We start from the raw sequence: 110,290 nt of genomic DNA on the forward strand, positions 1-110,290 counted from the left end.
GATACATCTTCAACGACTTTAAAAACAGGAACTGGGTGGACAGGTTGGAATTCATTTTGAATTTCCTCTAATCCACATAATCAAATTTATACGTGAAAGCTCGAATATTCACACCACTTACCATTTGAACAATACTAATATTTGCAAATTTTATTGTAACTTGTACAGCCTCCAACAGAGAAATTGGGAAAGTACAACAATAGAAGAGAATGGTACTTTTAGGGATACTTTAACACCCCCACTGAGGGTCTAAACTCGACAATGCTAAAGACAGAAACTGAGGAATCTGAGAAGAAGAAGGAAGAAACATATTTGTAGTAACATCTATAAAAATTCAGTCCTTTTCTTTTATTTGCAGATGTGGAATGTGTACAAAATCACTATTCATGTGTAACAAAAAGCTATTTTTTCAGAGACACCCACATGGCAGGTAGAGGCTTTTATAGACAAATCATGTTTTTCGTGGTTTTAGTTCAGTTACAATGAACAACATCCACTTTGGGTCATTTTTCATCATCCCCACCTGCATTCCTACTCATTATCATTTATCCACCAACTGCAAAGTTTAAAATTTAAACTTGTTTAAACTTTCACTCAAACCAAAATATTCTAACAACATATTCTGTTCTAACTGACCGCATTCCTGTTTTCATGCTTTTTTCATTTGGCACCCTTAAAAGGATTAGTCCAAACAAATACATATATTTCTTTATAAAATAAAAGCAAATGGTTAAAGTGGGACTTTACTTGAGTTTTATTGTCAAATAAAGGAGAATTATTCTAGAACTATTGCCTGTCAACTCATTTTAATACAGTCATAAAAAAATAAAGTTTAAGTTATTCAGTACCATCAGTAATGTTTCTAAACAATATTAACATTGAATACGACTCTGAAGCACAGTGAATTATTGGATCATTTGCCCCTGTTGGAGGAAGATGGGTGGAGTCTTGTCAAGGCTGAACTGAAGCAGCAGCAGATTCTTTCTTCCAGAAAAACCTGAAGTGCTTTTTCTTCTTTTTCAGGCACAGTTCTTGGAGATCTTTGTTCTGCACTACGATACTTCACATCTCTTGGAAAAGCTCTTCATGCTGCACCTAAAGTTTTTTTTTTACACCTTTTCTTCAGTTTTTCTTATTTTTCTTGATACTTTCTCAAAGTTCTTTGTTTTTCTCTTGCAATTGTTTATATTTTTATTCTTGAACTTTCTTTTCATTGTGCGTGTCGTTGTGTTTTTTGTTGTACATTGTCATGGATGGCCAGTAACTCTTGATGTCTCCTCTGCAGTTCTTGAAGCGCAGACGGGATGTCTTGATGGTTTTCTCCTGTTGTCACTTCTCCTTTTGCATTTCAGTATTTGTATACTGCGCTAAGTTTCCTGCAAATGGGTATCTTTGCTCACCATTGCCTGGATTATACTCTGCATTTCAGTGCATATTTCCTCCAGTTCTTTTTTCTTGTACTCAATTTCAATGTTTTTGTCATTTATTTCCTTGTAAAATACTCATAATTCAATATTTTTCCCCTGGAAGTCTTAGAGAAGATGTTGCATCTCTCTCTGTCTCTTCCAGTCTTTCCTTGTCTTGTTTCTGTCGTGCATTTCTTTGGAGCATTTCATTAAACATCACTTGAAGCCCTTTGTTTTTTTTCCTCCATGTTCTAGAGCAGGGGTGTCGAGCTCCAGGCCTCAAGGGCCAGTGTCCTGCAGGTTTTAGACATCACCCTGGGTCAACACACCTAAATCAAATGATTAGTTCATTGCGAAGCCTCTGGAGAACTTGAAGGCATGCTGAGGAGGTAATTTAGCAATTTAAATCAGCTGTGTTGGATTAAGGACACATCTAAAACCTAAGGCCTTTGAGGCCTGGAGTTCGACACCTGTGTTCTAGAGCTTGCACTGCATCTCTTGGTGTTTTTCGTAAAGTTTGCCCTGCAGGTCTTTGTATTTAGCTTCCTTTTCTTCTTTCTCATTTTCCAGTTGTGCATTCTTTTGGAGCGCTTCATTCATTATCACTTGAAGCCCTTCGTTTTTCTTCTCCATGTTCTGGAGCCTGGACTGTATCTCTTGGTCTTGTTCTTGAAGCTTGCACTGCAGGTCTTCGTATTCAGCTTCATGCTCTTCATTTCTCTCTGCTTCTCCACTTGAGTTTTCTCCTCTTTCAGCTGGGTACACATTCAAATGTTACTGTCAACAGCTATGTAATTATTAGGATGACCTATTGTAGTTTCTACGAACAATTCAAAACAAATTTTCACAAATTACAATATAGTTGTAGTTGAAAACTGAGCCAAAGCCTTAATCATGTTGAGCAGAACTATTTACAGCAAAACAGACAAGCAGAGAAACATACACAGAATTGTTTAAGCCCTTCAGAATGAAAAATCAGACTGCCACTCCTTACATCTGGACAAAATGCAAACTGTTGACAGACTGTTGACAGACTCGCTTTTATACCCTCCCATTATTGTGCAGAATCAACTCACTCACTCAGGTACCCAAAGGACAGATTTGAAGTCTGTCACTGCCATGTAATGACAGCCATCCTGTTCAAGCCATATGTGGAATATTATGAATGCTGTTAAATGTTAGCAATTATTAATATGTTCTATGTCAAATCATCAAACAATGAATTTGGGCAAAACAGAATCTATCTTGGCTTCATAAATTTGTTGCATTTCTTTAACCATGTTCTCCAGGTGTTGTTTTTCCTTTATACAATGCTGAAATGCTCTTCTGAAGGCTTCATCCCACTGAGGAGTGCTGGAGTCATCTCTTTGTCTTAGGTTCTGTTTCTTCTCAGAAATTTTGGTACCTTGAAACAATGCTTGAAACAAAACTCCTTCAAATGTCTTCAAAAATATACAGACACTTATTCCAGTGTTAATAAAAACTTGACGTATACCTTGTGGCATCATGTCTTAGAACTGTCAAATCTCTTCCTATTGAATTTCTTGACTCGTTCAAATGGCACATAAATTTGTGCGTTTAGTTCCTCAGTAAGGCATGAAAATTTGGGATGTTAATCGTGACTCGTTACTTTGACGTGGAAGTTACTTTTTCTATCACCTGAATATTTACCACTTCTATATTTAACAACATTTTACAACTGCTAATATAATTGTGAAATTTTTGAACCTTCACAACTGAACTGTGTCATGAAATTACCTCTTCATCTTCTTTTTGTGAAGATTTTTCTTGCAACCATATTTCTCTTGAAATATGCCTTTAAATTACAATACAATCAATCTTTTTTTAAATTTATTAGTTTTCAAAAGAAAAAAAGAAAAATGTTCATTCTACCTTACTTGTATGCTTTAGTAAACAAGAAGCAAATTCAGGTCAGCGCCTTCGAACAATGAGGCCGCTGTGTTGTATCATGGAAACGTCGATGCAGTTTGTGGTCTGTTTATTGATTCCACTGATAGCTCCACTGATATCTTTGGAGAAAGTGGGTCAGCCATAGATGCTGAAAGAACAGGGAACTGTGCAAAAGGCACTGAAACAAAGTGAGTTGGTGAGACAGGCTGAATGTCAAATAAATGTGTTACAATGCAGTAGTCAATGAGTAGCCATGTAAAATACAAAAACAGCTCAGTGTTCTTATGAGATCATTTCTCATCCCTGAGCAAGGGTATTTATTTGGCTCACAGTGATCAGGTGCATGCAGACAGGTGATAAATGTGAGTAATTTACATAGATAAATGCACAGAACACAGAGGATTTTCAGCAGCTCTCTCCAGCTCATTTCCATATGTGTGGGTTCAACCTCTGAGACCTGGTCTCACTTAAAAGAAAGTGCTTTCCTGACCACCTGGACAACATACCAGACAGTCCTTAGTGGGTCACTTAAAAATGCAATGCACAGATGCAAAACACCTGGTACAGTCTGGGCCATTGGGTATCCGGTCTTTAAGTGACGACGTGATAAACCGGGGTCCAAACTACTCTGCGTTTTTATTACCACTATTCATTTTAAAGCTCAGTATATTATTTGAAAGTCCCAATGCAGCTTTCTTTAACAAAACAGACTGTACCGTCATGTCAAACACAGCAGGCAATGAGCAAGAACAGCTAATAAAGTTAGCACAGAATCTTGTTCATTTATTAGCTCCAGTCATTTAAAAGAACATGTCACAATCTTGTACAGATTCACAAATACCCTACCTAATCTCTGTTCTAGGACGCCCTCTGGACCCAGTTCAAATGCTCTCTACAGAAAAGGGCAGAGTTTTGGGTCCATAATTATTTTCTTTTTACATGTTTCCTTTAGCTGGCATTATGCAATCTTTTAGTGACATTTCTTAGCATTTCTATGCTGATGACATTCAACTGCATATGTCCTTTAACCTCCTATGACCCGAACTCTTCCATTACATGCATTTTTAATTTCTCTTTGATATTTGGGCCGATTGGGACCTGATGAATGTAAAAACAAAGAATTACCAGATCTTTTTTTTTTTTTACCTAATTTTTGTTTCTAAGAAAAATGAGAGCCACATATGAGGATATTCGTTTAAAATTTCGATAGAACAGTGGCAGTATAATGTCCTCGTAAGTGGATATCAGGCCCCCGTAGAGCAAAGTTTAGTATTTTGGTCTAAATAATCCAAAATGTGATGTCCACATATGTGGACGCCAGGTCCTAGGAGGTTAAGCCTCATCAGATGGATAGGCTGTCCACCCTAGTCCAGTGCTTAACTCAGGTTTCTGATTGGCTTTCTAGCAACTAACTTGTTTTAAACACGAACAAGACAGAGACCATGATCATAACTCCTCCTGAGCTACACTCTAAAATCAGTCAGGTTCTTGCTTCTTACTGTCCTTCTGCTAAGTCAAATATTCGAAATCTTGGAGTAACATTTGATTCTTCTCTGGGCCTTGACTTACATGTAAAATCTTTGTCTCGTTCCTGTTTCTTTCGTTTAAGGAACATTTCTAAACTGCTACATACGGTCTCCTTAGGTGAACTGGAAACAATTGTTCATGCATTTGTGTCATCCCGTTTAGATTATTGTAGTGCTCTGTTACCAGCTTTGACAAATCATCTCTTTCTTGCCTCCAAGCTTTACAAAATGCAGGAACCAGACTAGTAACTCGTTCTAGCAAGCAAGCTCACATTACTCCAATTTTATATTCTTTACATTGACTCCCAATTGATTTTAGAATTTATTTTAAAATTCTTGTTTTTTGACATACAGAGCACTAAATGGCCAGGCCCCAGGTTATTTATCCAAGCTTATACAATGCCAAATACAAATACACCACTGCTCGTTGTCTCCACTCACAGATAGTTTGTTGGTTGTACCCCGTATACGACTGAAGACAAAAGTGGACAGAACCTTTCAGTCTGTGGCCCCAAGGCTGTGGAACAGTCTACCAATACAACTACGTTTGGTTAACTCTGTGGAATCCTTTAAAAAGCAGTTAAAAACTTTTCTGTTTAAACAAGTCTTCTGTTGATCAGCACTTTTTAATTTTTTTAAATTTACATTTAACCTTTTATATTGCGTATATTGTCTGTTTTGTTACTTAACATTCTGTTTATTTGAATCTTTGTGTACAGCACTTTGTGACTTTCTATGAAAAGCGCTTAATAAATAAAATTTACTTACTTACTTAAGCACTCGCATACACATTCCAGAGAAATCAAAACAGAGACACAGAGAGCAAGATTAAAGAAAAAAGAAAAGCAAAAAAAATCTGCGCTAGAGGCATGTAGACCATGACAGACGTACTTTTAGCTGAAGCTCATGATAAGGAAATGACCATAATCCAAGCATGATGTAATGAATCCATGGATGACTTTTTTAAGGTCTGCTTGAGATCAAAATAATAATAATAATAATAATAAAAATAATTTTTGTAACATTTCTTAGCTGGGACAAACAGTTTTTAAATCAAACCAAAATTTAGAGTTCAAGGGTCAATATTTAAAAATAAACCTATACAATAAGCTTTAAACAAAGAATCATGTTTGACTTGACCCAGAAATATTTTTAAGGAGAAAAGATTTCTTCATCTTTTCAGAAAGTGCTGAACGTTGAAGTGACATAAAACGCTGAATGACACTGACTGATATAGAAACACATCATATTATTTTGATATGATGTTGTATTTATTAATGATTACTGCTGCTCCTCCTTCTTTTCGTGTCCCTCCTGCAGCTCTGTCTTCTCATGTGTCCTGCTTGTTCTTGTGTTCCTGCTGCTCCTATCGGTACTACTGCATCTCCAGCCGCTCCTGACACATTTCCTGCTGCTCCTGCTCCTCCTTCTGTTTCTGTCGCTCCTGCAGCTCCTGCTACTTCTGCCGCTTTTCCTACTCTTCTCGTCATTTCTCCTGCTCCTCTTTGTGTTCCTGCTGCTCCTATTGTTTCGACCGTGCGTCCTGATGCTCATGCTCCTCCTGGTCCTCCTTCTTTTTCTGTCACTTTTATGGCTCCAGCTTCTCCTACCACTTCTCCTGCTCCTGTTGATGCTGTTCCAAACGCACCTGCTACTCTTACCATTATTGTTACTCTTACAGCTCCGGTAACTGAATCTGAAATCTGGTAACTGAATTAAATGCCTATATCATAACAATTCAAGAATAATTTCATTCATACACACACAGACACACAAAGACAGACGCACACACAAATATATATTTTAAATCTTTTGTAAATTTGCACCAAAGCCAATTCTATCTATTGTCTTGCAAATGTCTTCCATAAATTGTAATCAAGAATTCTTTGCCTTTAATATCTTTCATATCTCAGCCTCTAACCATGGCCTAATTTATTAGTGATAAATAACGTTTGAATAACAGCTAATTATTTACTTTTCTGTTGAAAGCATTTCACACTAAGTAGCAAGCAGGTACCTTAGAACAGCAACACATCTACAGGTCCACACTGTGTTTAGAAAAGTTTAACATTAACGTGGACACTGACTGTCAGCTTTACATGTCCACTTTATCATCTGTCACTTTCTGAGCAGTCCTTACCTTAGAAAATAATCTCTTCTTCCTTTTCTGTCCTCTGTTTTTCTCCACTGCAATCCAGAGCAATTGTGTATGCATCTTCCCAGCATCCTACAAAAATGTTTCATTCTGTTAATACTATGACAACATTCATTTGAATTAAAAGTATTCAAGGGCCTTTGGCACATTAGCAACAATCAACCTGGTTTCTATATTTCAAAATTTCATGTTTTTGTAAAATAACAAATTTTCCCCAGTCTCCAGGAGCCTCTGAAATGGCACAAGTCTCAATTTTTTTCAGGAAAGAGAAGCATTAAAGTGCCAGTGTGTGTTTTTTTTACTGATGGATGACACAAATTCAAGTGTGCTTTCAAGCATAAAATACAATTAAAACAAACACACACTCACACACACATGTACACATAGATGCATAGTTTCTGTAGCTAAATAACAAACAACACCAGATCCTAAGATACAAACATTTTCATGTCTCTGTTATAGGGTGTTGACTTTGTCTAGAGGCAGGCTGCAAAATGTTTAAACATGGTTGGTGTAAGAATGGGCTGTAAGAAAGTACTTGCTTTGTTATACCACACCAAAAGAATTACAAATACCCATGTACAATGCCATTGTCTCCTAAACCCAGTTAGACAAAATAAATAAGGAGGGATGCCAATCTGGAACAGTCTTTTATCTCCATGATCAGTGACAGGAGCATTTCTTTACTTCAGTAAAATTATTACAAATCCAGTAAGATAATATGCTACTACAGAGCAAAAACTTACTGAAGTAATATATATATAATTCAATTTTCTTTTGTAACAGCAACAGAAGTACAAGTCCACACTGCTTTTAGAAAAGTTTAACATTAACGTCACTGCCTTGTCACCTTTACGTTTCCACTTTATCATCTCTCACTTGCTGAGCAGTCCTTACCTTAGAAAATAATCTCTTTTTCCTTTTCTGTCCTCTGTTTTTATCCACTGCAAGCCACGGCAATTGTGTGTGCATCTCGCCAGCATCTTACAAAATGTTTTATGCCATTAATGCTATGACAACATTCTAAAGGCACCTGACACATTTACTAAGCTCCACCCCTGGTTACGATTGAGTAGCAATCCGGTTGTTCAGTCTGACGTCACTAGCCGTGTCTGGGTCTAAACTCCGCTGCAGGTCCATATATCAAACGATCACTATGGCATTACTGAGAGTTGGAAAAACAGTCTAAAGTCTTTCATCTTTAATAAAATGATCAGCGTTCTGCTCTACCAGGTGTAACAATTGAGTTTAACATCCAGGCATCCATGAAAATGGAATTTATGACATTTAACGGAGTTAGAAGTTAGCAGGAAGTTAGCTCGCTAGCTTCTATCTAAATACAATATAGCATGTCCTGACTGCGGGGTTTTGGAAACAAATTAAAACGTACATCTCTGTTATCACTTCCAACATAAATGAAGACAGAAAACGAAACAGCAGTGACGTTTGTAGGGTTACTGAAGTTTGGCTAGCTTGTATATAATGATGTGCTACGTGACCGCTAGCGACACAGCTATGCTAGCATAATATGAACAAGCTAACTTTTTTTCCACTCGATAAAAGTTAACGTGAGTGTTTTCGGTGGTCAGGAACAAATGTAATCGCATGGCAGGGTGCTGTAAAAGGACAAAACTTCAGCCAGGAGAACAACTAAGATAATCCATCCACAATACGAGGTTAGTCATTCATATACTGCTGCATGGGCTGGGCTGTAGTTACATCCTAACGTTTTAAAAACTGAGCTTAAATAAATGATTAGCGGTAATAAAAGCCGAGGGAGGTCAGCAGTGATCACTGACTGTTTTAGGAGCTTTTTGAGATCAAATATAAGAAAATACAAAACATTAAACATGTTAACAACACAAAATCCATATTGAACGCAGACTACTTTAGGCCCGGAAGTAGGATTCGTCGCGTCATCACTGAACAACCGGATTCGGTCTTTAAGTGATGACGTGATAAACTTGCGTCCAAACTAAGGCTGTTGTTAGTTAAATGATTTTAAACTTGTTCTATTTAATCTGAACAAGCCTCTGAGAGATGCAGTAGTCACTGTCGGTTTTTCTGGGTTTTTATTACCACTATTCATTTTATAGCTCCGTTTTTAAAACCTTACGATGTAGCCCTTGCAGCAATAAATGAATGACTAACCTCGTATTCTGGATGTATTATCCAAGTTGTTCTCCTGACTGAAGTTTGGTCCGTTTACAGCACCCTGCCCTGCAATGGCATTTGTTCCTAACCATCGGGAACCCTCACGTTAACTTTTATCGAGTGTAAGAAAGTTAGCCATACTCCAGCTTTACTGTGCTAATGTGTTTATATTATGCTAACCGTAGCTGTGTAGCTAGCCACCACCTAACACACACAGCCAGCTGTATCCAGCTGTATCCAGTAACCATACAAACCTCATTACTGTTTAATTTTCTGATTTCATTTATGTCAGAAACATAGAAATCCCTCAGTCAGAACATGGTGTGTGTGTTTGCAAACAGCTGAGCCAACGGCTTAATCTGCTCTGTTACAATTACACCTAGCATCTTTTTTTTTAAGCAGATGCAACACACCTTTCACCAAAAAGTAACACCTCATAAAAATTCGAGAAGCCATAAATCTGCGATGAAAGCAGAGCAAGGAAGGATATGATAAACTTGCTTTTCCTTTGAGGATTACACTTCCACATGTCCAATAAAAAAACATGCCAGCTTAGTAACTGATCTGATCACAGCTAGTATCTTAATTTTTGCTAACAAGCAGAATAAAAAACTAAAATCTGCAACCATATTTTACATGTTTAAAAAAACATAGTTTATATAGTAATCAATCTGTTATGAAAAAAGATTATTTGGAGCCATTTTTGGCTTCTTGGTGTGTTTATGTATGCACACTAGTCTCTGCTTTTGAGCTCACTGTTTGTGTGTACCATCTCCTGGGGCAAATATCTGTCTCTTTCGCTGCTAAAAGCCCCATTACGTTCACTAACTATGCGATAATTCTGTCTGCCAGCTGTTTGGTGATAAGTAGGTAGTGCACAGGTACAATGGAGTGGTGAGAGTGGGCCCATCAAAAACACTGACCTGGCAGAGCTTATGGCAGTTGATTCCTTCCTCTGAATATCCCCATAATTGCTGAAAGCAGCCACATACAATATGACGCATATGGCATTTTCATGCTTTTTACATTTCGTGTCACTGCAATAAGCTGTAAGCTCTGTGGCTTTGAGGCTCAGATGGGCATGCAATATAATGCCAGGTATCAGTGGTATCACTGGGCACACTGTAGAGGTAAATTCACACTTTACTTTAACTTTAATTATACAGTGGTTTCTACAGGATGCTGCAGTGGCACACATTAAACTTTAAAAGCCTCGGTGCTGTGCTACCCTATCATACACTGTATCAAAATTACTGTCTAAAACATTTAATAATTACAGCAGGATTTCTTCCTGTTCCTTATGTGGTACTTTCTCGGATGACATCACTTTGAAAGCAGTTGACACATGCAGCTTCTTCTGTGACTCAGCCCTCGTGACGTACATTTCAGCTCAGTATGCGTGTAATTAAAGTTTGTGATGTTTGTATTGTTTCCCTGGAAAGAAATCACAGCAAGCGCTGACTTGAGGGATTTCAAAAACACCGCTCTCATAGTGGCCTCATTCTTTCTCTCCAAGCGATTACGCTGCTTGATTCACTGCTTTGTATAGGGGCACCTCTGTTTTACAGGTCATGTGGCAGAGGTCAGAGTCTGCACTTGGATCAACTTAGTACTGCAGGGTGATCTGTTCGGTTCTGAGGCTCATGCTCAGTGGCAGAAACCAACCCAGAAGGGCAATTTCCACTTGGATTTCCTAAAAGAAGTCTATAAAATAGCGTAAAAATATGTGGTGTACTGGGTTATGTTTTGTGTTGTGAGCAGTGCTGTGAGAAACTGCAAGATGCTCTAGGCCCCATGGAGATGAAAGAGCTCCTGCCCTCTTCCTGTGCATGTGGCCAGGACATTCTGCTTTGAAACATCCCGATAAAACAAAATCTCACCATGGTGTCTTTGAGAGATTTTGTTGTGCTAGACAGAGGGACACCAGGGGGGCTATGGACACAGTATGTTGACTTAATCATGATAAACAGGCGGACATGACATATACCAACAGTAACAGTTTCGCTTCTGTAGCTCTCAGGGATGTGCTTTGATTGGATTGGAATCATCCTGTTACACATCTGTAAACGTTCCCTTGGTATGTTTTGCTGAAAACACGCAATGATAGATGAGCTGGAACTTATATAGAGTATTCAAAGTGCCTTTAACTACAAACCACACACACACAGTGCTTTTATTCTGCACCTTATAAGTACTTTCTAACTAGATGCATCAAGGGCAATTGGCAGAATACAGGAGCCAAGGACTGAACCACTAAATTTCTGATTGGTAGATAACTGGCTCTACTTCACTGCCTTTAGATCTGTGGCTAATACTGAAGCACTTTGTTTTAATTGTGTGCCTAACTCCTTCAGCACCTGGCAAAGCAAATCATATTCAAAAGGCATTTGATTACTTTAATCTTTACACATTCTTACTACATTACACATGGACGAATGTTTGTTTTTGATCCATATTTAATACTCTTGGGTGAGCTTATTTTATCAAGCAGAAGATTTGATGACCAGCCCATCTAAACCATCATTTTTGCTCTGATCAAGGGAGTGTGATTATGGTTTGATTTGTATTACTCTTTGATCAAGACTGAAATATTTCAAACTAATGAATGAGCATAAATTGCCTGGTTTTTCCTTTTGTGCCATTATAAGGTAGACTTTACTAGTTTTGTGAGCTTTCAATCGTTCATCAAACTAATGCTTTGTGTTTACACTAATTATTAAACTTAACATGCTACTAACCTAAAACTAATTTGAAACTGGAGATCCTGCTAAACATTAGCGCTGGACTAATCCAGACAGTGAGAGATGTAAATCAGCCTGTTGTCAAATTGCTTCACACTGAATCTGACCGGAATCTGAGGTGGAGCTGAACGTCACTCTTGTTCTCACTTGAATGTCCCAAGGGAAGGGCAAAGATGAGATAAAGCCAGAGAGGATAAGGAGAGTGTGAAAGGCAGAGTGACAGAGTATTATTCCTGTGAAAATGCTCAGTCCTTAACGGACTTGCACTTTTCATCAAGCGTTTTGGCTGCATATGAACTGAAGGAATGCCCCGCAGGGCAGCCTGCAACTCAACCTGACAGTGTACTGCTCCACCTCCCCCTCGCTGCACCAGGTCTACGTCTTAACATGTCCAGCTCAGTCCAATTTAAGTCCTGAGCATCATCTCCGAGGGATATTTCTACAGAGCAAAAATAAAACACACCTCTCATTCCTTACAGATGTGGCCAAAATTAAGCTTTTCCACAAATCTTATGTTCGGTCTGGGAGTCATCTGGACGCGAGACTGAAAACTGTCCGTTTTAGTGATGTGTGGACAAACTGATGTCAAGTTCAATACAGCTGCACCAGTTCTGTGAAGTCAGGGTGAAGGGGGTTGGCTCCTGAGATTAATGGCTTTGCAGGACATGTGCAGGCATTAGTGATGGGTCGTTCGCGAACGAAATGGCTCTTAGAGCCGGCTCTTTGACGTGAACGACGCGAGCCGGCTCCTTATCGCGAGCCGTCACGTGGGTTTTTTTTTTTTTTTCCTTTCTCTCAGCCTCTCTCTCGCACTTTTTTTCCGCTTCACTCTGCACGCGAGCCTTGTGCTTTACGCTGGGCAGAGGGGGGAGGGGCGGTAGTTACACTCAGTAGCACAGGAACAGAGCCAGAGAGAGAGAAAGAGAGGCAGGGACAACAACATTAGAAAGGTATAGTAATCATCCACAACTATTTTCGGTTGCAGATGATAAAGGATTGAGAAAGTTTATTCATGCAGGTCCATATGACAGAGAATATGCATGTTCTTTTAGTTTTCATATTATAATTTATATTTAATTGTGTTGTGGTTTGCAGTGTTTTGTGTTCTTTTCACTTTAAATTTGTGAAGGGAAAAAGCTGAAAATTTAAATAGTTAAAACTTGAAATGTGAATAGTTGATTTTTGTATTATATGATTTATTTATTACATTTTATGTGGAGTGAATAAATAAAAGTATATTTACGGTGGCCCCTAGAGACAAAGCACATACAAACTTCAAATCACGTACGAACTCTGAAGCATGTACAAACTCCAAAACACGTAAAAACACGTACAAACTCCAAAACACGTAAAAACACATACAAACTCCGAAGCACGTAAAAACTCAGAAGCATATAAAAACTCAGAAGCATATAAAAACTCAAAACACGTACAAAAGACAACAGAAGTGCTCCAGGATGCTGGGCGCAGTGTTGAGCCTTTGTTATCTTGTGGCTACACAAGCCAGCAAGTACCAACAACCGGATTTGGTGTGTGGTAATAACAGGTAAATGAACTTTTTTTTAAATTATTTGAATATATATATGAGTGCCTGTGTATAAATACACAAACAATACACACATGCTTTCAATTGTGTAATTTAAGTGATCTAGTAGCTCTGCTTTGGAAGTTCAGTTCATGCTAGAAATGTGTTTTGGAGTTTGTACGTGTTTTGTCTCTAGGGGCCACCGCATATATTTATATATAAACATATATAAATAAAACCACTTGTTTTTACGTTAGTAATTCCTTTTGTGCATAATTTTATATTATTGTTAATAATAAATTAATTAAAGCAACAAAACAACCTGAAGAGCCGGTTCGGAGCCGAAAGAGCCGGCTCTTTTTAGTGAGCCGAACCGAAAGAGCCGGGTCTCTAAAAAGAGCCGGAAATCCCATCACTAGCAGGCATGACAGACAGTTTGTTCTTGTCCATCCACCTTGGCTTTCTTTTAGCTTTGTGGCTGCAGGAGGTCACTTCGGGCCATACAGACATGTATAATTTGTCTTTAAGAGGACTTTTTATTTCTTGCGAAAAAAGAAACAAACAAACTTGGTTTTAAAAAAGATTGTTTTTCCTATACACCTTGGCCTTTGAAAATTAGGTTGTGAGACCAACATGACCATGTCTTTTAACTTGCTACTTGAATCCTGTTACCTCTACAATCCAAATGCATCCACTTAACCCTAATTCTAAAGAGGCTTGGTTTATTGTGTAAAGTCAGTGTGAGCTGATATGGGCCACAGCACCCCAACAACCCTAAAGGTAAAGCTACCGTGGTTATGTTAATAGATGGATGTGCTGTAAAACTACCCATTACCGCCTCACCACATCTTTATCGGCCTCCTGGAGTGAACATTTAAGAGGCCTTCACTCGTGTCTGCACTGTAAACTCTTTCTGAAAATACAAATCAGACAGAAAAAAAAAACCCCAACACTCTACGGGCTCTTATAGAAGCAAAAGCTTCTATAAGCTCTTATTTTGGGGTTTTCCACAATGCATGCTGAAACTGTGTGGAATGTCTGCCATCCTTTCACAGTCTGTATTTTTCCACTTACTTCCCAGTGCTTACATGTATTGCATGCATATCGGCCCATTGTTTAGACAAGAAACATGCAACATGAGCTCGGTTTTTACTAAATTAGCATTACTACTTATGGCAATTGTTTTCCTTTGTTTCACGTTCAAATAAAGCTAAAATAAACTAAGCTTCTTGTCCCGCTTTCTGAATACTGTCTTTAGTAATGACTTCATATGATCTAAATGACCCAGTTTTCCTCAGGCAGGAATAGGTCAGTTTTTCCATTTGTATATCGATTCATAACCATACACGAACAGCTCATTTGTTCTTAGCAAACACACCCACTGACACGCACGCACACGCACGCATGCATATATATATATATATATATATATATATATATATATATATATATATATATATATATATATATATATATATATATCTCAATATCATTGTGCAAAAAAAATAAATGGGCTGATAAAGGACAGATGTTGCCTTTGGATAGATAATTAGTCTTGGTTTTGAGCTTCCCATGAGAGAGAAAGAGAAACACCCCTAAGATAAATGAAGTTATGAAGAGGGTGTAGCAGTTGGTTATACAGAAAAAGCCAGTGCTAGAAAGTGGATACAGCTCAGGTCTTGAAGGCTCTCCAGTGTTTAAGCCCTAAACCATATCTTTACTCCAAGGGCAACATCACCGAACTTCCCTCCAGCTCAAATGATTTACAATCAGACTGAATGTGGTGCTGTACACAGTTAGTTTGAACTTTCTTTGGAGTTTTAGCAGCTAATAGGGCAACTGATAAATTATATCACGGTAATAATTAACACAAGCTCAAAAAACAATCCTTTACAACCCAAACTGCCTTAAAGTGAGGCACGTGTAGTTGCTCCTTGCATAACTCTCCCATCCACATGCTGTTAAAATGGGCAACTCAAAGAAACAATCACCAGTCATTGTTTGCTCAGTCAGAGAGAGATCCTCACTATGCTAACTGTTTTACTCTCTACAGGGTGGGCTGTTAGCTGGCGGTATCAAATGATCACCAATTCTGTTTTCCCTTGAGTGGATGTCGTGGTCAAAGCATCAATGAACCACTGTGGAAGTGGAGGCCTGCTGACACGCAATCGAGAAGGGAAGCTGTCAATCATTTTATAGGTTTAGACCACCTCAGTAAAGCTCTGTCTTATGCCTGCTACAAGTAATGCGCAATGTGAACATATAATTGCTTTGTACTGTAATTGCAAGCTATTAAAAATACTTGTAGGAACGTTGCAATTACATGCTGCAGGTTTTTAGTTTCTACTCTTCTAAGTTCCAAGGTGAGAGAACAACATAAAATAGTCCTGCAACAAGTCTGCAATAAAATCTATTTGTTCACTGTCCAGGATAATCTCAGGGGAAGAGTAAACAGCAAGGGGAAAAAAGGTGATGACTAAACCCTAATGCTCTTCATCCCTGTCTGGCATCATGAAAGAAGCTCTTCAGTCATGACATGCAAAATGAAAAAAAAAACAACAACCCCAAAATCCTTACTCCATCCAACAAATCTCCCCTGAGGGAAAGAGCGCAGTCTTAGGTGTGGTTCTATGAGTGAATGTTTTGCATTTTAGCCTCCCCCCCCATTTTTAAAAAAGTCTTGAAGCAGTGTGGAAATAACTCATAAGAGTTTGAGAAAACTTCCTTAACTGCAGAAAATGTTTGCATACGTAGAGTCTGCAAACAGAACTGCAGGAACCAGATGATGCAGCTGCTCGGCCACATAAACCAAAAGCAACACTGCCAGCTGACCATAGGAAGGGCCGTAGGGAGAGAGCTGGAATTTAAGCACACTTTGACAGTGAAAGAGATTGGAGGGCACTTAAAAAAAGATCTAGTCAACCACAAGCATTTATGTTAGCTTGAATCAGCAAAGCTCCCACAGGTGGAACCTCCTGAATAAGCGGAGTTACGACGGGATAAGAGGTCTTGACCACAGAGCTGCATAATATAACTTCACTTACGATCTTGACTGCATATATGTTAGCACTGTTGCGCACACCCATGAAAATTGCATACTTCACTGATCTGTCAACCTGACAGTCAGCTCAGCAGAACATGATTTTTATTCTTATTAACAGCAATTTACTGCATACCACATAACTTTGGTTGCAGGCAAAAGGAAAAAAATCTGTCAGCTCTAAAAACATGCAGAATGAAGATGCAGAAAGTAGTGTGGAGCATGCAAAAACCAGATCTGCAGCACCATCTATCTACAAGGGTGAAGTACGTCAAAAGGCTTCATTCTTCTTTAGTTCACCTCACAGGTCTGTCAAAGATGTTTATTAGAAGTGAGAACTTCCCTACAATCCTCACGCCTGTAAGCATTAATATTTTAGATCTATTATAACTAGATGATAAAATATATTGTATGTAACAATTAGAATGACAGATACAAGCTGCTATTAAGTTCATGGGTATGTCTGGAGTGCTGCTGATATTAATCTTTTAAGCTCCCTTACTTCCCCAGGGATCACCATAGCAGAAGATGCTCGTGTTTGATTTGGCACAGATTTTCTGACACAAAGCTCTCATTTATCAGAGCTTGGGCTCAGCACAGGACTACACCAGCTTGCAATTCCTTAAGGCAAAGGAAATCATTCACATGTAAGGCAAACATGTTAATCACTGCACCACAGGGCTGCTATTGTGACTCAGATACACGTGACATGAGTTTTGCTTGTTTATGAAAGTTATCAGATTTCTGTTATTAAAGGCAAAAACACAGATGTAATGTAATGAATGCATTTATTGAAGAAGGAAAGTGGGAAACCACCACTGCAGTTTGGCTCAGTGAAATCATTTTCAGCTTATTGTAACAACACAGTTTACTGAGTCTCCAGCTGTCAAATACAAGTATTAATATCTATAGACGACTGGTGCAGATGGAAAACCTTCATAAACAAACTTATAATACAAAAAAGCCCACATAGGCAACTCTTCTCCCAATTATTGCTCGTGTTATGCATCTAGGCACGGAGAGTGTTAAAGTCAGTACCATCAATGTGTCAGAGTATCAGGTGACTAAATGATGTCATCTAAAAAAGGCGAGGTCACGCTCAAGATTGACTTGCTTCTTTTTGCGAGGCAAGTGGAAAGCTGTCATCTACAGGATGTTTTCAAAAATAAATATTACAATTTCAAGCAGCAATTCAATATTTTAGGAGTGTAAAATTACAGTTTCAAGAAAGCCCATAAGAATCGTATTAGCAAATTCCTTCTGTCAAACAAAAAAGGATCTGATAATGCATCCAAATGTCCCAACATTCATACATTATTGCTTTAACATTATTGCTTTAGGGTTTATTCCATCTTTAATTCAATTCAATTACCTGTAGAGGAAATGAAGGTAAACAAATTTGATTTAAATTCAGATTCTTTTCCAGTTGAGATGGTGAGTGAGTTTAAATTGCTGATGTATCACCAAAATCTTTGTTCCATTTGGTGTACATATTAAGAGTTGCTGGACTAACAGTTGGTTTGATTCGCTTCAGAGAATCCTCAAAGTCTTTCTTCTTAATGTTGCGCACCTGTGGATATACACGACAGTTTAACTGTAAAAACAGTACAAATGAGACATATGTAGGATTGGAAGTAAAAGCTATTCTCTCACCTCAGCAGCAGCCATATTACGGACTTGGTCTGGTCCCAACTCTGTACAAAGCAAAGTTCATATAAGCATTAAAGATGTGGAAGTATGTGCGACTCTGTGACCAGCATGATAAAAGACTCATACCTCGTATTGGGCCAAGTGCAGCATCTCTGGCTAATGCTGTCAAATCGCTCCCTGAATATCCTGCAGTCACTCTGTGAAGAAAGTTTTGAGGGATTAATGCAAAGTGACATAAAATTATCCCTCTGAAGTCTTCAGAAGTGGAACTCACTTTGCAAGACAGGACAGTTCGTTTTGGCTCAGTGGACTCCCGTGCTTTCCCAAAAGATTTTTCAGCAGCGTAAATCTTGTCTGGAAGAACAAGAGTTACATCATATACAGTTATTAGATTTAACGGGCAACTGCTTTTTCCTCACAGGGACAGGTAGGTGTAGATAATCTTTTTCCCTTAATAAATGAAATAATAATTTTAAAACTGCATTTTGCATTTACTCAGGTTATCTTTATAAACAATTATTTCAGTATATTTGTGTATGTATATTTTTCTATGTATATACCTTCTCATCGGGTAAGGTCACATATACTCTTTTTGCAAAGCGCCTGAAGAACAAAAAACAACAAATGGTTGTAAGTAACGCATGAAAATAATCCTCCAACAAACAAAAAATATATTTACAGTATTTACAAATTGCTTTGTAAAATGTAAATACAGCCAGAATGCAATGATATGCAAATCTCATAAAACCTTATTGTATTCATGATTGAATATGGAAAACATAATATACTTAAACTGAGAAAATTTACCATTTTAAGAAAAATGCAAGGTCATTTTTAATTGGATGGCAGCAACATATTTCAAAACAGCTGCGACTTCTTTTCCCTATTTTTCATTTTATGATGTGACAAAAGTTTTCAACTGGTGAAAAGTCCGGACTGCAGGCAGGCCACTTCAGCACCTGGACTGTTCTATGAAGCCATGCTGTTCTAATAGATGTAGTATGCAGATTAATATTATCTTGCTGAAGTATGCAAGGGCTTCCCTGAAAATTATGCCATGGGAGCATATGTTGCCCTAAAACCTGTATATGCTTTCAGCATTGATGGTGCCTTTCCAGATGTGCAAACTGCTAACGCCATAGGTGCTGATGCACCTCCATACCATTAGACATTTGAGCTGATTGCTGATAACAAGCCAGATGCTCCATTCTCCTCTTTAGATTCCTCTGACCACAGAACAGTTTTGCACCCGATCCATTTTAAATGAACTTTGGCCCTGACAACCCAAACTGTGTTCACAGATCATTTCTGGAAGCAGTGATTTCCATGATAGAATCACGTCTGTTTTTAATGCAGTGCTGCCTGAGGGCTCACACATTGAGCAGATTTTCAGCCTGGTCCCTTGCACACATTTCTCCAGATTCTCTGAGACTTTTAATAAGATTATGTACTATAGAGCAGCGGTCCTCAACCACCGTGCCACGGACCGGTAGCGATCCATAAGTCGTTTGGTACCAGGCCGTGAGAGTTGAGACTCGGGTGTGAAATTTCAGAGTTTTTATCGTTAACTCGGTATCCCTGGGTCTTTTCCCGTGTTGTAGTTGAACGAAATGTTTACACGTTACCATAGCGACCAGAGAGCATTAAGGGGCAGAGAGGAGGACGTTACTTTCAGTGTTGTTGGCGCATTTCAGGAAGACACTGCTAATAAAGTTACACAATTACACAGTGAATTTGCATTTATTATTACATTTACAAAATACCACAGCTTTTGTCTTGATCGTATCATTTTATTTTGTTGTATTTATCCGCAACACCTAAAGGCTTGTATGTGAAAATATTGGCTGACATTAAACCGGTCCGTGGCGCAAATAAGGTTGGGGGCCGCTGCTGTAGATGATGAGATGTGAGTTTACACTACTATCATTTGTTCTGAAACTGTAGACTATTTGTAGACAGTATTTTGCAGATTAGTGAAACTATTTACTTCTGAGATGCTCTCTAAGAGGATCTTTTTACACCCCATCGTTCTTACTTACGCATGTAGTTGCAAAAATTTCAAATGTTAAAATTTGGCTTTATGAGATCAGAAAATTGAGGCATTCTGCTTTTCTTTTGCATTTTACACAGGATTTAAACATTTTTGGAAATGTTAATGTAAAACAGCATAACATACCTTAATATTGCTTCATCGAGCTCCTGGGGCCTGTTAGTTGCTCCCATTACAAGTACCCTGTCATCCTTTCCTGACTGCACCTGAAACCCAGAAGAAGAACTTCAGAGAAAACACCACGGCTCTCCAAGTTAACTAGGATTTGAGCTCCTCTGACAATGTTTGATGAGTTAATTGCTGAGCTCTGCTGTGTTTAACAAATTTCTGAACTTACCCCGTCAAACTCAATGAGGAACTCAGTTTTTAAACGGCGAGAGGCGTCGTGCTCCCCCTCCCTCCTTTCACAGAGCAAGCTGTCCACTTCATCTGAGTGTCAAACAGTAAACAGTGAGGTTTATTCATGAGCTGAACATTTTTGAGATACACTGGTGTTTAAGGCACATCTATTCTTTAGTGTAACACACACCGATGAAGATTACTGAGGGCTGTAACTCTCTTGCAACCGCAAAGAGTGCTCGTACAAGCTTCTCGCCTTCTCCCACCTGTGATGGTGACGACATGAAACATTTAGAAGGACAAAAATGAGCTAGTAGGCAGAGAGAGCTCATTAAAAACTGTTAAAAGTGTTTCTTACATATTTGGAGGTCAAACTAGCAGCACTGATGTTGAAGAATGTTGCATTAGACTCTGCAGCAACTGCTTTGGCCTTGCAAGAGGAAATAAATGGCTGTGATTCAACTGAGGATAATAAGGGCTATCAACAGCTCTATGCAAAATACAAAACAGTTTAAAACATGACGCATATGATTTGTTGTGCTGTAAAAGGAACTTACGAGCATGGTCTTCCCATTTCCTGGTGGGCCAAATAAAAGCAAGCCACGTGCAGGAGCTCTCAGACCAGTAAAGAGCTAAACAGGAAAATGTAACAAAAAAAAAACTTTGCATCTTAACAAAGAAAAACTTTGAAAGTGTATTCATGGTAAGCAGACAGATAAAGGTTAAGAAGTAATAACCTCAGGTCTTAAGGCAGGAAGGATGACAATTTCTTGAAGTGCTTGCTTTGCCAGATCCTGCCCTGCGATGTCATCAAATGACACAGTCGCTCCACTGCAGTGAACAGAGGAAATATTTTAAATGTGCAATACTTTTTTTTTTTTTTTTTTTAATTTCACCCAGGGAAAAATGTCTTGTTGATTGTGATGCTTCTGATACCTTTCTACAATTTCATTCATAATTAAGTTGGCCAGTTTACTATCCACATTCTTGAAGTTTTTCATATCCCTCTTCGGGGGTTGTTTCACAGCTGCCGGTCTTCCATTCTGAGTTTTTCCCACCCGAGCGGTTGTCTTAGCAGGAATAAGATTGTCCCAGAAAGCATTACACATTAGAAAGGTAGCTTCAAATGGCATGTGCCTGCACTATTAAATAACCAAAAAAACCCACAAACCTTTGCATCAGTTAGTCTTAATGAAGGTCTTACAGGAGTGGAGGGTCTGATGGTGGTGGAAACACCTGCGGGTTGACTTTTAGGAACTGACTTTGGCTGTGGAAGAGCATGACGTGATGTCCCTTGGGGGTCATTTTTCCTTTTAGAGGCTAGTGTCGTCTCTGTGAAGGAAGACGTTTGATGATCTCCAGCATGCCTTCTCAGCATACATTACTTTGATAAAAATAATCAAGGCCAACTCACCTAAAAGGGTAAGCCTGTCTTTTGCCATGGTGAGGTTGGTGACCATTTTATCCTGGAGTCTCTTTGCTCGGTCATACTGCTCTCCTGCTTAAAAATACACTGAGTATGAAGTTACAGCTGATTGACAGCTCACAGCATACCTGAATGTATTTGTAATACCTTGCCCAGTGAGCTCTATTGCAATACCCCTTTCAAGCTCAGAAATCCCTTTCTTGTACCACTGCACAGCCTCCTTCTTCTCACCTGTTATGACAGAAAGGATGAGGTGTTTATTACTCTCTTGCACACGTACAACAGCATTTAATAACTCAATAAAAATTAATAACACAATAAACAAACCTGTGTCGTCCTCGTCGATCTTCAGTGCCTTGGATATATACTCAAACGCCTGCTTGTGGATGTTTTTTATAACTTCAGCGCTGTCTTTGGGCTTACTTGCGTTTGTTTTGGTCGACATTACTCTCGCGCTACTTCCCCCTGTTCTCAGTCATAACAAGCTAAGCTAGTCATAAACGAAAACGTTTAGGCTTTAAATCGCATTTAAAGGTGATGCAGTCCTCTTTCTTTGGGACAAAACACGACGCTTTAACTTCATAGAATAAAAATTCGGGCGCTTCGTGACAACACAAACATTTCCAACACAAGCTTCCGGTTTACCGAGCGACCCAGACAGACTCCGCCCCTCTCCGTTCGACGCAACAGCGCTAGAAGGCGCCCGCAGAGCTCGTCCTCGTGAATGTACCGTTACAGTCATTAATGGACATTTTACTAGGTAAACAGAAAATACACTATTTAAAGGTAAAAACAAAAACATATTTTGTTTTATCCCTTATATAGTATAAGTAACGCAAAAGAAGCAAAGACAATTTTTAAAAAACTTACGTAATTTCCTTTTTATTAAAGAAAAATTATATATCAGAACATGCAGGTTAAATGGGGAAGCAGTATTTCTGCCCCCTTTGGTGTCAGCAATGGTGTCAGACAGGGTGGGATTTTGTCTCCAATTTTATTTAATTTATATGTCGATGATTTGTCCATACAGCTGAGAGCCTGTAACACTGGGTGTATATTAGGTGAAGCACTGATAAATCATCTTATGTATGCAGATGACCTGGTTGTTTTTAGTCCAAGCAGTGCTGGGTTACAGGATCTTCTTAATGTCTGTACTGAATATGGTGTGCAATATGACATTGAGTGCAATGCTGCTAAAAGTGCTGTTTTGATATGTAGAACCAAGCAGGATAAACAGCTACATTTCCCTTTGTTTAAACTGGCACAAAAAACTCTTGAAGTTCATAAAAAGGTGAAATACCTCGGTCACTTTATTACTGAGCAAATGAATGATGATGATGACATATACAGACAACGATGTAAGCTCTATGTGCAGGCAAATACTATTGCACGCAAATTCAGCTTTTGTTCACTTCCAGTTAAAGTGGCTTTGTTTAAAGCGTATTGCACACCGCTATATACTGCCCCCTTGTGGTCATCCTACAAACAATGTAGCATGCAGAAGCTGCATGTTGCATATAATGATGCGATGAGAATCCTTTGCAGGATACCTAGAAGTGGTAGTGCCAGTCAGATGTTTGTAGCTGTGGGTGTCTGGACTTTTAAAGCACTTTTAAGAAAGTTAATGTTCAGTTTTAGAGAACGACTGGATGGTTCGAGTAACAGTATAATTTTAGCACTTACAGATCCGACAGTGAGTGGTTCCCGTTACTCATCCAGTCTCAGAAAGCACTGGTTAAAGTGTTTGTGTATTTATTGATTTATTTTAAGTAATTGTGTTTTATGTATATTATGGTTTTATATTTTTACAAATGCTTTATATACTTATTTATATACATATATATATTTAATGGTATACCTTGTGTTGTGTGTGTGTGTTTCTTGTCTTGTTTTTATGGACATGTAGTCTGCCAATAAAGATTGAATTGAATTGAAATATAGAACAAGAAGTAACTTCCGGTTGAATTCCAGACTAAAAGTATGCGATGTCTGCATATTTCCGGGACACAAACTGAAAATCTTTTTTTCTAAAACCTTAATAATGTGCACATACTGGTTCTCTTTAAAACAAACAAACCAACAAAAAACAAAGCATGACATTTGATTCAAGATTACATTTTTAACAGAGGAAGGGTTAGCCATTCAGTCTTTTTTAATTCCACCCATTTCTTATCACTATACCTGTGTTGTGTGCTGCACCCATATGGTTGAATGAAAACTGAATTCAGGTATAACAACATGACTACAGCTTTATTTGATAAGTACGTTTTACATGAGTGGCACGAGACTAACCACTGAAGATCAGTGAGACAACTCTGAAGATCAGCTAAAAGTATGTGAAGATAAATAACTGTCACTAGACATTCGTATTAGTGTAATAATGTGCTCATACTGATTTGTGATGCTGATTTTTGTTTGAGAACGCAGTCTCACTTTAACAAGACTCAACCACAAATCTAAATGTTTGCAGAAAAGTTATGTCACCACCTACAGTGAAACATCTATTTTGACAAACATTTGTGTTCATTGTTATCCAAAACCCAAATGCTAAACAGAAAATAAATCTGAAGAGCATAATTATGGTAAACAGAATTAAAAACATTTAGAAGGAATAAGCTCAGGTCTTAAAGCAGGAAAGTTGACAATTTCTTGAAGCACTTTTCCAAATACTGTCCTGTACTTGTTACAGCATAGGAGGGCCAGATATCCTTGGAAACATCTGCAAGGTGGATTTTGGAAACTGGCTTTGGTTTTGGAAGGACGAGATTAAGTGTCATTTGTCTCCTCTCCTTTTAAAGGGTGTTTTCTTACCTAAATAAGCTGATAAATAAGCTCTTTTCACATAGAGAAAATCTAAGCAAACAAAAATGCGCCACTACGAAGCACATTAGAATGTTCAGTCCGCCCCAAGCACATCTGGCCAATAAAGCAGATGTGTCTGACCAATAAGCCAATCAGCTGACTGAACTCAAGTTTAACAGGGTTTCACACCTTTGTTGTGAGAATGTTCAGCCCACTTACTGGACAGATGTGTCTGGGGCAGGAGTAACAAAAGTAAACAATTGTTGACAATTTTATCTTATTGTCTGTTTGCTCTGTCATATTGATCTCCTGCTAAAATATGAAAGAGGGCATAGGACTTTTAGCTGTATTTTTATCAGTTTTACAGCTTTTTCAATAGACAAAGACCTTCCTCATGGCCGCTCATTCTACACACAGGACCTGAGTAACAGATTAACAATTAAGTTACAGAAGATAATGCTTTTCCCACAATGTACTACAGAGTTTTTTTGTTTTTTTGTTTGTTTTTTTACTGTGGGTCCACAGTAAAAAGCCCAAAGTGCTGCACTGACCATATTTTTTTTATTCACTATGGCAGCATTTCTTTATCATGGAGAAAAACTGAGACATACTGTTGAAATTTTTACTTCTTCCTATATTAAGATAGCTCAGGGATTAAATATGTAGTTAAAACATCTTTCCATTAACAAAAAAGGCAGTTTCTCGGGTACAGACTAAAGTGGACTGTAGGCCCACGATGTAATATGAGTTTGACATCTCTGGTTTAGACAGGTCTTTTTGAAAATAGAGAACACAAGTTTTGTATTTTGTCATCCAGTTTTCTTACAGTATTTAAAAGTAGAAAGGGAGAGAGAGCCTTCAGTTTTCAGGCCCCTCTTCTATGGAACCAGCTTCCAGTTTGGATTCGGGAGACAGACACTATCTCTACTTTTAAGATTGGGCTTAAAACTTTCCTTTTTTCTCTAAAGCATATAGTTAGGGCTCAATCAGGTGACCCTGAATCCTCCCTTAGTTATGCTGCAATGGGTGTAGGCTGGTGGGTGATTCCCATGATGCATTTAGTATTTCTTCTTCAGTTACCTTTCTCACTCACTATGCGTTAATAGACCTCATTGCATTGAATCATACTTGTTATTAATCTCTAGCTGTCTTCCACAGCGTGTCTTTTGTCTTGTCTTCCTTCTCTCACCCCAACTCTCACTCCAACCCAGATGGCTGGCCCTCCCTGAGCCTGGTTCTGCTGTAGGTTTCTTTCTGTTAAAATTGAGCTTTTCCTTCCATCCTCATAAAAGTGCTTGCTCATAGGGGGTCATATGATTATTGGGTTTTTCTCTGTATGTATTATTGCAGAGTCTACCTTACAATATAAAGTGCCTTGAGGCGGCTGTTGCTGTGATTTGGCACTGTATAAATAGTTGAATTGAATTGAATCTAAATCCATGAGAAAAGCAATTAGTTTTTAAACAGTCAAAAATCTCTCATGGTAGCAAACAATGACTGTAGAAATGACTGTTTTCTACAGTCACTGGTAGCAAAAGTACTCCTTTCAATCCTAAGAAGAGGAATAGGTACATTTTGGTGGATGCCCTATTGACGTCCCTGCTTTTTTGCCACGCTGTACCCGCTCACCTGACGGACAGCACAATTTCACAATCAAACAACATCTTAGTAATAGCTACGCCTCCTGGATTTTTTAACCAATCATGTAAAGATGAGCAATCAAACAGCCAATCGGACAGCTCTGACGTCTCTTCGATAACATTTTTTCAGACCCGCCCCTTGCCTGGCTTGACAGACAAGTCTGTAATCCTCAGATCCCAACTGTGACATCGCTGCTTTTATTATTACTGTTCTGAGTGTTTCATATCGGCACATTACAAACATTCTGTAATTTGTGCCTTTCCGCATTGCATGCTGATATTAACAGACTTTATGCCAAACGGACCCTAGCTAACTTATTAACCGGTAACAACACAAGGGCCATCTGACGGTACACTGAGCTTGTTAGCCAGCTAGCTGCTGATTCTCCAGTCGAACTGCCCTTTGTCTTTTCAGGCAAGTCAGCTAGCAGGCGTTGGTTTCTTCTCTCGGGTAGTTAACCCAGGATTTTGGAGTTTTGTTTTTAATTTTTCGCCTGACAGGAGTGAAGCAAACCAAGATAGGCGGCTTGGGAACCAAGATGTCGAACCGAGTGGTGTGCAGAGAAGCAAGTCACGCCGGGAGCTGGTACTCTGCTTCGGGTAACTGTCAATGAAGCACCATCCGCGTTAGCACACCTTGTGCTAGCTGGCAGTCTTATTTGTTTGTTTTATGCTTTGTATTCTATTAGTTTTTGAGGCTTCTCATTATGCGTAACTTACTGTCTTTGTAACTGGGCTCCTGGTGGCTTGCCACCGCAGAAATGAATAGCCAGTGTCAGGGCTGTAACGTTAGTCCATCCGTTTTTTTGTTTTTTTTTAAGTCGGCTATCTAACTGTTATCGACTGCCGTCTCTGTATTATCCCATTTGGTGTACGATTGGTTTGAACTTGTTCAGCACCTCCTCCTCGGATAGTGCGTGGAAATGTCAAAACAAAGCATTTTTGACTATCAACTCAACCAACGCTAACTTGGCTAATATTGCAGAACTTCCTGGCCTACGTGCTAGCTAGCCAGCTACACTTAAGATTTCCCGAAGCTGATTATTGAGCATTATTGTGTTCTTGTTGGTGTCTGCCCCTGATCCGCTTAAGTTATGTGTACAAATGCTCCCTGTCACAGAACAAAGGATTGGGTAGGGCAGGGCAGAAAGCTGAAGGTTCATGTTGCACCCCTTCCCCCATTTCACAAGCTGTACGCTAGTTTATTTTTTTTATTAAATCCCAAAAGGCTGCCCGATTATCCATTAGAAACTGCCATTTACAATCCTTTTTGAGACAACATATAAAGCAGATAAATACTGAAAACAACAAATGCTGAGCTAACATTGATTACCGTGATTCTGGTTGTTTTTCTAACAAATCATTCAGTTCTGTGTGCTGTTAATGTTGTCAACTATTGACACTGGTAAACATGAACTTTAGTAGTTTATACTGTAATATAGGCATTGTATTCCACTTTAGTTAATCACGTTTAGTAAGGTTAAAATTGGATTATGACACAGTATAATGAGCTCCAGCTTTACAATGACAGTTGCCCAGCATATAAAAGATTGACAATACTATGTTAGGCTTTGTCAAGATGGGCTCTTATCCATTTCTTTCCCGTTCCAAAATAACTGACAAGGAATAATGAACTGCTGTCACAGCTGGATTTCAGCCCAGTGCATTGCTATTACAGTGCGACATTGGTAGGGATCTAAAATGATTGTAGCCTTATCAAAGTGTATTTGGACTATTTCTACAATTATCATTTGATTTTGTGACCCCTCTTTATTCTAGTGTTAGTCTACTCTAGTGAAATATACAGGTATATATCTTTTTTTGTTTGTTTACTTTTTCAGGATCCCAGCTGAATGCACAACTAGAAGGCTGGCTGTCTCAAGCACAGTCCACCATCAGACCCGCTAGAGCCATCATAGCACCGTAAGCACACATTAACAAACAGAAGGAAAATGTCTTCTGAATGTGTTCAATGCCTTCTTAATTGTAATATGGCTTGTTTTTGTTTGTAGCCATGCAGGGTATACTTACTGTGGTGCTTGTGCAGCACATGCCTACAAGCAGGTTGATCCCTCTATTACGTAAGTGATCCTGTTTTCTAGCTCTCTTCCTCATTTAAGAAGATGCTTTGCATGATTGTTTATCTTAATTCCACTTTTTCCACAGACTGAGCAGATGTGAGTGTAGATAGCAGAGTAAAGAAATGTTGGTGCTGTGCTTTTTGCAAAAACAGCTAATGAAATAAAGTTCTGTTGCCCTTCAGTCGTAGGGTGTTCATCCTGGGACCTTCACACCATGTGCCCCTCTCTCGCTGTGCCCTGTCACCTGCAGACATCTATAGAACACCCCTCTATGACCTGAGAATCGACCAGAAGGGTATTCACTGTTTTCAAATATGTCTTACATCTTAACTTGTGCTATAATTTATTTATAGGTATTTTGCACATCCTCATAAAAGGTGTTTTGAGGATGTGCAGTGATGTGAGGTAGTAACATGACAGTTTGGATAACATTTAAAGTGTAAATTTCATGTTTTGTGCCAAAAGCAAAGTGAAGAACTTTTTTTTTTTTTTTGGAGTCATTGCTCTTAAAAATGTGAAATGAAGCAAGCACAGAGCTTCAACATACAGACCTTATGCCAGTTTGGCAGGTGATACACTTTTAATGATCCTCCAACGACCAGACATTGCCTTGACTCTGTGGTCAGGGCTTTCTTTTTATTTTTTAGATTTTCCTCAGCTAGGCACTTGTCAGAATTCTAATCTCACTGACTTTATCAGTAGTCGTGACTATGAAAAAATTCTCAAAATAAAGTTAAATCTCTCTCTTTCAGTTTATGCTGACCTCTGGAAAACTGGGTTGTTTGAGAGAATGAGTCTGCAGACAGATGAAGATGAGCACAGTATTGAAATGCACTTGCCTTACACTGCTAAAGCCATGGAGAGGTAATGCACATGAGTGACATTCATTCAAGTGGAGAATCAATCTATGCATTTAAAGGGAACTGTCTGAGAGATTGAAGCTTTTTCTTGACTGTTTCTGACAAAAGTAAATACAAGGTACAAAAGCTCTGTTACTTCTGTTCTCTTATTTTCCTTCACGTCCTATACTATGCACCAGGCACTATTGTAAACCAGAATCACACTGGTGCAGGGACACATGGATGTGCATAATTTATACAACCTTCTGTTAGGTTGGCTGGAGACAGAGCCATTTTCATGGTTCTGAAAAACAGGGATCATGTAGTAGAACTTGAACTGAGCTAGGTGACTCCATAATGGGAAATAACAAGTTGAAATCACACCATTGATGTTGACCAGTGAGACTAAAGTCACAAAGTTGTTGTTTTTAGCATGTAAAAGTTAAGTTATTATTATTGATGTTGCAGCCACAAAGACGAGTTTAGCATCGTGCCTGTGCTGGTGGGTGCGCTGAGTGAGTCAAAGGAACAGGAGTATGGGAAGCTGCTTAGCAAATACCTGGCAGACCCTTCTAACCTTTTCATCATCTCATCTGACTTCTGCCATTGGGGTATGTACTGACATGACACACTGAAAACAGCAGTTTGTGATGCAAGGATAATTTGGTCTAAATGACATAATTACTTGACTGTACCCAGCTGTGTACTGCGGTGTGTTTCTCTCTTGAAGGTCAACGGTTTCGCTATACATACTATGATGAATCTCAAGGGGAGATCTACAGGTCTATTGAGCATCTTGATAAAATGGTAACTACTGAGATATGTAAGATATAACATGTAATATAAAATGTTGGGGAAAAAAGTGATTGTAATTTTTTTTCAATGAAAAGAATAAATCTGATCTATTTCACCGAGAAAAAACACTTTCATCGGCCACATGCACGGCTGCTGTGGGTAATTAAGCACATATAAAACGCGCACAACCAATAAAAGGTATCGCACATGGCATTTTGAAAATCTCATGGCCTTAATGAGACAGTTTATTTGCTTGTACAAGTCAAAGATTAACTAAATTTAATGATAAAAAAAACTACTGAATAGCAAAGAAGATTTATAGATTTTTCTTAGGGTCATGATTTTTTGTGATAAACTCCAAAATAATTTGTATATCAATTAAGTACAGTATATAATGGACTCTGATGAGACTGATATATTGTTATATTGGTAGGGGCTTAGATATTGGCCATTTAACTACTTATGGATATCAGTATCTGCATTTATAACTGCCAATTAATGAAAATGTGAAAAGTGAAGAAGAAAAGGGAGACGTCATTCAACCACGCACAATTTGTCCACTAGAGGGCACTTACCAATTTACTGTGAAAGCAAAAAAACTACACTGCCATATTATCATAGTAAGGACTCAAATTTACATATAACCATGTGTAACTATGAGTGTGTGTCTCAAAGAAAAACAATTATTGGCCAATATATAGAATTTTTAAATTACACAGTATCAGTGTGAAAAATCTTATATCGGTCAGCCTCTAGTATATTACATGAATATAAAAAAGGAACGTGAATATCCAAGCTGATTTTCACTGCAGGGTTTCTGATTAATGACAGTTGCATTCCGCTTATCAAAGATCGTTTTATTGCACATGCTGATTCATTGTCATGACCTACTTGGCCAGTCGCAACACCTAATGGAACTGAGCCATTATGAGTGTTATTCATTTCACTTATTATTCCTGCTGCGGCGAGTCATAATGTGTTCTTATCCAAAAAAGATACAAATGTTTGCAGGTATGAGGGTACATTTAAGGTTTAATTTCTTTCTGTCTGTCAAGGGGATGGGCATTATAGAGCAGCTGGATCCCATGTCTTTCACCAACTACTTGAAGAAGTATCGCAACACCATATGTGGGCGTCACCCGATTGGAGTGCTGCTAAATGTAGGTAACCCAGGAAAAAGTCTTACCAAGTGTATTTCACTCACACTCGTGTTATTAGGTACACCCCCTTAATTCTTCATTACATAGATTCAGGATATTGACATGATGGGGGTGTGGATGCCATTTGAATACAGTGAACTCAGTGTCATGTTTAAGAAACCAGTTTGAGATGATTGGAGCTTTGTGACATTGCACGTTATCCTTCAGCCATCAGAAGATGGGTACACTGTGGTTAAAAACAGATGACCATATGTTTGCACATACTCAGAAAAAATACTCACACTGTGGCGTTTAAACAATTCTCTGTTGACACTAAGGGACCCAAGGTGTGCCAAGCAAATACCCCCACACACCATTAAGCAAGGATTATACTTTCTGCATCCGTGAGTTCACTTGGGTCCCAGTGACATGAATTTTGTCATCAAACAGTTTACTGAAATTGAGGAATTTCGATGAGCATCCCTAAATAAGAGCCTCAGTTTTCTGTTCTTGGCTGACAGGAGTGGCGTCCTGTGTGCTCTTCTGCTGCTGTAGCCCATCTGCTTCGAGGTTCGACTTGTTGTGTGCACAGAGATGCTCTTCTGCATACCTTGGTTGTAACTAGTTGTTATTTGAGTAGATGTTGCCTTGCTATCAGTTTGAAGCAGTCTAGTCATTCTCCTCTGACATCAATACATTTTATTTCTTTTTCGAGCCATTCTCTCTGAACTTCATGTCTGTGTGCCCAAATGAGTTGTTGCCATCTGATTGCCTGATTACATATTTGTGTTTATTCATTTTTTGTGTGTATATAACAGTCGTTGATGAAATTCATGTTGTGGGCTGACTTTATTTGTATTTTTCAGTTTGACTGATAACCCCAAGTACAGAATCTTCAATGAAATGAGGTTTAAACTACATGTTTTAATCAAGAAGTCAGCATCCTCATCAGCTTTTCTATACAAGAAACACAGAAAATACAGAATCTAGATTCATCTTGAGGTGATCATCCAGAAAATCCTAAGGAAATATTACGCTGTTATTTGATTTTAATATAACCTTTCAACGTAACCTCTAGTCCCACATGTATGACATCCTTCTGGGCTCTGGAAGCAGTGCTTTCCAGCTAGTCCATTCGTCGTGACACCCCTATATTTCTTGTTTGTTTTTTATTTTATTTGGAAAAGCTAAATTAAGATGTGACATGAGGAGGATAGGTCTTAGTGCTACTCAGGTCCTCTGGCCAATGGTCAGTTGACATTCAGGATCCAAATTCATGTCCTTGTCGAGAATAATTCCCTAAAACGAGCCAATCTGTCATCGTTATCGTCTTTGTTTGTCTAAAGACTCTTGCTGTGTCCCATGATGTGAATTAGTGCCTAAGTGGATTTTGCTGTTTTGCAGGCTGTGGCTGAGCTGAGGAAGTCTGGTCTAGAAATGAACTTCACTTTCCTGAACTACGCCCAATCAAGTCAGTGCAGGAACTGGCAGGATAGCTCTGTGAGTTATGCTGCTGGGGCACTCATCGTTCATTGAGGTCAACTTTTTGCAGGGGCCACTGCAACGCCGCCACCCTGCCCTTACTATCTATCGCCATAACCCGACCTAGACACCCTCCCTCTCACCCCCCTCCCCCAGTTATGCCCACTATTTGCAGGAAGGACCTAGACACTCAAAGCCAATACAGTCTTCTTTCTGTCTCTCCCTCAGCTCTCCTCTGCCTTTTCTCCGCCAGTTTGAAGTGTGTCTCAGAGCTTTTGGTTGAAACATTTTGCTTGAAGTGCAGTTTTGAGATTTTGTAGGAGCAAATGGTTAGTGGAGATGGGAAGAGTATGCAGTGTTTTGGCTTGGAGTAAGCAATGAGAGGGGAAAAATAATCTTATTTAGGTTTTTGCAAGGACTGTAGTCCTCTTAGTTCCCTTTTATTTTCCTGACTAAACAGATTTGAGTTGTAAAAATGCAATCTTTATATTTGGACTCAATCTGTTCTCTTGTAATTTGCCTCAGAATAAGAATTAAAATAAAACTGCAGATATTAATGGAGACTATTTAAACGTTGCCAGATGAAAATGGAGTGTTTTGGCTGACTGCTTCAAGCTACATGCGATTTAAACTTTGAAAACAGTGTCATAGGTAATTACTACCATTGCTCAGCACGTGTTGTAGTTGCTAACAAAGGGCTGCACCCAACAAAGTTCACTAACCCCCCTTACTGTACAAAACCAAAAACAATATTATTATCCTTTTAGTTTATTAAACACAATATTTTAATCATATTTTATTCCTTTTTGTTTTCCTTATTTAGTAGTTTTAGATGTGATGATATTTACTCAATTAGTGTGTAGGTTTGAACAAAAGCCGAGTCGTCACTTGAGCTCTAAAGCCATCAGCCAGTTTGCCCAGTAAACTAGTGTATACAAACACCGCTTCCTGACTACAATCCCATGCTTTCTAGCATGCTAGAGCCAAACTGCAGTTATGTAGAAATACAATCAACGGTGGATATTGTGTGCGTGACTCCATCTATGAGACGTCCAGTCTCCGTTTACAACTCCACCCCGACTTTCTGTAGTTACTGAACTGTCAGAATAGGAGAAAGACAGTTTTGTTACACATTCAGCAACATTTCTTTTTGTCTAAACAACAGGCAAAGCACTGAAGACCACAATGACTTGCTTAAATAAGATCTGTACCTCTCCCCAGTGCAATGCGTGGTAAACCTTATCTGGATTTTTTTTGATTGAGGAATGCCAAAATTTATTGGAAAAATGTAAGTTTTCATCCTTATATTTGGTTTACAGTTTGGAGAATTCATTTCAGAATTACTAATGAGACAGTGCAAGTGTCTCTTAGGCAAGTACTGTGCACAAGGCAATTAAAGATGGCTCGAGTATTAATATCAGCACAAATGCTTTCCTGGTAGTTTTAACAATCTACCCGGTGTTGCTCCCTGCTACGTTTTGGATTTATCGGAAGTGTCAAGCACAAATATTTTATTTACTAACAAGCGAAATAGTTGCTGCCTGAAATAATTCAGTTTCCAAAAGAATGCTACATGCAGACCCCCCCCCCCCCCCCCCCCAGTGATTTTTAGTAGCAGTTTAGGCTTTTAGTACCAGTAACGATAATAGGCACACAAATGTCTGCTGTCCTGTTGTTTAAGATTGGAACGTCACTTTTCTCTGACTTTTGCTGCTAAAGTTGAATATTCCTATTTAAGCAAAGCAGTCCTCTAACATTAGCCCCTCCCCTCTTGGCACCAAAAGAGGCACCACACTCAGCATTAAACTACAGCATCTGTTCGAATGAAGTGGGCACAGACTGAAAGATGAAATCCCAGAATGGCTTGACCTCTATTGCTAATTTAAGGGAAACTAGTAAAGCATGACACACTGTGCTATTGTGCCTTTTATCACTGTTGCACATATACATATAAAGCATATTCTCACTTTTAGTCTTATTTTAGAATGTGTACTTGAGTTTTGTTTTTTCTCACGTGTACCCTCCCCTTTGCCTATTGCCCGACGGTGTCTCCAGCTCGCCCGACACACCAGGAATATTCTACCTGTCCCCCCGTCATCCGTTGGTCTAAAATGGCACCAACTGTTATCTCCTTTCTCCAGCAGGGAGTGGTATTCCTCTTTCTGCTAATCACCTCATTCCTGTAGAGAGAGACAAAGGCTAAACCTCAACACTGTTCATTTTCTGTTATATGAATATTTGTTTGTCTTTTAGAAATGTTTTTTGTATTTCTTGTTTTGTTTTTTGTTTTCTTTTCTTGGTTTGAGAATTGGAACTTACACGTCACAGACCTAAAAATATACTACTTAACTACTCCCTTAATGGAGTTTTTTTGATCTCAGGTTCCACTGGTAAAGCATCCCAAAAGGCTCTTCAGATGAGGCCGAGGATTCATGTAACAAAATGAGTAAAATGTACTGAAAAGCTTGTCTGCTCTGGTGTCTCGTTCTTCCGGTTTTTACAATCACAGAAAACGCACTGATCTCATACATCCATGTAACTTCTCAGTCACTGACTACATTGAAACCAATTATGTTTTTCAATACCAAACACTAATTTTCACCCCAGTTTACCAACTAACAGACATAAGCGAACAATAGGTTTACAGTGCAGCTTCTATAATAGACATCCTGTGCAAACTACATCAGTCATGAAGCAATTTTAAGGCCAATGTCACCAACAGGGGGAGGCAGGTTGCATGACAACACTAGTGTGTTTATTTTGGGAGGTAAAATATGTGAGGACTTCAATAGTCAAGTTTTTGTTTCAGATAGGAACCGATTCCACTTTGTGGTCATTTTCAAGGCTATAGTTTGAGTTGGTGTTAAATTGTACTGTTATACTGAGAATTATTTGTTATTTAGCCCATTCTTACTAATGGAGAGATGGTGGACAGAATATTACAAACACTAATCTGAAACTCTTTCAGCACCAATTGATCATTAAGTTCTTTTTCAAATAGGAAGGACACATTCTGGAGCAGTTTTACTACACTATAAGGTTTCCAAAATGTACCTATTAAAAAGGCAGCCGATTGTGCTTGTGTGTATTTGCACAAAACTACTACAGATTGTGTTGCTTTTTAAGTCTACCTTGCTTTATAGTACATATTTCTACTAGTTTTTTTTACATATTTGACCACTGAACTCAAATTTCCTTTTTTTTTTTTTAAAGAAAATGTGTCTATATAAGTGCTGTAGCTGTGACTTGACTAATGAACTCGGATGCTAGATAGCTGCTGCTGGTTCCTTACTCATGCCATTTTCCCACCAGAAGCATTTGATCAGTTGTAGAAGGAGTCATAGTACAAGTTGAAGTTAACAAGAATTCTAACCACCAATGCTAAGTCTTTAGTTACCCTTCACTTTTTAATTAACTTGGTTGGTTGATTATTTCTTTGTTGTAACCTTGCTTCTGGGCAATAAATCTTGTACCGTTCAAAAGCCTGTTTATTTCCCCTTAAATGGTCCCACATTCGTGGAGATGCATTTGCGGGTTGTGCACATGAAAAACTTGCCAAATCATCTCTGCCAATGTCAAACAGCTTATTCTGCTATTGACTCTTGTTTGATGTCGTTTATTGGACTGGATCACTGAAGTCTGAAGAAATAACACCAAAAAAAGAGTGAATAGCAGAATAAGCTGTTTGGCATCAACAAAAAAATTTAGCAAGAATTTTATGGGCTCAACCCACATACTCAACTTTGCTTCTCAGCCCAATTGTATCCCCTTAATGCCCTTTCCTTACTTTTTTATGTGAAGTTTATTTTGCTTTCAAGGAGGCAGACTTTGTTATTTTTAGTGCAAAAGTTCCTCAAGCTCTCCGAAGGTCTTTTGGAGTTTTTCTTTGGCTGACATTGGCTGCTTTTTCATTCATTTTAAGTGCAGTCCTTGTACCTGATCTTTTTCAGAGGAACTTTGTTTTGTTAAGCCACTTAATACTGACTTATTATTAAATAGACATAAAACAGGCAACATAGGCACTTTGTTGCCAGCGGCCTGTCACAAATACACATAATTCTTTCACATTTCTTTGGTTGAATATATGAAAGAAGCTTGGAGAACTCTTCTTGAAGACTACTTAAAGAAATGACAAGAAAATTTGACAGAGATATAAACGGCATTTCCATGTATGCTTGCACCTTTCAGTTCATTGCTGCACCTATTTCCCATTTTCCTAGCAAAGGTTAAAGAAATGAGGGGTGGTTTGATACTTTTACACAGTATGTTTACTGGGGAATGAACATCAAAGATAATACAAGTTAAATGGTGTTGCACAGAGTGCTGAATTTTTATGTTTCCCTCATTTTCACATGTATTTAGAATCCATGTGAAAATGAGGGAAATGTATCAAATTTCTACATTTGCTACATTTCTACATTTCCTGATCTGAAAGAACAGGTTCTGATGTTCTGTAACAGTGACCTAGCTGTGTGCTTGTCATGGTTTTATTGAGGCTGAATACTTCAAATGATTAATTTCAGTACTATATTCATACCGAGTTGAACATACCAAAAAAATGAACTTTTTGTGCAAATGCATATCATATATCAACTGCTGGAAATTGGACTTCCTTCTACCACCTGCCGCTGGATCAGAGACTTCCTCTCAGACCGTGTACAGAGAGTTAGAGTGGGGCCTCATCTTTCCTCAGCCCTCAGCCTCAACACCGGCTCTCCACAAGGCTGTGTACTGAGTCCCCTACTGTACACTCTGTACACACATGACTGTGTTAGTTCCCACCCAGACAACACAGTCATCAAGTTTGCAGATGATACCACTGTGGTGGGGCTCATCTCAGGGGGAGATGAGACTGCATACAGAGCTGAAGTTCAGAGGCTGTCAGATTGGTGTGCAGACAACAACCTGGACCTCAATACCACCAAAACAAAAGAACTGGTAGTTGACTTCAGAAGGAGGAAGTCCGAGCTGCAGCCTGTCAGCATCAACGGGGAGTGCGTGGAAAGGGTCTCCAGTTTCAAGTTTCTGGGTGTGCACATAGACACAGACCTCCAATGGAGCTCTAACACCTCTGCGGTCTTAAAGAAGGCCCAACAGCGTCTCCACTTTCTGAGAATCCTCAGAAAAATGGACCTGAAGAAGGAGCTGCTGACCATCTTCTACCGCTGCTCCATTGAAAGTGTGCTGACATATTGCATCGGTGTGTGGTTCTCCAGCTGCACCACAGCACACAGAAAGGCACTCCAGAGGGTCATCAACATGGCCCAAAAAATCATTGGACATCCTCTTCCCTCCCTGAAGGACCTGTACAGCACTCGCTGTCTCAAGAGGGCACGCAGCATCCTACGGGACTGCACACACCCAGGACACCGGGTGTTTAAGCTGCTGCCGTCTGGCAGGAGGTTCAGGCTGCTGAGGTCCCGAACAAATAGACTCAAGGACAGCTTTTACAACAGGGCAATAGCCCTGATCAATGTAAATAGCTGACCTGACTGGATACCTCCCTGGACTTTTTAGGGGGAGGTAACAATGTTTAAAACGATAACAATAATATTTATATTTATAACAAGGTGCAATAATAATTAATGTGCAATAATAACAGTGTGCAATACACATACACTTATTCTTCTTTTTTATACTAAGTTAATATACTGTGTTGTGTTGTTTGTTACGTTGTGATGTGTCATATCGTGTCGTGTTGTGTTATATGTAGTGCCGACGTAGGACAGTTTTTCCAATTTCATTGTACTACTGTACTATGTATGACTGTGCAATGACAATAAAGAGTTATCTTATCTTATCTTATCTTATCTGATCACTGAACTCTGAAGCTAGGTACATTTATATAATCTATAATCAGGATTATAATCTGGACTTTGACTTTGCTATAAATTTTTGATGACTTCAGTCAGTCCTCCTGTGCCAGCTGTACCCTCTTGGTGGTATTTAGTAGGAGAGAAACTCTTACTCTAAAGCTACAGGACTCTGAACATTTACCCTCATGCCTTTTACATATCACTTGGAAATACAAAAAGAGCAACATAACTGAAGTGCACTTCAGGGATTGCCATGTACATCTGTAAGCAGTTGTGGTTTTGAGCACTTTGGTTACCTCTCATACTCAAACTTGTGGTGACTATTTTCATGTGTGTTACAGCTTTTGGAAATGTGACAGTTTAACATCAAAATGTCTTCCAAGACAGAGAAGGCTAATCGAGACATTGCCTCTAGCAATGTTTGTACCTACGCTCTGAAAGCTCAACCTGTCAACAGCCTGATGAACACACACACCTCTTTCTTTATTTTGGGAGGAGTCTGCAAGGCGGTTTACATCCATTGAGCTTCATACATATGCTTAGTTCGCGAGTGGAAACGGTCACAGCAGTTTTTACCGGCTGAGGCGAACACTTGCTAGGATGCACTGCCATCAGGACTTGGTGAGCTTTCTCAGCTGTGGACTTATTCTGGCAGGAGTTTGGCACCTGGTTTATCACAGGAAGACACAGAGCTCCTATGGACGCTACATGGCATGCCCTCCTGCTAGAATGGTTCCTGCTAGACTAGCCTGGTTCCTTCAGGAGATGCCGGCTTTCATCATCCCTCTACTTTTAATGCTCACCACGCACAAATCCACAATTATGGGGAAGTACCTGCTGCTAGCGACCTTTTGCGTGCACTACTTTCAAAGGTAAAAGCAGAAAAACAAGTCAGCTTTGTGCCATTTGCTATGCATGTGAAGGGAACAGGGAACATGTATTCACGACAGTAAACAGTCGTGAATACATGTATTCCTATTTACAATATTCCTATTTAATCTTTCCAACATAAGTGATCAACTTTGATGTTATTTAAAAAAAGGAAAGTTAAAATCCCTCCTCTCTAACAGTTTGTCTTTTCTATTTTACATAAAACAACAAAGACGTGGCGTAATCATCTTTTAGCTGCTGGATGTACATTACGTATTGAGACATTTAGTGAAAGCAAGAGACAAAATTTCAGATGGGGACCTAAAAAGCAAAAGAAAAAAACAAAAGGAGGTTTGAAAAGGATTTTTCCTGCTGCTATAATTCAAAACAACACTCTGAGGAATGCTTTCCTAACCTCCCATGAAGAGTGGAGCTTAGTGGCACCATTTTAGTTTTCACCTTAATGCCAAATCATTTATACAGTGTGCTTCCAGTGGATTGTAAAAACACAGCTTTTTCTGCATCTACCAGCATGGAAAAAATGTACCATTATCCCCGTCTTTTGCCACCCCTGCTGCATCTACCATTTTGTTCCCCAATCATAGAACATTTGTGTACTCGCTATTGATGAAAGGAAAGCCTTTCCCGCTGAGTGTGATGGTGACAGCGGGTTTGTTCTGCTCTCTAAATGGTTTCCTGCAAGGACACTACCTGCTGCATTGTGCCCAGTTTGATGATGAGTGGTTTACGGGCTATTGCTTTAAAATTGGTAAGTGGAATATTTACTCTTTGGATGTGAAAGTCAGAATCTAATTGTGCTTTTTTTTATGTCTCATATACTGAGAATTCTTTTTTTGTTGTTTTCAGGTTTACTGCTGTTTTACATCGGCATGGCCATTAATATTCACAGCGACTTTATTCTATGCAACTTGAGGAAACCAAAGGAAGTAATATACAAGATTCCTACTGGTAAGAGACAGATTAGTGACCAAACTCCCACTGTGCTTGTATTAACCTGCAGTCTACTTAATCTCCTGCAGGAGGTCTGTTTGAATATGTGTCTGGTGCCAACTACTTAGGGGAGATTGTGGAGTGGTTTGGATACGCTGTAGCCACCTGGTCTTTTCCAGCACTCTCATTCGCTCTGTTTACCCTCTGCTTCATTGGACCAAGAGCCTACTACCATCACAGGTGCCTAAGATATTGATGTGAAGGAGTCCTGACACAAATACTAACCCCTCAACTAAGGATTTTACCCACATGCTGTTTCTAAACCGTTGTTGTTTCTTCTGTTGCAGGTTTTATCTTGAGAAATTCAAAGACTATCCCAAGTTTCGAAAGGCTTTAGTTCCTTTTATCTTCTGAGGGAAAACATTCATGTATTGCAAAAAACTGTTTACCGTGGTCTATAACATGTTATACAACATTGTTATTAGTGAGGCCTTAACGTGGAATAGTCTAGTTAGCTTGGTTTAGTTAGTGTTTGTATTTAAGAAGGTAACAAGGTGAAGTGTATCAATAGTATTTGCAGCTTGTGAAATTTATGCATGATGTATTAATAAATGTATTTGTCTTGTTTATTACTGATACTCATACAACCGAGTTTCCAAAAGTCAGGAATGCTGTTTGAAATTAAATCAAATGTAAGAATCCACTGATTACCAATTTTACCAATCTTGCTTCAAAACTGCTGGTGCCATAATTTTTGGGACAATTTCACAGCTTTTGTAATTTTGTGTCCGTAGACCATCACAGTGGGATTAAAACTAAACAAAAAGATGTTCGTTTCAACTCAAATGGTGTAACAGCAATAGGACCATAGCCCACCATTTTCAGTTGTTGTGAAAGTAACTGGAAACTTAACAGACAGCCGGTTTCAATTGGCCAGGTGAGACCAGTTCTGTCATTATTCTGTGACAAATGAGATAGAGATTTGGAGTCGATCCAGTTGTTGAATTTTACATTGGAACTTAACATGAGGTCTAAAGACATGTTGATGCAAGTGAGGCCCTCATGAGGCTGAAAAAAGGAAAGTATAAATTAAAAACAAACCTCTCTGTTTAAGAATGTACCAGCAAAATGAAAAGCCCACAGAAGGCAATTACAGTATGTGATGGCAAATTCCTTCTTTGATTAAGAAAAACAACTTCTCCACCAGTGGAAATGTGCCACTAGTATTTAATGAAGTAGCAGGATGAACTGTGAAGCGTACAGGCCAATACTCTCTGCTCCAACTCAGCCAGATGTTGCAAAACTGATAGGAGACCCTTTCGCAGTGCAAATGGAAAATAACCCAGAGGCTACTGCCAAAGAAAGACAAGAGTTTCTCAAGGCAAAGACATGGGATATTCTTCAATGGGCAAGTCAGTGACTTGATCTCAACCCAACAAAGCGTGCTTTTCAGTTACTGAAGACAAGACTGAAGGCAGAAAGTCCCACAAACATGCAGGAACTGGCTGCACTGAAGGCCTGGCAGACTATTGATGTTGCCTAAGACTGTTTGTGAGCCACGGTTCAAATTCAAAGACTATCCCAACTTTCGAAAGGCTTTGTCCATAGGCTCTAGACTTCAAGCAGCCATTGACTACACTGGCTACAAAGAATTTTTATCCAAGTTTTAAAAACAATCTTTATAATTAAAAATTTATATAAGTATATATATAACCTCTTGAATTAAAGCTGAATATATGCACATCTGTCACATTTGATTAAAAATCTACTTCGTTGGTTTACAGAGGAAGCATTACAAAAACTAATGGACCTAACTACAAGGCTCCAAAAAAACCCCCCAAACTTTAAAGTTACACTTTTTAAAATCAGAATACAGCATCAAGTCAGTGAATCGTCTGGGATATTGAGCTGGTCAGTTCAGTAGCAGAGGGGGTTGTTAATCAGTTTCTTCATCAGTTTCCTCTTTGATGTTAATGATATTAACGACAGGTGCACTAGATGGGCAACAATGAGACGAGCCCCAAAACAGGAATGGTTTTACACGTGGAGGACACTGACATTTTCGCCTTTTCTGTTTTGCATTTGGCTTAGAGTCAGAGTCACTACTGGTAGCACGAGGCAATACCTGATACCAGAAGGTTTGCTGGGTTTCCCATCACGGTCTCAAGAGCACGGAGGAGATTCCAGGGGACAGGCTCTGGGAGAGCTGGACAGCTGTGCATGTAAAAGGTCCTTAACACATCAGCAGGACCGGTATCTGCTCCTTTGTGCAAGGAGGAACAGGATGATCACTGTCAGAGCTACAAAATGACCTCCAGCAGGACACTCATGAGGGTGGTCTAAGGGCCTGATGTCCTCTAGTGGGCCCTGTGCTCACTGCCTGGCACCGTGGAGCAGATTAGCATTTGCCATAGAAAACCAGAATTGACAGGTCCACCACTAGTGACCTGTGCTTTTCACAGATGAGAACAGGTTCACCCTGAGCACATATGACAGATGTGAAAGGGTCTGGAGAAGCCGTGGAGAATGTAATGCTGCCTTTAACATGTGGGTGGGTGGGTGAGTGATGGTCTGGAGAGGCATATCCACTGAGGGGTACACAGACCTTTACAGGCTAGCCAACGACACCATGACTGCCATTGGTACCAGAATGAACCCCATGGACCCACTGTCAGAACCTATGCTGGTGCAGTGAGTCCTGGGTTCCTCCTGATGGATAACAATGCCCAGCCTCATGTGGTGAGAGTAAGGAGAGTGTCAGGGTACTCGGTCTCCTGACCCAGCATGTTAATTCTTTGTGATTTTTTGTATTATTGTACTTGTGTGAGTTATTCTATGGTTTCTAGTTTTGATCCCTTGTCCTTCATGTTTCTCTGTGTCCCCTCTGTTCTGTGTAAGTCTGTGTCTGCATGTTTGAGTTTCCCTCTGTGGCTTTCGGTTCTTAGAGCCCTCTGCCTTAGGTTTACGTCTCTGTGTTTCTTAGTTGCTGTCTCCACCGTGTCAAGTTCGCGTCTCTGTGTCTTACTTCCTGTTTTACTTTGAAGGTCCGTGTCTTATGTGAATGTGTTCAGGTTACGCTTCCTTGTCTCGTCAGTTCTGATTTCCCCCAGCTGTGCTCTCCTTCTGTGTCTCATTCCCCTCGTTACTTCCCAATGTATTTAAACCCTGTGTTTCTCTTAGTCAGTGTCGCCCCTCATGCCGTGTGGATCTCCCTGTGAGTTTAGTGTGTTATTCCCCAGTTTAGTTTACTTTATGCTCGTTTTTCTGTGACCAGCAGATAAAGCTGTGGTTTTGAGTTCATCCCTCGAGTCTGTGAGTCCTGCATTTTGAGTCCCCATCTCTTGCCTGCCACACAGCGTTTTATGACAGAACGACGCGACCAGACATGGACTCAGCAGGCTCCGCCCGGGAAATTGATTTGGCCCGCATCCAAGGTCTGGTAGAGCGGATTTCCCACACTGATGATGTTCGGGCTGTGACTGTAGGAATCAAAGCCACTGAAGCCATCCTCGAGAGGAACCCCCACTTTGGTCAACTCGGAGGATTTATGGACTCAATAAACATGGTGCGCGAGGCCCGGGAGGTACTGCAAGCCCGAGAGTTAGCTATTCTCGCCCGCTCCCGGTATTCAGCACCGAAGCCACCAGCGCTGCAGCAGCAGATGGAGCTCTCTGCAATGCAGCAGCGGCCATTAAAGCGCAAGGGGGTTGTTAAATCAGATTATTAATCCCGAGACTGTTTTTCCAAAAGCTGCATTTTTCAGGTCCCCGGGGGGTTTGTGTGTTTCCGTTGAGCCTGAAGACAAAATAACGAGCACTGCGAAAGAGCTCTAGGTTTGCGCCCACAAGGACAGATTCTATGGCAATTCCTGAGACTGCTACGCTCTCCAAGGCTTCCCCAGAAGCTGAGTTTGTAATTTCATCTGAATCTGGACCCCTGGAGACAACAGAATCCACTCAGCCTGTGACTATTGACGGTTTCTTGGCTTACTCAGAGCAGGAAATAAATACCTCCAAGACTGTTTTTCCCGAGACTGCTCTAGCCCAAAGTGAAGCTCACTTAGCTGCCTGGCCTACTGAAGCTCCATTCTCACCTCAGCTATCACTCCAGCCTCCTACATTGCCTTTAGGCCAGTCTGCTATTCATTGTTCAATTCAACCTTTAGTTCGGCCACTTGTGCAATCCATAGCTCAATTACCCATTCAGTCCATTGCTCATGTGCCTAGTCAGTTCCGAGCTCAGTCTCTTGCGTCGCCACCAGTTCAGTTCCCCGTAGCACTTCACTACACTCAGCCAGTCAGGCTGCTACTCAGTCAGTCATTCAACCTATAGCCCTGCCATTAATGCACTCTGTAGCTGAGCCGTTAGCCGCCCGGCCCGCAGCCAATTCAGCCACTCCTCCACTCGTTACACCTCCACCACAACCGTCACTGCAGTTCCCGGTTCAGTTTCCTGCAGCTCAGCTGTCCCCAGTGCAGTCTCCCTTAGCACAGTCATCCACTCAACCACCAGCTCCACTTTCTCCCCAACCGTCACTACCACCTCTAGCTCAGTTTCCTGTGCAGTCACCCCTAGTTCATTCTCCTGTGAAGTCATCAACTCCACCACCCACTCCACTCTCACCACCACCGTTACTACAGACATTAGTTCAGTCCCCTGTGCCAGTGCAGACGCCCTCAGTTCTGTCTCCCGTGCAGTCATCTACTTCACCACCATTAGTAGCTCAGCTCCCCATGTCTCCAGTAGCTCAGCTTGCACCTGAACCACTAGCCCAGTCCCCTGTAGCAGTTCAGTCTTCTGGTCAGCTTAACATTCAGCCAGGGGTCCCAATGCCCTCTGGTTCTACACCGGCTCCTGCTGGAAGCTCGGATGAGTCCATCCAGCACTCCGTGGCTCCCACGCCGCCACCCGCCTCGTCCGCTGGGGGTTCTGGTGAGCCCGGCTCTGTCACCTGTGCCACCCGCCTGGTCGCCCCCGACCGTTTGACTTATGAACTTTTGTGCCGGCGACCTCCGGGTCGGCCCCCTGACTTACTATTGAACTGTTCTTTGTGCGCCGGTGTTTTCTGTGCACGTGTTGTTTTTGGACTCCTGGTGCTCCTGTTTTGTTTTGCCACACAGCGTTTTATGACAGAGTTCCTAGAGAACAAAGTAACTGATGTTGCTGACTGGCACCCACACTTGCCTGACTTAAATCCAATAGAACACCTCTGGGAACACCTCTAATGACAGGAGCTCAATGATGCCCTGCTCCAGATCTGCGAGGAGATCCACCCCAGGACACCATCCGTCATCTCATTAAGGGCATATGCAGACGTTGTCAGGCATGCATGTGGGGGCCACACAAACTACTTACTAGTATTTTGAGTTGCTTTAATGATATTTCTGCAAAATGGACTAGCCTGAAGTATCAATGTTTCATTTTTATTTATGGGGTGTCTTTGAATTCAGCCCTCTGCAAGTTGATAATTTTCATTTCCATCCAACAACATGGTATCTCTTTATTGCTAACACATTACCCAGTCCAAATTACTATAAATGCCCAGCATGATTCCTTTCCCCATACACATCAGATGTGTTTTCAGCATAGTTAAACATTAATGCTACCTTCACAGATATAAGTTACCCATGTACTAATGTACCCCAGTGCCAGCATGGGTTTTTAAATGATATGCAAAAGGACTCCCTACTGTCTAAGCTCTTTTTTTTAAATTTGAAACCAAAAAGGCAGGATTCAGTCCCCATTTTAAACCCACAAACCAGAATTCCACACTACACAAAAAAATCTGTTCCGCTAATTCATATCTTGAATTATATATTTAACATCCAGAGCAAGATTAGCAGTTTCCACAGCAACTTGCAATGCGCTGAGTTTAGCTGTGAAGGAGTCTAGTACACGTGGCTGCACACGAGTGTCTTTAAACACCGGTGATGGACAGAAATCTGAATATTTAGTGTTTAGATAAGTCCACTTCTTACTTGGGCTACTTTGTACCAAACCGCAGCCACAGAAGCCCAAACTTTCCTCCATGGTTTCTTTGATGGCATCTGCAGGGAGCATCCAGCGATGAGCATGAGTCAGATCAATTAAAGAACTCCCACCATCGTGCTCCAGCGCTCGAGCTGCAGACTCCAGAGCACAGCAGAATAGCTCCACACCAAGAAGGTACTCTGTCTGTGAGCACATTAATACCGATGCAGTCTCTGGTACCTCACTCTTGCTCTAAGAAAAAAATATGGCATCATGAAGGCATGTCATTGTGAAAGACACGTGAAATCAATAAAACTGGGGTAAGTGAAGACCAAATACTGGATCTCACCTTGTGTCTAACATAAGCAGCCAAGTTTGTCTCAGTACAGCCACCCCCAACCAAGGCAAATGGTTCCCTTAGAGTGAGCCTCAGTACATGTTCTGCCGTCTGGCACACCACCTTTAGCACAAACACATCAGGAAGTGACCCCTTTGTCACATTTACATGACAATAATGGGTATTCCATGACTGTGTTAAAAACGTATATTTTCTGAAGAAATTTGATCTCTCAATGGACGAACACTAAAACATTTACTTTGTGGGAAAATCCATTACTGACTTCTCATTTATTGAACTAACATACAGCAGGAATTGTAAATCTTAGCGATAGGGAGTCTTATGAGTGGAATCTACGTTGTTTCAGGCAATATGTCTCTCCATCCATCATTAACTCCAGAAGCCAACAGTACAGCTTTAACACCCACTTTATCTTACCTTCAGCTCATTTAACATGGTCTGGTTCCTGTGGCAGAGGATCATTGTGCAGATCGCAGACTCCCCAAGAGGGAATAAATGCAGCATTGTCTTGGATCCAAAGTGCTTTATACAGAGATCCCTCGCCTTCCCGTAGGTCTTGGGTGGGATTGTGGTATGTAATGTGGCCACAGGTTGAGCCCCTATTTGTAAAAGGTATGCAAAAAAAAACAAACAAACAAAAAAAAACCCCACCATAAATACAACACAAGTATATTCCACTCGGACAGTAGATAGATTATTACAGTAGTGCAGTGAGCTGAATTGAAAAACAAATAAAGCTATTGGTGTTTAACTGGTGCTTGTATGTATGGCATGATTTTGCAGCCCACCTGTCAGCTGAGTAAGTGGCTCCATAAGAGCAATTCCCAGTCTCTCTACCACTATGACACCATGACTCCTGAGATATTGCTGCAAAACTGGGTGGATGACCTTCTGGCACATGAAGAGCTTCACTTCATCATTAATCACCTGTCTGCCAAGCTCCAGAAGTTGACCCAGGATCTGTGAGTCTGTGTCTACATCCGGGTGGGCCTCAATTACTCCATCTCCTAGTTCAGAAATGTCCCCAGCAAGAGACGCACTGAAAAGCACAACACTGAGGGGATTTAAAGGTTTGTCTTCCTCACTCAGGCCATCAGGCATCTCCACCAATAAACCTGGAAGCACTTCAGAGCTTAGCACAGAATGACCTTCTACAGGAACAGTCACTATTCTGCCAAAACTGACTATACCTGGACTGCTGCAGGGAACGGTGAGCAAAAAAGCTTGCACAGCCAGTTTGCTAATGTGAAGCGTCTCGGGCTCTGTTAGTACACATGCGGGTTTGCTGGAGATAACACTGCGAGCTAACGTGATCAAGTTCTGAGTGCTGCAGAAGTCGAGCTTCACTCTACAACCACAGTCTTCTCGTTGAAGGTAGCTGGTACACAGAGCGAGCAGGTAGTTGTTCACTCTGATAGCCACGCTTTCCCTGAGAGCAGACTTTTTGATTTGTTCAATAAGAGAAAGGCATAAGACAGCTGCAAACAAACCGCAGTCGCTGAAGCGAGAGACGTGGTTGAGGATGGAGGTTTTTATGAGATTGATAAAAGGCTGCGAGGAGGAAACGGATGAAAGAAGAACCGAGGAGGCAGAGGTGGTCACGACGTGTCCTCCAATGTTGTTGTGAACTTGTTTCAGTCTACCTGTGGGACCGAAACAAGACGTTAGTATCTGTTTCAGCAGGTGAAGCTTGCTGCAAATATCAGTGTTGTCCAGTGGCATATCAGTGCAAACAGATGGAGATTTCTTGCTGAGTCGAGACATGACCGAAGCACATTTAACATTGTTAAGGTAGACAGTACCAACATACGGCAAATCGGCAGTGATAAGTGTTAGCAATGATAGAATAGTGATGCTCGTAGCATTGCCTGACCAAATTGTGTTTTAAAAGAACGGGGAACAGTTGCAGATTAATTTATTAAATCCAACCAAAACCACCACTACCTTATTGTAGGGTCTAACATTTGATGCCATACATATTTAGATGTAATTTGACAGTGTGTAGTTTGAGAGATTGACAAAGGCGTTGTACAGACACAACTCGTTTCCATGGTAGCAACACAGCGCTTGGCCAAGCTGCGGTCCTACTCGAGAAACCGTCGCTTGCCTCTAGTACCGGCTTTTCATAAGGAATAAACCAACTAAAAGCGAATTTACGAGTCTTTATGTAGAAGAGTAGTTGTCTATCTCTATTATTATTTTTTTATGCAAAAGGCATACAGTGAAACGTCCCACGCACAATGCGCTCAGTTATTGGACTACAAATTGAAGGTGACGTCATCTCCGGTCGCCCGGCTGTTGAAGAATCATTCAAAACTGTTGGCGGTATGAAGTTCTGGTTAACTTTAATATACTTATATGTTTTATGTCTAACGAACTTATATGTTATTATTTTACTTTATTATAACACTTGTTATGTTTTTGTAATTGTTGACGGTGGCCGTTTGTCGTACGAGCGTAACAAATAAAGAAATCTGTCTCTGTTGTCTTCAAAAAATACAGGTAATAGCTGCCCACCGTGCACTTACTCTAGTGAAGCTAACTGAATTCATGAGAATGGCTCCTATCAAACTTGTCATTAAGGTAAGTGAAACGATATACCCAGTACACGAATTCGTGCGGTGCTGCGCTGAATTAACATACTGTATATTATATTTGTTGATGATGAATGAATAAAACGAGGTAAAGAAGGGTGTGTGGATGGAGGACAGTACAGATCAGGAAGTACAGATGATTAGTAAAGAGGAAGTGAGGGCGGCTGTGAAGAAGTTAAAATTATCGTAAGACTCATTTGCGGAATATTTGTAGCAGTATGAGCAGTACTGTTTTAATTACTGGGATACTGCAGACACAGGAAGAAATCTACAAAACAATGTAGGCTTGAAGAGAATGCAGGGTAGGATCCCAAAGGAATAAATGTTGATTATTTTGTTGACAATAGGACATATAGGCTAAACCATACACTAGAACAGGCAAACACCGAACAGGTCTCTGCATTTATGTAATCCACCAAAACCTGTTGAACACGTGCCAATCCTTTGCATTAAGTTTGAGTGAAAAAGAAGAGAATCAGTGGCTTTGTTGAAGGACAGAAATTACAGTTTTACACTGAGGAATTTGTTACTGAAATTAAACAATTTTCTATTTAAATATCTTGAATTAGATGATTGATGCTAGTCTCCTGTCCACATTCCAGTCCACTAGGTGGCAGTAATGCACCTGTAAATTGGTTTGCCAACTTACAGGTGCATTACTGCATTGAAGAAAAAGCTACAAGAGGATGAAGAGTGGAAAAGCAGTTGGTTCAAATGACTTGCCTTTGGCGGCATAGAGATATCTATATGAGATGGAAGCATGTGATAGGATGCCAAGGAAGGAACTGTGTTATTGCACGAGGAAGTTAGAAGTGGCAGAGAAGTATTTGAGGGTAGTATAGAACATATATGAGGACACCAAGATGATAGTGAGGTGTGCAGTATGAGTGACAGATAGGCTCTGCGTGAGCCCATCCTTTTTGCTGTTGTGATGGACAGCTGAAATGAGATCTGGCAGGAGTCTCAGTGAACTGTCATTTTCACAGATGACTGTGATCTTTAGTAAGAGTAGGGAGCAGGTGGAGCCTGGGGAGATGGAGGTGTGTTCAGGAGAGTAGAGGAATGAAACTCATTAGAACCAAGAAAGAATACATGTGTGTGAATAAGAGGGAGATGGGTGAAGATGCAAGGAGTAGAGGTACTGAAGGCACATGAGTTTAAATATCTGGGAACAACCATCCAAAGCAATGCACAATGCAGAAGAGAGGTGAAGAAGAGAGTGCAGGTAGAGTGGAGCAGGTCAGAGGTGATTTGTGGGAAAGGGATAGCAGCAAGACTGAAATGGAAAGTTTACAAGATGGTAGTAAGACCTGCTATGATGTATGGTTTGGAGATGGCATTGACAAAAAGACAGGAGGAGGAGCTGGAGGTAGCAGAATTGAGGAAGTTCACATTGGTACTAATCAGGATGGACAGAATTCGAGATGAGTAGTTTGGAGACACAGAGGGCCAAGTCTGTGCATGTGTGCAGATGATGGATAGTGGATATGTTGAGGAAATGATGTTTGCTATGGAGCCCCCAGGCAGGATGAAAATAGATATACAGAGAAGATGAATGAATGTGAAGGAAGACATGAAGATGGTTGGTGTGAAAGAGAAAGATGCTAAGGATATGGTGAGATGTAGGCAGATGGTTAGTTGTGGGAGCGCGTAAAGAGATCAGCTGAAATAAGAAGGAGATAATATATATTTGTTAAATTAAAGAACATTGCGCTCCCATGTTCAGCTGCGCAACAGCAGTTGTACCTCAAGGTGCTTTACATACGGTAGTATGGTAAAGACAGAGTTTGAAATTCTTATCAACACTCATTTTAAAAGCCTGCATCTCTGATGGTGCATTAATGTCTGTGGGCTTGCCAGCTAACACATCTGGAATACACTCTCATCCAGATGATGATTTTTTCAGGGAAGGCCTTGCATATTTCAGCAATACAATGCTAAAGCATGTACTGGATCTATTACAACAGCATGGCTTCACAGTAGAAGAGTCTCAATGCTGAACTGGTCTGGCTGTATTCCAAACCTTTCACCAGTTAAAAAGATTTGACAGAATGAAAAATAGAAAAAGGAAGACGCAAGACTTTTGAGCAACTAGAATCCTGTATCAGATAAGAATGGGATAATGTTCCTCTCCTAAAAGCTCAGCATCTGACCTCCTCAGTTTACAGATATTTACGTTATTGAAAGAAGAGGACATGCTACGCAGTAGTAAACATGTTGCTGCCATCAAATTCAAAATGACTTTGTTTTTTTCTTGAAATAGTACTACAATTTTCTCAAGTTTAAACATTTGGTATGTTTTCCATGTTCTCTTGTAAATAAAATGGGGAATTATAAGATTGCAGATCATTGAATTCTGCTTTTATTAACATTTTATACAGTGTCCCAGATATTTTGGAATTGGGTCTGTAACTCTAATTGAAGTACATTTGCTGAGAGCTTTCCCAGTAAACTTTGCTCAGGGCTATAAAGCTGTTTATAGCTTATTTCAGCATCTTGTCAACAAGTACTTGCCATATGTATTTGGGAAATATTTTGCTTCTAAGAAGCTGTTTTGTGTTTTTCACTCACCACAAAATGCATTTTTCTGACGTAAGATGCACACAAGGTACCAAGCGACGAGATGAATATGCTTTCTTTTCAAACGTTTTTAGCCGTCATGATAAACAGCTCTCTGTGTTTGTGCTACGTCCAAATAGTAGAACAGCTACACAAACTACTTCCAGCAAGTGACATGAGTTTTTATGGTCTGTGCTAAACCTTTGAAAAGCTCTCGTGCAGCCCTGGAAAATATGCAACCCAGCAATACAGCATGTGGTTGTTTTTCTAGCATTTGCTGTATTCCAATTCTGATGTAAGATTTTCTTTCTTTTTTCCCGTCTAAGTAGCACTGTATTTGTCCACAAGAGGGCACTACAGATGCATGTTTCAGCTGCTGTTACACCATGTTACCATGTTGTGGTTCATTCTTTAGAAAAAGTTGGAGTTTCTGGTCACCTTTTGGGAATCTCATGCCTTCCCAAGAGCCTTTTGTTAATGGGCACAACCATACGGCGAAGAGGAAACTCATTCTATGAAAAATCCGAGCTGTTCATCCTCAGTCTGTTGCTCTGACAGAAATAATGCACATCAGATGTTTTTGTTAAGTGCAGGGAAAGCCGTTGGTCTCTCTTTTGTTGATGTTTCATTTATTGAGAGTTTTGGATGAGGGGCTGCAGACATTTTCGCTGATCTCTCACATCCTCCGTAATGCCATGTGTGCCTAGCTGACCAGATATTGCGTTCATTCCCTTTTATTTGTTTCATATGCATGCCTGCATACAGGCTACCCCACCACCCCCCTCGGTTGGATGTGGGAGAGTAAAAACCCTGGAGGTTCACGGAAGGTTCCTTCCCACTGGGCACATAATGATACTGTTGTGTTAGTCTGCCTGAGAAAATCCACACAGCCTCTACCATGCTTAACCAGCTAACCGCAACAAGTATGTTAGAAGGGATCAGACCAAACAATAGCATTCAAGGCTCTGCCTATGGCTTCTCTTTTACAAGACATACAGCACTGCCACCATGTTTTCTTAATGACTGAATTAACTTCTTAGAATAATAAAGAGAAAAAAATCTCCTGGTTTCTGTTTTCACAGATGTTGCTGATTGTGTTTGCCATCTTGCACAGAGAATAAGGTTTATCTGAGAAATTATGATTTTTATGTTCTTGGATTCATTGGGCCATGTTCAGTAGGTTGTTCGGGGTGTTTTATGGTCCTTTCTACTGGGATGTTTTCAAAGCAGCTCCCTCCGTGGTCTGTGGAACTGCAGGAGGTGTTGGTATGCTCCTTCTTAAATAGGCTTAGACCATATAGTGACCTGCCACTTCTCAGACCTCCCGAAAAGGCCCTGTGGGCTAAAAGGCTGATCCACTCAAGTGCATGCTGTGTCTGCCAGGACATTATTGCTACAGAGCCCTGCAATCTGCCTTCTATTAAGAGCATACACCACCAACTTTTTACCCATCTAATGTAGTAAGTTGAGACAGACCAAAGTGTTTTTTTAAGGAATAAAAGATCTGAGTTATCACAGAGCAGTTTAATGTCAGAGGTTTATGTGCTGTTTAGTGTTATTGTTGGTCTGGAGATGAGCTCATAACAGACCACACATCGCGGCTCTGAACAAAAATTATTGCATTTTCTTCTTGGAAACATTTTTGACACTTTCCATTTTCAAAAAGAGAAAGTGACAAGGATAAAAAAAAAAGAGGAAAAAAACGCTTTCATCTCAAAACTGGCCTACATTGCAGTACAGAAATCACATCTCCTAATGAGGCAAAATGCTTCTCAGCTTGCTATTTCTGTCTATCTACCAATTTCTCAGGGATGTGTCTGCCTACACTTTGTTTGCCGAGTGTTACCTGGAGATATTCTTGTCTGTTCTTGCTGCTGGAATTCCTCTCCTGGGTTGTGTCTCTTTTTATCATCAAATAAAGGAAACTCAGGTGTGCTAACATTCATCCAGAGTGAAGGGAGGCTTGCATACAAAACACTTTGGTGCACTGTTTGTAAATAACATTTGCATTTGGGAATAATCAAGTTTCAAATGTTAATGTTAAGTAGCCAGTGGTTTGAAAAACTGGAAAACAGTTTTTTTGTGTGTTTTTTGCTTTTTTTTACAAGGGGAAACCCAGGTGACTCACAGCACAAAGAAAGAGAGCTGGGAATGAGAAAAATAAAGCCAAAGTTGTCACACCCACATATCTAAAGAGTTCCCCAGGGTGCTTTGCAGACTTGCAGAAAGAGTCAGAAAAAGAGAGAGAGAGAGACAAAGGGAGAGTTGGGATAGATGCAAGTTTTATTGAGTGAGACCGCATCTGCTGCCCCTTCTCTCCCAATGTAAACATCTGCGGCTGGTTAGTGTTAGCCTCTGAGCTAAGTGCAGTCTGAGAAGGTCTGGTTCTTACACTGCGATAGCAATGGCAAAGGGCAGCGAGGTGGGGAGGCGGGTGAAGCTGGGATCCGTGCCCAAGTTTGAGCAGCGCAGGCAGGAGGTTTGGAGAGCTGGGTCTGGGAGAGAGATAAGGGAAGGTAAAGAGTGTTTTGGGAACTGAGTGTGACATAGACCAGAGCTCTGCAAACGAGAGAAAGTAAAAGAGTCATCGGGATGTGTTTATTTACAGGCAGAAAATAGAGAGGACCTTTCTTGTGTTGTGCTGTGGGCTGTGGGCAGGTTTAGTGTCTGCTTTTTTGGATTTTATTTCTCTTGGTTAACCTTTTTTTTTCCCCCACGCAAGTTATCGGTTCAGAAGCAGGGAGACTTGGGATAGAGAAGCTGAGCCTTAGCCTGCAGGAAGACTCGGTCCTATCTATTCAATATGTGACAGCAGACCACAAAAGATGGCACAATAAAGGATTTGGGATTAAGTAGCGCTTCTTGCCGCCTCTCGTTCAGCCTTCAGCCTCTGTTCATAACTCTAAAGCCCGAGCAAAGCAGAGAACAAAGCGGTGCTGGCCCACTTTAGTATGTATGAAAAGAGTAACTTCCTCTTGAACTTGGCCCTTTATCAAACTGTTCCTTTCCAACAACAGTGGCAGAAGCTCTGAGTATTTCCTTAAATGTGTCACAACGTAAAATAGCTCTTCAGTTTCTCAGTGAATATGTCACATTTAATGAAACCCTTAGGGTCCTGAGTATGACATGGTAGAAACTGTCACAGAAAGAATAAAATATGGAGTTTTTACTGATGGGGTGATGCAAAAATTTCTGTTGCCTTTTTACTGTGTTTTCTAAAAAACAAAAGAGAGAGAGAGAGAGAGAGAAAACTTGTGGTTTCATCGCTGCATCTAAAAAGTATACTACTCCTTGCGAAGATCTCACTTTAAAAAGACCAATAAATAAACATACACGAAGGTTATGGTTCGTGGCATAGTTCAGCCAAGAGATGCACTGGTCACTCTTTGTGCTGGGAGTTGACAAATTTAGGCCACATGATGTGATTGTACTCAGAGCCTTTGTGCAAAATTAAATTAAATGCCAAATTCTGCTGCTATTTTGTCTTGTCTGCGATATTCAACATAAATGTCCCTTGTAAAAAGCTCTAGTAGCTGTAGTGCCCAAGCAGCACAGCGTTGGCCAAGATATCAATACTTTTGCAGGTAATTTGTCTCTCTACCAAACTGGCACTTTTGCTGGGCAAATTAATTGGTTTCTCATTAGGGTGATTGCATTAGTTTGCATTCCTGACAAAATCCCCCGTTTCCGAGAATCTGGCAGAATCACATGCTGTTTTTGTATAAGGGCAGACCAGTGTTTATCATTAACTTCCAATTCCCAGTCGAGCCTTGTCTGCTGTTCTAATGTGATAAAAAGAAGTTAGTCTAAAGCTTGATACTTGTCTGGCTTGCAGCCCAAAGGACACTCACTCAGAAGCACAGAAACCACGTCAGGGGATTTACAATGCTGTGCTTTTCTATAACGATCTCCCTCTGAACCCTATACTGATTGCATATTTTTAGCAAATTAATGTGACATCACACTTTTTTGTGATTGCAAAAAAGTTTGCATGATATTTTGTCCTTTCTGATGTCAACACAGCTGAGCAGGCAGATAACCGCTGGTCAGGTTCAGTCTCTGCCAGCACACATGAGATTGTGTGATTTTGAGGCATCTAATTCAATGATTGTAAGATTTTGAGAAAACAGAAAAAGTGCACAAGTCCAGTAGCCACAAAAATGTTGATAAGTGTCAACTGAACATTTGTCTTGCACATTGTCAGTAAAAACTAAAGATCATAAGGATCAAAGGGTGGTTAGACTGGATAATCTGGTAACTTGTACGCAGTGAAAAGAGTTAAGTCTTAGAAGTCGGGAACCAGTATACCAAAAAATCCAGTCTGCATGTGTCATCTCCACTAGCTGGTCTCTGTGTTTTGATTGACAGGGTCTGACCCTCTGTTGCTAGGTTTTCCCACACATGGGTATTTGTAGGAGGCCACCAGTCATTGGTGCGCAACTGTGAGACAAAGGTCAAAAGATGAAGAGAATGCTGATCTTTAGGGACGAGCTGATACTGACAGGCAACATGCACACAATTTAAACATGAGGAGCGGGCATTAAATGGGGCTCCGTTCTGGTCCATGGGGTTCATTTCTTTGTGCATGCATGCTATTGTATAAGAACCTTTCAGTATTTTTTGCACACTCTGTTTTTATTTTTTAAACAGTTTTCCATTTGTAAATGTATTTTAACATTTAGACTTGCATTTTAACATGAATTGGCATGCATTAATGCTGTAGGGCTGCACATACTCAATACTACAAGACATGTCTGAGATTAAAACCAACTAGAAAGATTCACTTATCAGTCATGTGGGGGCACCCTCTGCACTCGTTTAGCTGTGGAAATAAGAAAGCAGATTCACTTCAGTTATTATAATACAGAAAGAATGAGAGAGGATAATGCTCTCAAGGGGAAAATAATGCAGAGTATTTGGCAGGCTGATTTGCTCACATGTAGCCTTTAATAACATTTGATGAAAGGTTCACAGCCAAGCTTTACTTTTACCAGTTGAGAAACAATGCAGTACTTTAATGAGCAAGCTAAGCTAATCTTAATTAACAAAAGAAAGCGACAACTGGAAAAAGTTTGGAGGTGGGAAGTGTACATTTGTGTCCAGAGTTAGAACATTAGTAGACGGTTATACCCCTGTGGGATGAGGTCTCTCACGTCATGCTGAGAGCATGCTGGATTGTAGAGTTTAGTCATCTTGTCTATAATACTATGCTTTAACACTAGCCCAGAGGATGTGCCTGCTTAAAAACAAAGCTTTCAGTGTGCACCAGTTTCCCCTGTTACTGAATGATCCAGTGATCCTTCTCCTCTTGTTACACACTCTTCAAGTTCCACAATGTGATCCTCAGGTCAGTGTCTGGTTTTGGCTTTTCGTGACCTTAGTGTTTTTGCACCGTCATTCTCATGAATGCTTTTTGCCGCATTATCACTCTGGGTTTTAGTACTCGCTGCTCCACTGTGTCATGTTGTGGGTGGTCTCAGTCCATCCATTACTTCCTTGACCATGGAGAGGCTAAGTTCACACGAGACTCACATCCATTTGCTCTCTGCAGAGGGCAGCTTTTGCACTCATGTGTAAACCATAATCAGGCTAGCTTGAGAAAGATGTAACAGCAACTTAAACAGCAGCGGCACTTTTGGCCTCCTTGTTCCTTATTGCTTATTGTCACAAGGACATAGTGATTCAGGAATCCACCCTGCTGCTCTTTTCCTTTCTTTCTGCAACACACACACAAAAACAAGGTTTTATTACCTCTCTGATACAAACTGGGATAATAATCCTCATTTTTATGGTACATCTTTAGATTTTCCTGTAGCTTACTGTGTCCTCAGGCACTGTATTGCAGATATAATTTACGCTGAGTGAGGGGAAATATGAGGAGACAAACGGGGCCATACTTTTTGTAAAGAGATTGGTAGGGAGATGGCTAGACAGAGAAAAAGGAGGGAGCGGACTGCTGTGAGAGGCCTGGGGTGATGTTTGAGGACACAGGGGGTCATTGTGGTTTGTCTCGCTGTCAATCACCCGCACTTTGATTCCCTTTGTTGCCTGTGAGCTCAATGCCCCTCAGCAACCTGTGGCTATCCTTCCTCTTTGTGTTACAGTGTGGGAACTATGCTGTGCTGGTGGATCTCCACGTTCTATCCCTGGGCGGCCAAGAGGACACTAGCTGGTTCACTACGAGCCACATCGAGGTACAGACACGGGGAGATGGGCGTGGCTGTTATTAAGTGTGAAAGGGAATACATGGCGTCTTTCCTGCTGGAGACCTTTTCAAAAGGCAGAAGCAGCGTAGAATCTAAAATGACTCTGAGCCTCGTCTATTTTCATTGTTGGAGAACTGTTCCCATCTCCCTCTCAGCCACATGTGGAATTTCAGTAATCATCTTTGCCTCATCTGAACTTTAAACTTTACTTGTTACGCCAAATCAAATTTTGTGTTCTCTTACCAATTCAACATATGTTTACTTTACATACATTAAATATGTGTTTTTAGGAGGTTACAACCCTGGTTCAAGATTCTGTGGACCAGAGGGTTAAGCAGTATACCGAGTTCCTCCGCAATAGAAGACAGCCCAAACACAAGAAGGAGCTGGCATCAGCTTCAGCCTTTTCTGTGGAAGGTAAAACCCCATTATCCCGACCCTCGTTATACTGGATTGTTTTCTCTAGCGGCAAATATTCCAGTGTTTATCAGTTTATATAATTTAGTGCTTTAAAATCCATTATTTAGCACAACACTGTGTTTTTCAGTTGTTTTCCTCCAGCACTGGTTTTAATTGTCATGTGCCAGTTGTATTTATTCTGTTCTGAAATCATTGTTGCTCATTCTAATGGCGTCATCTACGTCTTCCCTTTCCTTCTCCTAGGCGTGTCTGTCGTTAATTCTTGGATAAGTAAAATGGTTTACTTTGGCTGTGAACGCAGTACCATACTTACACACACAAAGCAGACTGTTGAAGTCTGTACGCACAATGCAAATTGGGTTACAAAACAAAGTTACAGGAAAGCATTTCACGGCTACCTTGTTGAGTGGGTGAAAAGACAACAGAACTAGTTGGGACATGGTGGCTCCCTACGCCCAGGGTGTGACCTGTAAAGGCAAGAGCTGATAGGAGTTTTTATATTGTGTTGTGGTGTTTGACTTGGCAGGTCTCAGGTGCATTTGTATGCGCAAGACGCATGTTCATTAAAACTTCTAACGTTTATTATCATTCTGTTTAATGCGCCACTGGGTAGTCTGAGTTTATCTGCGCCTGTAGTTAAACGATAACATCAAAAACCAGCTGCTGTGACACAAAAAAGTATGTACAGTAAATATCAATAAATTATGCACAAATTTACATAAGTCGATTCGGTTTGTCCCTGTTTATGCAGAAAAGATACATTCCCCCAGCCATCCACATGCATGCCTTTGAAGCACTATAAACCTATAAAGCATCAGAGGAACCTCCAGCTGTGTGGTGTAAGACAGACAGGTTTTGTCACAGGTAGCAGTTAAGGGCAGTTAAACTGGGCTCTCTCAGCGGGGCAAGCCTGACTGTTAGAGTGGGATTACAGGGCAGTCGGCCCCATAAAGTTTCTCCTGCGGCTGTAGCTCTGCCTCTCACGCTACCTCCCACACACACACCCACACGCACACTTAGTCCTACCACCTTTTCGTAGTTTTCACACGTTGTGTATATGTACTCATTTTTCAACTTTCTGTCCATATAGTCCCGATATAGTACGACAGTGCGTGCACACAGGTGCTCATATGCATCAGAGAGAGTGTGAATCAGAAGTTGTACAGTGTGTTTGAGACACATATCCTCCCCCTGGGTTAGGTGTGAACAGGCTGACAGTGTAAGGTTACTGAAAAGCCTGACTCATATTTCCCATGACAGACTGACGAGAGACAGACATGTCTAATGATGGTGATCGTAGACTAAGGCTCCACGTGCGCGCGCACACACACACACACACCCCAAATGGTTGTGCACAGTTTAGAGTGTGAACAAGGGGACTATCAGTATTTCAGCAGTGAAATATGCATGTAAAAATGATTAAGCTCCTTGCAGCTTCACCACAAAGAATGTAACCAGTGGAACATGACTCCATAGCATATCAGAGAATTTTCCCCTCTTACAACATGAAAAGGTATAGTGCCTCAAACAGGCCTACACAGTTCATGTTCTCTAGTCCTATTAAAGGTCTTAAGTGAGTGTAATGACATTCTTGGGCTTTTCATTGTCCCAAGTGAGGGAGGTGGCTGAGCAGTAAAGACTGAGGCTGTGACTGTGAGAAGTGAGCATGCAAGCAGGAGCCATAAAAAAGGGGAGGACAGACTATAGGCTTAGGGAGGGAAACCCAGCAAACCACAGGAGGGTATTAAGTATTGATGGTATCCATTCAGCAGTGGAGGTAGATATTAATCTTTCAGACTGTTGGAGAGATTGTTCTTTGTTTTAGCAGAGGACCTGTTTGCATCTGTTTGTTTTATGTTTGATGGCAGGATGGTCCTGGATATCAAGGGGTGAGCCACATGCGATGAAACATGTGCACGTGCATGTAGTTGCATATAGAGAAAGGTGTCAGGCAGGATAGTACTGATGTCTACGCCAAGAATAGGCAGATGGACCGTTGCGCTATGTGTGGGATGGTGCGGGAGGGGGCTTGTGGGTCTTGTGTGAGGCGGCGTTTGAGCTGGTGCCAGTGTAAAATCACAGGGACTTCCGCCAACAGACAGCAGTAAGAACGGCGTAACAGTCTCAGCTGTTGGCACTTCAAATGAGCCATCAACAGCTTTTAGCATTCCAAGACTCCTCAGCACAAGTGTCTGTATCGGACTTCTTTCTGTGAGTTATGGTATTTATGTATGTACGCTGTGCTGAATGCATATGTGTGTGTATAGCACCCAGTGAACAAGTCAGAGAGCGGCTTATCTCATGTCTTCTGTCAACATAAATCTAAGCCATTTCTACAAATCTCAGCTGCAGAAGCCAATTCCAACTGTCGGCCCCCCACCCCTCTCGTTTTTTTTATACAGGCTACTTGAGACTTCGTGATTAGCTCACAGTGATGTGATTTATTTATGTTTTTAGAGAGATGAACAGAGGGAACTTTTCCCACCAAGCATTTTGGCTCTGGACTTGCAGAATGGACATGGTAGACTTTAAAAGTCCAGGGAAGGGGAGCATGAGTAAGGCCTCATGCATTCTCACTGGTAGACCGTGTTCAACACACCCACATTTCTCATAGTAATTACAAAATGAAAATCGGTGCATAATATGTTCTCTGTGTTCTCAATGACATTTTTGTCATTCAAAATGTTATTCGAGTAAAGAAGCTACAACAAAGACTATCCACAATAACATTCATGAAAATTCATGACAGATGCTAATACCTTGATCATCATGCTGTCTAAAAACATACAGACTTGGAAAAACATACAGACTGTCTAAAAGATTGCCATACACCACCTACTGTATTTCCTTTTCCTTTACCGGATTAAATATGATCCTGCACTTTCTTGCCTCATATTGTTTCCACTCAAGAGAATATTGATTTTGTAGACCATAATAGCAATATGTATGTGTCTATGGGTATAGTGTAAACTGAGAAGTCCCATTTTACATGGGTTTAGTTAACGTGCCATTTCAACTTCCCAAAGTACATTGCCAGATGTCTTTTGTCTACCATTGGTATTGAAATAGGCACACTGATCTGCCTATGTGAGGCAGAGCTCAGGTGTGGTTTAACCTGGCATTTGGAGTCCTGCTACCAGTCGGAGGACTTAGAGGCACTGTGGCAAAATGGTACCTAGAGTCAGTTTGAACCCATGAGCTGGTTCCTTCTTCCTCTCCCTGCACAGGTGCCAGGGCTTAGAGGGAGGGAACACCTGCCAGCCTGTTTCCCCATGGCCACGGCAGGCTGGAGAGGCATTTTCCCAGGCTCCCCAGATGAATGGTCACTAATAGCCGTGGGAGAGGGCTTTGCGAGTGCTGCACAGTGTACCACTGACTCCTTTTGGCAGGCCTATGAAGGGGGCTTAAGGCAGCCTGGACACGGCCAATGCAGGAAAAGCACAAGTGTTGCTGGATAGCTTTACTGCTGGAGAATGTGTTTACGAATGACCATCTCCCTTCCAATAAAGACTGCGGAGGATGTTCAGGGACAAGAAGGGAGATGGCTCACTTTTACTCAGCTCTGATTTAACTGTTGTTTGACTTAACCATGCATTTCAAGATCTACAGCCCAACAGTGAGTTTCTAATTAGGATAGGATTGTAGTAGCATATGACATTTTCTGTGCAGATATACAAAGCAGTGCACGTGTTGCTTGGGATCATTTTGAAGAGTGTTCGGCCTGGATGCAAACCTTTCTGCTTAGTACTGTGATGCTTCTTTTGAGGCAGACTTTTTATCAAATGTCATTAAGTGGTGACGGTCTGATTTAACACACTTTGTTGGTTTGTAATGTAACGTCAGCTATTATTATTTATATTAGCAACTATTATGTGGGAACTCGTCTGTAAATAGGGAAGCATGCCTGTGTGGTTTAGCTACCTGCCCTGCTCTTTGTTACTGGGCGTGAGGCAGGCTGGGATTAAGGCAAGAGGGAAACGGAGACCTGTGACAGGAACAAAGGAATTCCAAGGCCTAGGCTGGAAATGGATCCTGATCAGAGTAGCCACTCCATCCAGCCCACCTCTCTCTCTGCTTGCTCTCCCTCCCTTGGCCCCTGCCAGGCAAGCCCCTTCCCCATGGTGCTTTGTGGTGTTGCTGTGGCTCTTTAAATCCTTTCTCTAAGCCTCTAGCCTTACTCAGCAGCAACACATAGGACAGTCCGACTCCATTGTTAACCCCACTACCTATTATTTCTCACAAACACGCACACTTCTCTTATTTGTCTTTCTTTTTTCCCCCTTACATTTTATGCATTTATATTTATTATCGCCTCTTCTCTGCCTTCCATGTCTGCACTTCTCTGCTCTCCTAATGCTGTCTTTTTATGTTTTCCCACTTTCCCTGCTTCACTTTCTCCACAGGGTCAGCTGTAGTCTCTTAGGACACAACCGCAATCCCCACCATAGTCACACCACACTCTTTTCCCATATAATTAGGGCCTGAGTCTTAGCCTGAGCATGGATCACATTCATGTGACTGTTCCCTTTTACCACAATCTGGTGTGGGAGACGGAACACACACACACACACACTCTGTTGAACTCATGCTAAGTGTTCAGCCTGACCAGAATGCCTTGTTGCAGGCATTACTAAAACATGTCAGAGAACAGCAGTTTCGTGCCCTTTCACTTTGGAAGAAATGGGCTTATGTCACGTGCTTTTGAGTTTTGTTTTTTTTGTTGTTGTTTTTTCCATGGACAGGTGTTGTTATAGTAGTTTGCCTAATGCACTGTGTTTTGTCAACACTGGTGAGGTCATAATTGAAAACAATATTGCATTACACTTTCAAATTGTACATAAAGTAACAGTTTCTAGTTAATCCACAATCACTTAAATTGCAGCAGTATAACTTTAACATTTACATAAAACAGCATATCATGACAAATTTCTAGATTATGACTAGATCTTTGAACTTTAGCGTAACACGCTTGCATTTTTACGCAACAAATTCCAAGTAATGTGTATATCTACTACCCACAAGTCATAGGCCGCTCTTAAACGTTTCCCCTTGTTGCACAAGTGGAGTTGCAGCAATGCATTACCTTGTAATACACTACCTCCAACACAGGTTATCAGAAAAGCCTGCCGACAATGGCTTTAACAAAAGCAAATACAGTGGATAGTGCACGCTGACCATTTCCAGTTCATGTAGTGTTACATCATTTAACTATTTACAACAGATTATAATAAGATTCAGACCTAGTCAGAGGAAAACAGTTTTGTTTTTTCACTCACTCACTTTGTACCTTCCTGTTATCAATAAACAGTGGTAGACATTCCAGGTAGGAGAGGCTTCTTTCAATGAGACTTCAGCCCTGGTTTTAAAGAGTGAACACTTTGCATAACTCAAAGCCCCAAAATGCACTTATTTTATTTAAATGCAGATTAAGCAGATTGCTTCCTCACTCTGAATGCTCCGTTTGACTGCACTTTGGGAAATTTGTAACCTCGCGAGCTACTTAAGATATAATGATGATTGAACACGACATTTTGTATTGTGACTTCATGTCTCTCATCAGATTATGTTCCTGAAAAATATATTTTTCCCTTTGGTAATTGTTCTGCACTTCAGAATGCTCCCCACCACTTTTATTCACATGCTGCATTATGGGTTGGCCTGAGCTACCATGCTGCGGCGTATTTTGTAACTGCGATGAAGGGGTCACCCAAATGTTAAATTGAACACTCATGTGCAAATATTGTTTCAGGTGGAAGTTGTGCGGGATGATAAGGCACAGTTCTCTGCTACGGCCGTAGTTACAGTTACACACACACAGAGTGATGTCCAGGAAAGCCCCCACTTACATATGGGTAACTTCCTCATGCGCTCTCATCCCTCACAACTCCACCCCACTCTCGCGCACTAAGCCTCGACTCTCCACCCACACTTGAGGACAGAGGGAGGGGGTCTACATCAAAGAAGAGATGTCAGGAGATCAGGATTCTCAGGCACTGGTGTCTGAGTGTCCTGCTGGTTCAACTCCTGTTCGTAAAGAGGTTTCGTGGGAATTACAGTTCTCCCAACATGCAGTCATTAGTTTTACATGCACACTAAGAATATGTTAATGAGAGAAATTAGGTTAGAGGAGGAAATCGGTGCCTTTGCAACCACTGCAGTAATCAGATTTTTGTTTTTGAGGCAGTGCAGGCATAATTTAAACATATAATACTGTGGCCTGTAGAATTCTGTTCATTTTGAGTTGAAACAGTTAAACTGACTGACTAAGCAGCTCTTTCCCCCCCCCAAGAGCCTGAATTTGACATAAAATCTTTGTTAAACTGTGGAAATTGGTTTCAAGGATGCATCCAAGTTTTGGATAATCAAGTAACTTAAGAGTCTGTAAACACAGAGAGAAAAAACTGAAGTTTTCCTCGTCACCACAGGACAGGCTGCTAGAAATGCCGATGGTAAGACCAAGTATGCTGTGTTTTCTATGGGTGTTTTAATGATCTCCTCAGGATATGACTGAAGTTAATGAAGTCTTTTCCATGGGTGCTTACCTTTGACCCTGGTCTGAATGCCTCTCACTCCTGTCTGGTCCATTTTACTGTCCTACTCACTCTGGGCGCCTTCTGGTTTGTTGACTTTTCTTTCCTCTCATTGTTTTCCCAGGAAGTGGTGAAAACTGCACTGTGTGTGTATGTGTGTTTCGAAAGCATAGCACTCTAGCATTGGTCTTTCTTCTGCAGTTGTTCTGCGGTATGTTACAAGATGGCAGAAGTCTCTCCAAACAAGAGGTTAAAATATTATCTACCACATTTCTAAAAACATGGCATACTAGCTTTTTTATTGTTTGATTTGACCTGTCATAATATTGTTGTGCATTGGATTTCAAAACAATTAAGCAAGGCCATCTTCTTTTTAAGGAAGTACAAATGAAACCTTTTAAAGTCTCTGCTCTGCAGATTTGAGTATTGCACCACTGTGGGCCACAGTTGCCGCAAAAAGGGGCCACTTATTCCCAGAGGAGGGACCAGCAAACTGTTTGTGAGAGAGAAACATGAATGTAAGCTTAGCACGAGAGAACCTGGGCAGAGGGCCAAGAGCAACTCTGCGCTGCGCAGGACGTTTCAACATTGGAGCAACAGCTGATGTCTCGGGCCGCGGCATTGCACTGGTTCCCAACTCCATGTCCAGACATCCCTGTCAAGTTTGTCCTGGGAATTGGCAAGCTCAACTCACCAAGGGAAAGCAGTGAGAACAGTTGTACAGCTAGACAAGCGGCTAAGAGGGCTAAATCAGAGCCTCCAAAAACAAAGAGTCATGAAAGTGCAAAGAAAGATGCTTGCTTCCTGGTTCCTCATGGACTAAGAGCAGTCAGAGAAAACAAAACGGAGATACAGATCAGCATTCCACAGTGGGTGATAAATGATTTGCTCCTTTGCTATTTAGGGAAAAACACAATATTAGATTTTGTTCCTGATAAAGAAATTCTGCTGTTAAATACAGACATGCTCAACATACCCAATCTGTGTGTTAATGCAATTTCCCATTGGGATTAATGGCAATCTATTTAAAGACTGTTGACTTATCCGTTATTATTACATTACATACCTTATGTGCACCAGACTCTAAAGGAACAGTCTTATAAGGCTGGAAACTCTAAAGACAATTTAGTGAGAGTACTATCAGTACCATATGTACTCCTACATTAAAACTAACACCAGCACGGAGGTCCTCCTTCAAAGAGATGTGCACCAAGTATAGTGTAGTCAGTAGGAAGGACAGTGACTTTTTTTAAAAATTTATTTCGGCTCTGTACTCATGCGCATTGTATCTAAACCAAAAAGACGGCTAGAGCTTAAAGTACAGCAAGCCACGTTAAAGGAATAGTAAATAATTTTCTTAGGTTATTTGATAGGAAAAAAAAATTCTTTCAAACTATTTATGCCCATTTAACATTTATACATGCATATTTTCATCATCTCTTTCTCATTATGTCTCCTCACCTCAAGCCTCATCTCCTGAAGTCAGGGCTCCAACACACAAAAAAGTGTGTTAGCATGGTAACAGTACCATGCTAATTTGTGTGGCTAATACATTTTAGGCATCATTAACTGTAAAGGCTTTGCTACCAAATTATCTGCTTGTCATTATGGATAAGTGGATGTAATCCCGTATAGCTCGATGTTGGCAATTGAACATTATAATCACTGTTTTCTTGCAGACCTACTGTGATGGGGGCACATAGCCAGTAAAACAAATCATTATTATACATGCTGAGTGTGCCGCATTTCCAGAACTGCAAGCTCTCGGCTGATAAAACAATTAGCACAATTCTTTTTTTTATAAATAAACATGGTCTTATGGGTCTTTTAGGAAGGAGCTTTTTGCTGCAAAGAAGCAGAGTTTAATGCCAGCCTGCGCAACCTAGATAGAGCTGTACAGATTCTATTCACTGACAAAAAGACAACTGGGTTGGTCCCAAGACATTAGTCATCCACTGATGGCTTGTGTAAAAAATCATTTGGCCTGAGGAGCAAGAGTTTTGTACAGAAATAAAGGCTATGGTAAGCTGAGCTTCTTTCATCACCCCAAAGAAACATTTTAGTTTCACACAATTAATATTATGTAACTTTTGAAAACAAATAATGTGATGTAATGTGTAAGAAAATATTTAACCAATATGCAGTTTGAGTGAAGAAATAGCTCTTTACAGATCTCACAAATGTCACTACTAAAAGTCACCCTGCAGTTGTGCCCGTTAGATATTTGGGTTTTGTTCTCTTGCAGAGAGATTCTGTTGAATGTTCACAAATCATAGTTACGATGCTAAACATTTTCCAAAACAAAATTTGGTAAGGCTCAATTTATACTAATACATTTGATGGTAAAAAGCATTCCTGAAGGTGAAATTGAAAAGATTGTAGCCTATGGGTAACAATTTCCCCTGATTGTCATTAAAATACTGATTGTAATTGCTTAGTATCACAGTAACTCATAGTAACACACGTCCAGTTTCAAAGGCTCTGTGATGAAGTTCACGATTGATGGATTTTAGTCTATATTTATAATGTCAGACTGATTTGATTTGTGTTTCATAATCTATGTTGGTATTGTCTTTTCTAATGATGAATATTATTCTTGATGTGCTGACTCTAGTTGCTAATTATACCGCAGGCACCAACAGAAAGAAACCAGACATGATGCTATCAATCACTGGGTAGTAAACTTAAGAATATACAATAATATCTTGAAGTGTTGACACTGTTTTTGTAGTTTTGCCTCTGTTCACCACCAGATTGGATTCTAATTTAAACAATTAAGATGTGATTGAAGTGGAGACTTTCAGATTTAATTCAGGGGGTTTAACAAAGGTATTGCATTAACTGTCTTTTAGTCTGGACCTGTTGTTCTTGAGTGTAATGGGTGGTTTGCACCTTGTTGTAAATGCTCTGTAGTTTCACTCATAAAGCCATTGCTTGATCGTGGACTTTAACAGTGATACACCTTCTTTTTTAAATTTTGTAAAGGGTTTGTCATGAAATAATGCACCAACAGGCTTCACAGACATGGGCATGAAACTAGTTGTAGTTTATTATTTGAAGTAGACTTGTCCAAGTTGTTCCAAGTTTTCTTGATGGGTGACCGTTAGTGTCACTACTGGCAGATTTAAAAAGACTTCCAAAACAGCAGCTTTTCAGAAATCTAGACAGCCTCATTTTTAGCCTGATGACAGTGCACATTTGAGATTATCCAGGGACTTCTGAAAGAGCCTTAAGTGCAAGAGGTCATGATTTTCTCAAACTTAGGAAGACATGTAATCCTTTAATTGAAGCGGGGAAAAAAAAAAAAAACAACCCAAACCCAGACAGTTTGCAGAAAATGTTTTTTTTATATGTCCACACATGAGAGAGAATGTCAAATAAGAAATAATAGGAAGGTGGTGTTAAAGTTTCACATTCACTTTCTTATGAGGACAAAAAGGGTACGAAGAAGATATCAAAGGATGAACTGGCTTGGTCAGCTTCCCAGCACTGTGTGTCTGTTTGCAAAGAACAACTGCATAGCGTGTTAGCCAGGCCCTTGCTTTTAGTCAACAAATTCCTGCCAGATTAGGCAACAAGCTGCTGTTTCTGCACAGCACATCTTACATACCATGAAATCATTCCATGACAAATAGAGCAGAGACCCCAGAAATGGTTTCTGTGCTTGTGCCAAACTGGAAGGTCTTTTAAATTAAAGGAGAATGAATTGTTTCACACTCGATAAATAATTTGGCTTGTTTTAGCATGCTGTGCCTTAGACCAAGCATAAACTTAAAGTTAGTAGAAAATTCCAAGCATATGGAGCCATGTGCAGCACTGTTATCTGCATTAATGGAGTGTGCTATATTGCTGCAAAATACCCTAATGCTGTGGGGTTTTTTTGTGTGTTTTTTTTTAAACTTTACTGTGATTCTTCTACTGCATGTGACAGCAGTAAGGCCAGTTGTGGAACTCATCATACGAGGGGCTTTATACTCACGTAGTGTGCCCATTATTTAACCACTTAGTCTCACTATAACATTTGCAGCTGTTTCGTGTAATGATGGGAAATAGAATTTAGTTTGTAATCGGTGTATCAAAGCATGCACCGTCTCACCAAAATGTGCCCACTGTTAAATAGGTAATACAACCTTTTATGTTAACTGTCTCTCTGTTTTGGTTTATACAGGTGAAAAATTCAACCTGGTGGCCAATTTTCTGAAGCGACACTCCAGTCTCAGATGTATTGTCAAGCAGGGTAAGTGACCTACATGTTTTCAATAAATCCATCCCCAGTTAGAACTCAGAAATAGACCTCTCAAGGGTTTATACTCAGCCAAATTTCCCACAGAATGAGTGAGGCATCTGTGGTCTGCATGTTGATGTTTCTCCCCCTCACTTGTTTTTATGTCCTGTCCCTACCTGATCGGGGTGTTGTTGAGAACAAGCGGCCATTAAGTGGTTCCCTTGAGAGGCTACTGAGAGAGGCAGAGAGAGAAGGATTCCTTAGCTGTCTGTGGAGGGCAGTGAGAATCTATCTCCATGGCTCATCTAATGCCTGTGACCCTTGGCCACCTTTTCATGGGACCAACATGGTTCTCTTCCTGTCAGTAAAGTTAATATCTGCTCCTTGGGGGAGGACCAGGCCTTGGCTGTTGAGGCAACGGTGACCTGTTGCTGGCTGAGATGACGGCTTCTCTCAGCAGGTCCATTACACATCAAATTAGACTCGGTCTCCTGAGGTCAAAGGTTGTGTAATTTGGTCCACTGAGTTGGCAGTACATATGTGGTTAGATCATTAAAAAAAATCAATTAGCTATAAAATGGATGGTGAAAAGTTTTTATCGTGGTTGACGAGACGGCTACAAAAAAACGTTCTTAAAAGGAGTTCAAGGCTGAACCACAATAGGTCTTCTTAAAGCTATGTTACGGTAATTAGTTGGTCAGAATGCAGTGAAATATTCTGATTTAGCTGACTTAAATTTCACTCCACAATGCCAACATTTTAAAGAATAAAGAAGGAAAAGCTGACATTTGGTGGAACAAAGACTGTAAAGTTTGTCCAGGGGTTGGCATTAAAGGAATAGTTACGAGGTCATTGAGACTAAATTCCGCTTATTTAATATGATTTGCAAATTCCCTGTCAATCTACTTGTTAGATTTCAAGAAGGCTTTTGGGTTTGCTTTAAATTTGAACTGGGATCGGGGTCCTTCGAAGAAAAGTTAGATTTCCAAACTCCAAGAAGTTCTCTGTCTAAAAGTGTCCTGAGAAATTTTCATTGAAGGTTCCAATTTCGCTTGAAACATTTCATGAGCTCTGAACTTTTTGTTGAGCAATCAAGCAGAACCCAAACCCAACTGAAAACAGCAGATATTATAAATTTAATTATTATTAGTGTCACATGTCATCCGGGCAGAGACCTTTGGAATATAGCTGGACCTGAGTTTCTTGACATTGTTTGGAAAAGCGGCTTAAATGATCTTTCCTTCTGAAGTCAGTGAGACAGTATTATTACTCCCAAGAGCCATTGTTAATGTAAAATTTCCTAATATTTCATGCTGTTTATGCAGCTCATAAAATTCAGCAATTATATATAAACTGCTATTTTCTCCCCGGTCTGAGGGATAGTAAATACTTGGTACTGGTAGATGTAAAAATTAAACATTGACCACAATTCCCTCTGTCTGAGTTTGACTGATAATTAGAGGTGAGCCCACGTTATTAACCAGCAGGGTCTGTGTTGTTTCTCTGCCTGCTCTCAGATTTGCGTGTGTTTCCCGAACGATATGTTGTGTGTGTGAGCCGTCCAGAAGATGCCTCAGCGCACCATAGAAACCCGAGCCTGCCCGCGGTGAGTGCTGTTTATACTCCTCTATTTCCTCTTCCAGTCGCCTGGCAAAAAGTCGTCCATGTGTCTGTGTGTTATTATAGGGATGTGCTGCCAAATTGCACTCTCGCTTATATATGCTTATCCTCTTTATAAGGGGTGGACTCTGAACCTACATGGGCTTTAAGGAGACCTAGTGAGAGGAAAACCAATGATCGTGGGAGGCTGGGTGAAGCGGTGCCAAGTCACGCTTTTTTGAAAAGCTCCTGCTCCCACATTTTTAATTACTTACCTGCAGAACTTTAGTTCTCTCTGTCAGTTTCAAGCATGAGGTTTTGGGGTTTGCATGCTCAAGAGAACCACAACAAAACCCTCTGTCCTGCGGTTGCATGTGCATTGTTTGGGTCTTTAAGAGAGAATTCAGTTAACTTTACTGTCTGCAGTTGAATGCCGCGTGCCTTGATTAATTGGACTCAAATAAAGTTGGGTTCAGTGAGTATTTCCCTGTAGCCTGTGCTGTGTAGACCAAGTTCAACTCTTGTCAGTGCCATAAGACCTACTGCTGTAGTTCTTTTTTTGTCCGCCTGTATTATAATCAGTTGTCCTTTGGTCAGTGTTCATTTGATCTCAAACTCCCCAGAGTATTCTGGGAAAAGCCTGTGGAGCCTCTCACCTTGGCACTCACATCAAGGACAGACATCTCTCCCATCACATCCCATGATCAGTGGCCTGATGTTTTTCTACAGGGTTTTTGCTATTGTTTCCCTTTGAAATGTCTCTGCACTCTCCACAGTTTGGCTTCCAATGAAAGCAGCGATTGTAATATTTTTAGTGGAGCAACATAGTCGTCAGTGAAAAGTTCAGATTGTGTAACCAATTTTCCAGTTCAAGGAGGCACTGTTGTCGATTGCGTTCCTCTCCTCAGGATGTGGTTCTCTGGGCTCATACAGTATAAGCTGAGGGAATTGGAGGGTGGGAGTCTTGTGGTGAAGCTCTCACTAGCTCAACCTCGAGCCCGCTTTGTAAGGGAAAGATACCAGACAGAGAGGCTGAAGTTTTTCACATGACAAAAACAATAATTTGTTTACATCCCTCACTCTGTTCTTATTTGTCAAAAAGGGAGTTTTTGCAGTTTTAATGCTGCCAAGGAAGTCAGAAATCGGAAAGGAAAAAAAAGGTTTAGACTGTGAGTCACAACTGATGTAAGGTATAATGTTGCTGTCTATAAATAATGGGGTGTTTGGAGTTCTGTGTCAGAATTGATATCATGTTTAAAAAGGGGTCTTTTATCCCCCAATTCTTGACAGCACAAGACGGGCAGTCTCAAAAAAAAATGCCACATTTGTCCGTGTTTAGGGAGGTTTCAGGTTTGTTGTTAGGATTCAGTTTGTGTGACTAGTTGTGCAAAAATCTTCAGCCGCAGTGGAAATGTAGACTCATCAATAAGCAGTTTTCACAAGGTCAGGGGGTTATGTTATGAGGGAGCTAAGGTGACATCACTGAAAGGCAGCTTCTCACTCCCGCATTGAGTGTACTCTATTTTAATTTTATACAGTTTGTTCACTCTATATTAGTCATATTTTCAACTGACATTTTGGTCAGGAAGCAGAAGCATTTTCCTTCTAAACAGCCACACACGATGAGAGAAAAGGCATGCTATATAAAAAGGTGAGATTCTATTTCTATCAAACAACCTTCCCAGGAAGGGATTAGCAGTGTAATATGCAAACTATGGGAAAGAGCAAACTTAAGGGGGAAAAAAAAGGCCAACTCCAGCTGTTTTGGTTTCAGATGGTCATTTGCTGCAGAAACAACCATGATTGTCCAGTTTGAAATGCTTGATTCAAATGTTACTGGGGCAGAGAGTGTTCAAGCATCCGGCAAATGTTTTGGTTCAGACATACTGAGTGCCATGTCTGGGATAAATGCTGAAATCCTATCAGCCTAATTGACTCTGTTTGTTAGGCACCTAGAATCCACTGTTGCTATGCAGAGGTTGGGCAATTGATGCTGCTTTGTTTTCATGTGATAATGGAAAAAAGGCATACGCAGAGGATTTGAAGATTTACGTCCCTTCCCTTCATAAAAGCTTGCTCCTATTGTGAGTCAGCACCAACACCGAAGAGGGCAGCATGGGAAGGAAGATCTAGTGTTTATAATTGCGGCCGTTGTTTTTTAGTCAGGCACAGAGTGGGCAGCTGAGGTGAGTGGCGTGCTGGGCTGCAGAAGTTTGGATCAAAGGCAGAACAGATGTGTTTCCAGTCTCCCCCCCTCCCCTCCTCTTTTGAGCTCTGGACAAGCTTGTGTGTTTACTCGTGACCTCAGCACGCCTCTGTTCTTCAGAGCTCACAACAGCTAACAGCAGTCCGTTCCCAAGCGTCCAGTGTCTACTGACCTCCTCTACACCTAGGCCGAATGCACGACTATGATCTCTTACAGGTCCTCATTCCAGCCCATCTTAAACTGCTTTAAATGATTTACATGAAGTGTGTTTGGTTAACCACTTGTCTCAGTCCTTTGATATGGGTGGATCCAGAAACTCTTGTTTGGGGATAAGAACTGTCCCCTATTTTAGACATGTGCCCATGCATGTTTGTTGACTTTGTTGCAGAGAAGATGTGGTGAGCCTACACAAACAGGGCATGCTTGCCCTGTGGGAGCAGGGTGGGTGCACGATGAGGAGTGGAATTTGTGCACTGCATTCACGAACATCTCTGCAGGAGGTTTTTCATCCTCTGACAGTTAAATACTCTTGTTGTTTCTTGGTGCCAGTTTGAGGACTTTGTATACTTAGATGTGTCATCAAAACAAAAAAAGTTCCAGTGGAAAGAATAATTCATTTTTTATAATATGAGTGCTGTGAGGGATTCAAGCATTTCAAGCTACCACAGATTTCAAGTTGAGACACTATTATTTTGTGACAGATGAGTGGAAAATTGCTTTATGGGATTGCATCTCACTGGTTTTGTATATGTTAGGTGAGGTACAAAGATATTAAAGTAATCCCAGAACAAACAATCCGACTTCCACTGTGGCACATGAAAGTTGATGGCTCATCGGAGCCTCCCATGCTGACTTGTTAGATTTTTTTATTTGAAGTTTTTATGTTTTAACTTCCATGCTTAAAAGCTTTTGGAAAAAGATTAACTGAAAAATGCTCTTTTTCTACAAAGCAAAATTGTTAAAGTAGTATTTAGATGAATGTGCATGTGTATTTGTGCAGACTATATACAAAAAAGCTGTAGTGTGTATAAATATGGCATTGTATATCAATAAGCATTGTCTTTAAACACCAAGAGAAGGTTTGTCATCCTTTGCAGCAACATTTTAAACAGCTCAGAGACCTTTTGGCCATATCGCTGCATTACTTTTGAGTGCAGCTGCATTAAAAGATAACCAACATAATCTGTGTTCTACCTTATCTTGGACGGCTTAGAGGTTGTTGCCTGTATTTTATGGAGGCTGTTGCTGGTTATCCTTTTGAAGTTTTTTTCCAGGAGTCATTCAGAGTTGGGGCAAGTGCTGAGAATCTGTCCTGGTAGCCTTTTAAACCAAATGAATCATTCTCTCTGCTATCCTTGCCCTTTTGCCAGGCTTATCGCTGTAATCTGACATCCAGATGTGCTGTTTTGTTGCAGCTCCTGTGGCGAAGCTGTGTTGTTTTGGAAGCTCTGGGGCCAGGGAGGGCACTGTTGGTCTGCTCTACATGTTGTATCACGAGGAGCATTTTTCAGCTTTGTGTGGGGGCGAGCAGACTGGCTGGCGGTGGGGGGGTTAAATCCTTTTTTTTTCTCTCAGAGAGAGGTGGTAGCAACGGCGGGTAGACGTTCTTATTTACCACCATCCCTCCCTCCTTTTTCATGGGACTCTCTCCAGCTATTTAGAGTTTGCATCATTCCTTACAAGATTAGGCCACCTCGGTTCCCACACAATTCTTACCGTTTTATCCACGTAGCTTGTGATAATTATAAGGTTATTTAATCCGTCTGATTTCTTCTGTAGTTGCTATATACTCCAACCTCTAGACCCCTGCTGAAAATAATTTATGCACAATCTCTCTCGCTCTCTCTGTTTATCTATCTTTTCTCTACTTGCTATCTATATCCAGCCTCTTCCTCTCTTCATGCTTCTTCCTTTCTCTGACTCTCCTCTTTCACTCTCTTGCTCTTTTGAAGTCGTGCCGACAGGAACAGAAAGGCACTAAACTTTCCCAGAGAGCCTCCCTTTAGCTCCTTGTTGATTTTTCTTTCAAGTTCATTTTCAAACGGCATTTATTCATATTAAACAGGCTAGAATACATATCAAGGCATTACAATGCAAACGATAGCACCCACATTTTTCTCAGAATTGTTGTTGTTGGGGTGGGTGTGTGAGTGTGGAGGCGAAATGAGAGTTTGTATGTGTGTCACTGTCCCAAATCCATGTTGAAGGTTAGCTGTAGCTCTGGGTATGAGAGAAAAAGTCTAAAGACCAGAGCTCTGCCCACACTGTAGCATGACTCCATCTCGACACAAAGAGGAGCCTGTGTGGAACTTCCTGTGTGAGGATTCTTGCGTTTGTGGGCATGCTGGAGAGACTGTTGAGGTCAGGCAGTGTGACTCTGAGGGGGTGCCTTTGCTTTTGTTGTGCTCCACTCTCTTTTTTTCTCTTATACACTCTGTAGTATCTTGTCTCTTGTATTTCGCCAGCTCCGCCTCCTTCCCTGCTGCCCGGCCTCCCCTCCCTCTGTCTGGCCTCTTTATTCCCGTCTACCACACCACAGACCAGAGTTGCTAGGTCTCAACACCCAGCGCAAAGCCACAATGCCCCAGCTTGCCCTCGCAGCTCGGGTCGATCACTCCATTTCCCCCTTGCGTGTCGGGTCACATGTTGTCACTAGTATCGTGACGTGCGGGGGAGGACATTTATGATATTTCTCTCAGTTTTCACAACATCTGCAGGATGCCAGAGCTTACCGCACTGGCTTTCCCCATCTTAGAGTGCACATTGATCATTTTACCAACCAGTTTATATAATAGTAATGATCTGAAAAATGGCTGATGTTGAATAAACATAGCGGCCACGACCTTGAATTTTCCCAGATTTAATTTCTGTCCAGTTGTTGTTTCCCCTTTGCAAAAACCAATAAAGTTTAGCGGCGTGAAGCTGTGGATAGCGGTCTCAGCCACGTTGATCCAAACAGCGATAGCTTCAAAAGTATTGGATGGTTTGCTATGAGCTTGGGCATAGCATAGCGCAGTGGCCAGAGAATAGATCCTGATTATTAATAAATTCTATTTTTGGTGATGCCTTAAATCTTGTGCCGCCACTAGATCAGTGAAATAGCTCAACTTTTATTACACAGAAATACACTAGAGGATAAAGCTTAACCACTGTGGCGATCCCCTAACTTTTTGCTGTCAGGTTGATATGAATGTTTTTGAGTGAAATATCTCAACAGATAATTTAGCAGGCATGAAACTTGTCCCATCTTCTCCTTTAAACTATAAACTCGCTACCAGCACCCAGGAAAGTACTACTCAATACCATGGGGTTAAAAACATAAAAACAAAAAAACAAGATCACGTTCTTTTCCTGTCAAATTTACACTGTCCATTAACATTACAGACAGGCAGAACTTATGTTTGCTGCCTAGCTCCAACATTAACATGATCATTTTATTATTAGCCATAACCTCTACCTTACAGAAATGGCTATTGCTAATTGTTAAAAAGCTAATGTTAGCATGTGTTCCAGCCAGGTTAATATTCATTACTGTTTAAAAAAAAAAAAATCTTGCTGGAACAGGAGCTTTACTTACCTCACAAAAATATTCCTAAAGACCAGGGTGTCTGTCTTACATTTCCTTTGCCAGGGTTGTGGTGCTACTGTTTACATCTTCAGCTGCTAATGAGGGGAGGGCCTTTCTGCCCACCAATCTGCAGCCATCCTGTGCAAAGCTATCTGCCAACTGTAGGAAGTGAAGACGGCACTGCTGGTGTCAATAGTGAAATATTTAGTGATCTGTCAAGAGACCTAAAAACAAAACAGTCAAAGAAACATAGGTTAAAATGACAAGCTTTATTTCATGACTTTTGACCTTTAAAATTGGGTCATCAGATGGATTCCTATTTAATTTTGTAGCCTAAAAATGCACACGCCAACCTTAAAATGATTGCAAATACATCAAATGTGCATATCACTGCAAAACCTACAATGTATGCAAACACATAATAAAATCATTCTTACAAACCCACAAGGTAAAATTGAGGCCCATTATAAATTTCCAGACAGAGACCTCACCCAACCACATATGCATTAGGATTTAATTCGGTTCAACTGAATTTTATTTATATACCATCAAATCACAACAGCAGTTACTTCAAGTCACTTGTAAGGTAAAGACCCTACAATAATAGAGAGAAAACCCTAGAAAAGAACAACAACTCACCCCATCTCTCTTTGCCTTCATTGGCAGCAGCCCTAAACAGCTGCAAACAACCTCGTTCACCTTGAGGTAAGTGCAGATACACCATATAATGTTCTGTGCCTTGCTTACACACACGTCAAATGCCCATTGTTTGCTTCTGTCAAGTCCCACAGTCTGACCGCCTGTGATATCAGTCATTCCTGTTGGACGAGTGACAATGAGTTCAGAGTTCATTCCAGTCACATATAATGCAGTTGCAAATGGACGTCTAATCCAAAAGTAATTTTTAGTATCAGTTAGTATCTAAGTATCAATTTCGTTGACAACCCAACTTGGTTGGTATGCCGCTTAGGTAACTACTGTACTGAAAAAAAAAAAAGTAGCTTTTTCAGTTTTATACAAAGATTACTTATAAGTATCAGTTCTGGCAACATCCCCATTCTAGACCATGAGCTGATATAAATGCCTTTGTACAGCTTCAGACTTTTAGAAGTTCTAGTATACAAAATATAATATAATATACTGCTTCTCCAGATAAAAACTAGCAGACATGCTCATTTTCTAAACCATTGCTAGTCTACTATTCCACCAACTTTTTTTGATTTGATTAATTTATGATGAATTGACAGTGCTTCAGCCTTTGAAGTTCTGCTCAATTTGCCACCAGCGTCTCTTGTTCTCATAAATCCAGAGTCTGTTCTGGGGCAGCCAAGGAAAAGACCCCATGATTAACCGTCATTAGTGGCCTGTTGAGGGCACACGTTGGTGAGATCCAATTTTCAGCTTGTTCCTCGTTCTGCCTCAGAGGTTTCCCTTAGTATGTGGATATTTTGAACTTTCACCCCAGAGTTTTAGCAAATAAGACTTGCTTTTCAGAGACACTTAGGGGTGTAGCAGAATTACAGATGAAAGTTTTAGACACATAAGGACAGAAGAAGCGCTCGGCACTCATCCTGCTTTGTTCAGTTACTAAAAGTAAAGAAGGTTTTTTTCCCCTTCAGTCTGTTTACATTTGCAGCTGTCCCATAACATGCTTTTTACACCTTTTTTAAAAAAATATTTTCTTTCCCACGCAATGCTGCCCTTGCGTCACATTTTTTCTCTAGTACTGAATCTTCGTTATTCGCTGTTTTAACTTGTCAATATGGTCACCGTTTCGTAACTCTGCCTAAGGCTGAGAGCATTATTTTAAACCTCAGGTAGTGTAGGCTGAACAATTGTCACGCCATAATGAGCCAGTGATTCGTTTCAAACTTTGAGGTGGAGGATTTGGGGAGTTTACGGTGGGTGCGGGGGGCAGCTGCTACTCTCTCTGAAGGCCCTTTCATCTTTCATGTTGGGCAGCATCATAGTTTAAATAATAAGGTGACTACATTGATTGAACTTCAGACAATCTGACATGAACTCTTTTAGTTTTTAGTCTAATGGATTTAATGAAGGTGTTCAATGAAGGATGATGACAGCACTGTGAGGCGAAATGTTTCCAGGGTATGCCAGTAATAATATTTGTGTTTACACTGATTCTGTTTGTCCTCTTTAGACTGAGCTGTGCGAACAAAGCAGATCGGAATATTTTTCCAGTGTGGGAGAAACCCAAGAGCCTTTAAACAGCCCCACAAAAACAAAGAAGACTGTGCTTCAAAAGATGTAAGTATGATCTAATGCAGAACTTTCCAACCCCACCAGTCAGAGAGGACACTCAAGTATCTGTTTATATCCTTTATACCCATTTTTTTTTCTTTCTCAGAGCCAAACAAGCCAGTGTCCAGCAAGACCTTTGTGGTTCCACTATGGCAGAGCAGCAGATTGACCAGAGAGTCTGTGCTGAAAACCAGAAACCGGAACTTCAAGTTGTCAAGTCAGAATCAGGCTCAGTGAGTCTGTCCAGATCTGAACAGAAGGTCCTGTCAGAGGCAAACCACAAGGTGCCTTGCTCCAGTGCATTAACTGTAGCAGGAGCTCTAATTGGGACTACTCAAAAGCAGGAGCGGCATGCTGAGAACGATCTTCCAGACTGTATCAACCTAAATGGGACCTCAGCAGGTTTCTGCCAAAATGAAATCAGTCAGGAGACCAGCACGAGCAAGAGGTGCAAGCTGAGTGATGCTGGGGAAGACCCTCACCCACACGGGGCCAAGAGGACGTGCCTTGGAAGACCTCCAGCCCTAATGCAAACTTACTCTGCACAAACATCCAAGCACGACCTCCTTCCTCTGCCACCCCTCCCTCCACTTGAAGCCAAGGCAGAGTCCCAGGCTTCCCCTGTCTCAGAGTGCAAGAAAACCACACTGGAAGTAGAGCTGCTTACTCCAGGGAAACAAGCCCAAAGGCTCTCCCTCACAAGCAATAACACGGCACAGACAAACCAAAACAGGCTGGCCGCAAGTCTGAGGAGCCTATCTGTCAAGCCTGCATCCTCAGGCTCCTCTATTGGTTCCAGATCCACACTCGGAGAGGAGTGGAGTGAAAATGTGCCCAGAACCTCTAGATTACGACGACTGAAGAGGTCCTGAGGGGGAGAGAGAGACAGGCTACAGTAAAGATGCCTGACGCCATAGAAATAGAGATGAGACTCTGTCAGACTACATGCTTCCCCCATACTGTCCATGTGGTCTGCTCAGATGACTTGCATTTGTGCTTGTGTCACTTTTTACTGCGATATCTGTTCTTTTCACATATGCTGCACACGCACAGATCAAATGCTGAACACATTATGGCAACTGATACATGTGCATTTGAGTTATGCTTTGTCAAATACTTGAAACGGATCTCTGCCTCCACCCATAAGTAGTGGTGGTCAAGAGCGGCTCGCAAATGAAAGTCAAAAACCTTTAATTGGAGTTAAGATTTGGTTTTGTGTTAAAGATTGGGGATTTCAGACAGGCAGGAGCCATGCAGTACGTCATGGCTTTCAGACTCAAATACTGGCTCCTACGTGTCTCAAAACTGTCCAGTTTACCCGCCGAAGCTCGAGCATGATTGATTGCTGTTTCCAGGTTTATTTCATCACCCCATTCTCAAAAAAAGTGTTTTTGTAGCTAGATATTTTTCATATACCAGTTAGTTGCTAAGCACCTGAAAACAAATCTATAAGTGGAAACATACTGTGCTGTTTGTTTTTTTTTAACCTAAACCAACTAAATGCAGGAAGGTGATCAGTTTTCAAATCAGAGGTTGAACAACAGCTGCTGTCACCAGCCGTAAAGCTCCATTTACAACCCAGTATTTCTATTTCACAACAAAATGTTGACTGAAAATTTTACTCCTGTTTTATTTTACTGGAAAGACATTTCGATATAAATAAATTTTTCCCTCAGTCAAAACAAAACAAAAAAAAGCCCCATTTGAATCATTGTGTAAAATTCACAGAGAATTTTGGGAAAGCAGCCGGCACAGATCTCATTGCATTGTTTTCCTCTCACAGAGTCCAAACCAAATGCTGCTTGTGGCAGTTCGACAGTGGGGTCTGTCCAAAAAATGGAAAAAAAAGTATTAGTGGTTACAACTTGAGTGTCACCACTAGGAGCCAGTTCAGCTATCAGCTATTAGTCCCAACATGTTGAGGATCTTTCTCAAGGGGTGTTGTAATCTCTCGTCTTTGTTTTAATTCTGGCAAGAAGAGTTTGCCCAAAAAAATAAATAAAGAACATAATAAATCACTTTTACTCCACAGCTTAGGCTTCTCCAGCCCAACTTTGTTTTTTAAAAGAAAAAAACTTGCTACAGTATCTTAACCAGACCATAAAGGGCTACAATATCTGAGCGTTATGAGTACTGCGTCTCCAGGACTCGACTAGGAAACCATTAGCTGTAGTTCCCACGCCACGAGAGATCTTTAATATGCTCCAACACGTTTGGCTCAATGCATCAGACTCGTCACTCTCTCTCCAGAACAGAGACAACTTTAATTCTCGTTTCATACAAAATATTTAATAAATATGACTTTCAAAAATATATTGCCAGATCAACACATAATTCTCAAGTTCATAACACAAAGTCAAAAAAAGAAAAGGGACAAAGTGTTGCCACGATCTCAAAGGGTTATTAACAAATGAGATAAAACATGTTTGTCTTTAAGAGCCTCAATTTTTAAAAAGAAACAAAATGTGCACAGAAACAAAGCGGACTCTTGCAGAGCAAGGCAGTGTATTTATCTGATACTACAGTGTTCCCATTGCTCCCCTACTGTTCAAGTACTCACAGTCTAGCTTATGATATTATGCTGACTAAAGCAGATGGGAATTCTGGCGTGTCATACTGATGTGACTTGCCTTGCAACTTGGTTGATTTCGACAGCCTTTGAAATACGTCTGGGTTAAACTGAAGCTGCTGAAGAATTTTTGTTCCCTTAAGTATTTATCCATTAGTGGCAAGCAATGTGTCTGCCACCATGTCCAACCCTTGCAGCAGCCGTGATCTTTTGTTGTCCTAACCTCACTTGTCTACAATTAAGGTCCTGGCAACAAATAATGAAATGTCCAACGTGTGTATGGGAGGGAAACAAAAATGAAGTGTTTCTTTCAGGGCCAAAGCACCCATCTTTTGTCTTCTCTGAAATTTGGCTTTTATTGAATGCATTGGAAACAAAACAAAACAAAAAAACCTTGAAAGAAATGGTAGGCTTCCACAGCTATCAAAACCTTCAAACTAAACTGGAACGTATAAATAAAAAGGAATGATATCTTAAGGCTCTTGATTATTAAGTTAATAAATCAAATATACACAATGATTAATAAAAAAAAAATGTACATATCTACACGTTCTAAATTGTCACATAAATTCTTCATATTGACAGCAACTGCTGACATCGAACCCCTTTCATCTCCCTCCCCACCCAACCCTAAAAATAAAAATAAATAATAAAGTTGATCTTTTTTTTTTTTTTTTTTTGTCTCATTTGACAGTTGCTGAAGTCTAAAGCTGAAAAAGCACTTTCTCCAAATAGAACTAGAAAAAATTCAAACACATACTAAAAATAATTAGCTCTAGTGTTGAACACGTCGGGTAGTTTAAACTCATTGTACAACAATTACACCAGGAGCCCCTTAAATGTGTCCGCTAAAAAAAAAAAAAAAAAAAAAAGAAAAGGAAACGGGGAAATGAAATGCATAGGAGGACACGTTTGCAACTAGTTCTACAGTGAAATGTATACCAGTGCTTTGTGTTTCCAGCCAACCAAAGCAACTGTCACTGCCAGTGTAAGCCAGCTTGTCAAAACTTAAATTAGCACGGGGAAATATCTGAAAATACTGAGGGGGAGGAGGGGGGTCACAACTGACATGACTATTTACACATGCCAAAGCTCCCCCAGTTTCACCCACCACCTGGGTGTGAAGGCGTAAGGCTAGGTTGCACAGCAACACAGCTGTCTGCTATACAATGTAGTCCATCCTGTTTATGCTGTTTGCCGTCTCCAAGTCTCTATTGTCCTGTTTGTTAGTCCAATTAGCGTGCTTGGATGTCGAGTTGGGATTGGAGATGGTCGCCTTCTCGTCCCTCTCCACCAGTGTGTATGCTGGCTGTTTGGCAAAGCGGCCCTTCTGCAAGTGCCTCTCCTTGTCGTCCTCATCTCCCTCGGGATGATTTGTCCTTATTTTGGCAATGATGGAGTTCTTATTTTCATAGTCTTTAATGGCCACTGTGAGGCCCACGTGCTTCTCTATAGGGTTCTTGATCTGGTTAAGCTGCTCCCGGACGTTGTTGGTCGTGTTGTCCTCTGAGCTGGTCGCTGATGTCCCGTTGTGGTTGCTCTGTTTCCGCCGCCGGCGCATGCACCACAGCAAAATGGAGACCAGCACGAGGACCCAGATGACAATGAAAATGGAGCTGAGAAGGGGCACTAGGTAATCTGGTAGAAGAAAACAATGACAAGTCAGAAAGAGACCACAAATAAAAAAGAATTGACTCAAACGGTGAATAGTAGGATTTCTGTATTAATGCATCAAGCTAGCTCAGTCATTAATGCGCTTTTGCCAGAACAACCTGACCTCCAAGCCTGGAGCTGAAGAGGAGGCTGCTTCTACTTGGCTGTATCAGCAGTCTGCTGTCACCGTACTGATGAATGGTGAACACAAGTGGGAGTCTGACTAAAAGTCCAGCCAGTTGTACCGCGAGCCAATCTAAAGCCATGTAGCCAAGCAGCTCTGCTCTTTCCATTGAAGATCCTGGCTAGATTCTTTTTAAGCTCCATCACAACTGCCATGAGTCGTGTGGGAGGTTAAGGAATCAGTTTACATATACATGGAATGTTTTTTCTTTGGTGTGCAGCTATGTTGTCACTTTTAGGGCTTGGCTCTATCTCATGATCTGATCTTTAGAGAGAAAAAAATTGAAAAAAAATCCTCCCACCCATTTCAGCACATGCAGGTGTGTGCAAGTGTGGAAAACTTCATAATCAAACAAATAGTTTCAGTTCATACCAGTTTTGCTGGGGCTTGGCACACGCACTTCTGCGATGGCGGAGATGATCGTGTTGTTCCCGTTATGCTTGCTAACCAGGTCAATTATCCTTTCTGTGATCTTTTTAACGGGGCTCCCGTCCAAGCGGTGGTCGTCAGTCGACTAAAGGCAAAGAATAAAGCGAGGTGTGAAATTTAAGTGTTTAGTTGTTGTAAACTGAAGCCACAGAAACTCAACCCTACGTCCATAACACATCCTACCGCAGCTGCAAGAACTCTACGATGCAGGTTATGAATCAAAAGCATTTTTTTGTGTGTGCTTTAATGGAAGCAGTCAAACATGGCAGAGTGAGTGGAAGGAAGTACTCACGATGCAGACGTGGATCTCGTTGCTGGCTGAGAATGAGGGGTCACAGGTTATGGACACAGAATGCTCCAAGGAGAAATTCTTGACCACGTATAAGCTCCTCAGCTGCTTACATACTCCTTCCACAGTCAAGCCCTGGACCTGAAGGGAATGAAGCAAATGTTAACAAACAGGGAGAAAAAAAAAAAGGGAGGAAAAAAGGGCAATCAAGAAGAAGAAGAAAAAAAAAAGAAGAGCCAAGGCTGCATTTTGGCAGCATGTTCCAACATCCTATCCACCTAATTTAGATTAAAGACCGCAAACTCATATGCTTGTCACTATCTGCTGTCATGCTTGTTAGGCAACTGGCAAGTGATCATTCTATGTGGTGACAGAGTCGCCAGTGGTCCTGTTCAGCTCAAAATCCATATCATCCTGAAATTAATCTCCCCATGTGGTTGGTTTAAGATTGGGATTGGCAGAAGCTAAAAAGTCATGAATGCCTCAGTCTCAGGAACAAAACTTGTATGCAGACAAGGCTCCGAGAGAAATATTCCCCCCCACTCCTTCATGGAGCACATTTAAATACATGGCTGAATTGTTAAGGAGTCTTTCTGCCCTGGAGGAATGGGTAATCTTTCACAGTTTGCTGCTCCCATTCATTTAAGACTGCTGGTGGAGGGGAGGGATGGAAAACGAGCCCAAAACCTGTTAAATTCAATCTCTTCCTCCCTGGTGCCTAGGTAACTCACTCGAGGCATGATCTCCTTGTTGAAGGTGAAGGTGATGTTGGCGCAGCTGTTGTCCTGGTAAGTGGAGCTGGGGTGGCATTTGGTGGGGGGCTGGGGAGGGTCGGAGTGCCAGCACTCTCCCAGCTCAATGCAGGGCTTCACAAAGCAGTGGCCCTCCCTGAGGGGGATGCAGCTCTGGCCTGACGGGCACTCGCCTCGGCCCTTGGCACCCAGTTTGCATGACATCGGGCCACACCACATCTGGAGAGGAAAAACACAGGAGCATTGATACATTTATATTATACTGAGTACGCTATACAGTAGAAAACACTTTCAAACTGTCACTGCCATATCCCCAGATACATCTGCATAACTGGAGAGATTTGTATTTCATTTACTACTCTGGGTCTCCAGAGGATGAGTCACACTGTACGAATGTCTAAAAACAAAAAACTGGACCAGTGGTAACAGCTGTCCAAAGATTGATTTGTCTCCACTGCATGTCAGAGATCGTTATGTATCACAAACAAACAATACTGTGATGTCAGGCCAAGTTTTAAATCCATCTCCCAGATCTTTTTCAATCCTACGATGCATTTTCTTGCCGAGGTGAGCTCCACTAGTAAGCCAGCAATGTTCATCTAGCGGTTAGACAGCCATGACGATGACAGCACTACTGTCTAACTCACCCAATCGTCCCTTAGTGGGAACCGGTGTGTGTGCTCGTGTTCTAATCAACTAACTGCATCACGAAATTGGCACTCCCGAGCCAACTCCACCCAGTGACACATAATGTCGTGGCCCTGCCTACACCTTCTCATGGAAAACAAGGCACCAAACATCAACGCGATCCATTTTGTGCAGTTCTCCGCAGCACTTCTTCCATTCGGAAGCATGACATAGACTTCACAGGTGTGCCGAGCATTCATAAATACTTTACCTTTGTGCACACAACTTTCCCATTGGAACAGTGGCAAGTGTTGCAGTCTTCATCCCATTTCACTCCATCAGGGGTGACGTGTCCATTAACGGAGCAAGGTTTTCTTGTAACTGTGTAAAAGCAGTCACATTGTTAGAAATATTTTCAATTATTATTTTTTTCCCCCTTCATTTTCATATTTGTTGGGGGTTGTTTTCCCCATCATGTGGAGGCTGCTACCTTCTTGGCAGTGGGATCCAGTCCTGTCTGGTGGGCATAGGCAGCGATATCCATTGATCTCATCCACGCAGGTGGAGCCCAAGGCACATGGAGAGGACTGGCACTCATTAATATCTGCCACAGAGGAGAGAAGCCAGGGGTAAGAATTGGTTCCTTTGTGGCATAAAGAGCACAGCAACACAGCATTCAAATATTTCACTCTGCACACAAGTCTAATTGCTAGGCTAAACTCACGAAGGCTGTGCATCATTTGAACAGTACATACTAACCAGTTAATAATAATAATAATAATAATGATTACTTAGAAAAAACCAAACAAACAAGCAAACATGCTTTATGCCAGCCCTGGTCTTATTAGGCAGCATCATTAGCAGGTATGCAGGAGCTAAAGGCTGGACTTAGGCGAACAAAGGGTTTGCAATGGGAAAGAATGTGGCCATCTGAAAGCCTTTAAGAGGGAAAACAATCTGTGTAATCAGTGTCAGAGAGCATGGCTGATTAGCCGTTGGCCTGCTAAGCTGGTTTCCCCCAGGGAAAGCAGCGAGGCTTGGTGGAGTGACACCAAAATGACTCAGCCTGGCCTGAAGCCCAATGAAAAGATAATTGGCTGACTAGACCTTCCATTTGGAGTGACTGATGGTCCCGGGCATGCTCTAACTGACTGCTCAAACTGCGATCAGGGGGACGTTCTGGAGGCAGGGTTAATACTCACTGATCCGACAGTCTGGGCCAGCGAAGCCTGGGGCGCACTCGCAGCGGTACCAGTTATCCCCATCGACACAAGTTCCACTGTTGTAGCTGGGGAAAAAAGAGAGAGAGGGCAGGGGGATCATTTCAGTCTGGAATTTTCTCACCAGTCAACTGAACAATTTCTCAAAGATAATTAAAGCAATCACTCCTATTCTTTGTTTTGGACAAGTGTGCTTGGGTTAGGGAGTTCACTAAACAGAGTTAACTGACTGCATCCCAGGAATGACAGGGGCAGGGTGTATGCCTGGTTCCCAGCAGAGAGTGAAAGCGTCGCAGGTGAGAAACTATCACACGAGGAGGAGCAGCTTGTTTACATTTGTCTAAATCTGCAGGAAATGTTTGGCTTCCACTTACCATGGGTGTGGACTGCAGTCGTTGGTATCTGAAAGAGACAAAAAAAATAGAATGGGGAGGGAGGGAGACGAGAGCAGTGAGCATGTTGATTGTTCTCACGTTTTGTGCACATGACAGCAAGAGCACGTCTAAGCTTGCGTGTGCAGAGGCGTGTTGGGCCGGTCGAGCCCGGACTCAGCGCTGCCTGATCACGATGCCTTATTAACAACACTGAGTCGAATCTCACCCTCAAAAATGCAACCCACCTCCCCACCCACCCCTTGGCAACACCCATAATTCCATCCCGACCTTCTCCCTCCCGTCCAAAAAAGTTTCAAGAGGAATTCATGTTTTAGAGTGCATGCATACATGGCAGGGATCCCAGAAAAAAGGGATGGATATATATGTATATATATATATATAAAAATCAGGGAAGTGGAGGAGGAGAGCTCTAGAACAAGCAGACATGTCACTGTTTGGACAGGAATGCAACGAATGAGAGGGGAGAGAGGGGCGCGTGTTGAGCTAGCAGAAAGGGGGAGAAACATCTGTCTCCACTTTCCTGAGCCCTTTTCTCCCTCCTTTGCTTTCTCCTCTCATGGCCGGCAGCAGCCAGGGAGAGAAGAAAGAAGAGGAAGGAGGGGGAGAGGAGAAAAAAAAAAAAGCTACAGATCAAAAGATGATGGGAGAGTCTGCTCTAATCAGATGCAGGAGTTCACCTTTGCACTAGGTAGCACAATGTTTATCATAATTTAATGGCAGTAACTGTCCACCTTTATCTATTACACCACCACCCTCCGCCCTTTCTTACTTTGGGTGCACGTGGGACCCTCCCAGCCTTCCTTGCAGACGCAGGTGAACGAATCCCCCGTCACCACGCAGGTACCTCCATTCTCACACGGGTTTGGAAGGCAGCTCGAGTTTTTGGCTGAGAACAGAGAGAGAAAGGTCAAGTTTGCTTTTGTCAGTGAGCTTTCCCAAACAACCAAGAGGATCATCAGCACAATCATGAACCTCAACCCAACTCAGACTGCCTTTGACTGGGCTTTTTTTTCCTTCTTCTCCCTGACAGCCTTAATTTTCCTTTTTCTTACGCCCTATATTCTTTGACTTTGAAGTGTACTGTCAGTGCAATCAGGCATTTTAAGCATACGTCTGTCGGCACTCAAAGGAGAGAGAGAAATGGGCGAGATGAGAGTGGGAGGGAGAGCTGACAGCACGAAGGGATAAAAACTGTTTATGGACCTCGCAGATCTGACAGATCTGATTAAGATCTGACACAACACGGAGCTCTCCCATAAAGCAAACTTCTTCGTGTGCGTGCGTGCAGAGATGAAACATTAAACCAAGCTGGATGACTCACCTATGTTGCACGTCGTTCCCTCCCACCCCGGGGAACACTTGCACTGGAATGTGTCACCCTCATCATAGCAGGTGCCTCCGTTGTTGCATGTGGCTTCATCGCACTGACTCTCGCCTGGAGGGTGCATGGATAGTCTTTCTTACATGACACTCAGCACAATGTAGAAAATACTGGGTAATTACAAAGAGCCATTAGCACATACCATGAGCCTGCACAAACAGTCTACAGGGGTGTGGAAAAATCAGGAAAAAAAAAAAAGAAAAGCTTACGGGAGTGGCAAGTTTTTCCCTTCCAGCCATTTTTGCATTCGCAGAAGAAGTCCGTCACCAGGTCTCGACATGTCCCTCCATTATGACAGGGGTTGGTGCTGCAGTCATCTATGTCTGGTTGCAACAATAAACAACGGCGTGATTTATGTGCGGCATATCAAACAAACGTCGTGTTGAAAGATGAATCGACAGGCACCATGAAGGAAGTGTGGCCTTGTTTTGAGGTTGCAGGATAAACAATCGTACTCACTGATCTCGCAGTGGTCGCCTTCCCAGCCGTCACCGCAGATGCACTGGTACACGCTGACTTTGTCAATACACGTGCCCCCGTTGCGGCACGGGTTACTCTCACAATCATTGATGTCTGAAGATGGCAAGAGATGTGTTAGATTTACGACGTGATACATTGCGATCAGTTGTAGATTTGGACTCTGTCCTTACTCTCGTGGCAGTAGGTGCCTCTGAAACCCTCTTGGCACTCGCAGCTGAACTGGCCCCCGGCCTGACTCTGACAGCGACCGTGAGGTCCACAAACGTTTGATGAGATGTAACGCTCTCCTCCTGGTGTGCTGTTGGATGCCACGGCAACCGTGCAGCTATCAATCACTGCAGAGAGGCAATCAAGTTAAATAGTAAAACCAATGACTTTATGAAAGGCTTATTGCAAATTATAAATAAGCCTTAAACCAGGACCCATGTTTACCATAAACAAGAAGGGATGTAAGACACATTACGACAGATCTAAAGGGCAACAGGCCTTTACAGATATAATGCCCATGTGGTTAAAAAAAAAAAAAAGTCCAGAGGAAAAACAGTACTGTCAAAAAAGAAAAGGCAAATAAAAAGAATGACAGAGATAAGCTGTTATGCTTTCATAAGCAATTCATTCATTCTCTATTTTACTCAGAACTGAAATCCCTTCCTTTGCCCCCGTCTGATCAGGTTAGGTGAGCTGGGTGAATTTGTTCCCCTGTAATCACTTAATTCTTGCCAAGAGCAGAAAGAATCTTGCGCCTGGTATCTGACTCTGTGGTTGGTCCACTCACTCAATTACACAGACGGGGAGAAAGAGAGAGAAATGTGCGCATTCACTGAGGGGGAAAAGAAGAGGTAGCCCACCAAGTCATTACTAAGAACACACACGGTGCTATCAGCCCTTTGCCAGGTTTTCAGGGAAGAATCATCGGAAAAGCTTTGCTGAGGAGAGGGAGGGAGGGCCATCATCAAGAGAGCGGAACAAAAAAAACAAAACAAAACCCCTGCTCACCTTGGCCAAGAAATTACTTTGAGTGAAACTAAAATACAGGTATTGCCCTCATGGGAAAAATGTGGGCAAAGTATCCAGGCAAATAGTGAATATCTGGCCTTATTCAGCATTATACAACATCACAGTGCACAGATCATCTTTCAGGCCCCTCGCTGGGGGGGGCAAAGAGCTTGCAGTACTTGCATCAGGAGACGTACCTTTGCACGTGGTGGTGCGACAGTGGTCCTTAAGGTGAGAACAGTTTTTGCCCTCGTAGTCCTCTGGGCAGGCGCAGTAGTAGTCTGTGGCCAGGTTGAAGCAGACTGCTCCGTTCTGACACGGGTTGGGCAAGCAGTAATCAATATCCAGCTATGGAAGAAAAGGTTTTGAATAGAGAGTAATGAACCTGATAGTTGACATAGTTTCTGCTACAGAAAACAGAGCAAAACCCACAGCATCCTCCCCACAAACTGTGCCAGGAAACAACACACGCACAGCGCTCAGAGGAGGGGAGGGGAGGGGGGGGACGAGCCAGAGACATAGGACCCGTCCTCTGAGTCTGGGCTTCAGCGCTGAGGAATGTATCCCACTGTAGCCAGGAGCAGCTTCAACAAAGCACTCCCTTTTTAAAAAAGGAGGACTGTGGAACAACAGCCGTTTAAGAGGGTGGGGCAGGAAAACTTTACAACAAGCCCAAAAGATACAGGCAGCGCTAGCAAAAAGAGAGGCTTAAAAACGCTGAATGAGGAAAGGGAAGATGCTCGCACGCACTGGTGTGGGATAGTGGTGGGAGTCGTGTCTCACCTGGCAGAGATTTCCTGAGAAGCCAGTCAGACACAGGCACTGAAATCCGTTCACTTCGTCCTGGCAGCGGCCGCCGTTCAGACACGGCGAGCTCGCGCACTCGTCGATGTCCCTCTCGCAGTGCTCGCCGGTGAACCCAGGCGGGCACGCGCACCGATAGCCGTTTACCAAGTCCTGGGAAAGAGAGGGAGAAAGAGAGTATGAGGGAGAGAAGCCGGAGCTAACCTCGCACAGCCACAAATTTGATTAACTGCTTTCAAAGGGTGGGGTCCAAACAATAACTGTCAAACCAGAGCACAGAATGAACAGGACGGGGGGGGGGTAAATATCACAGCTACACAATTATTTCAACACATTTTCCTGGCACGGGCTCAACGCAATAATGTTTATGGTAATTCTATCTAGTGTGGTCGAGAAACTTGCGCGCCCCTCCCTCAGAAACCCCTCTGAACCCACTCCTCTCAGATTTGATTTCAGAGGAATTCCACAACAATTCCACTGTCGGTTTGGAGGGAACCGTTTACGGCAGCTATTTATACAACCGCTGCAAATGTCTCTGGCTTTGACAAAAGAGACACAATAAAGCAAACAAGTTGGCAAGCAAACCAGCAATACCAGATAAAGTGAGATGGGTTTTTGACCTTACCTTACAAGTTCCCCCATTCTGGCACTGGTCCTTGCAGTCGTTTATATCTGCACATGAAAACAAATCCGAGATTTAATTCTGAACAGCTTAACTAAATAGTCTGTCTTTAAAAACAAGTCTGTGCTTTGAGTTTCCCATGCTAGGGGCCTTTAAAAACATTGTCGGAGCTGGAGAGTGCTGTGCATGTGAGCTGGATGATGTGGCTGCAAAACTCGGTGCAAAACAGCGTATTGAGCAATCCCCTCTGCTGCCAAGTGAAACTAGTCCCTGCGATTGTTTTGAGCCACCCTTAATCACCGTGGCCTTGGCCACACACAGGCCTCATAATGATAAAGCAGATTCATTTATACTGCAGGAGGAAAAAATAAAAAGGAGGACTGCACTTGTCCAACTCTCCCCAACACCTTCACATTACAGCTTCTATGCAGCATGTAGACGATGAAAGGAACTGAAATATCTAAAAGAGCAACAGGAGCTGGACAGACGTTCTGACCCGCAGCTGCCGCTGCTGACAGAATTCAGACTCACTGATGTCACAGTTCTGCCCCGTCCAACCAGGGAGGCACTCGCAGAAGTATCCACCAATCAGGTTGCGGCATGAGTTGGCATTGACGCAAGGCTTGCTGTCGCATTCGTTGGCATCTAGAGGGTGAGAGAATGCAGTTAGTGGCATGCACACGTGTTGCTGACAGCTGTGAAGTGGTGTAGAAAGGGTGAGCGATTCACCAATTAGACACGTCTTCCCCGTCCACTGTGAAGGACAGTGGCACTTGTAGCTGTTAACCAGATCCTGGCAGGTACCGCCATGGTTGCAGGGGTTGGGAAGGCAGTCGTCAACATCTGCGCAAGAGAAGAGGGTCTCGTGTAAGCAACAGGATATTTTCTGTGAAAAGGTACTGACATTAAGAATGTGCACACATTCAGGCTTACTGATCGTGCAGGAGGGGCCGGTCCAGCCTGGTGCGCACTGACATTCGTAGCCTTGACTGGTTTCTGAGCAGCTCCCTCCATTCGAACATGGATTTGAGAGACAGGCGTGTTCGGCTACAAAGAGAGATCACAAAACAAAAATCCTTGTTGTTTTAATGACAAACTAAGCATCACAAATATACATATTTCTGCCACTGTGCCTGCTAACAGAATATATGTTATTTGTATTGATACTGAAACAAGTCGTGATGTGCAAATGCAGGTTCTGGCTTTGATCCCTTAGAAACGTGAGCCCTCTACCCGCGGTCCAAGCTGTTACACGTCCACGATCGAGTCATTCCTTCACCTCTGAAACCTCCTCCTCTGCCCCGAAAGGCCGCTCAAAAATCCCCCTCTCTCTCGCTCTCATTACCCGCCCAGGCAGACTACACCACCAGGAAATCATCTTTCATGCTAAGTTGACCCGGCCAATGCACCGTGACTTCCCTCTGACTCCCCGCCATTCTTCTTCTGAGAGGCGGCACAAGATGAGAGTAGCGGGAGGGAGAGCGGGAGAGGGGGCAGTCGCGGCACCTCCTTCACAGATGAGTTAAGGATGAGTGAGCACCAAACAAATCAAAAAATTAATGATTCGCTCGAGGAATAACTCGGCAGTAGGAGGTGATCGGCGGACGTCCCCTCGGTATGCCGTGGGGAGGAGGGAAGGGATGCAGCGCTCGCACCCTGGGGCCTCCTTGTTACAATAGCCCAACGCATCGTCCGGTCTGCAGACCTCCTGTTATGAGGGGCATGGTTTCCTGACATCTCTGCAGTTAAGCTGTCAGCACCCTGCGAGCCTCAGATTTAATGAGGAAAAAAAAAAAAACATCATCTCCATGGTAAGTGTTTGCAACAGCTGAACCTTAGCAACACACCCCATCTGTCTCGAGGAGAGAAGGATGACAGGCCCCAAAAGATCAAGATCGGTGGATTACCTGACTCAGGGGCCACTTACTCTGGAGTGGAAACAGATTATTGCCGAGTTACTGCCTCCTCTGATTACAAACTGAAGGCACCTCTGACCTTTTGTCTGCAAGCTTGGTGAGCCCAGAACATTCCCATTTATTCTAACTGTAAGAATGCTTGGAAGATATAGACAACACGGACACTCACCTCTCTCACAGTTGGCTCCCGAGTAACCCTCCGCGCAGGTACACTGGTACTTATCAGGTCCTGTGTTGATACACGTCCCTCTATTCAGGCACGGCTGGTGAGTGCCACAGTAGTTCAGGTCTGGGAGAAGGAGAAAAAAGAAGAGAGGGGGGGAGGATCACAGTTTGTTTGGGCACAACAGTGGCTGCTCCTACAGTGAGCTGAAATAAGAGAAGGAAATTAACCTTTATCACAAAGGTGACCGCCCCAGTTGATGTCACAAAGGCACTGCCACGGCTCTTTACAGGTGCCGTGCACACAGCCGGGGTGGGGGATGCACTTGTCGCAGTACTGACCCTGCCAGCCATACAGACACCTGGAAAACACAGAGATATAGATTTTTTTATTAGTCTTTTATTTATCCAGGTAAAAAAAAAAAAAATCTCATTTTCAAGAGAGACCCGGAATCATGGATGCAGAAAATTAAAAAAACAAAAACAAGTAGAGACAGACAGTGACAGACGCACAGCCTTCAGAAAAGTTCACAACCTTCACAGAAGAGGTCAGATAATCCACGCGCTGCCTGAAAATGTTAATATTTTAATCTTCCATGTATTCCAGATTCGTTCAGCAGCTACTGAGCCATAATCTTAACTTAATAAAGTACACACTAGCGTGAAACAAACCAGCTCCCACAACTGGGCTGCATCTTAAAAGACCGCAAATGAATTTTAAGTAGCAGGGTGTTTATGTAACGGCCTTTAAACAATACTTGGAGCTGCCGCCGACGACGAAAGAGGAGCATTTAGCTTTTTACTAAACAAGGAAAACAAAAACCCAACACACTAAATTACAGTTCCAATGGGACCTTTAGCACAGCTAACATTAGCATGCGACTAGACGCTCCCTTTAACATCACTACGCCTGTGGCTTGGCAGCGGCAGACGAGGAGGGTTCAGCCTTCTTGGCTGTTACACTGCTGCTCGTCCTGGTTCCCATGAGTCAGAAGTCAGACTTGCGCCCCGAGGGTGAGGACACAGCCTGCTGACCACTGAAATATCCAGGTTCATAATTACACCGATAATGCTGCTCCCTTTCTCGCTCGGCTCCATAATTAAGACAGCAATCCAGCCCCGGTTGATAAATCGGCTCTTTAAAAAGCTGGCAAAGCGGCGATGCAGTCCCTGCTGCTGAGCCCAGCGACAGGAAACGTAGCGTCCCCCCACCCCCTGCGGGCAACTGGGGGGGGGGGGGGGGAGCGGCACGCTGATTAGCCTCAAGAAACGGGCGGACTGTAAAAATAAACGCGGCAGTTAAGTAAACCTCAGTCTGTGATTAAAGAGGCTATTCTTAAAAGTGTGCTAATCCCCCTCCATGAGAAGTGGAGCTGGAATCCCCGCAGCAGGATCCCAAATCATTTACAGTTATTACACAGCCAAATTACTGGGGAATGTGACATTAGACTGTGCAGTTCTGCTGATGCACAAAGATTTCATACCCATGAGAATCTGATAGGTTGCAGCGGTGCACATGTGCCTTCTCAAAGTGTTGTGCAGGCCACAGGTGCACTGTTGTTACTCCATTAGCAACAGCGGACGCTCAGGGTATCACTAAAGACTCTAAAGTCATTAAGCTACGGCTTTGCTGCGACAACGGGGCTGCCAAGCCTGCAGCTAATGTTGCTATGTACTGCAGTTGTTTGAGACGCCGCAACAGCCCAACGATGGGAAACTGCTCACTGACTACAGCAGCAGTAGATCTTGCTTGGAGAGTTTGTTGGCGGAGTGCATATAAACAGAGTTAAACCCTGAGCTTTAAATATAGCCACACCTGTACAGGGACTAAAAGACATTCAGGCTCTTGTTCTGCCAGTAGTCACACAAGCAATTACATGAAACTCGATGATGTCAAAAGCTTGGGAAAAACAACAAAGCTGCAGCACAGAATGAACAAACCTGATCATCCCTGTGCTTGATTTATGGCCAAATCAGACAAGTAAGAAAGCAACCATTGCCTGAACTGTGGGAAGAGCCGGACGCCGTGGGGCCCTTCTCCGGGATGAGGATGAGAGTCGACTCTTACTGCGCGCACACAATGCCCTAACGCCGATACCCTTCTGTGCTGGGCTTTTCCTCTGGCTGTGCGTGTAAACAGCATTAGGAAGCCATTAGCTACATAAACAATACACTTTAAGACTCATCCGAATGTTACACACGATTTCGCTGCTTAACACTTCCCCTCGTTTGGAGAGCTACATTTCCAGCAGGGCTGTGGCAGTCGAGCCCTACTGCGCAGACTGGCAGCCCCCATCCACAAGAGCTCCACGAGAGATTTACAAGCAGCTCAGCCTACATCTCTGTTAAAGCCCTGGTAGTGATAGTCTGTTGGCTGGGAAGCCAAAAACATGTACAGAGAAAGATCTGTGCCATGTCAAAACTGGTGCTTGGACACAATCCCTACACATCTAAATGATCACCACCACAGGCTTCTGGCAACACACCCCACAGCAAGTGAAGGCACTTGAATCAAATGGCTCTCTGCGCAGGGTATTCTAGCCAAAGAAGATAAAAGGCTGGCTCAGTCCAAAAGGAGCGAAGACTGGGATATTTTGTGGGGAAAACAACATTTGGACTGTTAAAAGAAAAGAGGCTTAGATTAGCTGTTGTCCCAACTGATATTAGATGACAGCTGGTAAATAATCAGCATACTGATATACATAAATTGGAAAACATTGGTAGAACTTATTTTGAGAACACCATCATACATTTTGCAAAGTAATCAAATCACTTTTTTACCAGAGGGTGCAAATAATTCAACTCTGGGTAGTTTGTTTTCACTCATGTGTGTATTTTTGCTTTGTTTTTAATCTGTGAAAATAAATCATTTGAGCACGGGCCCCTGATGTGCAAACATCATCACCCTTCAGCTTACGTCACTGCGACTTTGTGGCTAGATTTTTCTACTCTTTTCCCCTTCGCTTCAAAAAGCGCCTCGAGACACATCTAGCGTCAGCCACCGGTAGTGTTTCACCGCAAGCACGCGGCTCTTTCCCACCGCAGGCGAACTACTTCTTTTTTTTTTTTCCTGTGTCTGAGCTGGTTGCACCTGCAAAGTTTTTGTTTTTGTGGTTCGTTACCCAGGAGAAGAATGCGCATGGTGCGAAACACTGCATAAAAAACTCTCTCATTGTACCAGGAAATCGCTCAAAAATCACAGAGTATGGGGATTTTGTTCGAAAGACACATCCCTCCCCTGCAGGGCCAAGGACGAGAAAACGTATGTTTATTGACAGTTTATTACTGCAGAAGCTCAAACTGTTATATTTGAGCAAGCGTTGGTATTTGGAATATGGAGGAATATGGTCGAGGGAAGTTCCCTTAGCTGACATCCTATGGATCAGGAAGTAGTGTAAATGTACAAGAAGGGGAAACTGGGTAATCAACGGTCGGCATTTCATTTGGAAAAGTGCAGAAAAGTCTCACGAAGCAGCACTTACTTGCATCCACCTGGTTCCTTACATGATCCGTGCTCAGTGCTGCAGCCCTGTCGACATATAGCTAGAAGAAGAGGAAGAATTAATCATTTAACTGCACGGTGACTAGATTCACACTTGGCCTGTGGCAGTTATAACAGCAAATAATATGATTAGCGCTATTTGACATTTCTGTCTGTAGAACAATCAGAGCTGTTTACAGACAACCATGCATGCCTTGCCAAAACTACCCTGGATCCAACTTCTCCTGGTTGCCCTCTTCACAGCCCACAACTGTTAGTCAATCAACATTTGACAACATTTTAGTGACATACAAATCAGCAGACTGACAGTCTAAGAACCGCAGTCTCATGGCATGAGACATTTATTAAACTGATTACTGCCCAGGCTTGTTTTTAGGAGGAAATATGATTTTTTTCACACTCCTAGCAGGAAAGAAGAAAAAAAAGAAAGGAAAAAAAAGGGGGGGCAGAACGGAGATGTCATTCAATTCAACAGAAAGCATTTCCTTCATACACATAAAGACTAATCCTGCAGTCTTACGCAGTTTTCTCCAGAAGCATCTGTTTCAAAGTGACTTCTTCCATTACTTCATGCTGCCATCTCACCCAAGGCCTCACCTGTGTTGCAGTCAGGTCCAGACCAGCCTTCCAGGCAGGTTTTGTTTCCATTGTTGTCACACGTATAATGCCCGAAGAACTCGTCTCTGGGCCGACAAAACTTGTTGCAGCCGAAACCGTAGTAGTGCTCGTCGCAGCTGACCCGGATCTGGTATTCAAACTGGGCTACGGGGCCGTTGTGCGTCAGCTTCTGCCATTGCGGGCTGGGGTTGATCATGCCAGAATGAGAGGCTTTTTCTATCAACCTCCCATCTACACCTTAAAGGGGGGGGGGGGGAAGCACAAGCAGTCGTACTTGTGAATTTCATAGTAAAGGAAAGAAAAATACTATCTTTTTCTGTTCTGGTTCTTTTGAGTTTCATCAAATGTTTGGGCCTGAGAGGAGAAAACAAAAACACCCCAACATCAGTGGAATGCAGCATCCTACATTACGCTTTTGCACTTTGCTCCGAGAGCCTAAAACCGGACCAAGAATTCTGACACAAATTGCAGAAGATCCCTTACATAGCAGATTATATGTAATTAAAGCAACTATGTGTGTTGGAGAGGAAGAAAAGTAGTGGGATGAAATGCAGGAAAGAAAGAAAAAAAAAAGGATGCGGGTAATGAGCACTTTTAACTGCTTTTTTTCTCACGCTTCCCTTTCCAACTCTCCATGGTTGGTTTGTGATTCTCAGGTTTACAGCTTGAGGAAACTGCTGGTCTCTGACGCTGCCCTCTGCATCTGCTCAGGCGAGGACAGAACTGCAGCCGCCGTAAATTACAGTGCGAGGATGCCACAGTCACTACTGGGAAGCCAGCCAGTGTGCCATCAGCACTTTTCCCCCCAGTCTGCCTTCCTCACATGCATTTTTTTTTTTTTTTTGGGCACCAATAGCTCCCAAAAGCATTGAAATCAACACTTGGAAGATTCCATCTTCACTTCAGGAGGGAACCAAGTTTATGTTTTGATTGTAAAGATCCACACAGAAACAGACCTGCGTTTTAGTCAATGTGGAAGAGGTCACAGCTCTGGCAAATAGAGGACGGAGGCGAGAGCCACGCTCGCAGAGCAAACACGCTCACCCCAACCTCCAGACACCGCACCATCTACATGCAAGCCCTTTCGCATTAACACCGCTCATTCACTCGCGCTCGCTACTCCATGTCTAAATCTTCCACCTGGGAGAGAATGAAAAATGTGTCACAGTCATCATTTACTGCGCTCACACGAGCAGGGGTGGTTGACCGCGAGGTAAATCGCTCCTGTGTGTAGTATGATGCAACGCAGCGCGGGGGGGCGGGTGGATGGCCCGCTGTTATTTATTTACTACGCTGTGTACGGCGGCATCCTGAAATCACAGTGCCCGGTGATATTTCGCAGTACTCTGGAATCCAAAGATTAACCGTGTGGTATTTCTCTACCGACTGCTGGCCTGCAGTGTCAGGAGTAGCACGCCCTTGCTACCTGCTGCCTGGCTCGTAGCTTAACATAAATCAGACCAACTTTAAAAAGTTTAGAAAGGACATGCTAGAAAAGAAAAAAAAAATTTTTAATCTAATTTTAAAAAAAAGAAGGAAAGCTGGTTTCTCAAACACGCTATAAAACTAAACGATTCATGTTCTACATTTACACAGGTGTTTTAACTTGAGCCAGATGTTTTATTCTGTTCAGGAATCTGTTTAGATGTCGGTCAAACACACGAAGCCTACAGAACCTCAAGCCAGCCTGCTGGAGGCTCAGAGGCTTAAACAGCACCTCATGTGTACATTCGGGGGGCTTTTCACACCAATGCCCTAATGGGTCTCCGGGGAGCGGCAAATACAGCAGAAAAGACCGAAACCTCGCTGAGCTCGAAAAAGACATAAACAAGCACGGGATAAGGCCCTGCCCTCATCTGGAATCACAAAGCTGACCACCAGCCAGCAGGAATCCCAGCAGGAACCAGAATTTAGTCAGGTTGATCGCATAATTATGGGAGGAGCAGCTCAAGTCTCAGAGTGGCAGAGTTGTCAAAAATAATTTCAAGCAGTTTAAGTACCAATATTTCACAGATACCCCGCTGGGCCCTCTCTTACTCTGCCCATGTGAAAATCCCCACATAGCGCCACCTCCTCTCTCATAGTGGTGTCTACTTCTTGTCACTTGTCCTACTCACTCCAGTTCACTAGCATTTTGCGTGGTGATAGAAAGCTGCTTTTGTGGCTGAACATCTTTTTATAATCATCTTAACCCCCACCCGTCTGTGGTATTGACCATCTGTATTTTTCAAGGCATTTACCCAAACATTATTGACTAGTAGTCGTCCACCGCACATGCTCTGAGCTCAGCCCGCCTATATGCCTGCGGTCATGCACAGGCCAGAGGTCACTTTAACCTCAAACAGAGCAGAGCTCTGAGGCTTCAGTCTCCTACACACCAGTCAAAGCCTCAAGCTGGTCGGCTGGATGAACTATGTTTCACGCCTCAGTGACAGTGAGACAGTGTGACCCCGACCCTGGCTGGCAGCACCCGCCATCAGTCATGAGCCAAATAAAAATGTTTTTTCTATTGGGGGAGCAGCGAGGCTCTGTTGTCTTAAAAAAGAAAAAAAGAAAAAGGAAAGGGGGCGGGGGGGGCACCCTTCCTCTACCCTGACAGCCCTCCCCAATCCCATCTTCTTCCTCTTACTTCCTTTAACTCATCTCCTCCCTGTAGCCACCTGTCAACACACTTTAACACACACGCACACACAAAACCACCCAGTGGACCATGTGGAAGAGGGCAGGGGGGTTCAGGAAGAATCAACTTCCTTCCCTGACCTTCAACGAAACTCCTCCCAGGCACTGCTGTGACAGGGGGAAAGGAAAAAAAAAAGAAAAAAAAAGAAGAAGAAATGAACAGAAGGTAAGATGGAGATACCAGACAAGGAGAAATACTTACCACTGGTTTCATTGTTGAAGTCCAAGGCTTCCACTATCAAAGTGTAGGACCTCTGAGGAAGACAAGACATACAGGGAGCGTTAGTGGAGAGGAGGAGTTCCTGCATCATAAACAAAATGACTCAGTGGCAAATCTTTTGAAAGACTTCATGATAAGTTCAGTGAATTACATCACAGTAGTGCCCTTGTGGTTTTTTTTACTGACCATGCAAACTAACTCGTAGGAGGTTCACACGTTCTCCCATTTATCGGGAATGCTGCAGTTCTTGGGCCCATTTATCTGAGGTCTGAGGGCTGGAACGTGTTTTTCCTCAAGTGTCATAAATGGTACATTTGTAACGCCTACGAAAAAAGAGACTAAAATCCAGAACTTTTCCATTTCCCATGACCTCACCAACCTTGCCAATGACGTTTCATCTGCCTCTCACCGGGTTAGCCCAAAACAAAGCCTAGTACAGAAACCAACGTGAACTATGAACAATAGTCCTGTTGATCTGATTAAGAGGATAAGCTCGAGGTGGTGCGGAGGTCTCTGTGATTAGAATGGCAGACACAGTGAGCAGTGGTCTGGTCTAGGTGGACAAGCACCCGGCAGGACGGCGCTGGACGTGCCAAAAAAACAACCGTAAGTCAAAAATAAGAGCGCACAGAAAAAGCAGAGCCAAAGATCTGTCTTCATATTAGCCGTTGTAACCTTGCCCCTCTTTAGAAACAGTTTTTCCCCAAATACAGTTTTTCCACATGTTTATAAAACGGTGGTGAGAGGCCAGTTGATTCCTTTTATATTTTTTTTTCTTTTGCAGCGTAGGTGGGGTTTTCAGTTTCATCCTAATTTATGTACTTCAATAGGCGTGCTATGATGAAGCCAGGCAGAAGTGCTTAGGAACGCCACTTTATTTTTTAAAGGACAAGCAGAAAAATGGGACACACACACACAAAAAAAAGCGTAAGAGATGGTGAAATGGGGAAAAAAACTGAAATACAAGAAAGGGGAAACCACAGAGAAACTGAATGAGAGCTACACTCTGGAGGGCCCGTCTACATTTCAGCACTGCCAAAAACGCTTTGTCCGATTCAGGGTCGGTAGCGCTCACACCGATATCGGCTTACACATCCACCCTGCGCTGCAGTTATGAGGGAATCGGACAAAGTGTCTGCGAGCGCACACGACAGAGTCCCAGAAAAAAAAAGCATGCGGCTGTGAGAAGGTGTAATCCACTTACATTAACTTGGGCATCCAACTTAAACACCTACTTGTTACATTCACACGCGTACTCGGCCGTAGCAGCGATGCTTGGAGGCATTTCAGATATATATAATTCTTTTTTTTTGCATGGCCTCTTTCTGCCGCAGCAATGACTTCACGATAAACAAACCAGCTTGAAGGAAAACCCCTGGTCTCTTTCCACAGAGGAACAAAAGGGGGCATGAGTCATTCCTGATGCTTTTTCACGGCTTCACCTTGTTTTCTCAGGCATTCGCCTTTCCATCTTTCCAGGAGACATTCGTCTCATCCCGTGCCAGTATTTCGCTGCAATCAGGGCAGCCATTATTTGAGATGCAGCGCTCATCAGCAACAGCCTTTACAGTATATTCTGACTCACAATTGGCTGCAATCGCTTGCTGCAGAGCTCCAACAAGTGAGTCAGTAGTTATGTGATACCTAGTCACCTAAAGCCACAGCCCAACCTACAGAGAGTTGCTTTAACAGTAGGAACAAGAGTCTTCTGGCTTCTCTTCAAGCATTAAGTAGTATTGTGTAAATGTTGTCATTCACCTCCTGTGACCAGCACTTGACACAGTTGCAAAAGAGTAGACTTCTCATTAGAGAACCAATACTCCAGCGTAAAGAACAGCGCTTGGATACATCTAGCAAATGTTTACAGACTTTTGAAATATCAGGATATCACCCATGTGACAGCACAGCACACGTGGAGAAGTCATCTTAAAAAATGGGAACTCAACTGAAAGATAAAAAAAAAAAAATGACGAGAAACATCTTTGGAATTTCCGAATCATGGTGACATTAACTTGACATGTTTGTCATTTAAAGTGTGGAGAAAAAAAAAAAAAAAGAAAAAAAAAAAAGAGGATTTTGTGTTAAAACCCTGTTTTTGTTTTGTTGTTTGCACTTGCCAACACGTTATCATTCTACTGGCAGTTAAATAGGGAACAGCAATGGATCCCTGCCAAGTGAAAACATCAACAAGCCCGGATTCACCTGCTGCACAGCAACATTTCACAATGTGTCCGAGACTGATGGGAAAGAAATCCCTCATTGTAGTGAACTGGGCGTTAACAGGCGTCAAATCTAACGGAGTACTCCTAAAATAAGTAAACAAAAAAATATACACAGAAAAAATTCTTTAACGTGACACACACACTTACACACCCATATCTTCTATCATTAGACTTGCCTGAACACGGACGCTTTTGAAGCTATGCAATCGTGCAGTCACGTGATCGTGTAGTGCTCCTTCGTTAACATGATTAAAAGGGCTCGCAGTTAAAAACTGGGGGGGAAAAAAACAAACAAACAAAAATTCGATATCGATGTTTTCTGTTCTGCCCTTTTTGGCACACTCCTAATGTTTCTATACCACGGGGTTCCCAACGTCAAGTGAAACATCAGTGCGGCTTGATCCAACAAGTAGCTTCCCCATTAATGGGATGTTTAGTTTCATGCTAAATAACTGCTCCCAGAAAGTGAGATACTGGCTGGCTCCTCATTCGCCAACACTCCATAACTCCATAACCGTCTGCCACTGCCAGGTTCACTTTTCCCAGGCTCCCAGCTGACTCACTTCTCCTCTTTGAACTACATAGCACACTCTCTAACCCCCTCCCCTCTCTCACACTTGCACACAGACACACACATCCAAGTGCAATAAGTGTGGCCATATGTCTTCTTATCTTTCCGGGCCAAGCAGGCACTGTCCAACAGACAAGCGGCATAAGCGATAAAGATCATTCCAGTTCGAATCACATTCACTTGCCAAAAAACACTACTGAATCCTCTCAGTAGGGGAATTTTTCCCCTCACACACCCTCTTATCTTCCCTCTTTCTGAAAATGAAGCCATTTGATGTACCATTACTAAGAAATATAAGGGGAAAAAAAGTACAGGGGGAGAGGGGGTGTCTCATGGAACAGGTCAAAGGTCTAAATAACGGCAAGGTAGAACAGATTGGACTAGTCTAGGCTTCAGTCAGCACAGAGGAAATGTAAACAGTTTCATCAAAGGCATGTTGACTTTCTGTATCAGCTCTCCTGAGTCAATCACTTTCATGGTATCAGCCTGCAATCTAACCAATGATTGGGGCTGCTAAATAACACACCCTGTTTGCCACCAAAACCTTGGTTCAGTCCTGAAAAGCCCGCTCTTGTGATCTTCTTTAAAGCCCACCGGCTTTCACTGATTGGGGTTGGAAGGAAGGAATGCATTGTTTCCCCAGGACTTTTTCATCACAGGAGTTACACGGAGACTCAGTTTATGTATCCTGTTAAAAGGTACGTCGGCCCCTGGTACAAACAGAACCTCACCCCGACCAAAAGAATCTCACCTTTTGCCAACTAAAACACGAGGCACCGCAAACAGATTACTCACAAGGCAAAGTTAATCAAAACATGAACCCGAGTCCAGGAATGAAAACCATATCCAAGTGTTTAAAGAAGCAGGCAGTCATCGGTCTTTGTCAAGGTTCACAGGCCATTAAGGGAAAGAAACAAAATTAAAAGGTGCAGGTTATCTTTTCCAGTTAAATACATATTTTCGATTCATGTCTCCCTTCCAAGAAGCTGCGAGCAACTGATAAGAAGTGAAGCATCAGAGGGCATTATGTAATGCCGCGGTGACAAAACACAGCAATTACACTATTATAAAAAATAAAACAAAAACCCAACAACATTCTTTTCTCTCTTTCACTTGAGTAATTTGCACTTAACTGCCACATCAGAGCCAACTACAAACATGTCATTACTCCCACTGCTCCCACGCTCACAGTCCGACTGAGCTCAGCATTGTTCTTTGACGCACCTGATCCCGGTTCTCAGACTGCTTTGACTCACTCCAAAACCCAAAAACAGGGATACCACCGGGTCTCAGGCCTCAGAGACGCCAGAGGTTTTCTTTTTGTTTGGTTTTGTTTGGTTGGTTTTTTTCAAAATGGAAAGATACTTTGAAATCCAGGCATCACTGGAGCGAGGGAAAGGAATCGCTCAAAGATACAGACGATGGCGGGGAGGAGGGGACTCCAGAGCAAAGTTCTGGCCTTTGCCTTTTACAGGTGTTACACGGGCAAATTACTGAAGGCCTGAGAGCCAACCTTTATATCACTGCTGAGTCTACTACTGCAGCTTCCTGTTGCTTGCCCTGCGCTGGCATTACAGCTGCAGTGCATCTATTATGCTCTGTAATCCTCACTGTAGTCACCGAGGGCTCACTATTGTCCCGGCTTGCCACTGTAGCAGGGCCCTCACTTCTCTGTGGGGCACAAGCATGAGGCGGACATTAACCAGGACCTGCACGGGGCTCTGAAACACTTCTGAAAGAGATGTGCGGCTGATGTCATTCAGCTGGATGCCTGGCTCTTGCCTCTACCTGATCTAAGCGCATGTGTGTAGCCTCATTAAGTGCCGCAGTTACCGTGGGTGGCAAGGTTAAAGCGATGAAATGCCTGGGGTCCAACCGAGCGTGACTTAAACAAAGCCCTTAGCCTGGACAAGAGGCCAACTTCATGCAGCTCAGTAGAGAGGATGAAGGGAGAGAAAGAGTGGGGGGCTGGGGGGAGTTTCATGAACTCAGAGTACCCAAGAACCCAACTGCACCACACTGCCATCTGTCCACAACAGCCAATCAACTGATGAAAAGGACAAAGAGTGATATCATACCTAACCTGACAATTGTTAATGTGCAGTGAAGTAAAGCACTTAAAGTGAAGGATGGGAGAAGCTAGCGAGCAGCTCCAAACTCCTGATTTCTACAGATATGGGTTCAAAACAAGTGACCTGATGGATTGTGCAGAACTTTTTTCTTTTTTAGAAAAACAGCATATTTCTATGTATCTGGAGATTTTAAAACACGACATGGACATCCTTCATTAGGCCCAGAACATGCAGGCCATGTTTGGAAAGAAAGCATTCACATTATCAGCGTGCGAGAAGAGAAATGTGAGGAAAGCGAGCAGAGCGCCGGGTTGCATTTCAATGTCAACAATGTGCCGTTTCCAAGCAGAAATGGTTTTATCCAGTAAGATGAAACTAGTCGGGCTGCAAGGATTAATACTAACTTAGTGTTGCCATAGTGTGAACATAAACACAAACCTTTGTCTTTTAAAGAAAGTTGTGAGGTGCCAGAGACTAAGAGGAGAACAAATAAAAGTACAGGCTAGATCAAACTGCACGCCATCCTGCTGAGAACATGATTTTACTGGCAGATTGCAGGGAAAACACAAATTTAAATGATCTGTTCGACCTCACAGGTAAGGCACACAACAATGAACCACATGAAAGGGGAAAACTGAAAAGTCCACTTCTTCCCCCACTCTCATCCTCGAGGCCTTTCAAGTGCAGTGCCTGAAATTACAACAAGAACCTCCATCAAGTTTGAGGTAAAAATAGCCTTGATGTAATTGAACAACACATACCAACAGACTGTGCCTTTCACCCATCAGGCACAGCAGAGGAGTTTGCGGGCCAAGCTGTGGGGCCAGTCAGTCTGTGCAGTCCTTTTTTTTTTTCTTTTCTCCCCCTTCTTCTCTCTCACTACATAGAAATGTGCTCCAGCATGGCAAATCATCTCCCTCTCACAGAGCTACAACACTCCCACAGGCCTGTCAGGCCCATTTATTTATTCAATGAAGAAGAGCTGACACTCAAGGAAACCAGAAAGTGGGTTTTCACCCTGGAGTTGCTGTACTGTGCTACATGACCAGCTTTGCCAGGAAGGCAGACAAGGGGAATCTGAGAGTTAAAAATTATTTTAATCTACTCAATCGGGCCAGACAAGGGGGCACACATTCATAAGGACTGGTAGGAAAGGAGGAAACCCATTCAACACATTAATAACAACAACAACAAAAGAGTGGATTTCTTGAAATGTTTCATCTTTTTTTTTTTTCTACTAGATTAGATGACCCAGGAGTTCAGATTAACTGCAAGTCATAATCTGCCCACTTGCACTCCCTTAAGCCAAATTCTAACTCGGGTTTTATGATTATATGTAACGCGGTTTTAACAACCTTACACATAAGCAGACAGGTCTAGGCCTGATGGTGCAAAAATGCCTGCACCTGGTCAATTAGCGCACATAATGAGGAGGGGAGGGGGGGCGCTTTCTCAAAGGGACAATTCACTGAGAACCAAGTGCCAAATGAGAAACTCACTCTTTGTTTGTTGTGCTTTCTATCCTTTTTTTCTCCTATTTTTTGAGGGGAGGGGGGTTAAGAATGATTGACAGGCAGTAATTGCGCAGAATTGCCCTGCAAACACACATTTTCTCTCTTTGGAGATTTTTTTTTTCTTTCTTTTCTTAGAGTCTCCACTCACCGGCCAGGCAAAACTGAAGGGCAAAACTATCCTGGATTTGTCATTCCTGACAGAGCTCTTGAAAGAAAAGGTATTCCCTCCCAGGACAGGCGTAGATCCCATTCCGAAGCTGCAGGGCCCTGCAGCGGAAACTCTGGACTGGTATTCCTTTAGGCAAACTTTAAAAAACGTATTGCACTCGTCCCGTGTGCACTTTCTATCCGCGCCGCTCCGTGCGCCGTCGCAACACACGCCGCTCAGCAGCTCTCCGTTCGCATTGCGCATCGATAAGATTTGTAACTCGAATTGTCCGGATCCCTCTGACACCTGTTGAAGACAGAAAAGTGAGTGCAATGGGACTGTGTGTGGAGGGGACTAAACAAAAAAACAAAAGCTACACTTTTAACACTTTTGCGTCACATGTACGCTAGTTTTTACGCACGCAGCATGCTAACTGTTGAGATTTTTCTTGCAGAGGCATGCCTACATGTAATGTTAGCATAGCTGTGAACTTTCAAAGGCGACACGCATGCAGAAAGCAGAGGACATCCAAACGGCCCGAACTGAGTGACCTTTCCCGCTCGTTTTCAGCGGAAAAAAGGAACCAATCCACGTACCTTCGCGAGAAAGCAGAGTAAAAAGGCAGCAACCACCGAGCCCCGTCTCAAAATCATGCCTCCGGACTGCTGTTGCCACTCGTTTGTACTAATCGTCTGGCCGACACACGGCACCAGAGCTCTCCTCTGGTTTAAACATGCACGAGTGGGGAGCAACGATTTGTTCAGTGGAGCGCAGGTTCCTGATTCATAGACCTTCCTAGTACGTCCCTCAGGTTCTCCGAGCCTGTGCGCCTCTTCGTTTATCTTACACTCTCCACTTGTTGTTGTTGAGCAAAGTTTACACAGTAGCCATGCGGCGGCCGAGCTCACTGCTGACTGACTGCTGCTCAGAGTTGGAGAAAGCTACACAAGTTCAGCAACGAGGGAGTGTCCAAGCCTGCAAACTTCATATTCATGAGCGCTAAGCCCGGCCCCATATTTCTTTCTCTCGTTCTCTCTCTCTCTCTCTCTCTCTCTCTCTCTCTCTCTCTCTCTCTCTAACACACGCACGCGCGCGCGCGCATTATTATGAGGATAACCATAAGGACTCTTTGGCAGTGCTGTGGTGGAAAAATAAAAGTGGAAATAATCTATGACCCGAAGTCATTTTGATACTCATAAGTCAGCACAAGCCACAAACATAAACGAATTATACCTTAAGACACGCATCATGCTCCACCTCCCCACCTCTAGATAGATTTTATCTGTTTTTAAACGATTGTTATTATTTAAACGCTACTCTCGCCACAGTGTATACTCTTATTTTACCTCATAAAGATTTATGTCAGCTTAAAAGATGGACAGAGCGAGTTCGGCTGGGTTTTACCCCCCTCCCCTTCAATATTTGAAGCAATAAGGAACATACTAAATCATCTGGGCTGCAAAATGGGCTCGCATCAAGGCCAGTGCTGAGTCAAGGGCAGATTCCAAATGCATGGTATGTCAGAGAAGCCTTGGATAAAGAGCATAAAATTCCACAGTAGGAAAAAAAAGAAGCTCAATCTCTTCGCCTTTTTTAAGCACACTTTATGGGCAGAAATACTTAATTGTCTGACATTTTAAACAACCTAAAAGTGGCAGCTTGATAGTATTAGGAGTATATGCAACAGTGCCCCCAGAGTGGAAGACATGCCATAAGAAATGTAACTTACATTTTAAAGCTGTTTCCAATCTGCTTCTATAGCCAAGCATAATATCGAGATGGGAAACCCCGCTGTCTGGATTTAGAGCTTCAAGGTTCAAAATCACTGATAGTTTGCTGAAAGATGTTATTACCACACTGTCCTTTTGGTGTCAAAGGGCAATGTGTCCCAGGTGTATCTCTGCCAGAAGGTAATCCGTAAACCGGATAGGTGAGTGCCTTACGTACACATGTACACATGTGGATATGAGAGGATGGAAACCACCCACCCCCTCCCCTCCCTGCCCCTGTGGTTAGTGATTTGTGTGGACCAATTACACAGGTCACTCAATGGGTCAGAATCAAAGAAACACACAAAACTGGCAAAGTGAGGAGCATCATCAATCAGTAACTATGTAATACTTCACCATCTCACTTTATAGCTGTTTATGAGCCTATCGCATGTCTCAGATGTATCCGTTTGTATCTGATAAGCAGAAAGGTCATGGGTTTTCTCAAACCCCACAAGTAACCGAGGTGCAGTGAGACATGTAGCTTATCTGATATTTTGTCGAGATGTGTTATGACACAGGGTTGGTGCATGGTAGCACTGTAAGTAGCGGTAGCCCTTTAATGTATTTGAAAAGGGAGGCATGTGTGAGCGTGCAAAATAATTGAACCACCGCTTATTTCTTTATATAGAAAAATGGGAAACAGGTGCAGTGATTTATTGAAATATGTGCATACATGAATGGATGTGCATGATTAGTCAATATAAGTATGTAGCAGTCATACCAAATATTGCAATAGTCACTATATTTCAAGTATGACCACCTTTATTCTTCAGCACAGTCTGAACTCTCTTAGTCAAACTTTCATGTCATTTCTTTAAGTAGTCTTCAGGAATAATTCTCCACCTGAAGGACATTGCCTTTGAGGACAGGCGTAGATCCCATTCCGAAGCCGCAGGGAAACTCATCCAAAGAAGAGCTTTGAATGTCTTTCAGTGACATTCAAAGCTCTTCTTTGGATGTCGGCTGTCTTTAATATTCATCTCTCTAAAGATGATCCCACATTGCTTCAGTAATGTAGAGGTCTGGGCTCTGGGGAGGCCAGTCCATGACTAATAGTGTTCCACTGTGTGTTTCTCTATCCAAGTGTGCTTTTACTGCACTGGCAGTGTTTTGGGGATTATTGTCCTGCTGAAAAATGAAGCTGCTTCCAATCAGATTCTTTCCAGGTGGTATTAAATGGTGGTTCAAAATCTGATGGCACTTTTCTGAGTTCATAATTACCATCAATTTTGATAAGATGACAGAGCCTCCGTTGTGTTTTACTGTTGTACCTCTCTCCAGACCACCTCTGAACATACTGATGTTGGATGAACCAAAAAAATTCCAATTTGGATTAATCACTCCATAAGTCCACAAGAACTGGACTGAAAATCAGTCCAGTCCTTGTGTAATCTTGCAAACCTCAGCCTTTTCTCTTGTTTCCCTTTCTTGGGAATGGCTTCTTGACTGGCGTTTTCCCACTGAAACCATTTCTGATGAGGCTTTGTTGAACAGTAGATGGATCAGTTGAAGGGCCAGATACATATCTCGGGTCCTGTGTCAGTGTATGTTTTCACCTTATGTTTCTTTGGGAATCAATTCTTGGTCTAAAAAATGCTATTTTGAGCCTGTCAAACTGTTATCTTTGGCATTTTTATGGCGATTCAACTAAAGAAATTTGA

General features: G+C 41.9%; 6 protein-coding genes and 1 long non-coding RNA gene across 14 annotated transcripts; 3 read left to right on the forward strand and 4 right to left on the reverse strand.

Annotated features, from left to right (window-relative positions):
• Positions 1-4,775: 4,775 nt before the first annotated feature.
• LOC113035334 (uncharacterized) lies at positions 4,776-8,333 on the reverse strand. Its single transcript, XR_003274338.2, has 3 exons — positions 7,896-8,333; positions 6,984-7,070; positions 4,776-6,566 (listed from the first exon to the last, which is right to left on the reverse strand). It is a non-coding gene; the product is annotated as an uncharacterized LOC113035334 (long non-coding RNA).
• An 8,896-nt stretch (positions 8,334-17,229) lies between these two features.
• On the reverse strand, positions 17,230-22,588 carry LOC113035370 (spastin). Its single transcript, XM_026190906.2, has 16 exons — positions 22,251-22,588; positions 22,071-22,154; positions 21,912-21,995; positions 21,669-21,829; positions 21,434-21,567; positions 21,235-21,328; positions 21,055-21,129; positions 20,856-20,927; positions 20,688-20,763; positions 20,496-20,587; positions 20,285-20,364; positions 18,669-18,711; positions 18,383-18,462; positions 18,235-18,305; positions 18,112-18,152; positions 17,230-18,028 (listed from the first exon to the last, which is right to left on the reverse strand). The coding sequence occupies exons 1-16, from the start codon at positions 22,366-22,368 to the stop codon at positions 17,903-17,905; spliced, it is 1,431 nt and encodes a 476-aa protein (XP_026046691.1). The 5' UTR covers positions 22,369-22,588; the 3' UTR covers positions 17,230-17,902.
• A 3,905-nt stretch (positions 22,589-26,493) lies between these two features.
• Positions 26,494-35,167, forward strand: memo1 (mediator of cell motility 1). Of its 2 annotated transcripts, XM_026190519.2 has the most exons (10): positions 26,494-26,780; positions 26,867-26,965; positions 28,207-28,288; positions 28,378-28,446; positions 28,629-28,741; positions 29,199-29,310; positions 29,754-29,896; positions 30,016-30,092; positions 31,136-31,240; positions 32,624-35,167. In XM_026190519.2, the coding sequence occupies exons 2-10, from the start codon at positions 26,905-26,907 to the stop codon at positions 32,753-32,755; spliced, it is 894 nt and encodes a 297-aa protein (XP_026046304.1). In that variant the 5' UTR covers positions 26,494-26,780; positions 26,867-26,904; the 3' UTR covers positions 32,756-35,167. The 2 variants fall into 2 exon arrangements, with proteins under 2 accessions (XP_026046304.1, XP_026046303.1); XM_026190518.2 differs by having other exon boundaries at positions 26,495-26,965.
• Positions 35,168-37,275: 2,108 nt separating this feature from the next.
• On the forward strand, positions 37,276-40,967 carry srd5a2b (steroid-5-alpha-reductase, alpha polypeptide 2b). The gene is made up of 5 exons (XM_026190889.2): positions 37,276-39,389; positions 39,993-40,156; positions 40,255-40,356; positions 40,428-40,578; positions 40,686-40,967. The coding sequence occupies exons 1-5, from the start codon at positions 39,118-39,120 to the stop codon at positions 40,750-40,752; spliced, it is 756 nt and encodes a 251-aa protein (XP_026046674.2). The 5' UTR covers positions 37,276-39,117; the 3' UTR covers positions 40,753-40,967.
• Positions 40,968-45,689: 4,722 nt separating this feature from the next.
• Positions 45,690-48,561, reverse strand: mkks (MKKS centrosomal shuttling protein). Of its 2 annotated transcripts, XM_080288206.1 has the most exons (5): positions 47,857-48,561; positions 47,455-47,781; positions 47,084-47,265; positions 46,658-46,768; positions 45,690-46,560 (listed from the first exon to the last, which is right to left on the reverse strand). In XM_080288206.1, exons 1-5 carry the CDS (start codon positions 48,428-48,430, stop codon positions 46,132-46,134), a joined length of 1,623 nt encoding a protein of 540 aa, XP_080144332.1. In that variant the 5' UTR covers positions 48,431-48,561; the 3' UTR covers positions 45,690-46,131. The 2 variants fall into 2 exon arrangements, with proteins under 2 accessions (XP_080144332.1, XP_026044819.1); XM_026189034.2 differs by having other exon boundaries at positions 47,455-48,561.
• On the forward strand, positions 47,633-80,863 carry slx4ip (SLX4 interacting protein). Of its 6 annotated transcripts, none has more exons than XM_026189037.2 (9): positions 47,742-47,876; positions 48,881-48,991; positions 49,169-49,249; positions 57,924-58,013; positions 58,316-58,442; positions 69,144-69,212; positions 70,718-70,806; positions 78,732-78,838; positions 78,939-80,863. In XM_026189037.2, exons 3-9 carry the CDS (start codon positions 49,217-49,219, stop codon positions 79,702-79,704), a joined length of 1,281 nt encoding a protein of 426 aa, XP_026044822.2. In that variant the 5' UTR covers positions 47,742-47,876; positions 48,881-48,991; positions 49,169-49,216; the 3' UTR covers positions 79,705-80,863. The 6 variants fall into 6 exon arrangements, with proteins under 6 accessions (XP_080144335.1, XP_026044822.2, XP_026044821.2 ...); XM_080288207.1 differs by lacking the exon at positions 47,742-47,876 and adding an exon at positions 48,046-48,064; XM_080288208.1 differs by lacking the exon at positions 47,742-47,876 and adding an exon at positions 48,312-48,329.
• Positions 80,864-81,077: 214 nt separating this feature from the next.
• Positions 81,078-108,259, reverse strand: jag1b (jagged canonical Notch ligand 1b). Its single transcript, XM_026189032.2, has 26 exons — positions 107,454-108,259; positions 106,858-107,163; positions 100,313-100,364; positions 97,411-97,668; positions 96,794-96,854; positions 93,543-93,673; positions 93,319-93,438; positions 92,167-92,280; positions 91,963-92,076; positions 91,765-91,878; positions 91,237-91,283; positions 90,591-90,764; positions 90,005-90,155; positions 88,982-89,146; positions 88,791-88,904; positions 88,541-88,654; positions 88,272-88,385; positions 87,720-87,836; positions 86,930-86,957; positions 86,538-86,623; positions 85,826-85,939; positions 85,607-85,716; positions 84,688-84,927; positions 83,960-84,097; positions 83,611-83,752; positions 81,078-83,039 (listed from the first exon to the last, which is right to left on the reverse strand). The coding sequence occupies exons 1-26, from the start codon at positions 107,508-107,510 to the stop codon at positions 82,564-82,566; spliced, it is 3,657 nt and encodes a 1,218-aa protein (XP_026044817.1). The 5' UTR covers positions 107,511-108,259; the 3' UTR covers positions 81,078-82,563.
• Positions 108,260-110,290: the final 2,031 nt, after the last annotated feature.

Source organism: Astatotilapia calliptera, chromosome 13, assembly GCF_964374335.1.
Source record: "Astatotilapia calliptera chromosome 13, fAstCal68.1, whole genome shotgun sequence".
Classification (NCBI taxonomy): Eukaryota; Metazoa; Chordata; class Actinopteri; order Cichliformes; family Cichlidae; genus Astatotilapia; species Astatotilapia calliptera.

What these genes read in the sequence shown, in the direction of transcription:
- srd5a2b (XM_026190889.2), top strand. Translation starts at nt 39,118, where the DNA reads ATGCACTGCCATCAGGACTTGGTGAGCTTTCTCAGCTGTGGACTTATT. An exon ending in TGCGTGCACTACTTTCAAAG is followed by an intron (nt 39,390 to 39,992) that starts GTAAAAGCAGAA and finishes CCCCAATCATAG; the next exon opens with AACATTTGTGTACTCGCTAT. An exon ending in AATATACAAGATTCCTACTG is followed by an intron (nt 40,357 to 40,427) that starts GTAAGAGACAGA and finishes AATCTCCTGCAG; the next exon opens with GAGGTCTGTTTGAATATGTG.
- memo1 (XM_026190519.2), top strand. Translation starts at nt 26,905, where the DNA reads ATGTCGAACCGAGTGGTGTGCAGAGAAGCAAGTCACGCCGGGAGCTGG. An exon ending in GAGCTGGTACTCTGCTTCGG is followed by an intron (nt 26,966 to 28,206) that starts GTAACTGTCAAT and finishes TTACTTTTTCAG; the next exon opens with GATCCCAGCTGAATGCACAA. An exon ending in ATCTGACTTCTGCCATTGGG is followed by an intron (nt 29,897 to 30,015) that starts GTATGTACTGAC and finishes TCTCTCTTGAAG; the next exon opens with GTCAACGGTTTCGCTATACA.
- LOC113035370 (XM_026190906.2), bottom strand. Translation starts at nt 22,368, where the DNA reads ATGTCGACCAAAACAAACGCAAGTAAGCCCAAAGACAGCGCTGAAGTT. An exon ending in GATCGACGAGGACGACACAG is followed by an intron (nt 22,155 to 22,250) that starts GTTTGTTTATTG and finishes CTGTCATAACAG; the next exon opens with GTGAGAAGAAGGAGGCTGTG. An exon ending in GCCCTCAGTAATCTTCATCG is followed by an intron (nt 20,588 to 20,687) that starts GTGTGTGTTACA and finishes TTTGACACTCAG; the next exon opens with ATGAAGTGGACAGCTTGCTC.
- mkks (XM_026189034.2), bottom strand. Translation starts at nt 48,430, where the DNA reads ATGTCTCGACTCAGCAAGAAATCTCCATCTGTTTGCACTGATATGCCA. An exon ending in GCCACTTACTCAGCTGACAG is followed by an intron (nt 47,266 to 47,454) that starts GTGGGCTGCAAA and finishes TTTTACAAATAG; the next exon opens with GGGCTCAACCTGTGGCCACA. An exon ending in CCATGTTAAATGAGCTGAAG is followed by an intron (nt 46,769 to 47,083) that starts GTAAGATAAAGT and finishes TTTGTGCTAAAG; the next exon opens with GTGGTGTGCCAGACGGCAGA.
- slx4ip (XM_026189035.2), top strand. Translation starts at nt 48,872, where the DNA reads ATGCAAAAGGCATACAGTGAAACGTCCCACGCACAATGCGCTCAGTTA. An exon ending in CTATCAAACTTGTCATTAAG is followed by an intron (nt 49,250 to 57,923) that starts GTAAGTGAAACG and finishes TTTGTGTTACAG; the next exon opens with TGTGGGAACTATGCTGTGCT. An exon ending in AAGACTGTGCTTCAAAAGAT is followed by an intron (nt 78,839 to 78,938) that starts GTAAGTATGATC and finishes TTTCTTTCTCAG; the next exon opens with AGCCAAACAAGCCAGTGTCC.
- jag1b (XM_026189032.2), bottom strand. Translation starts at nt 107,510, where the DNA reads ATGATTTTGAGACGGGGCTCGGTGGTTGCTGCCTTTTTACTCTGCTTT. An exon ending in CTTCAACAATGAAACCAGTG is followed by an intron (nt 97,669 to 100,312) that starts GTAAGTATTTCT and finishes CCCCCCTTTAAG; the next exon opens with GTGTAGATGGGAGGTTGATA. An exon ending in GCCAAGCCCCAGCAAAACTG is followed by an intron (nt 83,040 to 83,610) that starts GTATGAACTGAA and finishes TTCTTCTACCAG; the next exon opens with ATTACCTAGTGCCCCTTCTC.